Source organism: Nymphaea colorata, chromosome 3 (genome assembly GCF_008831285.2).
Source record: "Nymphaea colorata isolate Beijing-Zhang1983 chromosome 3, ASM883128v2, whole genome shotgun sequence".
Classification (NCBI taxonomy): Eukaryota; Viridiplantae; Streptophyta; class Magnoliopsida; order Nymphaeales; family Nymphaeaceae; genus Nymphaea; species Nymphaea colorata.
This window is the reverse complement of record NC_045140.1, coordinates 16,318,437-16,450,917: the sequence shown is the minus strand read 5'-3', so window position 1 is coordinate 16,450,917 and position 132,481 is coordinate 16,318,437. Positions and strand designations below refer to the sequence as shown.

General features: G+C 40.1%; 16 protein-coding genes, 3 long non-coding RNA genes, 1 other non-coding gene and 1 pseudogene across 24 annotated transcripts; 15 read left to right on the top strand and 6 right to left on the bottom strand.

The window, feature by feature from the left end:
- Positions 1-1,674: 1,674 nt before the first annotated feature.
- On the bottom strand, positions 1,675-3,225 carry LOC116251117 (uncharacterized). 2 transcript variants are annotated; one of them, XM_031625196.2, is made up of 3 exons: positions 3,063-3,225; positions 2,652-2,730; positions 1,675-2,244 (listed from the first exon to the last, which is right to left on the bottom strand). In XM_031625196.2, exons 1-3 carry the CDS (start codon positions 3,066-3,068, stop codon positions 1,940-1,942), a joined length of 390 nt encoding a protein of 129 aa, XP_031481056.1. In that variant the 5' UTR covers positions 3,069-3,225; the 3' UTR covers positions 1,675-1,939. The 2 variants fall into 2 exon arrangements, with proteins under 2 accessions (XP_031481056.1, XP_031481057.1); XM_031625197.2 differs by having other exon boundaries at positions 2,652-2,727.
- Positions 3,226-6,322: 3,097 nt separating this feature from the next.
- Positions 6,323-9,764, bottom strand: LOC126409937 (uncharacterized). Its single transcript, XR_007572887.1, has 2 exons — positions 7,623-9,764; positions 6,323-6,696 (listed from the first exon to the last, which is right to left on the bottom strand). It is a non-coding gene; the product is annotated as an uncharacterized LOC126409937 (long non-coding RNA).
- Positions 9,765-11,817: 2,053 nt separating this feature from the next.
- LOC126409957 (uncharacterized) lies at positions 11,818-13,473 on the top strand. Its single transcript, XR_007572975.1, has 3 exons — positions 11,818-12,479; positions 12,765-12,852; positions 13,346-13,473. It is a non-coding gene; the product is annotated as an uncharacterized LOC126409957 (long non-coding RNA).
- Positions 13,474-16,268: 2,795 nt separating this feature from the next.
- LOC116249506 (uncharacterized) lies at positions 16,269-21,305 on the bottom strand. Its single transcript, XM_031622621.2, has 6 exons — positions 20,947-21,305; positions 20,632-20,697; positions 19,836-19,910; positions 18,623-18,752; positions 18,435-18,560; positions 16,269-16,759 (listed from the first exon to the last, which is right to left on the bottom strand). Exons 1-6 carry the CDS (start codon positions 21,108-21,110, stop codon positions 16,616-16,618), a joined length of 705 nt encoding a protein of 234 aa, XP_031478481.1. The 5' UTR covers positions 21,111-21,305; the 3' UTR covers positions 16,269-16,615.
- A 3,223-nt stretch (positions 21,306-24,528) lies between these two features.
- LOC116251228 (BTB/POZ domain-containing protein At1g55760) lies at positions 24,529-27,953 on the top strand. Of its 2 annotated transcripts, XM_031625375.2 has the most exons (5): positions 24,529-24,654; positions 24,725-25,154; positions 25,649-25,794; positions 26,202-26,320; positions 27,099-27,953. In XM_031625375.2, the coding sequence occupies exons 2-5, from the start codon at positions 25,036-25,038 to the stop codon at positions 27,702-27,704; spliced, it is 990 nt and encodes a 329-aa protein (XP_031481235.1). In that variant the 5' UTR covers positions 24,529-24,654; positions 24,725-25,035; the 3' UTR covers positions 27,705-27,953. The 2 variants fall into 2 exon arrangements, with proteins under 2 accessions (XP_031481235.1, XP_049933050.1); XM_050077093.1 differs by lacking the exon at positions 24,529-24,654 and having other exon boundaries at positions 24,707-25,154.
- Positions 27,954-28,999: 1,046 nt separating this feature from the next.
- LOC116250340 (uncharacterized mitochondrial protein AtMg00810-like) lies at positions 29,000-29,605 on the top strand. The gene has a single exon (XM_031623970.1). The coding sequence runs from the start codon at positions 29,000-29,002 to the stop codon at positions 29,603-29,605; it is 606 nt and encodes a 201-aa protein (XP_031479830.1).
- A 60-nt stretch (positions 29,606-29,665) lies between these two features.
- Positions 29,666-37,327, top strand: LOC116250339 (subtilisin-like protease SBT5.3). The gene is made up of 11 exons (XM_031623969.1): positions 29,666-30,056; positions 32,103-32,160; positions 32,316-32,413; positions 33,212-33,376; positions 33,784-33,895; positions 34,156-34,699; positions 34,912-35,000; positions 35,088-35,333; positions 35,734-35,848; positions 36,242-36,455; positions 36,651-37,327. Exons 1-11 carry the CDS (start codon positions 29,666-29,668, stop codon positions 37,196-37,198), a joined length of 2,580 nt encoding a protein of 859 aa, XP_031479829.1. The 3' UTR covers positions 37,199-37,327.
- An 877-nt stretch (positions 37,328-38,204) lies between these two features.
- Positions 38,205-41,837, top strand: LOC116250338 (patatin-like protein 2). 2 transcript variants are annotated; one of them, XM_031623967.2, is made up of 6 exons: positions 38,205-38,485; positions 38,647-38,828; positions 38,939-39,010; positions 39,343-39,532; positions 39,653-39,817; positions 41,729-41,837. In XM_031623967.2, the coding sequence occupies exons 1-6, from the start codon at positions 38,345-38,347 to the stop codon at positions 41,801-41,803; spliced, it is 825 nt and encodes a 274-aa protein (XP_031479827.1). In that variant the 5' UTR covers positions 38,205-38,344; the 3' UTR covers positions 41,804-41,837. The 2 variants fall into 2 exon arrangements, with proteins under 2 accessions (XP_031479827.1, XP_049932884.1); XM_050076927.1 differs by lacking the exon at positions 41,729-41,837 and adding an exon at positions 40,142-41,006.
- A 2,087-nt stretch (positions 41,838-43,924) lies between these two features.
- LOC116250780 (patatin-like protein 2) lies at positions 43,925-46,745 on the top strand. The gene is made up of 7 exons (XM_031624712.1): positions 43,925-44,191; positions 44,397-44,578; positions 44,823-45,009; positions 45,111-45,275; positions 45,815-46,117; positions 46,258-46,433; positions 46,559-46,745. The coding sequence occupies exons 1-7, from the start codon at positions 44,054-44,056 to the stop codon at positions 46,611-46,613; spliced, it is 1,206 nt and encodes a 401-aa protein (XP_031480572.1). The 5' UTR covers positions 43,925-44,053; the 3' UTR covers positions 46,614-46,745.
- Positions 46,746-51,080: 4,335 nt separating this feature from the next.
- LOC116250781 (uncharacterized) lies at positions 51,081-53,258 on the bottom strand. Its single transcript, XR_004171521.2, has 3 exons — positions 52,822-53,258; positions 51,949-52,094; positions 51,081-51,375 (listed from the first exon to the last, which is right to left on the bottom strand). It is a non-coding gene; the product is annotated as an uncharacterized LOC116250781 (long non-coding RNA).
- A 2,353-nt stretch (positions 53,259-55,611) lies between these two features.
- LOC116250337 (subtilisin-like protease SBT5.3) lies at positions 55,612-59,418 on the top strand. Its single transcript, XM_031623966.1, has 4 exons — positions 55,612-55,764; positions 58,495-58,693; positions 58,876-59,106; positions 59,159-59,418. Exons 1-4 carry the CDS (start codon positions 55,612-55,614, stop codon positions 59,416-59,418), a joined length of 843 nt encoding a protein of 280 aa, XP_031479826.1.
- Positions 59,419-60,209: 791 nt separating this feature from the next.
- Positions 60,210-63,893, top strand: LOC116250778 (patatin-like protein 2; annotated as a pseudogene).
- Positions 63,894-65,933: 2,040 nt separating this feature from the next.
- LOC116250779 (patatin-like protein 2) lies at positions 65,934-68,857 on the top strand. Its single transcript, XM_031624711.2, has 7 exons — positions 65,934-66,203; positions 66,395-66,576; positions 66,821-67,007; positions 67,108-67,272; positions 67,809-68,111; positions 68,260-68,435; positions 68,556-68,857. The coding sequence occupies exons 1-7, from the start codon at positions 66,066-66,068 to the stop codon at positions 68,608-68,610; spliced, it is 1,206 nt and encodes a 401-aa protein (XP_031480571.1). The 5' UTR covers positions 65,934-66,065; the 3' UTR covers positions 68,611-68,857.
- Positions 68,858-76,576: 7,719 nt separating this feature from the next.
- LOC116250850 (patatin-like protein 2) lies at positions 76,577-79,463 on the top strand. The gene is made up of 7 exons (XM_031624800.1): positions 76,577-76,826; positions 76,986-77,167; positions 77,470-77,656; positions 77,758-77,922; positions 78,549-78,851; positions 79,059-79,234; positions 79,356-79,463. Exons 1-7 carry the CDS (start codon positions 76,689-76,691, stop codon positions 79,402-79,404), a joined length of 1,200 nt encoding a protein of 399 aa, XP_031480660.1. The 5' UTR covers positions 76,577-76,688; the 3' UTR covers positions 79,405-79,463.
- Positions 79,464-84,456: 4,993 nt separating this feature from the next.
- On the top strand, positions 84,457-89,659 carry LOC116249726 (subtilisin-like protease SBT5.4). The gene is made up of 11 exons (XM_031622954.2): positions 84,457-84,916; positions 85,013-85,119; positions 85,223-85,320; positions 85,709-85,876; positions 85,994-86,105; positions 86,724-87,264; positions 87,547-87,632; positions 87,729-87,974; positions 88,122-88,236; positions 88,360-88,573; positions 88,889-89,659. The coding sequence occupies exons 1-11, from the start codon at positions 84,677-84,679 to the stop codon at positions 89,428-89,430; spliced, it is 2,469 nt and encodes an 822-aa protein (XP_031478814.1). The 5' UTR covers positions 84,457-84,676; the 3' UTR covers positions 89,431-89,659.
- A 641-nt stretch (positions 89,660-90,300) lies between these two features.
- Positions 90,301-96,691, top strand: LOC116251402 (subtilisin-like protease SBT5.3). Its single transcript, XM_031625653.1, has 11 exons — positions 90,301-90,410; positions 90,899-91,002; positions 91,074-91,171; positions 92,060-92,224; positions 92,635-92,746; positions 93,134-93,674; positions 93,798-93,892; positions 94,035-94,277; positions 94,885-94,999; positions 95,239-95,452; positions 96,070-96,691. The coding sequence occupies exons 1-11, from the start codon at positions 90,321-90,323 to the stop codon at positions 96,609-96,611; spliced, it is 2,319 nt and encodes a 772-aa protein (XP_031481513.1). The 5' UTR covers positions 90,301-90,320; the 3' UTR covers positions 96,612-96,691.
- Positions 96,692-98,222: 1,531 nt separating this feature from the next.
- LOC116250336 (subtilisin-like protease SBT5.3) lies at positions 98,223-103,047 on the top strand. Its single transcript, XM_031623965.2, has 11 exons — positions 98,223-98,306; positions 99,049-99,158; positions 99,270-99,367; positions 99,473-99,637; positions 99,923-100,034; positions 100,317-100,860; positions 101,024-101,118; positions 101,225-101,470; positions 101,604-101,718; positions 101,803-102,010; positions 102,309-103,047. The coding sequence occupies exons 1-11, from the start codon at positions 98,223-98,225 to the stop codon at positions 102,839-102,841; spliced, it is 2,310 nt and encodes a 769-aa protein (XP_031479825.1). The 3' UTR covers positions 102,842-103,047.
- A 173-nt stretch (positions 103,048-103,220) lies between these two features.
- On the bottom strand, positions 103,221-103,325 carry LOC116251763 (U6 spliceosomal RNA). The gene has a single exon (XR_004171821.1). It is a non-coding gene; the product is annotated as a U6 spliceosomal RNA (small nuclear RNA).
- A 63-nt stretch (positions 103,326-103,388) lies between these two features.
- LOC116250784 (probable copper-transporting ATPase HMA5) lies at positions 103,389-112,789 on the top strand. Of its 2 annotated transcripts, XM_031624717.2 has the most exons (9): positions 103,389-103,499; positions 106,416-107,160; positions 107,261-107,394; positions 107,512-107,943; positions 108,231-109,622; positions 110,113-110,367; positions 110,468-110,590; positions 111,360-111,836; positions 112,223-112,789. In XM_031624717.2, exons 4-9 carry the CDS (start codon positions 107,647-107,649, stop codon positions 112,640-112,642), a joined length of 2,964 nt encoding a protein of 987 aa, XP_031480577.1. In that variant the 5' UTR covers positions 103,389-103,499; positions 106,416-107,160; positions 107,261-107,394; positions 107,512-107,646; the 3' UTR covers positions 112,643-112,789. The 2 variants fall into 2 exon arrangements, with proteins under 2 accessions (XP_031480577.1, XP_031480576.1); XM_031624716.2 differs by having other exon boundaries at positions 107,247-107,943.
- A 3,548-nt stretch (positions 112,790-116,337) lies between these two features.
- On the top strand, positions 116,338-116,709 carry LOC116250334 (uncharacterized). The gene has a single exon (XM_031623964.1). The coding sequence runs from the start codon at positions 116,338-116,340 to the stop codon at positions 116,707-116,709; it is 372 nt and encodes a 123-aa protein (XP_031479824.1).
- Positions 116,710-123,016: 6,307 nt separating this feature from the next.
- Positions 123,017-124,704, bottom strand: LOC116249814 (small heat shock protein, chloroplastic). The gene is made up of 2 exons (XM_031623095.2): positions 124,228-124,704; positions 123,017-123,670 (listed from the first exon to the last, which is right to left on the bottom strand). The coding sequence occupies exons 1-2, from the start codon at positions 124,436-124,438 to the stop codon at positions 123,255-123,257; spliced, it is 627 nt and encodes a 208-aa protein (XP_031478955.1). The 5' UTR covers positions 124,439-124,704; the 3' UTR covers positions 123,017-123,254.
- Between the last annotated feature and the right edge of the window lie 7,777 nt (positions 124,705-132,481).

Sequence of the window (132,481 nt, the reverse complement as noted above, 5' to 3'; positions counted from 1 at the left end):
CTGGAAAATCCAAGCTCAGACCCTTTTAAATATTATATAAAATTGACTCGGTTCGGAACCAAGTGGTTATACGACTTAATTTGAACCAGGTATAATTATTGGAAGGTTTAAACTTTAAACATGGACATGCATGTACGTGTGAGCAGGGTATGCGCTTTAGGTGTCTCCTGGTATTTCTCCCTTCAAGCTTCAACTTGCGCATCAGTGTTTCCTCTACCTTTTTCGCAATCCCAATCCTGCAAACCCGATACGACATCTGTTTATTCCTTTTACTTTTGAACTATCTTTTTTTTTAAAAAAAAATAAAAGGTGACATATCAATTTACGACAATCAATTAAACAGCGAATATTTACATGTCAAACAACAGAAAGGGGCCTGAGCATTGTAGCGTAATTGGCAGGGGTTTTGGTCCCTTCAAAATTTTTTTATTTTATATGTAAATTTTAAAAAAATTTATTTATCTGATGTAAAAATTTTGAAAATTTTTATTTTGGTTCATGTTAAAATTTGAAAACCATAATTTCATCATTCTCATGAAAAATTCTTGGCTACACTCCTCTTGTTATCTAGCATTTAAGGCATAAAATCTACCGATTTAAACAATTGATTTACATGTTTTCAACAACGATTTATTAATATTTAGCTATCTGATATGCAACATCCGACATTATGTGTGTGTATATATATATAGTTGCTAAACCTAAGGTCACTTGTTTGGTGATAAAAGATGGACCCTTCAAACTTTTTGCTGAAAATAGTATTTTAAACAAAATACAAACATCCCAATAAGTTTACCAAAACTAATTTGATACGATGCAAGTTTTAGTTTAAGTTGTTTTTATGAAAAATAAGAATTTCTATATGATCAAAATTTTGATGTTATACGAACTGTTCAGTTTTACTTACTGTAATACCATTAAATTAAAAAATGATTAACTTAACATATGTCTTCTGCAAAAAGGACACCTTAATCGTTGCGTTTAAACATATATGTGAGGTTAGATTGCAAAAAACATATTTTAGTCCTTGCATTTAGCAGTTTGGCTTTTGTCATTCAACTAGTGGCCTGGGATCTCTCTCTCATCTGTTCTGGTCATGACTAGAGGTGCGACGATTGTATAATGTTTCATGGCTACACCCCTTGCCCCTTGTCTCTATGCCTTCATTTGCTTATGATCTCCTGTTCGGCCCTTCTATTTCTTGTCGGTTGCAGAACTTGCATTTTTTGGTGATGGACCGTGGTGTGGTGCTCGGTATGCTTTTTATACTTTATTGCATGCCATTGGGTCTGAACTATTAACTATGGCTAAGGTGTGTAGCAACATGGCCCTGACATCTTTGCTTTCTCATGATTTAATTTGATTGCTTTGGCATCCAATCCTCTTGGGTGTGGATCCGTTTATATATATATATATATATATATAGAGTAAAAAGGACTACTAAGGCTGAATGTATACCTTTGTCTACAATGACCATAAGTCTTGTTATATATATATATATATATATTTGAGTAAAAAGGACTACTAAGGCTGAATGTATACCTTTGTCTACAATGACCATAAGTCTTGTCATCTCTTCGCACGAATGCAATGCTTGCTTGCTAGCGTTTCTTTTTTTATGACTAGCAATTGTTTCATTCACTAGGCAAAGCTATAGTGCCTGCGTAACCCATAGATGGAAATGGCTTATTTTCATAAGGAAAAAAATAAGCAAAACTTTTTGCTTGTACAACAAGGTATTACATAATGGAGCAAATATGTTGCGGGGCAGTAATCCGGTAAACATACGCCATTGCTCGAGGGGCTTCTTTTCTTTGAATTGGCCAATGCTAACAATTTTGTCATCCCCTTTAACAACACTGGCTTGCAAGAGGGGAGCCAAGGATACGCGCCCCCCAAAACAGTAACAGAAACGTGCCTAGTTACTGGTATATGCCTGCTAGAAAATGGACCAAGGATCGAAGTCGTAGCCGTAGCTACTGACTACTGGAACAGGGTACGCGATATGCTGATGTAAATTAGGATGGCAAACACACGGCCACTTCTCGACGGGCTTATTCTCCTCTGGCTTCTTGTCCTCCTTTTTTTCGTCCTTCTTCTCGCTCTTCACTTCGTCTAAGCTCTCCATGATCGCCCTGAATTTCTTCTTCCTTAGGGACTTCACGATCTCAAAGGCGTCCATGTCCTCACCTATCACTACCAACTTCTTGTTGTCCTTCTCATCCACAGCCACAGACGCCAAACCTACATTTCAAGAGAGCACCACTGGTTACATATGTTATATGATATGAATGAGTCATGGAGTTTAGATAAAGCTTTTGTTTTGTAGTTCAGGTGAGCAGAAAGATTAGTCCCTCTTCGAGCCCAAGCTTCTCACATTCTTTTTGCCGTCGAACTCCAAAGCTGTGTTGTTACCAAGTGGTGAGATTTCCAGTAACCTCAGTTGTAGCGTTCACCTCCTTTTTACGATACACTAGCATGGCCCCGGGACAATTTATAAAGGGTTTGTGGGAGAGGTAATTAATAAAATTACTTCATAATTCAGGTTGCTTTCCCTTTCCACAGGGAAAAGAGTTTATGACTCGCGCTTGGTTGTCTAAGTTTGAGAAGACACGAAGAACAAAAAGGGAGTGAAAGAAAATCGTGCATACCTTCAGCACCAACGACAATCTTCATGGCTTTAGACCTCCTCTTCTCATCAAACATGTCCAATTCGATTACCAACTTCTGCTGCAGATGGGGCAAAAAAATGTCAATTCCACCGACAAAATTCGGTAAGTTTAAAAGTAGTATCAACAGACAGTAATTGTGGCACTGCAGAAGCGTTCGGAATCGGTTCTTCGGTCATTATCATACAGAAAGAAAAGAAATTAATGTTGGAGCGGAATGGTTAGTTGGTAGCATACTTGTTCTTCTCCTTTAAATGCGCCATACAATGCTAATTGGAGAATAAAATCGGGTGTTTTGGGCCTTGGGTAGCTTTCGATTTGACAACAGAAGCAAGAAATGCACAAGATCAGAAAATCAAAGGGAAAGGAAGATGCACCAGAGTTTCTGCATACCTTCATCTTGAAATCACCGCAGATCACGAGGCTACTGTGGTCGTTACCACTTGTAGGTAGAGGTGTCTGACGAAAACGGACACTCGAATGAATTTCTCTTTGTGCTAGGCAGGAGAAAGTAGATTGTTCTGGTGATGTGTGGTATTGCTAAGTGGAAGAGCATCCATTTATATAGACGCATATACGTGCAGAAGAGAGGGAGGAAGCAGGGCAGAGTGACGGAGAAGAAGAAAGGTTCCACGTATCTGCTAAGCAATTGCCGCGCGCCCTGGTGGAGCCGTCGGGTCCCGCAGATTCCGACATTTAACTTTAAGTGGAACCGAAGTCAGAGAATGGAGAGGGTCAACGGTAGGCTCTTATAACTTGATTCCTTCACTGCAGTTTCCAGTTCCACACAAAGAGACGGGGAAAACCGATCAGAAGGAGAAAATGAGGACATGAAAATTGGGTTTTCTCTTCTTTACACTTCCTGGACTGAGGCGACATAAGCTTTTGAAGTTCACGATCTTGTCTTTCGTTGTTTAATGAAGATCATATTGTCACGAATTTTTTCATTATTGTCTGTTTAAATATATTCAACATTCATGTGCATAGTTAAATTAATAGAAGAAGTTAAGACATCGGGAAACACATTTGAGAGTAGGGGTGAACATGAGCCGAGCTTGGCTCGACTAATTGAACCTTGAGCTCCACTCGACTTGAGCTTGGAATAGCTCGATGGAAGCAACTCCAGCTCAACTCGATAGTTACATGTTGAGCTCGAGTTCGATTCGATTATGGCTCTACAAACTCATTTTAATAGAGGTGATATTCATTGTTACCTGCTGAGCTCAAGCTCGACTCGATTAAGGTTCAACAAACTCGTTTGAGTAGAAATGATATTCATGGTTACATGTTGAGCTCGAGCTCGACTCTATTAAAGCTCGACAAACTCGTAAACTCGTTTGAATATATCAACTTGATTAAGGTTCAACGGATTCAATTAAAGCTCGAGCTCGACTTGACAATTACGTGTTGAGTTCGAACTCAACTCAATTATTTGAACGAGTCCACTCATGAACTCGAGCTTAAGCAAATGACTCGACTCAAACTCGTTCACGAGCTAATAGCTCGACTCATTGTTTACCCCTATTTGAAAGGCATGTTGGGGATAAACAACCGGAAGGACCCCACCACACTTAAGAGCCTGTATGACATCAACAAACGCGTGGGAATGGTATTAGAGTATTCTTTAATCAAATATTAAGATATAAAGAATAAAAGAACCTTTTGACATAGACAACGACAGTACTTTTTCCAAGCTAACGAGTAACGGCCCGACTTCTCAGCCGCCTTGAAGGGTCCGTGGATGCCAAAGAACCATGGACCTGAAATATTCCGATAATTAATTGAACCTGGTTCAAATAAAGTCAAATTTATATGATATTTAAAAGTTCCAATAACTAAACCTGGTTCAAATAAAGTCAAATTTATATGATATTTAAAAGTTCCAATAACTAAACCTGGTTCAAATAAAGTCAAATTTATATGATATTTAAAAGTTCCAATAACTAAACCTGGTTCAAATAAAGTCAAATTTATATGATATTTAAAAGTTCCAATAACTAAACCTGGTTCAAATAAAGTCAAATTTATATGATATTTAAAAGTTCCAATAACTAAACCTGGTTTCAGATGAAATCTGCTTTATATTATATTTGAAGGTATATTACCTTGGTTTCTCCCCGATCTCTGTGGACCTTACTCAGGTAGGTCAATGAATCGGATTCAGACATTTTTGACCTAGCTAACCTTGTCGATGAATATATATAGAAAAAGTAGAAAACTGGATTCAACGAGATATCCATCGATAATAATTTTCTTTTTGAAACTAACTGCATGATTTCAGACTTGGGTCCAATATCGGATTACCTTTGAACTATTAACACCTCTGAACCGATTATAGTAACTCTGGGTGCGGGGTCAGAGCCAGTCCTGAACTCACCGCGTCTGCCAATAGTCCTCCCCCTTCATGACGACTCGAGTTGGTCGTTCCCTCACCAATTCCAGTTTCTTCATGGCCGGTTTTGACTTAACTACCTAAGAAGATTTTGCTTGGATCAGGCTTCCACGGGTCGTGCTTCAAGGCATAGCTGTAATAGCCAAACAAGTGCAAACCAAATCTCTAGGTCTTTTGCCATTATATATTTTGAGTTGTACATAGTTAAATGTGAATTGAGTGAGCCGGAAAGTGAAAAGTGAAAATGAAAAATATTTTGGCGCCCTTGGGTAAATCCATCTTCCCTTGTAAAGTAAACTTCATTGATCTTCATCAATAAAAAAAAGGTTGTTATCAAAGCTCTCAACTTTTCGCGAGCTAGAAAAAGCGTTTGCCACTTTATCATTATAAGCCTCCTGCATTATGTCCCAAAGAATATTTTATAAATATATTAACGTTCCTTGTTCAGCTTCAAAAGTACTTCTATTATGTTATAATATTGATTGCCATAGCCTCATTCTGGGCACAGGTGTCACCAGGTGGTGGTCGGCAGAAGGCGTCGCCTCGGTCGGCGTGGTGAGAGCATCGAGGAAGGCAGTGGACCACACACAGATGGCAAACTTTGGCACCACAGGAGAACGATGACGAGGGCCGAAAACCAGGCGAAAATAACGAGACCAAGAAGCCTGAGACTTCGCCGCCGACTACTTCACAACTGGCCGCCTTCTGTTTACCCTATTGCGTGGGCAGACCCTTGCTCAGTTTTATGAGCAAGCTAATTGCGACAGAGAGGGGAGAATGTGATCTTGATGTAAATGGTTCTATTCGGATATTCTGAAGCTCAAACCAGTGGCGAGTTGGATGCACTACTTTTGATCAACAGGTGGGTAAGGCATGCGCCTGCACTTCAATGGATAAACAAGTCTACCAAGTGCACGATTTGTCAGGCATGGACAAGATGCACGCACTGTCGTTCATGTCCTCTCATTTTTGCCTGATTATGAAGTAATTATTAGGATTAGAGATAATCGCCAATAGGGATGTAAGTAAGTTGGATATACCCAATCACACATCCGATGGTTTTCTAATCTGTTAAGTTGAAATTGATAAAGAATGATTAGTGATTACTGTGATTCAGATTTGATATAAATTCGTAACTAAATTCAAATTGTAGCCCGATATTTCACTTCAATTCAATAAAGGGCTAACCCCCATCATATAATTGTCGAAAGCTATGCTGATCAGATCCAAATTGCTCTTCAAAAATAAGGCCGGCTCTAAATTTTCATATGAATCCCATTAGCTAGAGTCCAAATCAAACGAGTATGATAAGATCATAAATTACATGCCTAGCGAATCTGTCAACATCATTAATTTGTTTGTACTTCTCCATTAAGTCCCGCATCCACCAACCGAGATGTGACCTCCTGTCTACCTCAAATATTTATGCCTCTGGATGGGTGCATTGAATGATCAGGGGCATGTCTAGTTCGACCTCTCACGATGACAGGAGCCCTTGGCCGTGGGTCCATGGAGCCTCGTGTCATGCTAGGTGAGACCGTGAGAGCATCACCCTCGAGCAAATTGAGCTGCACCAAGTAATCTTCTTGGGTACCATTGCTTTTCAATCAGAGAGCAATCTTCCACCTGCTTTTCCTGCACCATAAGGCAACCGGGTAAGAAAGTTCGACGGCCCATATAATTTTGTGCCCGACTTTTGGAGTTTCGAAATACTCGTGTCTTTTCAGAACTTGTCTAGCTACAAACTAACTGTTCCTCATCAATTTTAAATTCAAATATATCAATGCTTATAGAGGAACAGCAATTTGTAGCTATCTGGCAGTAGTATCCAGCAAACGTTGCTTCCTGAAACCCATTAATCAGAATCTCATCTCAGGCATGGTGTTGATTTGGCAAAAAATTTTCGTTTCAGGTCGGAACTTGTTACCCTCAGAAATAATGCGACTGGTTCCCTGAGTTCACATCACGCAGAGATGTGTTTTCCCCGCACAGTTGTCTGATGCGTTTACTTCAGCAAATACACGCTGCCAATGCTCTTAGTTGTAATATAAAGGGCGGACTAGTTCCAAGTTGGGTACTCATAAGAGGGTAGATCTGCTATTAGGTGTCCAGTGTGTACACTTTCATTTCCTTCTCCGGCTGAAGTTTCATCAAGATTTGTAGTTTTCTCACGCGTCAACTGATCTGTATTCCGCTGGTCACTTTGGGGCTCAAGCTCTGTACATTAGAACGCGAAAGATATTGTCCTTACCGTCGGTTAAGAAGCACACTGGATCGCGTTCAGCATGAGCAAGACTCTTGTTCTTCTATATTGAAATCTTCTCTAGGGGTTTCTAACGTTCTCTTTCTACCGTTTATGGTATGCCCTCCCCTAAATAAGTCTAATGCATTTTCACAGAAAATGGAAAGGAAACATGCCAGTTTTTTTCATCTGTACTCTACATCTGCTTCCATGCATTGATTCTGGAAATAAGCTACATATATATATAAAAAGAAGTACAATACTTTGGCCTGCTGGTTTATTCCTCTTCCACGGAAGCTCCAGATACAAGCTACTTTACCTGCAAAACTGGTGCCGGAAAGTGGATCCCATCTATGTGAAACTTCACCATGGCCGCAGAAGGAATTTCATATAGCCTTGAAAGTCCACGACATGCAGAGCTAGGCATTCAATATAACTGGAAATTACATACTGCATGCTACCGAGATAGTACCGGGAACCATCGTATGCGGATAAGCTAAGGATTGCTGAATATTCGCACCAACTTTCTCTGATGGTTCTTGGACATTCAACGAGATCCTATTTTGATTCTTAAACTTCGTTATTCCCCGTCTCCAAAATACTATCTCGGATAACTCCAAAAATTTGAAGCCAGCATCATTCCCTGCATTCCAAATTCTGCTGCAAGAATCTTGTGTTGCAATTTGCAAATGAACATAAAAAAAAAACTCTCTCTCTCTCTCTCTCTCTCTCTCTCTCTCTCGATCATTTGGGCGATCTAAGATCTTAGATCCCAAAAAGAATTTGAGGCAAATAGGTAATCCCTTTCAGCATTGTTTCTTCTGCTAATCAGAGAATATGTGTCCCCGGCATCATTCTGCAATGACATACAAGTTTTGAATTGCTGACAAACACTTCAAAACTTGTATGTCATTGCAGAATGATGCCTAGGACATACAAGTTTTGAAGTGAACAAATGAAATGTGCAGAAAACTAAGGTGCAGTGGCTTTTACAGAAGCGCACCTTGAGCTGGACGTACGTATTAATTGTGACCTGCTTGGCTCCCCTGATGCCAACCAGTAATCACACCAGCCCCTCTGGTGTGCTTCATAGATGGCATTCAGGGAGCCAGGCAGATCACACATACCTTATGTGCCGCAGGTTTGCCGCCATGTGCCTTCTTGCTGTTGTCCTCCAGACTTTCATTCTCCTGGCATCATTGGTCATCAATGTCTGTGAAACATTCTTTCCTTGTGACGCAAATATTCCGGCAGAAGAACAAAACATCCCTGTGAAAGTACCTCCACTCATAAAGACGTGAGGCTGAAGAAGTATTGTATTATAAGGCAAGAAAAAGCTTCATGCCGTGGTAACCGGAAAGGGAGCTGCAACTGTTGCCAACAAATGAATGTCTCTGTCAACCCCCAAGAGCTCTTATTACGCTAACTGATGTTGGTGATTAAAGAAATTACAGGAAAACGAGACAGGAAGAAGCAGGTTGATCATAAAACATGAAATAAAGGAGCTGGCTACAGAAAATTTGAACACGACGCAAGAGGGGATATCATCATTATTGATAGCATCTGACAAGGGACAGATAATGGAAGAAAACTCTTGGTGGTAGTGGTTGCTAAGATTCTGACTGGTGCTTACTGTTTATTGGCAGATAGTGGTGAAACAGGAAGCAAGCATCTGAGATGCACATGAGACCGGGCAGGCTTTGTACCCTCCAATGGCTGGACTGCTTTGTTTTCATTCGGTAGCCACCGGTATCCCCGACGCTCCAGATTTAAAATTTAAAAAGAGAAAAGGTAAAGTGAACATGGGTAGGAGCCCTTGCCTCTGGCGGAAGCCAGAAATGGTGGGAGGTAGCAGCTTTGCTTACAGAATGGTCCCTGTTATTTGTCACAGATTTGCAGTTGCAGCAGTCTGGAAATTGCAGGATGAGCTTTTGGGAGTTTGCCTTCCATCTATTAATCAATTGTTCAAGTGTCTATTGGTGACAAATAGGTGAGTCATCACTCATTGCCAGGTGCATGTTGCTGCAGTACCAGGGCGGTACAAGTATGATTATCTTGTGTTCTATTGCTTGAAAATTTCGGTACTTCCTGCCGTTTATACCGTATGGACAGTTGTGATTTTTTATCTTTTAATGGTGGTTGGCCAAATCAGACCCTGTGCAAGGGCTTACCATGGTCCTTTTTGTCAGAAATAAACTCTGGGATTTTGCTTCCTCTTTTATTTTTATGATGTTTTCTGACTTGAAAATCTGAAAAAATTTGAGCTGATTTTTTGAATTCGTCAAACGTCTACCATAAATGGGCAGTGATGTATTTCTACCAAACAAGAACTGTAGTCGATCACATTCATGTGGTTAAATTTCAAAAAGCGAATATCACGTAAAAAATTAAAATAACATAATCGGCCTCCACACCCTCTGAGTACTGTTAGAAGGAACCATTCTCTGGAATGACTAATTGAATCCCCGGTCTCACGCAGCACCTGCGGTAACCTAATACGCTTGTTCAGGAACCATTGTGGTTATAAATCGGTCCTGACGAGGGTTTTGTAGATTTCAACTTTTAGATCTCCTGTTCATGGGGTCGCGGAATGATCAAAGAAGCGTGCGACAAGTAGAATGATATTAGTTGGATCGCTAGGGTGATTCGTGGGTTCTAGATTCAAGGGAGAAGATCTAATCCAGCTTTCTATTTTTTACGATAAAGATGTTTCAGAACAAATTTTATGAATATAAAAGTGTTTTGTGATGTCAAATCAAGCTTAAGACAGCATTTCTAAATCTTTGGTTCTTTCATATTTTGTCTGGATTCACAAGCCCTTTGAAAATTTCTTGTTCTATTCCCATTGTAAGGCTGAGAATGGACGACTAGAGCTTCCATCAACCTGGCTGAGACTTTCAAATTTAAAAAGATACAGTTGTTCAATAGTTGACATCCCTAACCTTCCAGAGGCACAATACGGTAGCTATCTGCCTAACCTCCCCCCACCCCCCGCACACACAAAAAGAAACAAAAACAAAAACCAAAAGAACAAAAACTTGTCAAAACTTTTGGTGCATTTGTAAAGAGCAACTTGTTTTTTCGAAGACTGCAAGTAGCTGATTGAGATCATAAAATTACTCAGAAGTGCACGTTAAAGTAGATTTAAAAAAGAGAAGAACTCCTTTAAATAAAGAGCTTTTCAGTCTTTCAACTTGTTTGTTATAGTGAATGCTCGAGAGCATCTGCTCCCTTACAGTTTACCTTCTTATGAGCGTGTTGGGATGTAGTTACAAAAGGAAGGGAAAGGGAGGGAGGGAGAGGTGAAATTGCTGTGAGATCTTAAAAAGTTTGGATTCTTGTAGTGTAAAATGATTTTTTTCTAAATATTTCTCTTTTTTTCGTACATTAAGTGTATGCTTAGAAATCATGAATAATTATTTATAATTTCTCAAATGATGAGTGATTATTTGTAAATACATCAAAAAATACTAAAAAATAAAAGACAAAAAGTTGGGATTAGACTTAATTACTAGATCATTCCAGAGATGGGCAAATAAGGTATGGAATTCTTAGACTTTTTCAGCTTGTGATATTTAAGTTGGAATCTCGGATCAAGTGGACCGAATATCGTAATTTTATTGCAGACACTATTGCAGAGAGTGCGTTTCTTTCCTAATTCGGTGTACTTGGGTCACAAACCTGAGCAGTTTTCTTTTTTTAAAGCTCATGTTTGATATTGAGGTTTCGACACATGTCGATAAAGGTGCACCTCCAAAACTATCGTCGGACTTTTATTTCAGATGAAGTGTTGAGTGACACCGGTCATTCTCAGTAAGGGCGGTGGTTAAGAGAAATCTCAGTTGCAACATAGTTTACTCTCCCTAAATAAAGCCCCGTCAAGCAGCTTGGATCCTACAGATTGCACTTGTGAAAACAAGGGATTAATGTGAAACTTAATTATCTACGTGTGGAACTCGAATATTCTAAACTGACTCTCTCTCATTCCAAAAGAGGTAGAACGTTGCGTATCAGATACGTTTCTTTCTAACTTGGTTTTCAAGTAAACATATATACTGCTTTCTCACATGAGTAGAGATCTCGGAAAACCGTTGGTTCTCGGTGCCCCAACTCATGGGTGACCTGTGAAAGATGGGCAGGTGGAGTATGGGCTACGATTCATATGACAGGGCTGAAGCATGAAGCAGGTAATTTTCCCTTCTCTTCTCATTTACATAATAAGTTACTGCTGTATGCCCAATGGGCAGGAAAATGACGAACTCTTCCATGTGATGCACGGCAACCCTGTTTGGATCTTCTAAAGAAGGATCCAAAGGCCCATTTTGTCATGGGCCCCAAGTATGTCCGATTGGATCCTGTTGCTCAAAATGGGCCGCTAACTCAGCTTCATAGTCACAAAAAAACATGTTTTTGAGAAAAAAGTGATTAATTAAATTTCCATTTAAAGCTTTTAAAAAGTGGTTTAAAAAAAAAATAAAAAACGAAAAAAAGTTTTTGCATTTTTTCACTTTTTTTTATTTTTTTTAATACTAAACAGTTGTTTCAAATCTACTTATATTTTGATGTTTGTGTTATTGGTTTCTTACTTACTTTATTTTTTTTTCCTAACTTTCAGTTTTTTAATTTTTTTTAATAATTGACCACATTTTTTTTATTTTTTTCTGAAGCTCATGTATGTAGCTGTTAAAGACACACATAGACACACCAACCCTAATCTCAGATTAGGCCTTCTTCCTCCCAGAGGCAGTACGCTCTTCAAGCTGCCCTCCCCTCCATTCTGGCCATCGGCCTTCTTATTAAGGATGTTTTGGTCACTCCAATGAACTCGAACCACAATTCCATATCCGATATCTAACTATACTCCGTCCTCAAGATGTGAAGATACGAATCAAATGTTCAGGAGTCTTCCCCTGATTACAGGCGAATAGGGCGGTGGCCGACCATTAAAAAAAGAAAAAGAAAATGAAGGCCATGGCTCAACAAAGGCAACGATAGCATAAGGACACAATTGAAATTCAGAGACTTCCTTTACGTTGGCATGAGACAGTTTTTCCGGTAATGGCAAATCAGCTGCTTGGCGATTAGAGTTCTCATTCTTTCCATTGCTGGTTCTATGTTCCAGTAGCTATGCATGCACTTGGTGTCGATGCAAAACATGCCGGCTCTAGAAGATGAGGTAAGGACAAGTGGGAAGTACTCTGGGGCGGTTGGTCTAGGAGCTTCTATAATATCCAGGTCAGGAATGATTAGAGCTACCTTGCACCAGCTTAGGTCGGTCCATCTTTGTCGCATTTCCTCAGATGGGTATCCTTTAGCTATCTGTCCTGTCATTACCTTAGGATAACTGTAAAATTCACCAGGGAGAATATTTTGTCCAACAATCTGAAAGAGTGGAGAAATGTAAGATGTTTTCAGTCCTCGTAGCATGACTAATCTTATATTCTTTTTCTCAACATGCCAGCAAAATGATGAGAAGCACATTCCTACTCATAGCCAAGGAACCAAAACACCAGAAATATTTGTCTGCTCAAAAGCCAGCACAGATCCAGGTAGGCGTGCAAAATTGTTCATATTCCATCCAAATGAAACATATGGATCATCATCAACTTTACAAGTCAAAATTGCTTTTGCAAATCCGTTGCAGAACTGTTCGGTATCTGAGTCAGCACCATAATGCACCTCATCTTCCTCCGATGTCTTCAACTGACAGTTCCTTCTTCATTTTAGATTCATGATCACCGGAGCACATATCCTTATAGCTATCTTCAACTCTGAAGTACTGTTCTTTAAAATTGTCTGCATATTTTGAAAAGCTTCTAGAGTGTACTCAAGACCAAGATGGAAGCCAAACCTATCATCATCAGAAACTGCAGGTTCATTTACTTCAGATCGGGCAGAATGACCATGTCGATAGGGACCGTTGTCCATGACTGTCTCCTTCTTCTCCTCCTGTTGGGTGTTTTGGGTTTCTTTCTTGTTGGCTCTCTATTTTAAAGCTTGTCAGTATCTTGAAATCGTATCTCAAACTTGCGTTTTTCCCAGGTGTTTCCATCCTCTAAAGGACAGGGCGGCTTAAAGGAAGACGGGGGTACAATGCAGCATATTCCATATGCTTCCACCTTTTGATAAATGCTGTTAATGTACTTGAGTGTATCCTTGGCTTGAATTCCTGCACCAGCAATATATTGTTATTCGGATAGGATCTTGCATACCAATGTGTTCCTTGATATTCCCTTGCTGAACGTCTAGATGAACCTGAGCAAGGCGATTGCTGACCGACTGAACTAGCGCCACACACAAGCATTTAGCCAAGCTCGTGGTGGGCTTTAACGGCTGAAATGAATCTGTAATCCTCAGACTTATTACTTTATTTCTCAGTGTCTCACGTTCCCTTCCATAGTTGAAGCATCTTTGGCCGAAGCTGCTTTCCAGGCAGAACTGAGAAGGTGAGAACCCCCACGACTCGCCCACTTTTTCAAAATGGTTACGGTAAGTGTCCAAAGCTGTCGTAAAACATCTGTAGCTCTAACACACACATGCTGAAACGGGCAGATTTTAAAAATTTATACGTAAATTTAAAAAATATTAGTTTAATATATATATATATATATATATATATATATAATTTAAAAAAAATTATTTGAAATTATACGTCTTTACCACAAAAGACTTCTTGACTCCACCCAATCCAACTTTCACTAACTCAAACAATGTTGGATAGAAACTACCCGCAGCTTCTTTATCCCCTCGATAGTCGATAGGGATGCTTTAGAGATGTCGACCTGAACATTCCGGTCATTTTTTTTGAGCAGTTGAGGTTAAGGTGTGGCCGGGGTACTCGATGGGTGGGCACCTAGTACTAGTATAGGTTATATTTTTTAATTTTTTATTTAATAATAATATATATTATTATTAAAAAATATTTTATATTTAAACATTTTTATTTTATATTTTAAAACTAATTTTTTTAGTCAGGTATCAAGCGTTGGGCCGACCCATCGGTTCGGAAAGAGCCGAGCCTACCCGGCCCTACGCCCAGGTCGCCCTACCTGTTGTCATTCTCTGGCAGGCCCAACAGAACACCCATGGTCCCCACTACGATTAGCCTCGTCTCTTTCTCGCCAGCCGCCTTGTCCATTTCGATTGCTCGAGATACTCAAGAACTGACGGCTGCTTCTTCCTAATTCATCACCCCTTGTTTTGCCCAAGATGAGATGCCTCCCTGGCTTCTCCCTCGTCCTAATCTGGTTGAGGACGGCTACACCGTGAATAAAAATCTATCAACTCTGGAAACGAAGAAGGAAGAGTACCTCCCCCATCGCCAAGGATATTCCCCCCATACTCGGGGGTTTCGTAGGCTGCCTTAGTGACCTCCCGCCCATGTCCCCTTGTTTGTCTCAGCTAACAGGGATGAAGGGACAATCTGACGCCAGCCTTTCTTCTGTCCATTTCTTCTCGTGAGTTCCCAACTCCTACCTTGTGGTAGCAAATCCATGGTCCACGTTTCTCTGGCTTGCATTCTCCCTTAGGGTTGAGATATGGGCATCGTCTTCCTCAACTCCTTCTCTATGCTTGCGACAATTTTCCTCAGGGGTTGTATCATATTTCTTCCTTTCGCCATTTTTGTTCATGTTCTTCTAAATGCCTCATAATCCGGTCGATTATTTGCTCTCTGGTTGCCAGTGTGGGTTTGTGCTTAGAAGGTGCCCAACTAGGTCCTGGAAATTGCAGTGTGCTCCCTTCTGCTTCTCTTCTGTCCAGTAGCCATTATCAAGTCTTAATTTCTTCTTCCGTCTCCACCATAGAGGGTTGTTCCTTGGGCCACGTTGGGCAGAAGGCAACCCCATCAGGGTGGCACAATTCCTAGTAGAGCTCCTGTCCCGCCCAGGAAGACGAAGAGTCGCCTACGCAGTCATAATCCAGAACTCGCAAGGTTGTAAATGTAGTTGTAGTCTCATATTCTTCGAGCACTTTTGGGCTCCAAGAGTCGGTGCTGGGGATGCCATGTACCTGGGATGCAAGCTGCAGCACGTAGTCCTTTGGAATCTCATCTTGTGGTTGAAAAGGCCCATGGACGAGTGACAACTTACCGAATTTCGGCTCTCATACCATTGTTAACGACCAACTAACTCACCAACCCTTTACAAGATTACACACATTATTAGCCCCTACTAACTCACCAACCCTTTACCAGAGAAAACCGTAAGATAACACAAGCACACAACTACCCTTCCCAGATTAAAGCTTCTTCCCCCTAAGACGCTCTTCAAGCTGCCCTCCCCTTCATTCTGGCAATCGCCCTATTTAAGGATGTTTTCGGTCAGTCCAATGAAGCCAACCCGCAATCCCATACCCCATATCTAACAATAGCAGTCATTTTTCAATATTATAAGTGAAAACTGAAAAAGGAAAAGATTTTATGGATTCATTATTATGCATCTATCCCAATCTTTGGAACAGATTTTTTTGAATATTGAATTGATATTCCTATTGCCAAACACCTCTTGAAAAATCATTTGGTCAGATAGAGCATCACAATTATTTTGCCGAAAGATATGACATCTTAAAAATGTGAAGTACCAGCATTTGATGCAGCAGGTTGCAAGTGTCCCTGACAATGAGGGTAAGGCCCAATTCTCGAGCATTACAAGGACATTACCGACAGAAAACTCAAAACAGAATGACAGGTTGAAGCCTAGCTGTAGTCCTCAACTTGAAACCCTTCATATTTCCCCCTTTCCTTATGTGGTGGTAAGCCATTGGATGAACTTATCCACTCATAATGACTTTTCATATTTCATACGTTCTGATATTCAGACAGTCCTTACCACAAAAGCTCCAGATCATGGCCCATATTCTAACCTGTATTGGAAAACAAGTTCGCACATTTATACTGTAACAATCTAAATTAAAAAAAAAATCCGGCTAAATACTGTAACAATCGTTCATTAAGATCCAGAAGGCATAAACAAAAAGTCACCAAGCCTGCATTAGTGCATTGCACCAAGTAATCAGTTACATTATTCTGGGACTGTGTTAAGAGAAACAGCAACATCATGTGAAAGCGCTGCTGAAAATACTATGGTTGCCAAAACTGATGAGCATCATCAAGGAATTGAACAAAAAATGGTTTAGACATAGCGCAACTACACTCAATGGAACTGATGAATTGAGATCCAGATCTTGACTTCCAGAGACCAGGTAACTTCCGTCAGCATCAGAGTCCGACAAACTGCTGAAACTTGAATACCAGATGCCCCAACGTATACAAAGGCCTCCTGTCCACTGAGATATGCTTTCACTGCCGTTTGCTCAGCTGATGATCATCTTGTTAAGAAATGGCGCTTGTTCTGGAAAATATTCCATCAGTTCATCTTTTGTTACCCAGACGTGATCCTCACATTTCCTGATATTAAACTTATTGGTCGCAATGACTTGTGATTTGAAAAAGAACCTCTATAACAAAAGAGAAGGAACTAGTCAGAAAATCCGAAGAAAAAGTTATATGCAGACTGCTAGGTCTATGCATAGAATACAAAATATTACTATAGTATGCAGTCTAAACTCTAAATTCTAAAGTGAAAAACAGCTGAGCTCTTGAAGTAGGATTAATGTTATGAAGAAATGGTAATCAATAAAATCTTAAGTTCAGGCTGGTGCCGTCAGGAAACTATTTGTAAAAAAGGGATACTAAAATACTTTTATTTTCTAGTTCCAAAGTATGCATATATATTAGGACCCTTACATTAGAAGAAACTTTTAAAGGCATGTTCAGCTTGAAGCAAAACGGCAAGTTTAACATGCAAACTATAAAGGTACGACATTTTCTTCATTGAAAGTTTCATCTTTTTCCATAAGGGCAAACAAAAAGGATCCTAAAGTTCAACACGATCTTTTACATACCAGAATTAGTTTCAGTTCCAGATAAAAAGACAAAGAACAATACTTGACATGGATGACAGAGATGAAATTGCCCAGCGCACATAAAATGGCGAGTTGAGCAAAAGAGGCTCTGTTCCTAATTACCTCACTTAAATATGCATATGTAGATATGCAAGGAAAGCATAATAGAGGCTATTTATCACGCTATCTCTGGATACTGAGACCTGGAAATTCAGATGTTTGCATCTGATCTTTGATGATTCATTACCTAAACAAGGAATTAGTTGCTGATCATGTGCATCAAAGGAACCAAAGGGGAACTTTGCACCAACTATCAGCCCCTGAGCCACTCAGTTGATTACTAGATGCAAGGTTTACAGCAAAACCGGGCTCTTCAACCAGGCAAACCAATGGTTATATTGCTTATGATCAGAACTGAAATGGACTGCGTAAAGAAATCTCAGATGAGTAAACTGTGTTCATCAAAGTTTGTCTCAACACCACCATGGACCATAATCGACATATAGTAAACAAAATGGACTTAGGGCCCACACTAAAACATCCATTGTCTATGTCACAGGGACAGGCAGGTCCAAAACGCAATTGCACTTGTAGCACTTCAGGACACAGAAAAAACATGGCACACAGGTTCAACACGATCAAAGCCATGCCAGATCAATTTTATGTACTTGAAAACTTAAAAGCACTAAACAGGCCTAGACATCAAGAAACACCAAGGCAGGCCCCTAAGCAGTGGCTGATCAGGGACTAACCACTCCTACAGAAAAATGGAGGAAAAAAGAAACAAGGAAAAACAAAAAGAGAAAGTGCGGATTTTGAAAAAATTTTACATCAATCAATATAATAGAAGATGGAATTAAAAAAAAGCCTACCGCCAGCACCAAGGTAGGCCAAGAGGCACTTTGAACTACAAAGGTGAAATCGATGCATTTTCATGCTATTCTCTGCAATAGACTCATTCAACTTTGAGCAAGTCTAATTTTGCCTTCTTTGTATGAATTTTTTAGTACTTTTTATGTGGTCTGCAGTATTCTTCCTTTTTCTGAAACCTTTTAGTTGTGAATGCTTTTATCTTGTGTTGTCTGTCAATGTACTAACTATTCCTATGCTTCCAAGTTCCAAATGTTTTCCATAATTGCTTGCTCCTGTATCCTCGCCAATACCCACACCCAAATCAGTCATGACACTATCAATAACAAGATGATAACTGAATGCTGGAAACAATCACCTTAAAATCTGGAAGTCCAGGTTCAGATTCAGTTGGATTTATGACCATATGTGCAAAAGGAGCATTGCCAACAAAGTATGTGTGTGATAGATCTCCAAGGACGGATGTTAATGCTGATTCTGCACACTGAAAAAAGAAGGGATCAGACGAAAAATCTTGTAAGGAACAGGACTAACAAGATATCTTACCAAGCGTAGTGTTTCCCCATTTTCATAGACCTTTTCTGGGAAGTGCCAGACTGGCTTATCGGGTGGCATTCCATATGAAGTACCATACAGTAGGAGGTACAATCTTCTGTCAAGTGCCCTTTGTAATGATCTGCAGAATTGCAAATATGGCAAAGTGATTTATTTCATTTGCATCATCATCTATCTTACTAAACCAAGATTATAAACAGTATATAATTAAACTTAACACACTCATGGCTTTGATCTATTAAGAAGCTAAGCAAGCGAAAGTCAGACAAATTGTGAAAAATTCATTATTCACAAAATGAGATTTGGTCAGGGTCAGCGCCGAGATCGCTCCCTTCAGGAAAAGCACATCATATATCAAAAGATCCAGGTTAAGATGAGGATATAACTACAATACAAAGAACTCAATGATACACTTAAGGTGAGGATATAATACAATTAAGGTGAGGATATAACTACAAAGTCCTCAATGAGTTAACCATGCTAGCCCACGATCCGAAACCGAAGCATGATAACAGATGCAGGCATCATGAGCTTACTGGATAGCTTCTACTTGTTCCTCCATTTTGATTTATCTGCATGCTGCATCCGTTGGTAACTTCATAGATTAATTCTTTTCATTCACTTGATCATGGAAATCAATAACAGTTCCTTCAGTTCCATTAAGTCTGTCAGACACTTTTTACAAGGGACAGAATGGAGAATGTCTAAAAGAAGTCACAACGATGGATGTCTCTGCCATACTGAAAGTAAAACAACTTATAAGAACATGTATTCCTAAGAAAAGCTACACAATTCAAAATAAACATCTTGATTATCTAACATTCCTGCTCCTCCAGACCCACATAGAGATACTAATTTGCTGGACGTTTTTTAGCTCCCCTGAAATTTCAGAATGGCAGGTGGCACATCAATCTTAGAAAATAAAATCTGTAAAACATCTCTGGACAAGCTAATAGCTTCATCAAATGATTTCATCCCCTAATGAAGAAAAAGTAGGAAAATTCACATAATTCACCAAGTTTGCAATTCAAGACAGTATAGAATCTATAGATTGTGGAGATTTTACATTATGAACACTGTAGATGATATGCAATTGAAAGAATCAGGATAGATCAAAAAGCTTCTTGTAGTAGAAAAACTTTCATAAAATTGCACTTGTGCTGAAAAAGAAAAAATTGCATTTCACTTGCAATCTCTACCATACTTTCGATCATTGGTTTTGTCAGCTTCAGTTATTCGTGGAGCTGGTACGTAGTCTATTTGATAATCACCTCTGCCCCTGGAAAACAACAACAAGACATGATTAGTTAGCACAATATGATGTGTGCAGTACATCTTTAAGGCATACCTCTATCATAAACAACGACCATGACCTCAACTTGCATATCTGAATTTTGTGATTATGAACCAAAACACAGTGAACAGGGATAGGAATAGACGATAAATGGTGGTGGGATTCTCGCATTCATAAAGAAAGAAAGTGTATTTTCTTGTTCACATATTGGAACAAACTAACAGATCGAAGAGATAATTAGGAAAGAAAACTGCAGCTAATGTAACAACCTGCCAACTCTTCAAATCAGCTATAACAATAGGAAGATCACTTCAACTTCAGATAAGAAAATTAAACTAAGAGTACTTCCCCAATCGAATGAGTTATCGATTATTCTCATCTTGCTCCACCATGAGGACAAATTTTAAAAAGGTGCAACCACTAAAACCTTGATCTGCTACTGTAACCATTTTTCCCGCAACCGGCAGATGCCCGAAAACAATATAGAAATGCAACCTCAAGTGGAATGTGCCCAGCAAAGGATAAACAACCAAGCCTGCTTCCCTGTTTTGTTTCACGTTTAGCATTATTTATCACGTTCGTGAGATTAACCAATTCATTTACCTTCAAAGAACTACCTTCGCAATCATCACTATTACATCCGACTGTGAATTAACAAAAACCCAAATTTAAAAAGAAGATCAACGCGTTGGAATTATGCGGGCACCTGGCATCCGATTTCCCTAAGACCTCATCCGGATACTGCCGCCGGTATTGCTGTCGCCAGCGGAACCTACAGCAAATTCCCCCAAAAGGGTCATTGAATAATAATTCAGCAACTCCAGAATCGAAAACCTCGAAAAAAACTAAGAACCCAAATCCAATTTAAAAAGATCATTGTACAAAAAGAAAACGAGAAGCTTCATTCCCCAATGAGAACAATGAAAACTCCATAAAAAATGCCCCTTAATAAGGAGAACGCGAAAGAGAAAACTCGATCATTAAGCAATGCGATCACAGATATGTGACAGAAATGACTCACGAGAATTCTTGGAAGGCGTAAACGGCGGGGTGGATCTTGGGGATGACAACGGGCAACCTCTCGAAGAGCACGGCGGCCACAATTTTCTCCGAAGCAGACGTGCAAAAAGCCGACCCTGAACCTCTGGGTGTCAAGAGACGAAGAGCCGAGCTCGACCTCAGCATCTCTCTCTGTCTCTCTCAGCTCCAGCTTCACCTCCACTGTGTCAAGTGTAAACCCTCCATAAACCCTAGAGTCTCGACACGGAACGGGGAGACGAGGAAGAACCGGATCTTTGAATCGCTCTTGGGTCACGGTGGAGCCCTGGATGAGCACTGAGTCGGTACCGTTGGGCAGATTGAAGCGGTGATTCGAGTCGCTTCCCGTTATAGGGGAACGGGGATCCGACGCTCCAACCGTCTTGCCGTTTGGATCAGGCGTCACCGGACAGGCAAGGCAACGGGCCTCGTCCGGTAGGGATTAGATTTGGATCTGGAGTCGGGCTCGATACCACGCCCCTCTGCTGCCCAATCCAATCCAAATTTTAGATAGCCCACCCTCCTCAAAATCTGAAGACTTCTTCTGTCAATTCCCTTCTTGAATTCAAACAAAAAATATTTTCTGTTAGGTTGTGTTTGCTTTCCCATGAAAAAGACTTGGATTTATCTCATCAGCTATTTCATATGTAGTCGTACTGAAACCAAACATTTTTTTGTTGATAGATGTGAGTGATTGGACATAGACTTTAATTTTTCCTTCCTAACTTTTTCCCCATCGATCCCCTCACAATTTTTTCTCTCTTTTTTCTTCTTGCAGGGGTTCTCCCCCTTCCATCTACTCATCATAGGTAGAAGTTAGAGGCAAGAGAGAGAGAGAGAGAGAGGCTCATGAGGAGAGAGGGGGATTTGGACCGTTTGATTTAAAATTGGACAGTCTAATTTTTATGTCCTTGTACTTAAAAAAAGCCAGTAGGACCTGATTGAATTTAGGATTTGAATTTGGATTCAGTCACTTGAACAGGATACCGATCGCATTATGATTAGGATTATAATATACATTGAAGCATATGAAGAAAGGGAACTTTTCATTTTCGGGTTTGTCTTTTTTGAGAGCAGGTTATTTGTTACGCTCTCTGAATGAAAAGAAATGCCTTAATGCTGACACGGGAAAAAACATTTAGAAATGTAATCCACATAACGGGAAATGCCGCATATATGTATAGTTCTAGACGCTGAGAAAGAATGAAAGGTTTTTTTCGTTTCTTGTTGAAAATATACCCACCATACATCTCCTTTTACCCAAGCTTACGGTCACTATGGCCCATTTCATAGTATCTCTTTGTATCTATATCTATATCTCTGTGTGTGTAAGAGAGCGTGTGGGTATTCGCTTAGGTTTTCTCACCCTTTTTATCTATTTCTCTTGCATTGGGAAAAAAAAATGGGCATCTTTCTATTGGGAATGCTTGTAAGCCACCGCAACAATTTGTTAAAGAAAGAGCAGTTGCAGGTATGATGCTTACTTGGTACCTTTCACTTCCATGATGAGCTCAACTTTATGAGGCCACCGTAACAGCCATTAGACAAAGAAATCCATTCTAATCAATTTTCCTTATCCATTCTTACTTTATTAAGTGTTAATAAGCCCACATATTTGGTGATCATTGAATTGCTAATTAAACGGATTAAGTGATAGCTCCGTAGAAAGGGAGAAAAAAAATCTACGATCAGTTCAGCAACCTCACGCTACCCTGTCCTATTGCATGGCCATGGCGGCCCTACCCAACAATGGAGGGCCATTCGACTAAGACTGATTGCATCACTTGTAGGGATCTTCAAGTAAGTGAATCGATGTCTTCATTGATACAAGACAAAGGAACCAAATGGACCAGGCGTTGTATTGAATGAGAAAAAGTTGAGGGAAATGAATGAAAAAGAGCAGGAATTGCTTCCTCGCTTAGAGCAAGTTGTCTCCAATGTTCAAAGTGGAGAGTGCCCCCCACAAGAGATACCAATTTTGCTTCAACACGCCTCTCCAAGGTGAAAGGAAGATTCCGGTCACTCTCAGAATATTGATTCAATCAAGGTACAAACCCCACAGGAGTTCATTAGTCTAAAGCAACCATTTCTTGAACAAGTGGTGCTTGCAATAATTGCGAACTCAAGACAAAATATTTTTGTTCCAAACGAGGCTTGGCTTAAGAGCAGTCGAGTCTACTGTGCTCATATGTACCCTGATTCGCCTCTTGATTAACTAGTCTCTCAGTTGCCAATTACGTAAGAAGGCTACAAACAGGTCAGACGGATATTTATGATTCAATGTTTGCAGCTGCCTGACTGCCTCTCCTTAGATTGGTGTATCTCATATTCTCATATGGTTGGGAAAGATCCTGGAGATTTAACTTTCATTGACATTGAATATTGCCTTGAGCCTGAGGTCAGTATGCTAAGACTAAAAAGAAATTGTATTTAAGGTGTGTTTCAAATAAGTGAAACTGAGTTACCCAAGGGGTGTAGTATAGTTGGTTGGGCTGAGAGCCCGATTGATTCTTGTAGGCGCTACTTTTTTGGTCTGCAAAAGGTGAAGAACGCTATTCTCAAGCTGAAGGTAAGTTCACCAAGGTCTCAACACAGCTTTGGATTCAAAGGACAAAAAAAGGAAAATGGCTTCAGTTTCTCACTCGGGCAGTGGGACACCATCCGGGTTTCCCTACAGTTGAAACCGGGCTTCTACAAAACAGTGTTTAAACCATGTTTGGGTGATGGTGGATAAAATGAAATTTCTCTAGCTCACGACTAATTTCTGCTTTTCAGTGAAAACATCTCTTTTTGGTCTTGCACATAAAGGAGGTTTCAAAAACTGGTCAAAAAACTAGTTTTCACATAACATGCACTATCTAATTCCTAAGAAGGGTAGTTTTATGCGACTTTGAAAGCTTAATTAAGCTGCTTGGATGATAAACTTTTTACTCAGCTTGGACCAAAGAAAACCATAGAACTCAGTTAGGAGATAGAAAAGATGCAGAACACAAGTTTTGGCCGGCAAGGTTCTTGGCATTTTGATCATACTTGAATGCGCATACTGTTAATAAGTAATCCCCAGTGTAACCACATTTTTTAATTAGTTCATGTGTTTGGTGCAACAACACGATCTTGTTGGTAATCCAGTGCATACCTTGATTGCTTGACTTAAAAGGACTGAATGTGCAGGCAGCATGCGTCAAGGGCACGTAGTTATCATACCAAACCTTGTTTAATTAAGAAGGATCGTACATCTGATAGCATAAAATTTTGTAGTAGTAAAACGTCAAAATGGCTTCCCTTTAGGCATTAGCTTTGAACACCTTTTCTTTTTACTACGTTGACACGATTCTGAGTTTTGTGAGCCCGGGCCAGGCTAACTGGCAACGTGAAAGTAGGCTTGAAACTGCAAAATTAGTGGTAAATCAATTCAACTAATCAGTAGTACATGGATTTCCTGCGTCAGCCTGATTGATTCAATTCAATTTTTTTTACTTTTACAATAGTGGGGCTAGCGGACTCCCCATTTGATCAATGAACTCAAGCCAAGAAAGGGCCATCACTTGTGATCAAGAGAGAGAAACCATCCACTAGGTAATTGGTTTGGAGCTTGGGCGGTTGGGACAGGCGGTGCCATCGTCACTCCCTGACATCGTCTCATTCGAAGTGAGACAGCTGAGACACGCTACCAACTGATGCAAAATGAAAAGTATGTAGACGTTTTTCCACTTGATTATCAATTTATAGGTCACACCTTATTTCGTTCGATCGCAATACAGGAATTCTGGTAGACTTCCCGGACGCCGAAGCTGGTTATTAACGCCGTTTCAAAAAAGCATGGTAGCGTCCATGGTAGCGTAAAGGAAGGTCCAACTCCATGGTTGCGTGAAGGTAGGAATCCGAATCTGTTATATACGGGCTGCCAAAACCTCGCGCTACCGTCCCCAGCCAGCAGGAAGAAGTTAGAGTTCCACTCCATGGTCACTGAGAGACCATCTTCTACGACCGGTTAAACCTGGGGAAGCCTGGAGACTTCCTGGAAGGAATCCTGGATTGCATCAATGAGCTCACCGATATCCTAAAGTTCAAGATGAGCGAGAGCACGTATCGTGTCGAGACCACAGCACGCCTCGCACAGTGGAAGATCGACAACCTAGCGGGTTCCCCTTACAGGAAATCGGATCCCTTCAGGATTGGTAGGTGGAACTGGTGAGTAACGGATGATGGCGGTTCCGTGAACAAGTTTTTTAATTGGTCTGTAGCAGTTTTTTCGCTCTCCCCAACTTTTTAATTTCGCTTATAATAGGGATTCAGGTCCCTCTTGGGGTTGGAATAATGCTGGTCAGTGAAATGATGTAAGATTTTTAGTAGTTTTTAGGCTTCCTCATATTTCTTATTTGTGTCGTTTTCGGCAGCTTTTAGCCCTCCTCGATTTCTTGGTATTAGGTAGATGGTGCTTGTTACTGAAGTGAAAATGGGTTGCAGGAAAGAAATTTGCTTTGTTTCAATCGGTTCTTGAGCTTTATATCTGTTTCTTGATTGTGAACACCGAGATTTTAACTAGTTTCAAACTTCTTCGCCTTTCTGTTGCCTGATATATCCACTTTGGTGTTTTACTAGTTTATGAAACTTGAAGGCAGCAATTAAACTTTTCTCTCTTAATGGTGATAAAGATTATCAAAATCTAGGAAAAAAATTTACAGGTTCATATCGATAGAGAGGAGCAGGGCGTTACATATACGGCTATTTCCGGATATTGGGAAGCTGTCCAGAGAACCGGCACCAATCGCATCGTTTGTAATTCGGCTCCTGTGTTCTAACGGCAATCGTAGGACTCTTGTTTATCCCGGTACTTCTGCTTCTTGACCTCGTTTGTACTTTCTTAGAAACTATGTACTAAGTGAATTATCTTTTTGAACAAACTTTACATGGGCGTTTGGAATTTACGATCTGCTTCGGACTATCTCGTCCAAGTAGGAGATCTGAATCACATGACTTGTCTAAGATGTTGCAACTGCGCATCTGTTAAACCAACTACTCAAGTTCAAATAAGATTCAAAAGTTTGGTAAACAAGCTTGATAGAAGTTTCTTTTCTTCTTCAGTTGTGGTTGCAAGTTGCAACAAGGCCATCCATTTTAAAAATGGAAAATGATGCAGATTAATAAAGTGAAAGGTTATTCTTCCAGCATGTAGCTGCTGAAGTCAGTTGGATATAACTTGACACCAAACTTATTTTCGTTTTTTCTTTTCCTAAGAAATCAGTGACAAGTTGCTACAGAGCAGTGAAGATTTCGTGTGGCCGCTAGATATCTCGTTTGCTGGGAAATTCATAATTGACGTAGAGTTTCTGGATTTGAAGATTATACCTCCTGAAGTATGCACTTTCCTGCTTGTTCCTTGTTGTCCTGCCATTGTGTTTTCCTATTATTCTTCTATTCCTAGGTTTATTTATGTAGACATAACTGTCGTCTGATCATGGTCCCAGACAAGTTTTATAAGCATATGTTATGCAAAATTTGTTTCCAATATTCCAACTGTCCGACCTTGTCGAAGTGCTCTTCTGCCTCATGCTTTTGGGGTTCATGTGGAAAGGTTTCCAGCTTGTGTCCTTATTGGATCCAGATTTTCACAAATGAGCATGAAGTAGATGTGATCTAATTTTCTGAAATTATTGGGTTTTCAGTTGTATCCCTATGACCACAGGAAATATCTGGCTTCTGCTTATCATGTTGCTTCACTCCTTAAAAAATGTGTGGTCTTGAAATCAACTCACATTCTTTCAAAAAGGGGAAACAGGAAAAATGAAAACATTGAACTCACCTAAATACAACTTTCCATCATCACTTTGGAAGCCCTTGTTTCTCAGTTTAGGTATCTACTTTACATTTCAAATGACGAAAAGTAGACAAGGTTTGCATTAAACAACTATGTTTTCCTCAATTTTGATTATAATATAGTGAAAAACTTTGTCTACTTTCTATTTTCTAAGACAGTTCTGAAGAAAAAGAGAAACTCCAAAAAATTAGCTCAATTGTTACTGCATCCATATATGGTGCTTCATAATCTTCAATGTTTGTATATGATAAAAAGAATTGAATCCACCATATTGCTTCCCTCTTCAAGATACTGATTTTTCTTTGCTGCATAACCAGGGTGGTGACCCATGCTCAATCTGGTCTTTCAAAGAAACAGCACAAAACAGATCAACAACAGCTGCCTTGTCCAGCCTAGGACGAATGTTGTCTGAACAGATACACACTGATGTCACCATTGATGCTTCTAATGGAAGTATTGGAGCTCATCGAGCCATTTTAGCCAGCAGATCACCAGTTTTCCACAGCATGTTTGCTTACAACCTTAAAGAAAAAGAGCTGTCGACCATTAAGATCAGTGACATGACTATTGATGTTTGTGAAGCCTTTCTGGGTTACCTATATGGAGCTGCTCAAATTGAAGATTTTATGGCACATAGATCTGCTTTGCTCCGTGTTGCGGATAAGTATGATGTCTCTGATCTGAAAGAACTGTGTGAGGAGAGCCTTCTTGAAGATATTGACACTAAAAATGTACTTGACAGGCTTCAAGATGCCTATATGTATCAATTGCCAAGGCTTAAAAGAAGCTGCATTGCTTACCTGGTTAACTTTGGCAAAATATTGGATATCCGTGATGATCTCAATGTTTTCCTGCAAAGTGCTGACAGGGAGCTGATCGGTGAGATATTCCAGGAAGTTCTGGACACATGGAAAGGCTTCTAAGTCGGAACAAGTATGAAGATTGTTCTTGTAATGGTGTTCATCGTGTGCTCTTAATTTTTGCACTATGTACAGGCTTTGTTAAAGCTGATGGGACCAACGTCTGCACTTCTGCAGTGTGCTGCTGTTCTGTTCTCGTGTATATCATCCATTCAATTGGATTTGCGATGGTTCAAGCTGCACGGAAGCTTTAGTATGAAAAACATACAAGTATTACATGAAATCAATATACATACATCTGTTTTGTGTTTATACTAGTTCCATGGAACTGTGGTCCATTCTGTGTGACTAAGAAGCTAAGCCAAACAGAACAACAGATTCGAATTATCTGTATCATGTGTCATTAATCAGCGTGACCAAATCATTTTACCATGCATCGGTTGATCTGGATTAAGTTTTCTTTTTCTTTTTCTTTCTTTTTTTTTTTCCAGCAGAAGATCAGAACTCACCAACCTTTTGCATCTAAATGCATGAAAAAGGACCAGGAAACATTGAAGTCTTCTATGAGTTCCAAAATGGGATATGAAATGAGTGTGCATCTTTGTTGGTATTAACAGTATGTGCGGAATGAAAGGTAAAAAACTTGCAGTTACAAATTGGTTTATTTCGGTGCTGTTCAGTTCCAATAACATACGTTTTGTTCCTGGGCAGCTCCCCATTCTGTGCTGACTGCAGGGCTGTTATAAAGCTTTCAACTACAGATCTTAGCAGTCAGTTCCGTCGTAGCTACAGTGTTCTTGACCACCACCATATCCGGATATAGTTCTAGAATTTGTAAAGCCTGACATATTAATCAAACATTTAACGCTGTCCTTGGACTTAGAGATTTCGAAACTTCGACCAGCTAATTTTGTCAAAGTGAAACGTCTTCATCCTCATTGTCCACGTTAGTCATGATTTTCCAAGTTTAAAAGTGAAAGTAGCCGGTTGTTCATGCCTAATCCTTTCATTGCTATTAAAAAACGCATTGTGGGTCCAATCAGGTCACAATGCGTTCTTAACAGGGCACTTTATCTGAAGATGTTTATATGTCACAACCTCAAGGCTTTGTTAATACTCAATATCCGCATCATGTCTGCAAGTTACAGAAAGCTCTTTATGGACTTAAGCAAGCACCTCGAGCCTGATTTCAACGCCTTAGTTCCTTTCTCATTTCAAACGGTTTCTCCGCCTCCAAGATTGACACTTCACTATTTCTCAAATTTGTGGGTTCTCATTCCATCTTTATTCTTATTTATGTTGATGACATATTGATCACTGGAAGCTGCTCCGCCGCCATTCATCAGCTTATATGTCAAATGGGGTGTGCATTCTCAATAAAAGATCTTGGGCATCTACATTATTTTCTTGGAGTTGAAGCACAGTTTACACCTCAAGGACTCTTTCTTTCTCAACGCCAGTATATGCAAGATCTTCTCAAGCAAAGCAACATGGTTGATGTCAAGCCCCTTCCTTCGCCTTTAGCTGTTGGCGAAAAGTTATCTAAATTTGATGGCACGCCGCTACTTGATCCTACTCCATATCGCCAAATTGTTGGTGCTCTCCAGTATGCTACCCTTAGCAGACCCGATCTTGCTTATGCTACCAACAAGGTCTGTCAGTTTATGCAAGCTCCTACCACTGTTCATTGGGCTGCCGTCAAACACATACTTCGCTACATTAAGCACACTCTTCATCTTGGGTTTCTTATTCGGCCGTCTTCGCACCTTTCTCTTACAGCATATTCTGATACCGATTGGGCTGGCAATCCTGATGATCGAAGATCTACTACCGGCTTTGCCATCTTTCTTGGAGATTCCTTGGTTTCGTGGTCTGCAAAGAAGCAAAATACTGTTGCTCGCTCCAGTACTGAGGCAGAATATAGGGCATTGGCCTCCACTGCCGCCGAAGTTCTCTCCATATAATATTTTTTACAGGAACTTCGTCACCCTCTTTCCACCATTCCCCGGCTCTTATGTGACAATATGGGTGCTGTTCAATTGACTGCCAATCCGGTTTTTCACCAACGCACTAAGCATATTGAAGTCGATATTCATTTCATCCGGGATCATGTGCAACATCATCGCCTTACAATTCATCATGTTCCAGCTACTGACCAACTTGCTGATACCATGACCAAGCCCCTTGCTCGCTCACCATTTGAATCCATTCGTGTCAAGCTTAACGTCCTTCCTAGGCCGTTCAGCTTGAGGGGGGCTATTGAAGATAATGCTCAAGGAAACAATATCGCTGGCAAAATTGTTGTTGTTTCTGTTGACCAAAAGATTAGGAAAGAAAATCAGAGGTGTAACCAACAATATCTTCAAGATATTGATGCCAATCAAGATCCTAGAAATCAGGAAATGAATGACCCCTGTATTCCTTTAAATGTTAATGGAACCTCTCACACAAATGATTGAGGCGTGTGAGAGAGAAACCTTTGTTCGTGGACGTAGACTCGATCCTGAGTCGAACCACGTTAAAACTCTCTGTGTCTTGGTGTTTTGCCTTTTTCCCTTTTATGGCACGACGATTTAGTCCTGCAGCTTGTTCCTTATGTGACGCTGAAGCAATGGAGAGACTTTTTCTATTAGGCAGGAGGACCGCACATCTGAATGAACTGGGGAGGATAAGGTATACGCCAATTTCACTTTAAAAGATCGCTAATAGGAACCCTTTATGTGGGTTATCTGTGTACTAAAGAGATGAGTGGCCCATATTGCTACGCGATCCCATGGAGTAGCAACCTGATGTGAATTCAATCTGAATAGTTCTGCGCCACAGATTCTGAAGCAGAGGCATAAACAGTACGAAGCATGACACTCCAAATTCGGGGCAATCAAACTGCTCACGGCTTCTTGAAGCCTGTTCACTAGACACTTGGGCCTTCAAGCTATCGATGGAAAGGTAAAGGCACAGGAGTGACCATCAGTGCTCTTCATCTGAGGATCATGTGGCGAAAGACCAATTTCTTGAATTGATCAACCAAGGCAAAATGCTCATGTCCCGTCAGGAAAGTACATAAAACTTCAATTAATACTTTTGGACTAAGATGGGAATTCATCTAAACTTCTACTTCTCTTTGACCATGGTGGGTTGACAAGTGTATCAACTCTACTCGGATACGAAGCAGCCCTAGACCTCAACAGTAGGGAAAAAAAGGGAGGGGTTTTGGCCTCTTCGGGGGCTATCTCCCTATCGATTATGGTAGGGATCCAAGTACCTTCCCTTTATGTTGACAAGGCCTATTAATACTCGTAAGCGCATAAACACCATTGAACTCGAATTTCCTCTGCCGTTACCTCTCCGGTGTCTAACGGGGAGAGAGAAAGGTACTCGGAGAGCAAATGACCACATTGGTAGTCGTAAATATTGGTCAATGCTATACCTGATTAGTAAGGTAAAATTTTCTGATATTAACAGTTTCTTGTTGAGAAGATCTTGGCCGAAATATAAGGAACTGAAAAAAGAGAGCAGAATTAGCTATCTGTAACAAAAGAAAAACAAAAACGAAAATTAGTGATTATATCACAGTAACTCCATGACAGCACTAAGTACGTATCCAATCTAGTCAAAATATACTATTTCCCGAAGGTCTGAATTGGCTCCGTTAATTCATATTATCTCACTGAATCCATTACATGATTTTGTGGGCCTGAGCCTCCAACCAAGTTAATTAGTAGAGGCCTGACCTTTGGCACCCTTCTGCAGACAACGAATGTAAATGATTCGCACTCTGGTTAAATTGTTAAGTCTGACTATTAGAACTCACCAAATCGTATGTGGATTTAAACCTGGAGCCAGAAAGAACAGCCTAAAGCAATATCTAGCCTTGACCAAATTAAAGTAAACTGTTGAAATGTTGATCTGTTTTGGATTTACTTCACTTGCAAATTGTAAAAAAACACAAAATTAATAATTGATCAGATTCATGTGTTGGATTCTGAATCTAAACAAAATGACGCCATTCAGATTGAATCGAGAAAACCTAACCTGGATATGAATGATCTGAATTACTTCAAATGAGATATTGGGTAGTCGTCCAAAGAGAGAGAGAGCGAGAGAGAGAGAGAGAAAGTTCTGCGAGAGGTATGGATTTCAGCAACATTTGTGAATTGTGATAGATAACCATTTTAGTATTGTAGAAGATGCCCGAATAAAACTGTCTACGTACCCCAATAAAACAGAGGCCTCAAGTCATTGCATCGATAAAACTGCGATGGGGAAGCTCTTTTTTCTTCTTCTTGCTTTATTCTTTGCACCCACTTTTGCGCTCCAAAAGGTTGCATCTCTCTCTCTCTCCCTCTTGTTCTTTCTTTCAGTTTATTGGCATCGAAACATACCAAACTGGACGTTCTTGATGGTGGTGACAGTCATACATCGTTTATTTGGGAGCACATTTCCATGAACCACCCGATGCAGTCGGTCATGAGTCGGTCAGTGATTCACATCATCAGTTTCTTGCTTCCTTTCTAGGAAGGTACATAAAAAATCTGCAATTTAATTTAATTTTTTACTTTTCAAATGCAACTTACTTTTCCTGCACTTATTGCATTGCATTGATAAAGAACAACATGCAGTCAGTTGCCATGATATGCAAGTATTTGACGTATAACCACTCGTGGGCCTCTGCAGCAAGGAGAAAGCCAAAGATGCCGTCTTTTATTCCTACACAAATTACATCAACGGCTTTGCTGCACGTCTCGACGAATACGACGCTGCCGCCATTGCAAGTATTATATCTTTCTCTCTCGTTCCCTCTCCCTTTAATATATATACATAAAACACATTTTCTTCTTGTTTATTTTTTAACCTTTTGCTTAAATTTGACTTACAAGAGTGGCTTAAGAGTAAGTTTAATGGCAGCCTGCTTTTTAACTATTGAGAGCTAATGAGTTCCAAAGTGTATTTGCTGATTCAAAAATCGAACGACTTTTGGAAAATTAGAAAACCATATCTTTTTGGTAAGATTTACAAATAAATAATGAAGATTTATAAGCTTTTTTGGCCAATGATGAACCCATTTACTCTGTTAAATCAAATCAAAGCAACTTAAGTTATGAAATCGGAGTTTATATTCACAAATGTACCAAATATTTGTACGTAAGCGTGCTTTTGCATTATCACCAAAACTGGAAAATAGTTATAGCAATCTGCCATTGTATTTGGAGTCCACCACACATAGACCGCCATGCTCTTAATTTATTTCCTCTTCCCTTCTCCTTCATTTGAGAAACAGGGCCATACGCCTGTTCCCTACTCAGGTCCCTCCTTCCGTTTGTCTCCTTCCTTTTCTCGTGTAATCTACTGCAACGTCTGCAGCCATTTTGCTTAGAGCAATTTCAGTTATGGGAAGGACAAAACTTTAGTAGCTCTGTTCTTGTTTTGTCAACTACTACTACTACTAATAATTATTATTGTTATTGCAACATATTCGTGGCTTCTGCGCCTCAATCTTAATTTCAAGTTTGCAGATCTCCTATATATACGTGGTTTAATTGATTAATGATATTTAATTTGGACCGTGTTAGAGGACCCTCGTGTTCTGTCGATATTTCCGAACAATGGTCTCTTCCTCCACACGACTCGATCATGGGGATTCATGGGTCTGGAGAAAGGCGGCTCCCCTGTTGTGGGCTCCCTCTGGGAGAAGGGCAACTTCGGTGAAGACGTGATCATTGCAAATCTTGACACAGGTGCGTCGTTCCTGTTACTTTTTCTGTAATCTATTCTGCAACGATCCGTTCTTCTGTGTTTTGGAGGGCCTCAACTAGGGGATCTTTACTCATTTAAATTGAGACATATATAGCAACTCCAAAATATGGCATCCAACAAAGGAGGTCATATAAACAAGGACGGCGAATGTTTATTTCGAGAAATCGGGTCATAGTTGCCCTAATGATTATTAATTGACCATCGAAAGCACCGTCCATACTTGCATTTCTGAAAACATTAATTTGCAGTAGAAGTACAAAAGATAGTATTCAATCAAAAAATCGTAGACAGAAGACTAAGATTCTGCAGCAACATAGCCTAGAAAGCACAAAACGTTCGGAAGTCCTTGTTTTTCCACTAGTAATGCATTTTAGTTCGGTGTAAACAGGGGCCTGGCCAGAGTCCAAGAGTTTCAGAGATGAAGGGTATGGCCCTGTTCCTGCGAGGTGGAAGGGAGTGTGCCAAAATGAAACTGATGTAAACGGTGTTAAATGTAACAGGTTTATTCTCAGAACAAGTTGCTGTTTAGCCTCCTCTTTGCTTATTTTCATAGATAAATGCATGCCCTTCTTGGTAAAATTGAGTTGGATTTTCTAGTTAAATGCGTGCTCTTCTTGTTAAAATTGAGTTGGGTTTTCTTCAAATAGGAACTAAAGAAAAAGTTACAAGTAATGGCATGTGCAGGGCATTAGTAAAAGGGTTTATAGTTGTTAAGTGTAAAGAGAAACTAATTTTCTTATTGAGTTTGGATCACTTGCAGGAAGTTAATCGGTGCACGCTACTACGATAAAGGTTACATCGATGCAGTTCACCATGCTGACACAGAGGGCTTCGTTTCTCCTCGTGACCACAACGGCCATGGTTCCCACACCCTATCAACAGCAGGCGGCAATTTTGTACACAATGTTAGCGTGTTTGGTTATGGTCATGGCACTGCCAAAGGCGGATCACCGAGAGCCCGTGTTGCAATCTACAAGGTCTGCTGGACACCAGTACTTGGCAAAAATGGCAAATGTTTTGGAGCAGATGTACTGGCTGCATTTGATGCAGCAATAAGTGACGGTGTCGACGTTATTTCTGTATCACTGGGAGGTGATCCTGCTGGTTTGTTTGAAGATGCAATTGCTATCGGCACATTTCATGCCATTAGCAAGGGCATTGTGGTGGTTGCATCAGGTGGGAACAATGGGCCAAAGGCTGGCACAGTGACTAACTTGGCTCCCTGGCTAATCACTGTTGCAGCAAGCACATTTGACAGAGACTTTATTAGTTATGCTGTTCTTGGTGATGGCACTTCTTTCAAGGTTAAACGTTTGAGTTTCGTTTTTTTATTTACATCATTATCTTTGATGTAATTTCTTGTTTACCATTTAATTAGTGAGCCGTATGCATTGTTTTGCATACTAAATCAAATAGACTTGCTTTCTTAGCTAACAAATGATAATCCTAGCATATATGTTTTCGAGATGGAGCAATTTGCAATGTTCTAATATTTTTTTAGAAACGGTACTGTTAGGGGCAAAGTCTTTCTCCAGATTCTCTTCAAAGGAAGGCTTATCCATTGGTCGCAGGGCAAGACCTCAAAATTTCTAATGCTACTGCTGCGTAAGTAATTTAGATTCTGTACTTCAAATGCGCATGCTTTGTTCTATTGAGAGTTAACTTGATTATTCTTTTCTTATTTATAACCAGTACATTTTGCATTGAGGGTAGCCTTGATCCAGTGAAAACAAAAGGAAAAATTGTTTCTTGCCTTCGTGGAGCAAATGCAAGAGTTGCCAAAGGATATGCAGTATGGAAGGCAGGAGGTGTTGGAATGATTCTGTGCAACGACCCAATCAGTGCAAATGATATGATCGCCGACGCTCACTTTCTTCCCGCAGTTCATGTCACTGCATCCGACGGGGAAAGAATCTTCAAGTATATTAGATCGACAAAGTATCGCATAATCTTTTTGCTCTTATTCTCTTACGAAAATAAGATTGGAATTGATCGATTAGTAGAAATACCAAACAATGAACTTGGTCTTATTTGCAGTTAAGTTTTTGTTTGATTTCGTACCTTTCTTTTACATACACATTTACTTGTTGAGACTTTTCATCATTGGCCTTGGCCCATATAACGTGAAAAGCATGATACAACAGGTTTTAAATCAATTATATCTAATAATAATGATTATACACTTCTATACACGTGGCTTTTGTAATATATGTTAGGTAGAAGGATATATGTGCGCAATTTGTATATGACATATTATTTGAACGTGTGAAGGTTTTGTCGGCTTAAATAGTTCCTGGAAAACTACGAATCGATTGATTTATTTTATGAATATATGCAGGTCACCAGTCGCATATATCACGCGCCCAATCACTGAGCTAGGAACCAAACCAGCGCCAGTTATGGCTGGTTTCTCGTCTCAGGGGCCTAACTCTGTTATTCCAGGAATTCTCAAGGTTTGCAGATAAATCTTAAGCTCTTTTGACTTCCACAAACACACATACACTCACATACATATTATTATACGCAACATCTATTTGTCAAATAGGTAGGCCTGATGTTATGCTTTCTTTTTTCTTTTTTTTTTTTTTTTTTGCTCTCCAACCCTCTCTCCCTTGCTCGACTTCGTCCCTCCCTCCCATCACTATACGACCACCAGGGGCCGCTGCCGATGGCATCCCCTATGACGGCGGGCTTGTCAGTTCTCGATAGAAAAAAAATATAAATGTTAAGAGTCATGGTTCATTAATTTTATATATATATATATATATAGATGTCAAGGTTCTGTGATATTTTTATGTGAAGTAGCCTAAGATTAAGACTCGTGATCTTTCATTTTCATGTGACAGCCTGACATTACGGCGCCAGGAGTGAATGTCCTTGCTGCATATAGTGAAGCAACATCACCCACAGGTGTTCCTTATGACAAGCGCCGTGTGCCTTATAATCTTGATTCTGGAACATCAATGGCATGCCCCCATGTCTCTGGCATTGTGGGCTTACTCAAAAGAGCTCATCCAGATTGGAGTCCTGCAGCTATCAAGTCTGCAATTATGACCACTGGTAAGGGTACTACAAGAAGTTGCATGCCGTCTTTAATCATTCCTTTGGAAATATAGTCGCCCTCTTTAGTGAGATTACAGTTGAGATATTGTACTGTTACTGATCGATTCTGTAATTTTTTTTAGTTTATTAATACCTAAACACTATTCTTATGATATGAATTATATTATGTATTTGCTTACTTTTTTTTTGAAGCGATGCAAGTTGACAACAAGAAGGAATCGATGCTCAACGCCTCTCTGGAAAAGGCAACACCATTTAGTTATGGAGCAGGTCATGTTCATGCAAACAGGGTCACAGATCCAGGCTTGGTTTACGACATCGGCATTAAGGATTATCTTAGATTCTTGTGTGCCATCGATTATAACAAAGATTTTGCTGCTCACATCACCAACAAGACATACAACTGTCCCTCGGAGAAGCCCAAGGTTGGGGACTTGAATTACCCTTCAATTACTTTCATCAACCTCACCGGGTCAGATACCATCTCACGAACAGTTAAGAATGTGGGCGGCGCTCCGGCCACTTACACCGTTCGAGTCCGATCACCTCCCGGAATTTTCGTATCTGTAGAGCCAAAAAGTTTGGAGTTCGGGGCAATCGGCGAAGAAAGGAAGTTTCAGGTAGCTGCACAACTGAAGAGAGGAGCTAAAGATGGATATGCATTCGGTTTGTTAGTCTGGTCTGATGGTGGTCGACACTATGTCCGCAGCACCATTCTGGTTAAGGTGGGGATAAGCTGAGCATGTCAGTAATGGATGCTGAAGATCAAATCAATAGTATCAATTTTGATTTATATACGTTTATTGTAGTTAAATAATTGTTCGTGGACTAGTCACACTAGTGATTTCTTATGCGCAATTTTTTTTTATTGTTTTATTGCCATTTGTATTTATTCCACAGTTACATGTATATTACTTAATAAAGATGTCAATGAGTAAAAAAAATGTAATGTGAATCACAGACTGTGTACAGCTAACTAAGTGGGGCAGCTGTGGTGTATTTATTCCACAGTAACATGTATATAACTTAATAATGATGTCAATGAGTCAATGTAATGTAATGTGAATCACAGACTGTGTACAGCTAACTAAGTGGGGCTGCTGTAGATTAGACTTAATTGGCCTGGACGGAGTGAACAGGTGGAGGAGGAGGAGGTTGACGTATGGGCTTGGATGGAGTCCACCCTCGTTCGAGGGGCGCCGCAACCAAGTCAGACAACCGGTCAGCAGACTTGGTCTGGAACCCGGGCTCCAGGCTTCCGTACATGGGACAGGTCCAGGTTTGTGAATGGAAAATTGTGCATAGGATGTATGATGATCAAAATGCTCTTTAAAGTAAATAAAGAATAATAATAAAAAGATAAAAAGTGGTTATCAAAAAGTTGAAAAAATAAAAATAAAAATGTTTATTTTTTTTATAAAAAATTTTAAAAATACCCCAACTACGTGGCCATCAACATCGCTTTAAAGAAATGAGTGCTTGAAAGTTTCCAATTAGGAAGCGGTGTCTAGTTGGGAGATAGATCCTTTAAACACTGTAGCAACGTGGAACTTCACCTCTGTTGCGTAACCCTTCATCACTTGACCGAGCATTTCAAACGCGTGAACTTGTGTAGCGACTGTCCGACTGAGTCATCGTAGATGCCATATTTTTCATTTCGTTGAGGGGAAAGGAGGTTCCCATATTGTCGTTATAGCTATAAATTCTAAGCGTAGGCTCACCATTCCTCAACACAATACCCCTGATCGTCCCTACCACCCTTTATTACCAACTCCAGAGCTTCTTCCTCCCGGGCTCTGCACAACGAGCTTGCTTAATTTCATACTGTTCCTTTGAAGTTCTAGTAACACACACACACACACACATATTCCCTCTCCCCCTCATCAATGGTAGCATTAACAATGCAAGTGCAGGCGCTGCAGCCACCAACCGACGGTAACCTCATCACCATTCTGGCCATTGATGGGGGTGGCATCAGAGGCATCATCCCGGCTACCATCCTTAGGTTCCTTGAAGCACAACTCCAGGTACCAATTGCCTACATCAAACTAATATCACCTATCCACTGCAAATCATCATACAGTTTTCCATGGACATGCATCGCAAGCGAGGTGTAGTTCAGTCCCAATTCCTAACAATGTGTGTATCAGTTGGAGACTGAAAATTTAATTTTGTTTCTCATGAGCAGGAACTGGATGGGGAAAACGCAAGAATTGCAGATTATTTCGACGTCATAGCTGGGACAAGCACGGGAGGTCTGGTGGCCTCCATGCTTACTGCGCCTGGTGCGGCCAACCGGCCGCTTTATGCAGCCAAGGATATCGTACCCTTCTACCTCGATAACTGCCCCAGAATATTCCCACAATCCAGGTAAGTTTTTCCTCTACAGATAGATCGTTCTCTTCAATATTTTAAGTCAACAAAGTATTCCCGACCTAGCGTTCGACCCACCTGATCGATCACCCTTTGTGTGACAACAGGGACTACATCAATAGTCGTGCACGCTTGTCAATATTGCTATATGAATTGAGATATTACAAGCAAATGAATAGGTTGGTGGTCTTTCCCTTTAAACTAAGAAGAGGGTTATGTACACCTCAGAATGATTAATGATAAAAATACTTCTGGTTAATTAAAAAAAAAACCTTTTGTAATGACAAAAAAAGAAAATGAAAAAGTTAAAAGGAGCATTTCTTTTTAAATAATTTCTAAAATATCCCGACTCTCTATGTACTGAAATCATTCTCTTTAAGCTAGGTGCTTAAGTTCAAATATCAATTACTTGGTAACAATAACAGTAGAATTGGTAGCTTCATGTGAACTGGAGCACTGTCATCTAATTGAACTCGTTTCTGTCGCATTGGCGCCTTGATGAGCGGTGCAGTGTCTCATGGATTAATCGCATCAAGAAGTTGGTAGCTGCAGCGACTGGACCAAGATATGACGGTGAATATCTGCACAAGCTCGTGAAAGACAAGTTTGGGGACACCAAATTGCACCAGACGCTAACCAATGTGGTCATTCCCACCTTCGACATCAAACTTCTTGAGCCCGTCGTCTTCTCCTCTTTTCAGGTTAGCGCCATTAATACGATCACCACATCCATGCATGGTTATATAGATAGAACTTTATATGTTGAGAATTGAAGGATTAATTGAATTGGTGTGCTTATCGCCAACATTGTCTTTGCTCAGCTGAAAAGGGACCCTAGCAAAGACGCATTGCTCTCTGATATATGCATCAGCACATCTGCAGCCCCCACGTACTTCCCAGCCCACAACTTTGAAACAAAGAACCAACATGGGGAGAAGCTTAGGAGCTTCAACCTTGTCGATGGAGGCGTCGCTGCTAATAATCCGGTAAGCAACATTGCGGTTGACCAGGCCATGGCCGTATTAATGGATACGGCCCTTAACTGCAATCATCTTTACTTCACCTTTGTCGGTATTAATCTATATGTTCTTTTGAGTTAAAGTTTATAAAACAAGAAGTTAATCTCCCTGTAATCTGACTTACATATTGCCACTGGGCGACCTTTTTAGCAAGTTTTACAGTTTCGGAGTTTAAATCTGACAGTATGTGCATGTAACTTGTAATGAGAGAAATGAGAGTTCATCCCTCATCCATTTGCATCATTTGCCACTAATTTACCTATTTTCTTCTTTGTTTGAACAAATATATAGACGTTGGTGGCGGTGAGTGAAGTTCTTGCGGAAATGGTGCAACGAAATTCAGATTTTTTAGCAGTTAAACCCACAGACCGTTGAAGGCTTTTAGTCATCTCCATCGGGACAGGATCGGCCAAAGCTGAGCACAAATATACTGCAGGATTGGCTGCAAAATGGGGAGTAATGGGATGGTTGTTGAATGGTGGGGGCGGCCCCTTGATCGACACTTTCTGTCAGTCAAGTGCGGACATGGTTGATTTCCATCTCTCCTTCGTCTTTCAAGCACTTGGCTCAGAGAAAAACTATTTGCGCATCCAGATATTTATTTATGATAACAAAAAACAAATGGCTTTCAACAAAATGAACCTCATCCATTCACATGCTTCCAAATTCCAAAAGGCCTTCGTCTTATATATATATATAAGACTATATACCATTGGTTTCTTCTTCTTTGTGAAGAAACAAATAATAAAATTTTACGAGGGCAGTTGTCCGAACCTTTTCATGGTGATCTCATCGCCTTCGTAACGTTTGGTGGGTCAGGAGTCACTCTCAAATGGGGAAGGAAATAAATGGAACGAGTCCGGGCTTGCCAGATACGAACGAACAAAAATTCAACGCATGAAAAAAGGGCCTTTTAACCTTCAACTTTCCAATTGCAGTGTGGATCTACCTTTTGATGGAGACGGTATTCGCCTTCTTTCTTATTTATTTCTCACAGGTTTTTCATTGTAACATTAAGATTAATTACATGAACCAATTTTACTAAAAAATGTTTAAGTTCCAACTTATTTTTCAATTCTCTCAATTTTTCTTCGTTTTAGTTTTCAGAGAACTTTAAATATTTACGTTGCAGTTATATTAATTGAGCACAAAAAGTAAATAATATCCTTGGATATTTTCATTGTAAATTAACATTTTCATGTTTTTAATATATATAAAATGCATTGAGCTGCACTGTGAGGGAAAACGGGTAAATGCCAGATCTTACTATGTCAAACTTGATGAAAATTGTTTAGAAGATTGATTTTAAGATAATAGAGTGAAAATTAATTTCAAAAAAAAGAAAGAAAAGAAAACCGAATTATATTTTCAAGCTACTGAAATACCGCTAAAACAAAAACAAAAAATGTCTTGTTTCTTTGCCTACCCGATATTTTAACTGGAGTTGATGGCCATGTGATGGTGACAGAGCTGTGTATCTCTATCATAAAAGAAAAAACTTATAAAAAAATATGAAATTCTCCTTTTTAGTACAATGGGTAGTCATGGGTATAGATATTTCTACGTAGCAGGATAGTGATTTAACCGGGGACGCATCAGCAGTTGATATATCAACCAAGGAAAACCTCGCCAACTTGGTGAAGCCCTACTGGACAGCCCTGTTTCACGTGTGAACTTGGAGACTGGCGGGCTCGAACCCATCCAGAACCATGGCACCAACAAGGACGCGCTTGTGAGGTGTATATATCATTTAATTGGGGAGTTTTCTTAGCTAGTTTTATGCATGGGGAGGGTTGGCTGGCTTCCTTAGTTTAATTTGCTATTGAAATTGAGCGTTCATGTCATTTAATTAGTCATGCAAATTCTTTACGTCTGCAGGTTTGCGAAGATACTTTCCCAGGAAAGGAAACGTCGCCTCATGGGTTCTCCCAAGACGGGTTGTGTGGGAACTAACTATTTTGACGTTTGAATGTGTAATTGTAATAATCCCCGTTGTTTTATTATTGTGTGTATTTGATTTTCCTGCAGTTGTAACATTCTTTGGCATTATTGGATTCGGTGGCCAATAATAAGAAGTCAAATAAACGTTTGAGATTTCTTTTCTTCCATGTCCACCATTTTAAGATGAGAAGAATAGTTGGAAAAAGAGAAAGAAAAGAGAGCCTAGAAATCGAAGGAGAAAAAATGACAACAAACAAATTAACCCTCCTCAAAACACGGCTGGTTAGAGGAACAAAGGTTCCATAAATAATAAAAAACCTTGAAGTGGAACCTATGACGACGTAATAAGAACAAAGGTTTGTATAAAAAAATTTACCTTTGCCCTTTTCTCCATCTTTTTCTTCTTGATAATTCGTTTACAAAAAGTCGAAATTCTTTTACCCCTAAATTCAGTACTCTCATGCCTTGGGTGGCCGGCCTTCAATATATATGAACAAGAGGGATTTTCTAACGCATAATATATTCCTTCATAAACAGGAAAAAAATGTACTCGTAACCAACTTTATATGTGATGAGACGCGCCCAAGACAAGAAGCGTGTCGTGTTTCAGCCATCCATGTTTGATGAAGACGCTTATCCTTTCGGGAGATGTGGTCAGAATTGGCTCGCAAGGGTATGCATTTCGACGATGAATTCATACTTCGAACTCACTTGGATGGGTGGAGGCTTTGGTGTTGGAACCGAACTTGGAACGAGTGATTGGGTGGAAGCTTCGGCATTCTTCGGGCCATGGGTCAAACCCCTCTCACCCTAATTTAGAATGAATTCATGGTTTTGCAAAACTTGGCTACAACTATCACCATTTCCTTGTTTTAGAAGTTTCAGAAACCGCTGTTGCTCTTTCATTTTCAGTTTCAGAGAGAGAGAGGGAGAGATTACTGGTTGGTCTAACCAGCTTCCTGTGTTTGATGAATATTACTCGTCTCCTATAACGATATTCACATCCAAAACGTTTTAAATTTGCAAAAAATCCACGATATATGCATATATGGCTCCGGATGGTTATTTGAAGGCGTTACAGGATGGATTAATCGAAGGATACAGTGTATAGTTCTTTCTTTGTTTTTTAGTTGTACTCTTGAATCAATTCCGAACAGACCCTGCTTCCGAAAAAGAATCTGCTTCGTTGAAAGAAGACAGGGATTGAAAGTGGATCGTCAGCACCCTCCGTTCCTAGGGAAATGGTCAGGCCCCGCCGCGTGAAGACTTCCGAATAAGGTGCCCCAATTCAACAAGCAAGCTTGCTCGGAGAAAAAAATTGCACCAAATCGATCTGGACAGGCAACATTACGTAGTTAAGAAGAGGCCATTTTAACAATGGAAACAAGTTTGTATATATCTGTCCCATCTTTCGGTAGATTCATATTTTTTGTGTAACACAGTATTTTATTAATCTGCCCCAATTCAAAGAACTATAACAAAGGTAACAAGTAACTTTTAAATGTATAGATAAAATTTCATAAGCTTTGAAAATTTTTCGGTTTTCAAAATTCTGGTTCTAAACATAAGTATGGAGTCTTACATCTCCATAAATATTTTCAAAACATTTTAAATATTAATATTGGATCGGCTCAAATCAATCGCAAAAGGAGACCGACTTAATGCATTTTCCAAAAGAAATTGTATCAACATAAAATAGATTATATCAACTGTCCTTTGCAAATATCCAGCCGATCTCTGCAACTTCATAGATATTAAGTCATCCATATTTCGACCTAAAAAAAATCATTTTCCAAATTCTGAACCACGGGCAATTAAATGTTTTTGTCTTTCTAGTAATGATGATGATGATGAGTGGGAAGTGCAATAAGTATGAAAGCCTCACAACTGGGAAGAAGTGGTGCCAAGCCGGGTTATATACGCCGGCAGCAACTGCAAACGTTTTAGCGACGGACACGGAACCCGCCATGGTTGACTGTTGAAAAAGTCGTCATTCCAAGTTCTTTGTCATCCCAAATACCATCTACTTTTCTCTCCTCTTGTGAGGGAAAAGGAACCACCCTTCCAATATTCTCGCTCTATAAATACTAAACTATTGAGCCTTCGCAGCCTCACCCATACCGCAAGCAAACTTGCTCTTTACAACAAACTGCAAAGTTTCTTCTTTTTCCTCTGGGCCTCTGAACATTCTTGCTTAGCTTTAGACATAGTACTCTGGTTTTAGAACCACACCAAATCTCCCTCTGTCTCTCTCTTGGATCAATGGCAGCCACAGCGCCTGTGCAGCCCGTCCAGCCACCAGCATATGGTAAACTCATCACCATTCTGAGCATCGATGGTGGTGGTGTCAAAGGCATCATCCCAGGCACCATCCTGCGCTTCCTTGAATCAGAGCTTCAGGTACTAATTGCTTACTAACCTACCAACTTCGCCTGCACACTGCATAATAATCGTAGATTTCTTCATGGATAAGTATAGCTAGGTGACTGTCTATCACTAATTTCATACATGGTGCTCTTTATTTTTTATCTATCGTGAGGGAAAAAAATACATGATTTACGTACATGCAAGCTGACTGAAAAATTGTCTTCTTTCTCATGAGCAGAAATTGGATGGAGAGAACGCCAGAATTGCTGACTATTTCGACGTCATAGCAGGGACTAGCACCGGTGGTCTGGTGACCGCCATGCTCACTGCTCCTGGTGCAGACAACCGACCCCTTTATGCAGCCAAGGATATCATCCCCTTTTATCTCGAAAACTGCCCCAAAATTTTTCCCCAGCCCAGGTAGGCTTATCTCCTGTCCATGTACAAATAAACTCCTATTTGAAGACCCACGTCTACAATAAGCGAAGTAGCCATAGGCAACTAGAATGGGCTAGTTACGGCAAATCCTTGTGTTGCAAAATTAAAAAAAGAAAAAAACAAACAAAAACAAGAGAAAATAAAAAAAACTTGTTCATAGGCATGAGTCACGAAATCTACATGCGATCTTAGATTAATTAACCACTATTTGTTTAATGACAAGCAGTGACCCATTGAGCATCATCCAGAAGCCAATAGCTGGATTGACTGGACCAAAATATGATGGTAAATATCTGCACAAGCTCGTGAAAGACAAGCTTGGGAACACCAAATTGCACCAAACGCTAACCAATGTGGTCATTCCCACCTTCGATATCAAGTATCTTCAGCCAGTCATCTTCTCCTCTTATAAGGTTAGAAATCGTCACGGTCATGGCCATATACATCTTTATAATGCAAGTGTTACTGGAGGAATTGATCAATTGATGTCTTTGGCTCCTCTGTTTCTGCGCAGTTGAAAAGGGATCCCACCAAAAACGCCTTACTCTCTGATATATGCATCAGCACATCAGCCGCCCCTACCTTCCTCCCAGCTCACCACTTTGATACAAAGAACGAAAAGGGAGAGACTATTAGGAGCTTCGACCTTGTTGACGGGGGTGTTTGTGCGAATAATCCGGTAAGCACTACACAGATTTCAATATATGTATTTTTTTATTTGCAGCATTTTCAGACATGGAGTCCGCCTAAGTAGTTAGATTTAACAAAGAAAACTTAAAGGTGCTCGAGCTGACAACAAACATTATTTTTGCGAATAGCATAGTCAAAAGTGTATTGTGAAAATTTGCATTGGCGCCAAGTCAAAGGCTGTCAGTGGCTCTTGGTTTCACTTGCCTATTAGCAAATTTAAGTCTTTTTAATATTCATGCAGTCAAGAACTAATTGCATAAATTATGTCAGTGCTATTTCAATTTGGATAGATAATTAAATGAAAAGCACCCTTTTCGTCTAAAAGAAGGTTAGAAGCTGAGATTGATTCTTGGCCATCTTAACCATGTTAATCAAATTATTATTGAAAAAACAGTGTCTATCTCTAATTTTGAACTACAACGTGAAAAGCGTTCGCCCCTGTGTTTGTCGCATGCGTGTCAGAGTTCATCTTTCTCGCATTTACCTCATTAGCCAGTAACTTCTTTTCCCTTTTATCTGAACACGCAGACATTGGTGGCGGTGAGTGAAGTTTCTTCTGAAATGGTGCAACAAAATCCAGATTTTTTCGCAGTTAAACCCACAGACTACGGAAGATTTTTAGTCATCTCCATCGGGACAGGCTCAGCCAAGGATGAGCACAGATACAATGCTGAATTGGCTGCAAAATGGGGAATGATGGGATGGTTGGTGAATGGTGGGAGCAGCCCTTTGATCGACACTTTCACTCAATCAAGTGCTGACATGGTTGATTTCCATCTCTCCGTTGTCTTCCAAGCAACTAGTTCAGAGAAAAACTATTTGCGCATCCAGGTATTATTTACTGTGAAATTGAATTGTCGACTTTCAGAAAGAGGATAAAAGTATGGAACTGCAATTTAATCGAGGTTATCTGAAAGCATATATGATATTGTTCACCTTTTGGTACAATCTCTAACCATTGAATATCTCAGCATGATCATTTGACCTGGGAAGAATCATCGGTTGATAAGTCAACCAAGGAAAACCTTGCCAACTTGGTGGAGGCCGGTGAATCCTTGCTGAACCAACCAGTTTCACGTGTGAACTTGGAGACTGGCGGATTCGAACCCGTCCAGGACGAGGGCACCAACAAGGACGCGCTTGTGAGGTATATATATATATCAATGGTTTTTTTTGTTTTTGATTACTTTGATGCATGGTGGGGACTTTAGATTAATTAACTACTGAAATTGAGTGTGTCATACAATCTTCTGTAAATGTTTGTATATGCAGGTTCGCCAAGATATTGTCCGAAGAGAGGAAACGTCGGCTGACGGGATTTGCCTAGACGGCTTGTGTAGGAACAAGCTATTTTGATTAAAATATTGTTCCATTTGTTTTATTATTGTCCTGTAGCTTCGGCCGGAGAGCTTTTAAGATTGCTTCTCATACTAATTATTATCCGATAGAATGACTAATAATGAATGCCTCTCTCTTTTTTTTTACTAGCTCGCTCTCTCTCCCCCTCCCCTCCACTGTGAGGGGTATTTTTGTCGGTAAATAATTTTCTTTCTTTGCATTTGCATCTGTCCATGCAAGGGGTTCTAAATCCTTTTCAAGTTTTTACCATACAAGAGTATTTGTTGAAGAAAATCATCTCCACCTTTAGGTTTCTTCTCAACATTACATGCAGTACTCCCGTGATTATTAGAAACGTAAATTAATGATACCAGATTTCAAATATGTTTAGTTTAGTTGGGTCTATTACAAAAATTATATCTAATTACTAATCGAATGCAAATTTGGTATGCAGTTTCATACATAACTGAATGAACATCAATATAATCCTACTTAGATCTAATAAAGAACTGAGCCGATTACATTTATATATAAATGTCAAATAATCTTGTCCTAGTATACACGTACCTTTTTTTTTTTTTTGGCTTAATAAGATCATCCAAAGTCTGAATCCAATTACATAAAATCCAAAACCTGTAACAATCCGACCCACTTCTGGGCTCGTGCCCCTGATTTGGTGGAGGATCCCAACCCGCCCCCTAACAGTTTTGGTTCCAACTCTAAAAAGGCTAGAAACCAAGACAATCATCTTATTAATGATCCCCTTTATAAACCTTTAAATATCATTCACAATCTTTAATACGAGACTAAATTCTTGAGGCGTTATAGAATCAAAGAGTGAAAAACAATATGGAAAGCGAAAATTAAAACAAATGTTCAAAAGGAATGGAAAAGAAGATTTGTTCGGCATTCAACTTTGGGAATTTGAGAGACTATATAAGAGGACCCAAAGTGACTGCGTAGGCTCATAGACCAAAATGTTGGCAATTTCCTCCCGTGGATAACATCCTGTATGCACGTCAGAATTTCGCAGTTTAAAACATAACCAGGCCTTTTACTTTTTCCAGACAAGTAAAACATGGGGAAAATGTTCTTGTTGAACTTTGTAGGGCTGATTTCCGGACAATATGTTCTCTGAATAAAATTTTCCGGTGGGGCACTTCGTCGTATGCGTTATCGCTGTTGGTTTATAGATGGTTGGCCAAATTTGATATTCCAAAGCATGCAAGATGATTTAGTGATCAAAGTCCCCACCTCTTTTATAAGGCATGGATGCAGTCAGCGTCCGACCAAGTACTCATTAATGGACTGTTGGTTGGTCGGCGCTAGCTACTGATAAACTCTGATTAATGCTCCTTCAAGTTCATTATCATGTGGACCTGTAAGGAGGTTTGTAGGCAATTGTGGAAGATATCTATTGGAGGCCACCCAATTATATATATCTGGGGACTCATGTTTGTTCTGGTAGAGAATCTTGGCTTGCCCAATATTAAAGGAAATCCAAAATCAATGGGCCATATCATATTGTTAAAGGTGATTGAAGAGGAGCAAATCAATGGGCCATATTGTTAATTGATTGCAGGTGATTTAAGAACAGAAGCTCAACATAATACATCGACAGAGACAGTAAGGACGTGACTAAGTAGCTATGCTCTAAATTCAAAACCGATTCACATTCGGGTTTCATTTTTACATCTAAATCCCAATGAGACTTTTAAATACACAACCGAGATCAGAACCACATTATGATATACATATATATAACTACCACTAATTCAAAATATATGGATATTATTTATAAGATATTTAATTGAGTTGAATATAGGAATCAGAATTAGATTGAATATTTGTTTAAAGCTAAATCGGAATGTGGTAAAATGCTAATTTCTTAAATTTGAATCCGATCATATTTTTTAATTGAATGCTCAATATTCTTCCTTATCCTTTTTTTTTTTTTTTTTTTTTTGAAACAGTTAGGTAGGAAACTTTCTTTTTGAAACCAACTCATGCATTGACAACCTGACGTATGATATGAACAGACGATGGACCTCTGAAAGGAAAATTTCATGAGACTTCAAAAATAAAGAAATTGCTAGAGGATATACTATGCATTATTAAACCAACAACATGGCCAACTTGTTTGGAAGCTTTTTTGTATCGTGTCACATCCAATTAATCGTTTTCACGTTTTCAGTCAGCAACTAATCAATCAATGGCTATTATATGCAACCTGAATCCAGCAAGTTGAGGTGTAATGCTTTAAAATTTTCAAAAGAAAAGCAAAGATGTGAGAAACCTCATCCATTGATTGCAAGAGAGAAGGATGTGAACTTACGAACTTTCCTTTCAATTGATGGCACGTATTAACTAATACGGAGAAATAGGAGCGAAGACGTCTTTTTCTTTGAATCATGCATGACCTATCCGCAATTGACAATGCGTCCGCCCTTGGGTGATGCGGGCTTATGTTTGGAACGATATAATAATAAGGGTGGTTACTGGGCCGGGCATGAAATCCAACTGGTCTCGATCTCTTTTTTTAAATTTTTTTATTCTATATATACATATGAGCGTTGTTTTATTAATGTGTGTTTAATTTTCCTGCAGTTGCACTCTTTGTATACAGTGTATAGTTCTTTCTTTGTCTTTTAGTAGTACTCTTCAATCAATTCCGAACAGGCCCTGCTTCCGAAAAAGAATCTGCGCTTCGTTGAAAGAAGACGGGGATTGAAAGCGGATCGTCAGCTCCCTCCGTTGCTATGGAAATGGTCAGGGCCCGCGGCGTGAAGACTTCCGAATAAGGTGCCCCAATTCAACAAGCAAGCTTGCTCGGAGGAAGATCGTTTGTCATATTAATTATCCGATTGAATGACTAATAATGAATGCCTCTCTCTTTTTCTGACCAGCTCTCTCTCTCTCACCTTATTATTTTCTGCCTGTAAATCCTTTTCAAGCTTCTACCATTTAAGAGTATTTTGGTCATTTGGGGCCCAAACACGGTGTTCAACGTACTCGGTGCCCACCAAATATATGACATGCTACGGTGTCCTGGGTATTTGGAGTCGAGTTCCGTATTGGATTCGAGTTCTGGGTATTTGGAGTCGTTTTAATTTGGAATTATCTTTTTTTGCTTTGACTCGGAGGCCTTTAAATTTAATCATATTTGGATGTGCAATGTAGATATTTTTTATGTAGTTGTTGTAAATGAGGATATCTTTTTTAAAAGAGAAGTTCTTCCATATATTCTATACTTGTGGGTATACGTTGTGTAAAAGCTTCATCTATCATCAAGAGAGCAGAAGAAACTTTTCTTTTCAAGAATAAGTTACTTTATTAACACCTTTCATTTTCCAGTTACGCGATTGGTGGTTGCGAAAAGTTTGGTGTTTCAAGGTAATTTTTTATCAATGCATACTAAATATTTGTTGAAGAAAATCATCTCCACCCAGCAGTGGAGCCAAAAAAAAATGGGTTGGAGCCCTGGAGGGACACTCGTTTAAAAATATTCATATGTGGTAAGATCTATCATGAGCTGAACCAGGGCCTGAAAGGCAGTATGGAAAGTCAAGATTAAAACAATGTTCAAATGTAAAGGAACATTTGTTCGGTATTCAACTTTGGGAATTTGAGAGGCCATTCAATTATATATATCTGGGTCTGTTTGGGAACTCATGTTTGTTCTGGTTGAGAATCTTGACTTGCCCAACATGAAAGAAAATCCAAAATCAATGGGCCATATATCATGTTGTTAATTGATTGAAGGTGATTTAAGATCAGGAGCTCAACACAAAACATCGACAGAGACAGTAAGGACGTGACTAAGTAGCTATGCTCTAAATTAATGCTGTTCACCTCCTTCAGTTTGTCCTCCCATTTAAGATGATGAAAGTCTTTCCTTGAGAGAGATATATATCCATATCCAATAAAGTGTTTTTAATGCCGTGGGCTCACTGAATGAGAGGAAACAGCTACTTGCGGCTGATTAACAGAAAATGGCATGGGAAAGTGTGGCAACCGAAAATGGCAGTTTAACATTCACCTACATCCGGATCACGAGTTTATGATGCCCGTTTTCCGATGCAACTCGAACCATAATGAGTATCGACTACAATCATATCTGTCTCTCTTTACTAAATTCATGCAAGAATGTTCAATATATAATCCACGAAGAATATCGAAGGACATTCTTACATTAATTTCTCCCTTTTCTTTTGATCCCCAAGCATATTTTTCATTGACCATAGCCCCGGTGTGTTCACAGGACGTGTACTTTGGCTCTAGGTTTTTTACTTCTTTCCTAGGTAAGTCACTAAAAAGACGTTATAGTATATATTTTTTTGCAGAAAATTCACTCTTACAACTTGTGTGGCCCGTCAATATGTATAAATGGGGCTATTTTTATGCATATATGTTTCCGCCGTCCATGTTTGATCAAGACTCATATAGTAGGGGAAGATATATGTCTAGGGCAAGCAGTTTCGTGGAGGAGATTGAGAGGGACCAGAGGTGAATCCCTGGCTGAAGTTGATGACTACCATATAAAATTTTCTTCTTTCTTTTTAGTTTGTAGTGTTCAATCAGTGTGTAGTGTTCAATCAAGTCCGAGAAGACCCGCTGCCCTCTTCAAAGCGAATCTACATCGCTGAAAAAGCTAGACAGGGCATGAAAGCAGCCGTTGCGTCAAGTCCTCCCTTGAGAAAAAGGGTGAAGGCTCGTGTCCAGACTTTTGAGGAAGGTGCCCATTCAAGAAGCTGCATGGAATTGTAGTTCAAGGGACCATCAATCGAGCAAGAGAGGCAATGGAGTTAAGCGTTTATAAAGGCATAACTGGTAATGTCGAGACTTGGACTTGGATGGCAGGTGATTCAGTCAATGAATTTTTTAATATTTTTTTAGTGCACATAAATAAAGTTAGGTAGTACATATTAAATCTCAATAATCAACTATACAATCGTGGACTGTTGAATTCATGCTTACATCTATACAAATGTATAGTCTACACAGTTTGATATTTGTATGTTCAAAAACTAAAGATTTTCATTTCTATCTATGAAATATTTTTCCTATACGTAACTAAATATAGTCAAAACCTATACGTAACTAACAAATGTAACCTAAGAAAGCGATAAAAAAACAATAAAGTTATTCTAGTACTTGGAAGTTCAAAACTTCAAATAATCAAATATATCCAGCAGTTGCACAAGTCAGACTTCAACAACTTGACAACAAAAAGAATTGAGGCATCAACAAAATCAAAACTAATAGACAACTCCATATATGATCTGAATATTTCCCAAAAAAGAAATCAGATTTAAACACTTCACCTGTCAAGAGCATGTGATCTTTTACAAGACACATGATCAGACCCATAACTGAACTCCTTTCCATGCACAAATCTGACACACGTCTGATTTCTTTTCCACGAGGACACATCCGAGTTTCCAACAGCAACTAGCAGATCTGTGCCCATCTACACAACAAATCACAAGTTTTAGATTTACCTGGGCAAACAAGGGAAAGGGGCATTTGTGCCTTGTTGTTGCAACCGATCACATCTCCTAGGTTGTCAGTACATTTTTGGTGATGAACACATCTAAGAAGGAGACCACGACAGTTGAGAAAACACCCACAATTGAGATATGTCAGATCGCATCTAGAGATGGTGCCAGATGGCACTAGATTCAAGCCACCTCTAGTTTATTTAACGTGGAAGAACGCATGAAAATTATAAACACAAAAAGGATAGAAAAGAGCCTTAGGAGAGCGTGGTTTTCAGCAACAAATTAACTACCGCCCATATCGTCCATGGAAAACTCCCCAGCATAATAACATAATAATAGAAGAATATGAAAGTAACATCAGATCATTGTTATAAAATAGATGAGAAATACACGACGAACAAAGGAAATCGAATGAAAATCAGCCAAGCGAATCAGCGATTCATGGGTTCACAGAAGGAACTTAACGGGTCACAAAAACCTCCATTGCAACTTTAGACAATTGGGCAAAACGATGCATCCACAAGAAAATTTGTATTCCAAAGAGAAAAAACAAAAGCGTTCGAGGTTGAGAGCGATGAAGAAGGAACAAGAAAATAAGATGGAAACATGAGAGAGAACAAGAGAAGTGCTTATTAAACGTGCAGTGGTTTAGGTATGAAGGAAAGAAAACAGAAACGAGCAATACCTAAAACTCACCGTCCGATGGCTGCCAGGTAGGCGAGCAGGCTGCGAAGGGATTCATGTGATGCGATAGAAGGTTCAAAGCTGCGGATCAGACGATCTTCAGAGGCCTCCGTCTGATGCTAGATATCCGACATTGGGTTCCTCGTATTCGCAAACCCAGGGAACCCACCCAAGGGGTCGTCGATGCCGGAAATGTTCGTCGCATTCCACGGGCTCTCCGCCTGAATCTTAGGGTACCCTGCATCCTCTCCCATTACTCTGTTTCTTTTATACGATTGCCATCAAGGCAAGAGTGACTGAAACGACAACACAAGCCGCATGCACGAGGACGATCCCTTCGGAAGGAAGGCAATGCCGATAGAGAAAGAGAGGGAGAAAAGGAGGGAGTCTTGGAGAGAGAGCGCGCGCCAGTCTGAGTGCACAGCGCGAACTCTCCTTGTTGTTTTACCCGCGAAGCATTTGAAGTCGGCGGAAAAATGGAGAGCGTCCAAAAACGGAAACTCACCAAGAAGGCAAGAAGACCTTTCCCGCAAACCGGGTAACGTCCAAACGTGTGGCCGTTCGTCATGATTATTTTTTAAATATAAAAATGGAAGCAAAATAACTCGCTTCCTATCAAAACCAAGAACGTTGTGGGATGGCAAAAACCGATTAAAAAATAATAATTTGATGGATTGCCCGTTCAGTGAATCGGCCTATTCAAAGTCAGCTAAGTTAATTGTGCATTAGTAAAAAAAAAAAATGTTACTATTATGATATGAGATATGTCATGCTTCTGCTATGTGTTCATGTAAAATGCAATATGCTAGGGTTTTATGAACCTAAGTCCTTTCATTAATCAATAAATAATTAATTACGTATGACCTTTGTTGTTAAGAAGCTAACGTGAGTGAATGAAGTAAACCCCAACGTGAACTCATATACATATACACAGTTAAGACTGCAAAATTAAAAGACGACTTTGATTGTATGTGGCCTTCTTGATTGAATAAACATTACATTGAAGTTTCGCAATTTATGGGGACAAAAATGCATCAATCGGGTCTTTTCCCATGGCATCGGCTTTGAATTTATGTATTACGGAATTTCTTGTCCATACATGTATATTAATTTTGTCCTCTCTCTCTTTCTGATACACTTATCCTTTTCCTCTACCTCTTACCTCTCTTAGCCCTTATTATTTTATCTTAATTTCTATTTTTTTCCTATTTCCTTGTGGGGATCTATGAGTGAGACAGCGACGATGAACGTCCTGCTTCAAACATGCTCTTACGTATGCTAGTGTGGGATGAACAATGTGTGCGCATCTTGAGTATAAGCCAGTTTCTTTTCTTCGAAAATGCTCCCCATCGGTGATCTGTGAGGAACCCCTTTCCTCCTCTTAATCGTCCGTCCTGTAGCTGACAGTGGTTGGAGGCCGTGAGAAGCTGGGTGTGCTCTTCCAACTGCTTCCCGTGTTTGTGCAAGACCCTTCCGAGTCCGAGACCGACTCGTTCTGCAACTTAAGGAGACGACCCTTTGATGTTCCAACATAAACAAACTCAAGTTGGGGACTTGTGTCTCCTCCAGTCTGGAACACCCATTCCCTAAAAGCAGAATGAAGAAAAGTGAAATGGAGCCAATTATAAGCCCAGTCAAAACCTAATTCTAACCATGTCCTTTTCCCTTCCTCAAATCAGGGCAACCCTTTACCCCAGGGTGTGCCTGCACTCACTGGTGAAGTTCGCCAGCCAAATTTATTGGGACAGTTTATTGACGAACCTGCACATAAAAAAATTTACATAAATAATCATATGGCGCACTCAATTTCTGTAGTTAATTCATCTAAGCTCGCCACCATGCATGAAAGCAATGAAGAACAAAAACCATTAATTATAATTTATAATTCATGGTCACAAAAAATGCCGTTTTTTTAAAAAAAACACGTATTTAACTCCAAAAATAGTTCTACCGTATAATACCCATACTATTTTCGTTTTTTTTTAAAAAAACGTCAAAAAACAAAAAACACGTATAATACCCATATAATACCCGTATTATACATTATTTTTTCGTTTTTTGCAGCTATTTTCTCGTTTTTTACCGTTTTTTTATTAATTATTATTTTTTATAATTTTTAAGATGTATTAAATGTTTATTTTAAAAAAAAAAATTGCCGAACTTTTCCCGTTTTATTCTCAATATATAAAACTTTGTCGTATTATACCCGTTTTTTTCCTCGCCGTTTAATACCCGTCCCCGTTTTTTGTGACAATGATTTATATACCTCACAAGTGCGTCCTTGTTGGTGTCGTCGTCCTGACCTGCCACACAGGTGAAACTGGTTTGTTCAGCAAAGATTAGCCGGCCTTCACCAAGTTATATATAGATACTCAATAGTTAGAGATTGTACCAAATGGTCCTAGTGTCCATGCTCTTCAGTTCTTTGAGGATTGTTAGGTTCTTCGACTTGCAACTGAGACCTGTCCCTCCCTCCTCCCTCTTTAAAATATGCACATAAGTAATGCCTCATTTCTTTGTTGAGGGTTTATGCTTTAAACTTTTGTGACTTGTCTGCAGTTACTAGCTCTTATTACAAAATAGTAATTGTTCCATATACGGGTCATATAGAGAAATTAGCAAGGATATGGAGTCATTTATAAAAGCAAAGGCATCCGTTAGTTTTACTTGAAGAATACAACGCATGCTGAGGCGACGTGTGAAGTGTGCGTTTCTTTTCACATATACACACTTCACATATTGTCTCCTTTTGAGATAACCAATCACCATAGCATCAAAAATAAACAAAACTACTTCGAAACTATGGCGGCCAAGGATCTTGAAGGGCCCCTTAATAAAACTATTTCGAAAACTATGGCGGTGGCACCAAGTATCTTGAAGGCCCGCCCCCCTGGGTCTCTTCCCAGTTGCCTCCACCATCATTCCTCCACCCCTCTTTACAGTCATTGCCGGAGAGTAAACAGCGACCCCCACCTACCTCACCGGATGTTGGGCAGACTATGTGTGCCGGCAGAGCGCCGTCAAAGAAGGCTTGACGCACGCATGCGATGCGACTCACCCAACGACCACACCCCCAACATTAAATAGCCTACAAAGAAGGCATCAGGGTCCCAAACCCTGATCAGAGAGCATTCTCACAACAATTTTAATGTGTCCACAACATGGCTACATTCTCAGAAGATGCAGTGTACCCACAGCAGATGCAGTCACTTACAGCTCTTTTGAGCTGTTTTCTGCACTGTGCCTTCAGCCAGCAATCTGTTCTCAAATAAATATTGTGGAGACCAAGAGGGCACTTTCTTGAAGAATATCTGATAGCTTTCGTAACTAAGCAGATTATTATCCCTCATTGCAAAGACTAGCATCTCATTACCTTTAACCCAGATGCATACAGATTGAACCATAAATATGGCTCCTTCAAACAATGGCCAATGACCCAAGGGGCAGCAGCATAACTTTTTTCCTTCCAAGATTTATTTTCCATTCAGTCCTTTGATCTAGCGATATCCAGATAAGTAACCACCCTTATATTCCAAGTGTTGTTTCCTTGGGAACCAGCAAAATAATTTCCTTTCTAAGGAGTCGATCACCCGGAAAGACACAATGCGCACTGACTCCCAAGATTGCTTCAATGTGCCACTGCCCCGACTTATTAACCCTTCAAATAGTTGAATAACCATTATGGCTGAACCAGTGCAATGGTCGATAAGGAACAAGGCGCCCTTGCATCCCAATAAGTTCCATCAAAATATTTGAAAGAGTTCAATTAACATTACAAACGTGATTTTCCTTGCAACATAACAAGTCAAAACTACGAACCTTCAAGCATCTGTTCCCGATGGCCACTTGCAAGCCCATTTGGTCGACTCTGAACTTTACCCTACCCAATGCCTTCCTCATGCTGTTTAGCTGTCACAATGTAAGGTTTTGGCAACTATTTCCTCCAGTGTGAAGTCCTTATGATGCCAGGTCCAAACTAAACATGGCATTGTCGGGGCATCCAACAATGGTAGACTTACCTTGCCCACATGCTCCAGTCATCATACTCACCCAGTTCAGGGCTTCGAGATTCAGAAATCTCCTTCAATGACTGAAGTAGACCAAGAATGATCAACAAGTGCGACAAAGTGGAAATCAAGCAAGACCCTCGCTCTGACCAGTTGGCTAGCCTCGACTACTCTGGTTGTTCTTACACACAGAAACATTTTAGACATGCATGCAATGCCCTAATTCCCTATAAGGAGTACTCTCTCCCATAGGGCTAAGGGAAGCCCACCCTAAAACTGCAACAGACAAAAACCCAAATGCCACCCGCAACCTTATTTATAAAGTAATATAGTGTATGTCGGACCCTTTGAATCCCTTGATTATCAGAGAAATAAAATCTCACATAAAAAATGAAGAATCAAATTAAATATAAGGCAAGCAAAAAAACGAACCTTTCTACCAATGTCCAAGATTAATGAAAAAGATTCAAAATTCTAAAAGAAAAATAAAACTAAACAATCTTGATCACTAAATAATGTAGCAAACCATACCTAACATGCAGTAGAAATTACTTTTTGGGACAAAAAATTCATGCCATTTCAATCTTAAAATTCTTTAAAATGATATTTTCGATAAAAGACAATGAAAACCGTGCACCATACTTTAAATTTATAACCAGAATCCACTATGTAGCAAATCCTGATTGAACATAGGGAATAGATAAATATTAAGAAATAAAGATCAAAAGATGCACTTCTATTACCATAAATGGAAACAAATCGAAGAATTCACAAAATAATATTCAGGAGTAATGCTACTAACTTAATCACAAAAATTGAAAATTAAATAATTCCTAAACTATCGTTGCTTTGAAGGACTAGCTTGTCACGTATGTTTAATTTGTGCTCCAACTCCATAGTGCTTTGGTAATCCTACTTTAAAATCTTTACTTTCTAAACTAACTAGACTAAGGTTACATGGCAGCTGAGCCTAAACAGATTTGGAAGACGATCAAAGAGGCCTGAACGATTCTGACTTAAGCTGTCCAATGCATACATTAGTAGAACTCACATCATGCCTAAAAGCCTAACTCAGTTCAGGTAAGCGAGAAACTTGATTTGGAAGACATTAAGATTCTTGTTGCTGCAAGCAATCTAGTTTCTGCATATAAATGTATTTTTCTAAAAAAATTAGAGCATAAATTTTGCAACCACTAAGTCAGATCAAATTCCTTGCAACAAAATTAAGTTCAACCCAGGCAAAAATGGATATGGAAGGAAAATGAATCATCATCCAACTTTTCGGAATGTAATTCTGCAGCAGCACCAACTTTGCTTCCACAGGTCAGAGATTTCTGGTGTATTGGATGTGGTTTCCGAGATCTCAAGAGACAATCTAATAAAAAAAACAAAAATAAACAATGACACGGCACACTGCTTGCCTATCTTTGTGCAAGTCATTGCCTATGCCTATTGCAAGGACGACTTCTCAGCCTGCACAAGTTTTTATTTGAACCAAGTTATATATAAACTCATGCAAATCAATTTGGATGCCACAACTTTGTAGGGAACTCCAATAAAAATTTGATTTTACAGTAGAAAACAAGATCATATATAGATGTCAAGGTTCTGTGACATTTTTATGTGAAGTAGACTAAGATTAAGACTCGTGATCATGTCTTTCGTTTTCATGTGACAGCGTGATATTACGGCGCCGGGAGTGAATGGCCTTGCTGCATATAGTGAAGCAACATCACCCACAGGTGTTCCTTACGACAAGCGCTATGTGCCTTATAATTTTGATTCCGGAACATCAATGGCAAGCCCCCATGTCTCTGGCATGGTGGGCTTATTCAAAAGAGCTCATCCAGCAGCTATTAAGCCAGCAATTAGTAAGGGTACTACCCCAAGTTGCATTCTGTCTTTAATCATGCCTTCTGGAAATATAGTCGCCAGTGAGATTACAGTTGAGATATTGTACTGTTACTGATCGATTTTGTAACTTTTCTAGTTTATTAAAACCTAAACACTATTCTTCTGATATCAATTATAATATGTATTTGCTTACTTTTTTTTGAAGCGATGCAAGCTGACAACAAGAAGGAATCGATGCTCAACGCCTCTCTGGTAAAGGCAACGCCATTTGGCTATGGAGCAGGACGTGTTCATGCAAACAGGGTCACAGATCCAGGCTTGGTTTACGACATCGGCATTAAGGATTATCTTAGATTCTTGTGTGCCATCGATTATGACAGATTTTGTTGCTCACATCACCAACAAGACATACAACTGTCCCTCCGAGACGCCCAAGGTTGGGGACTTGAATTAGCCTTCAATTACTTTCATCAACCTCACTGGCTCAGATACCATCTCACGAACAGTTAAGAATGTGGGCGGCGCTCCGGCCACTTGCACCGTTCGAGTCCGATCATCTCCCGGAATTTTCGTATCTGTAGAGCCAAAAAGTTTGGAGTTGGGGGCAATCGGCGAAGAAAGGAAGTTTCAGGTTGCTGCACAAGTGCAGAGAGGAGCTAAAGATGGATACGCACTAGGTTTGTTAGTCTGGTCTGATGGTCGACACCATGTCCGCAGCACCATTCTGGTGAAGGTGGGGATAAGCTGAGCATGTCAGTAATGGATGCTTAAGATCAAATCAACAGTATCAATTTTGACTTTATATACGTTTATTGAAGATAAATAATTGATCGTGGACTAGTTCCACTAGTGGTTTCTTACACGCAATTTTTTTTTAAATTTTTTCTATTGCCATTTGTATTTATTCCACAGTTACATATATAAAGATGCCAATAAGTCAATAAAGTGTCATGTGAATCACAGAGACTGCGTACCTCTAATTAAGAGGGGCAGCTGTAAGTTAGACTTAATTGGCTTGGACGGAGTGAACAGGTGGAGGAGGAGGAGGTTGACGTATGGGGTTGGATAGAGTCCACCCTCGTTCAACGGGCGCTGTAACCAAGTCAAACAACCGGTCAACAGACTTGGTCTGGAACCTGGGCTCCAGGCTTCCGTACACGGGATCGGTCCAGGTTCGTGAATAGAAAATTGTGCATAGGATGTATGATGATCAAAATGCTCTTTAAAGTAAATAAAGAATAATAATAAAAAGTGGTTATCAAAAAGTGGCTTTAAAGAAATGAGTGCTTGAAAGTTTCCAATTAGGAAGAGATAGATCCTTTAAACACTGTAGCATCGTGGAACTTCAGCTCTGATGTGTACGCTTCATCACTTGACCGAGCATTTCAAACGCGTGAACTTGTGTAGCGACTGTCCGACTGAGTCATCGTAGATGCCATATTTTTCATTTCATTGAGGGGAAAGGAGGTTCCCATATTGTCGTTATAGCTATAAATTCTAAGCGTAGGCTCACCATTCCTCAACACAATACCCCTGATCGTCCCTCCCACCCTTTATTACCAACTCCAGAGCTTCTTCCTCCCGGGCTCTGCACAACGAGCTTGCTTAATTTCATACTGTTCCTTTGAAGTTCTAGTAACACACACACACACACACATATTCCCTCTCCCCCTCATCAATGGTAGCATTAACAATGCAAGTGCAGGCGCTGCAGCCACCAACCGACGGTAACCTCATCACCATTCTGGCCATTGATGGGGGTGGCATCAGAGGCATCATCCCGGCTACCATCCTTAGCTTCCTTGAAGCACAACTCCAGGTACCAATTGCCTACATCAAACTAATATCACCTATCCACTGCAAATCATCATACAGTTTTCCATGGACATGCATCGCAAGCGAGGTGTAGTTCAGTCCCAATTCCTAACAATGTGTGTATCAGTTGGAGACTGAAAATTTAATTTTGTTTCTCATGAGCAGGAACTGGATGGGGAAAACGCAAGAATTGCAGATTATTTCGACGTCATAGCTGGGACAAGCACGGGAGGTCTGGTGGCCTCCATGCTTACTGCGCCTGGTGCGGCCAACCGGCCGCTTTATGCAGCCAAGGATATCGTACCCTTCTACCTCGATAACTGCCCCAGAATATTCCCACAATCCAGGTAAGTTTTTCCTCTACAGATAGATCGTTCTCTTCAATATTTTAAGTCAACAAAGTATTCCCGACCTAGCGTTCGACCCACCTGATCGATCACCCTTTGTGTGACAACAGGGACTACATCAATGGTCGTGCACGCTTGTCAATATTGCTATATGAATTGAGATATTACAAGCAAATGAATAGTTTGGTGGCCTTTCCCTTTAAACTAAGAAGAGGGTTATGTACACCTCAGAATGATTAATGATAAAAATACTTCTGGTTAATTAAAAAAAAAACCTTTTGTAATGACAAAAAAAAAAAAAATTAAAAATGAAAATGTTAAAAATAACATTTCTGTTTAAATAATTTTTAAAATATCCTGACTCTATATGTATTGAAATCATTCTCTTTAAGCTAGGTGCTTATGTTCAAATGTCAATTACTTGGTAACAATAACAGTAGAATTGGAAAGCTTCATGCCAACTGGAGCACTGTCATCTAATTGAACTCGTTTCTGTTGCATTGGCGTCTTGATGAGCGGGTGCAGTCTCCCATGGATTAATCGCATCAAGAAGTTGGTAGCTGCAGCGACTGGACCAAGATATGACGGTGAATATCTGCACAAGCTCGTGTGGGACAAGCTTGGGGACACAAAATTACACCAGACGCTAACCAATGTGGTCATTCCCACCTTCGACATCAAACTTCTTCAGCCCGTCGTCTTCTCCTCTTTTCAGGTTAGCGCCATTAATACGATCACCACATCCATGCATGGTTATATAGATAGAACTTTATATGTTGAGAATTGAAGGATTAATTGAATTGGTGTGCTTATCGCCAATATTGTCTTTGCTCAGCTGAGAAGGAACCCTAGCAAAGACGCATTGCTCTCTGATATATGCATCAGCACATCTGCAGCCCCCACGTACCTCCCAGCCCACTACTTTGAAACAAAGAACCAACACGGGGAGAAGCTTAGGAGCTTCAACCTTGTCGATGGAGGCGTCGCTGCTAATAATCCGGTAAGCAACACGCGGTTCACCATGCCATTGCCGTATTAACGGATCCGGCCCTTACCCGCAGCCATTTTTACTGTTCTTTTGAGTTAAAATTAATAAAACAAAAAGTTAATCTCTCTGTAATCTGACTTGCATATTGCCATTGGGCGGCCTTTTTAGCAAATTTACAGATTCTTTAATATATCTCTGAGTTTGAACCTGACTGTATGTGCATGTAACTTGTAATGAGAGTTCATCCCTCATGCATTTGCATCATTTGCCATTAATTTACCTATGTTCTTCTTTGTTTGAACATATATATAGACGTTGGTGGCGGTGAGTGAAGTTCTTGCGGAAATGATGCGACGAAATTCAGATTTTTTCGGCGTTAAACCCACAGACCATGGAAGGCTTTTAGTCATCTCCATCGGGACAGGATCGGCCAAAGCTGAGCACAAATATACTGCAGGATTGGCTGCAAAATGGGGAGTAATAGGATGGTTGTTGAATGGTGGGGGCAGCCCCTTGATCGACACTTTCAGCCAGTCAAGTGCGGACATGGTTGATTTCCATCTCTCCGTCGTCTTTCAAGCACTTGGCTCAGAGAAAAACTATTTGCGCATCCAGGTATTTATTTATGATAACAAAAAACAAATGGCTTTCAACAAAATGAACCTCATCCATTCACATGGTTCCAAAAAGGCCTTCGTCTTATATATATATATATATATATATATACACTGATTTCTTCTTCACAGTGAAGAAAGAAATAATAAAATTTTACGAGGGCAGTTGTCCGAACCTTTTCATGGTGATCTCATCGCCTTCGTAACGTTTTTGGTGGGTCAAGAGTCACTCTCAAATGGGGAAGGAAATAAATGGAAGTATGGAACGAGTCTGGGCTAGCCAGATATGAAGGGACCAAAATTCAATGCATGAAAAAAGGGCCTTTTAACCTTCGACTTTACAAATTATGCTGTGGATATACCTTTTCGTTGGAGTCGGTATTCGCCTGCTTTCTAATTTATTTCTCACAGGTTTTTCATTGTAACATTAAGATTAATTACAAGTACCAATTTCAAAAAACATTGTTTAAATTCTGACTTATTTTTCAATTCCTCAATTTTTCTTCGTTTTAGTTTTCAGAGAACTTTAAATATTTACGTTGCAGTTATATTAATTAAGCATAAAAAGTAAATAATATCCTTGGAAATTCTCATTGTATATTAACATTTTCATGTTTTTAGTATATATGAAATGCATTGAGCTGCACTGTAAGGGAAAACGGGTAAATGCCAGATCTTACTATGTCAAACTTGATGAAAATTGATTTTAAGATAATAGAGTGAAAATTAATTTCAAAAAAAAAAAAAGAAAAGAAAACCGAATTATATTTTCAAGCTACTGAAATACCGCTAAAACAAAAACAAAAAATGTCTTGTTTCTTTGCCTACCCGATATTTTAACTGGAGTTGATGGCCATGTGATGGTGACAGAGCTGTGTATCTCTATCATAAAAGAAAAAACTTATAAAAAAATATGAAATTCTCCTTTTTAGTACAATGGGTAGTCATGGGTATAGATATTTCTACGTAGCAGGATAGTGATTTAACCGGGGACGCATCAGCAGTTGATATATCAACCAAGGAAAACCTCGCCAACTTGGTGAAGCCCTACTGGACAGCCCTGTTTCACGTGTGAACTTGGAGACTGGCGGGCTCGAACCCATCCAGAACCATGGCACCAACAAGGACGCGCTTGTGAGGTGTATATATCATTTAATTGGGGAGTTTTCTTAGCTAGTTTTATGCATGGGGAGGGTTGGCTGGCTTCCTTAGTTTAATTTGATATTGAAATTTAGCGTTCATGTCATTTAATTAGTCATGCAAATTTTTCACGTCTGCAGGTTTGCGAAGATACTTTCCCAGGAAAGGAAACGTCGCCTCATGGGTTCTCCCAAGACGGGTCGTGTGGGAACTAACTATTTTGACGTTTGAATGTGTAATTGTAATAATCCCCGTTGTTTTATTATTGTGTGTATTTGATTTTCCTGCAGTTGTAACATTCTTTGGCATTATTGGATTAGGTGGCCAATAACGACATATACGTATATAAGAAGTCAGATAAATGTTTGAGATTTCTTTTCTTCCATGTTCACCATTTTAAGATGAGAAGAATAGTTGGAAAAAGAGAGAGAAAAGAATAAGCCACGAAATCGAAAGAGAAAAAATGAGAACAAACAAACTAACCCTGCTCAAAATACGGCTGGTTAGAGGAACAAAGGTTCGATAAATAGAGTAGCATTAATAAAATACCTAGAAGTTAGAACCTATGACGACATAATAAGAACAAAGGTTCGTATAAAAAAATTTACCTTTGCCCTTTTCTCCATCTTTTTCTTCTTGATAATTCGTTTAAAAAAAGTCGAAATGCTTTTACCCCTAAATTGAGTACTCTCATGCCTTGGGTGACCGGCATTCAATACATATGACAAGAGGGATTTTATAATGCATAATATATGTCTTCATAAATACGAAAAATAGTTGGTAGTAACCAACTATATATGTGATGAGAGGCGCCCAAGACAAGTAGCGTGTCGTGTTTCAGCCATCCATGTTTGATCAAGACAGCTTATCTTTTCCGGAGATGTGGTCAGAATTGGCTCGCAATAGCATGCATTTTGACAATGAATTCATACTTGGAACCCAATTTGGAACGAGTGGCTGGGTGGAGGCTTCGGCCTTGAAACCCAACTTAGAACGAGTGGTTGGGTGGAGGCTTCGGCGTTTTTCTGGGCGATGGGTCAAACTCCGCTTAAAATGAATTCATGGTTTTGCAGAACTTGGCTACAACTATTTTCAGAAACAGCTGTTGCTCTTTCATTTTCAGTTTAAGAGAGAGAGGGAGAGATTACTGGTTGGTCTAACCAGCTTCCTGTGTTTGATGAATATTACTCGTCTCCTATAACGATATTCACATCCAAAACATTTTAAATTTGCAAAAAATCCACGATATATGCATATATGGCTCCAGATGGGTTTTTGAAGGCGTTACAGGATGGATTAATCGAAGGATACAGTGTATAGTTCTTTCTTTGTCTTTTAGTAGTACTCTTCAATCAATTCCGAACAGACCCTGCTTCCGAAAAAGAATCTGCTTCGTTGAAAGAAGAGGGGGATTGAAAGCGGATCGTCAGCTCCCTCCGTTCCTATGGAAATGGTCAGGCCCCGCCGCGTGAAGACTTCCGAATAAGGTGCCCCAATTCAACGAGCAAGCTAGCTCGAAGGAAAAAATTGCACCAAATCGATCTAGACAGGCAACATTACGTAGTTAAGAAGAGGCCATTTAACAATGGAAACAAGTTTGTATATATCTGTCCCATCTTTCGGCAGATCATATTTTTGTGTGACACAGTATTTTATTAATCTGCCTTTTTGTGTAACACAGTATTTTGTTAATCTGCCTCAGCTCCTGAAACAATAACAAGGGTAACAAGTAACTTTTAAATGTATAGACAAGATTTCATAAGCTTTGAAAATTTTTCGGTTTTCAAAATTCTGGTTCAAAACATAAGTATGAAGTATCCCATCTGCATAAATATTTTCAAAAGATTTTAAATATTATTATTGGATCGGCTCGAATCAATCGCAAAAGGAGACCGACTTAATGCATTTTCCAAAAGAAATGGTATCAACATAAAATAGATTATATCAACTGTCCTTTGCAAATATCTCGCCGATCTCTGCAAATTCATAGATATTAAGTCATCCATATTTCGACCTAAAAAAAAAAAAATCATTTTCGGGCGTAGGAAAGTTGAGCGGCCACCCTTAGCTTTTTCCAAATTCGGAACCACGGCAATTAAACGTTTTTGTCTTTCAGGTAATGATGATGAGTGGGAAGTGCAATAAGTGGGAAAGTCTCACAACTGGGACGTTTTAGTGACGGACACGGAACCCGCCATGCTTGACTGTTGAAAAAGTCGTCATTCCAAGTTCTTTGTCATCCCAAATACCATCTACCTTTCTCTCTTCTTGTGAGGGGAAAGGAACTTCCCTTCCCATATTCTCGCTCTATAAATACTAAACTATTGAGCCTTCGCAGCCTCACCCATACCGCAAGCAAACTAGCTCTTTACAACAAACTGCAAAGTTTCCTCTTTTTCCTCTGGGCCTCTGAACAATCTTGCTTAGCTTTAGACATAGTACTGAAGTTTTAGAGCCACAGCAAATCTCTCTCTATCTCTCTTTTGGATCAATGGCAGCCACAGCGCCAGTGCAGCCCATCCAGCCACCAGCGTATGGTAAACTCATCACCATTCTGAGCATCGATGGTGGTGGTGTCAGAGGCATCATTCCAGGCGCCATCCTGCGCTTCCTTGAATCAGAACTTCAGGTACTAATTGCTTACTAACTTACACACTGCATAATAATCGTAGATTTCTTCATGGATAAGTATAGCTAGGTGACTGTTTATTACTAATTTCATACATGGTGCTCTTTATCTTTGATCTATCATAAGGAGAAAAATATATTATGTACGTACATGCAAGCTGACTGAAAAATTGTCTTCCTTCTCATGAGCAGAAATTGGATGGAGAGAACGCCAGAATTGCTGATTACTTCGACGTCATAACAGGGACTAGCACCGGTGGTCTGGTGACCGCCATGCTCACTGCTCCTGGTGCAGACAACCGACCCCTTTATGCAGCCAAGGATATCATCCCCTTTTATCTCGAAAACTGCCCCAAGATTTTCCCCCAGTCCAGGTAGGCTTATCTCCTCTCCAGACACAAAAAAACTCCAAGGTGAAGGCCCCACGTTCTCAATAAGCCGAAGTAGCCATAGGCAACTGGAAAGGGCTGGTCACGGTAAAACCTCGTGTTGCAAAATTAAAGAAAAGAAAATACAAACAAGAAACGAAAAGAAAAGAAAGCTTATTCATAAGCATGAGTCATGAAATCTACATGCGATCTTAGATTAATTAACCACTATTTGTTTGATGTGATGCAGTGACCCATTGAGCGTCATCCAGAAGCCAGTAGCTGGATTGACTGGACCAAAATATGATGGTAAATATCTGCACAAGCTCGTGAAAGACAAGCTTGGGGACACCAAATTGCACCAAACTCTAACCAATGTGGTCATTCCCACCTTTGACATCAAATATCTTCAGCCAGTCATCTTCTCCTCTTATAAGGTTAGAAATTGTCACGGTCATGGCCATATACATCTTATCATGTAAGTGATACTGGAGGAAATGATCAATTGATGTCTTTGGCTCCTCTGATTCTGCGCAGTTGAAAAGGGATCCCACCAAAGACGCCTTACTCTCTGATATATGCATCAGCACATCAGCCGCCCCTACCTTCCTCCCTGCTCACCACTTTGAAACAAAGAACGAAAAGGGAGAGACTATTAGGAGCTTCGACCTTATTGACGGGGGCGTTTGTGCGAATAATCCGGTAAGCACTACACAGATTTCAATATTTTTTTTTTATTTGCAGCATTTTCAGACATGGAGTCCGCCTAAGTAGTTAGATTTAACAAAGAAAACTTAAAGGTGCTCGAGCTGACAACAAACATTATTTTTTCGAATAGCATAGTCAAAAGTGTATTGTGAAAATTTGCATTGGCGCCAAGTCAAAGGCTGTCAGTGACTCTTGGTTTCACTTGCCTATTAGCAAATTTAAGTCTTTTTAATATTCAAGCATTCAAGAACTAATTGCATAAATTATGTCAGTGCTATTTCAATTTGGGTAGATAATTAAATGAAAAGCACCCTTTTCGTCTAAAAGAAGATTAGAAGCTGAGATTGATTCTTGGCCATCTTAACCATGTTAATCAAATTATTAATGAAAAAAGAGTGTTTAGCTCTAATTTTGAACTACAACGTGAAAAGCGTTCGCTCCTGTGTTTGTCGCATGCGTGTCAGAGTTCATCTTTCTCGCATTTACCTCATTAGCCATTAACTTCTTTTCCCTTTTATCTGAACACGCAGACATTGGTGGCGGTGAGTGAAGTTTCTTCTGAAATGGTGCAACAAAATCCAGATTTTTTCGCAGTTAAGCCCACAGACTATGGAAGATTTTTAGTCATCTCCATCGGGACAGGCTCAGCCAAAGATGAGCACAGATACAATGCTGAATCGGCTGCAAAGTGGGGAATGTTGGGATGGTTGGTGAATGGTGGGAGCAGCCCTTTGATCGACACTTTCACTCAATCAAGTGGTGACATGGTTGATTTCCATCTCTCCGTCGTCTTCCAAGCAACTGGTTCAGAGAAAAACTATTTGCGCATCCAGGTATTATTTACTGTGAAATTGAATTGTCTACTTTCAGAAAGAGGATAAAAGTATGGAACTGCAATTTAATCGAGGTTATCTGAAAACATATATGATATTGTGCACCATTTGGTGCAATCTCTAACTATTGAGTATCTATATATAACAGCATGATCGTTTGACCTGGGATGAATCATCGGTTGATAAGTCAACCAAGGAAAACCTTGCCAACTTGGTGAAGGCCGGTGAAGCCTTGCTGAACAAACCAGTTTCACGTGTGAACTTGGAGACCGGCGGGTTCGAACCTGCCCAGGATGAGGGCACCAACAAGGACGCCCTTGTGAGGTATATAAATTGATGGTTTTTGTTCTTGATTACTTTCATGCATTGTGGGGAGCTTAGATTAATTAACTACTGAAATTGAGTGCGTCCTATGATTACTTATGTAAATTTTTGTATCTGCAGGTTCGCCAATAAATTGTCCCAAGAAAGGAAACGTCGGCTGACGGGATCTGCCTAGACGGCTCGTGTAGGAAGGGGCTATTTTGACGTTTAAATGCTTAATATTGTTCCCCTTGTTTTATTATTGTCCTGTAGCTTCGGCCGGGGAACTTTTAAGATAGTTTGTCATATTAATTGTCCGATAGAATTACTAATAATGAATGCCTCTCTCTTTTTCTGATTAGCTCGCACTCTCTCCCCCTCCTCTTGCCTTTCCTTCCTGCTCAGATTTCTGTTTTTTCATGTTATTTGCTCTTACTTTCTTTACTATTTTTTCTATTATGCCATTTTTATCTTTTTCTTCTTATATTGTTGCTAGGTGACTCCTTGTCACTGCATTTTGTTTCTAATGAAATTCCATTTTGTCAGTTCTCTTCAATAACTGTATGAACATCGTATTTGATCGGGCAAAGAGACATGCCTCTGATTTGATTCTCATGACTCTCTCTCTCTCTCTGAAAAGACAAGGCATTGTTGTGGTTTAAGTGGATGGATGTTTGTGGCTTTGCCCCTCCAACATGACAAGATAGTGGCAGCGTTATCGCTGTTTGTTTATAGATCATTGGCGAAAATTTGATATTCAAAATAATTTAATTCGATGTTCTACAAAAACAAGCGAACTAGGTTTGTACGCTTCTTCCCAAGACAACGCGCCATTCCTATTTCCAAGCATGCAAGATCGAGCGATCAAAGTCCCCACCTCTTTTATAAGGCATGGATACAGTCAGCGTCCGACCAAGTACTCATAAACGGACTGTTGGTTGGTCGACGCTAGCTACTGATATACTCTGGTTAATGATCCTTCAACTTCTTTATTATGTGGACCTGTAAGGAGGTTTATAAGCAATTGATTTGTGGAAGATATCTATTTGGAGGCCGCTCTATGGGTGGGTCGATCTGGGGACTCATGTTTCTTCTGGTTGAGAATCTTGACTTTCTTAAAAGTGAAGGAGGAAAAAAAATTGGAATCCAAAATCAATGGGGGATATCATATTGTTAAAGGTGATTTAAGAGGAGCAAATCGATGGGCCATGTCATGTTGTTGTTAATTGATTGAAGGTGATTAACACAAAACATTGACAGAGACAGTGAGGACGTGACTAAGTAGCTATGCTCTAAATTAATGCCCTTCATTTAATTGGCATGGAGAGGGAGATGACGAAAGCCTTTCCTTGACAAAGATATATTTTATTGCTCAGAAGATTGTGGGCTCACTGAATGAGAGGAAACAGCTACTTGACGGCTGATCATCAGCAAATGGCATGGGAAAGTGGGGCTACCGAAAAACAGTTTAACACGGATGGATCATGCAAGAATGTTCTATACATAATTCATGAAGAATATAGAATACGACATTCATGCATTAATGTCTCCCTTTTTCTCCTGACCCCGAAGCATATTTTTCATCGACCAGTACTTTGGCTCGAGCTTTTTCATTTTTTTCCTAGGTAAGTCGCTAAAAAGACGTTGCAATATTATTCTTGAGCACTTTTTTCCTAGGTAATTTATAATGTATAAATGGGGCTATTTTAAATATATGTATGTTTCTTCAAAAGAGTTGAATTTACTTTAACTAGTTCAAGGGATAGATTACCAAAATCAGTTTCTGTCCGCTTGTGTATCTCTGTAAAATCACCACGTCGTTACATAAATAAGGCACTTGACGACCACCATCTTAAAAAAAGAAAAAGAAAAGGCAACCATGAAAATTGCGATCCCGAAAAATCAGGTATTTGACACGATGAATCTCGAGAGTGACCGTTCCGCCCGTGTCCACTCCATCCTCTGAACTGCAACAAGCCTTTTATTCTTCATAGTTAATGCGAGCAACAGAGAGCTCGTTCTCCTTTTCCCCTTTATTTTTGAGCGAGTATTTTTAGGAGAGGGAGGGGTGAGGGAGTGAAGAAATTAATGCCCAAAAATCGTTGAGCTTCTCTCTGTACAGAATCTAAGCACCACAGCAAATGTCAATCTGCTGCGAGCTGTTATGCACGGCAAGGATGTCAATCCGCTGCGACCTGTTATGCACGACAAGGTGCAGAAAAAGTGTACACAATAGTGAAAATCTTTGCCTACGTAATTGGCTTATGGCTCGACCAGTCCTATTTATACTTATATAGTATAAGCGTAATTGGGGCATAGCACCATCTGCCCTAAGCAGATAATGTGTTTTATACTAAAAGAATTAAGCGTAAGTGTATGCTTGTGTCCTAAGTAGATAATGTACTCTATACTAAAAAAGTTAAGCGTAAGTGTATGCTCGTATTGTCTCAAGGGGCATAGCGTAGCTGGTCGAGCTAGGGGCTTGTATTAAGGCAGATCTCTAATTCGATTCTCGTGGGTGCTATGTTCCTATGTCTTAAGGTGTTAGGATGCTGCACCCAAGCTAAAGGGTACACCGTTGCTATCGTTGACACCGACGCAGTTTAGAACCTCGAAAGCAGGAGAAATAGGGGGTCCTTCGAACTTTTTTCGAGCGGTGAATTTAATACCCCTTGCTAACCCGAAAAAAGGGCATGCTGGTGCAACTATAAAGTAAAGTCTAAAGAGGTACAAATAGTTAGAAACATAAACATATCACAAGGAGCTGTCTCTCTTTACTAAATTCATTGAAGAATGTTCTATATACAATTCTAGAAGAATATAGAACGACATTCTTACATTAATTTCTCTCTTTCTCCTTCTCCTGACCCCGAAGCATATTTTTCATCCCCGAAGCATATTTTTCATCGACCAGTGTCCCTAGGGCTGCACACGAGCCGAGTCGAGCTCGAGCTTGCCCAGCTCGAGCTCGACTCGACTCAACGAGCTCGAGCTCGAACTCGACTCGAACTCGAGTCGAGCTACCTAACACAAGCTCGAGCTCGACTCGATTAAATAAAGTCGAGCTCGAGCTCGACTCGATTAACTCGATTAGCTCGTCTAAATAAAATATGATCCTTCTTTTTAAAATATCTAGTAAATTTCATGACGTGGGATGAAATTTGTTTACTCGTCGAGTATAAACGAGTCGAGTCGAGTATAAACGAGTCGAGTTCTTAAAACTCGAACTCGACTCATTTACTCATTCGAGTTTCATTGTAAGCTCGAACTCGACTCGTTTATAAATGAGTCGAGCTCGAGCCGAGTTTAACCGGGCGAGTTCGAGTCTAGCCAAGTGTCCCGTTGTTCACAGGACATGTACTTTGACTCGAGTTTTTTCACTTTTTCGTTTTTTCCTAGGGAAGTCACTAAAAAGACATTATATTATATACTTTTTGCATAAATTCACTCTTACACCTTGTGTGGCCCGTCAATATGTATAAATGGGGCTATTTTTATACATGTATGACTCAAATAGTTGGAAGATATATATGACAAGGGCGAAGCAGTTTGGTGGAGGAGACTGCAAGGGACCAGAGGTGCATTCCTGACTGAAGTTTCCTTTTAGGAGTTCCATTGTTTTCCTTGGTAGGGACAGCTCGCAGACCGTTTCTGTCTGTTTTCTTTTTTGTTTTTTTTTTTGAAAGAGAGGGAGAGAGTCGGTGTGTTTTTCAGAATGGAGTCAAAGTTGGAATGACTCAAGCACAACAAACATATAAACTCTTTTTTCAAAACATTATTAAAATAATGGTTTTTATAAAGCTAGGTTGTAACTGAAATAATTTTTTTTAATAAAGATGTCAATAAATGGGGTTCAAATCAAATGTACTTGAACTGCATTATGATATCTCATGACTTTAAAATGTCCACTTTATTCAAAACCAAATTCAAATTCGAATCAAGGATTTCTTAATCAGTGTTATTTTTTTTTTTTCAATATCTAGCTTTTTTGGAATCAATTTGAGTAGATATCCAATCCCAATTTGATCGGTCGACAAAGGAGGTGCTATATACAAGTAAATCACCGGGACTCACGTCAGAGGCTGTAGATATACTTAGTTAATTGTCTTAGATGGAGTGAACAGGAGGAGGAGGAGAAGGTTGGCTTATGGTCCACCCTGGGTGGACACGTTTTGGAAGCTCGGCTTCAGGCAGACCGATTCAAGAGTGGGTCTAGTGCATCGTCCACGTCAATAGCGCCAAAATGTTCCGAATACCATTAAATAAGAAAAAAAAGCAAAGGCACCCAGGGCTGGCCATCAAGCCTAATACAAAGTAGGTTTTGGGCTGGCCAAAAGTCTTTGTTGACGGCTTAAATCGAACCAATTTAGTTATCGAGCCCCAGTAATGACATAACTTGTATAAAAAGTTTTTTTTTTTTTTTTGAGATTTCTTTTCTCCAATATTCACTATTTTAAGGTGAGAAGAGTAGTTGAAAAATAGAAAGAAAAGAATAAACTAAGATATGGAAAGAGAAAACATGAGAAACATATGCTTGTATGTATTTATATTTACATTTGCAATATTTGATGACATACATCAATACATGGACGCATGATCCTTGCTACACCATTGTTATACCATAATTTTTCAAAACTTCCAGCGTCATTCAAGACAGATTTATAGTCGCATGTACATGTATATTGAAGTATTGTACTGACATCCACTACATATTGTTTATGTTAAAGTATTATACTGACATCCACTTTAATATATAAAAATAAGACAAATATAAATTCACAAACAAAGAATGGAAATTATTCAAACAACCGTATGTCCTTAAAACTGATCCAAAATAGTGAAATTGATAAGCACGTACAACATCCTATAAGATCATTGAGAGTCCATTATCAATTATTTTGTTGAAAAGTAATCGAAAGTACGTATATTACATTTCTATGTAATGAGTTTGTAATATAATGACAACATTACACAAAATCATGAATATGTATTTCTTTTAATAAGTTGCTTTCTTGTTTTGGGAAATTAGTGAAAAAGATACACAGGCGCATGCAACATATTAACTAGCATATTATTTGCAATATACAATTTAGAGAATGTTCTCGGCAGCCATCACGTGTTGAGCTGTTCACTATTAGGACCAATAAGAACCCGAAAAACCAATGTTGTGATTGTAAGTCCCATTTAAATAATTACATTCTTCTATCTCATCAATATATATGTTATGCATATGCTCAAATAATTATATTTTTCATGATATATGTTGTAGGAATAACTAAAATAGCAACTCCAAACAGTACCTCAAGAGATGCAAAATACAATGGAAAGTAATAATGTCTACTCCAAGGTGATGAATGATGGGGCTTGGTGTTAGTCATTTTGAGTTCCGTTTGTCCTCTAAATAGAGTGAAATACGTACTCTACGGGGAAAAAAAGCATCATTGAAGGATAAAGTTTTTTGTTTGAGTCTCAGTTTCTTCAATTTCAAGCTCAAGTTATTCAATTTATGGCACAACATTTTGGTGATACGAACCTAGGTTTAGTAACAGTTCATTTGTTGTAACGGTTAATGAGTTGTATTTGTTAAACTTTATTTTTGATATAACTAACATGTTTTCTTAATGTTCACTATAGATTAATGTTCACTATAGATACACCGACACTGCCAAACTTTGTATGATTTACTACTCAGCAATAAAGATTACTGTGGTAGCAGAAATTGTTCATATTATCATTTTGTTAAAAATTGATTTGCAACATTATTTAACTATAGTGAATCAGTTATATTGTAATATAAGTTTGAACATTTGCTATACTTACATGTTTGGTTCATGAACAAATTATTATTTTGTTTTGTTTCATTTGATAAATGTATATGTAATTTTGATTTTCGAAAAAATTATGACATAGTTTGTTTCATTTGGAAGAATTTCATTGACACCTAAATAGCATCGATAAAAGGTAATAACGTTTTTTAAGTCAAACATTGTTAAAACTTTAACCGCCATCCAATTATTTGTCAGTAAAAATTTTACCAATGGCCTGTCCCACTCTAAAATGTTGGAAATAACATATTATTACCTAGGTCTGTAATAGTCAATGTTTACCTACGTCTAAGCTGAGCTGATGATACCCCACACTGACGCTTCTATATAGTGTGTCTCTATTTTTACCGTCACTCCCTTTTATCAATAAAAGAGCAACCGACACTCTCTTTGTCAATAAATAAAAAGAACAAAATGTTGGTAAAACCATTATCGACATGCGTTCTACGTTCAGCGGCATTTGGCGGCCGTCAGTAATGTTTGGGTTTTTTTGTAGTGTACAAGCATAGTAAGAGGACATTTTAGTATTATTTTTTTTTAAAGTTTGTCCTTTAGAGTCTTTTTTTACTTTTTTCGAATTTCATTTTTGTCTTCCCAAAAGTTTTTTTTTTTTTTTATTGTGTGAACGGGGGTATTTTCATCAAAACCATATTGGCGCACAAAAATTTCTATAACTCATATATCCACCTGCTTATATGGTTATGACCTTGGCCCTAATTGTTACAATTTCCCCTTTTCTATAAAAGGAAGTGCAACAAGCACATACAGGGGTGTAGTTTTGCCTTCTTCTCCCTCTTTTTTCTTGATAAATCGTTTTAAAAACGTCCAAATTTTTTTACCCGTAAATACAGTGCTCTCATGCCAGGGGTGGCCGGCCTTTCTAATACTTAATATAATCCTTCATAAATGCGGAAAAATGTGTCAGTAAGCAATCATGTATGTGATGAGACGGGGCCAAGACAAGAAGCGAGTCGTGTTTCAGCCATCCATGTTTGATCAAGACTCTTATCCCTTACGGAGATGGGGACCCCTAAGGGGTTTCGTCGTCAGAATTTGACCGGCGAGCACCGAGCGGGTTGGTGCATTACGACGGTGGAATTCATACTTGGATTCCAATTTGGAGCGACTTCATGGTTTTGCAGAACTGGCTATAACTATTACCATTTCTTCTTTTTTATCAGTCTCAGAAACCGCTGTTACTCTTTCATTTTCAGTTTCTGAGAGAGAGAAGATGACTGGTCTGTCTAACCAGTTCCCTGCCATTAAATGATTTGCACTCGTTTTCGATAACGACATTCCAATCCAGTACTCTTCAACCACGACCCTCAGTTTCCCCGCTCCTCAAAGAGAATCTGCTTCGTTGAAAAAGACGAGCACTGAAACTGGGTGATCCGCCCCGTCCGTTCCTGTGGAAATGGTCAAGGCCCGCGTGAAGCCTTCTGAATAAGGTGCTCATTCACTCGGTGGAGCAAACTGCACCAAATCGATCTAGAGAGGCAATCAATTACGTAGTTAAGAAACAGGAGATTTAACAATGGGAGCAAGTTTATATATATCTGTTCCATGAGCCTGTCCCATCTTTGGGTAGATTTATATTTCTTTGTAACACAGTATTTTATTAATCTACCCTAATTTATAGAACAGTAACAAGAGTGACAAGTAATTTTTAAATGTATAGACAAAATTTCATAAGCTTTGAAAACTTTTTCTGTTTTTAAAAATTCTTGGTATGTATGTTAAAGAAAATCAATTCTTATGGTTCTTAACATAATTATGAATATCACATCTGTGCATAAATATTTTTCAAACATTTTAAATATTATCATTGGATGGGGCCAAATCTAGCTTAAAAGGAGACGATTAAAATGCATTTTCCTAAAAAATGGTATTTTAGGGGCCGCTTGGATAAAGGATAAAAGCCGGACAAGTTAAAGTGGATTATATCAATTGTCCTTTGCAAATTTCTAACCGCATAGCTTTGATCTCTGCGACTTCATAGATGTTAAATCACAAAAAAAATTCTGGCGTAGACCCCTTGAGCTTTTTCTAAACTCGGAAGCAAGGTCAATTAATTGTTTTGTCGTTTAGATAACGAAGATGAGTGGCAAGCGCAATAAGTGTGAAAGCTTATCAAACGCTTTAGTGAGTGGAACCCGCCTTGCTTGACTGTTGAAAAAGTAGACATTCCAAGTTCTTGGTCATCCCAAAGACCATCATCTTTCTCTCCTCTTCTTTGGGGAAAGGAACCTCCCTTCCCATATTCTCGCTCTATAAATACTAAAATGTTGAGCCTTCGCAACATCAAGCAAACTCGCTCTTTACAGCAAACTGCAAAGCTTCTTCTTCTTCCTCCGGGCCTCTGAACAATCTTGCTTAGCTTTATATATAGTGCAGTTCATTTGAAGTTTTAGAACCACACCAAATCTCTCTCTGTCTCTTTCTTGGATCAATGGCAGCAACAACGCCAGTACAGCCCATCCAGCCACCAGCTTATGGTAAACTCATTACCATTCTGAGCATCGATGGTGGTGGTGTCAGAGGAATCATCCCGGGCACCATCCTCAGCTTCCTTGAATCACAACTTCAGGTGCTAATTGCTTACTTCAAACTAATATCCCTTGTATAGAGTGCTTCTTCCTGCATGGCTATGTATAGTTAGGTTGTTTATTACTGATCTTGTATATCTTTTGATTCTTCATGAGGAAAATGAAGACGACTGACAAAGTGTCTTCTCTTTTGTGAGCAGGAATTGGACGGAGAGAACGCCAGACTTGCTGATTACTTCGACGTCATAGCAGGGACTAGCACCGGTGGTCTGGTTACCGCCATGCTTACTGCACCTGGTCCAGACAACCGACCCCTTTATGCAGCCAAGGATATCGTGTCCTTTTATCTCGACAACTGCCCCAAGATTTTCCCCGGGTCCAGGTAGGCTTATCTCCTATCCAGATACAAAACTCCAACGTGAAGTCCCCATGTTTATAAGCCGAAGCAGCCATAGGCAACTAGAAAAGGCTGGTTGCTGCAAAGTTTTCAAACAAAAACGAAAACAAATTAAAGAAAATTTATTCAGAGGCATAAGTCTTGCAATCTCAGATTCATTATATATGCATATTTTATGACGGCAAACAGAAAAGTTGGCAGCATCATACTGGATTCTTGTAGTTATCTTCTCCAGGTTCGTCCAAATATTGAGGCCGTTTGTGTTGCTTTTATTTGATGAGATGCAGTGGCCCATGGAGCGTCGTCCATAAGTTGGCTGCTGGATTGGCTGGACCAAAATATGATGGTAAATATCTGCACAAGCTCGTGGAAGACAAGCTTGGGGACACCAAATTGCACCAAACGCTAACCAATGTGGTCATTCCCACCTTCGATATCAAGTATCTTCAGCCAGTCATCTTCTCCTCTTATAAGGTTAGAAATTGTCAGGCTCATGGCCATATACATCTTTATAATGCAAGTGATACTGGAGGAATTGATCAATTGATGTCTTTGGCTCCTCTGTTTCTGCGCAGTTGAAAAGGGATCCCACCAAAGACGCCTTACTCTCTGATATATGCATCAGCACATCAGCCGCCCCTACCTTCCTCCCAGCTCACCACTTTGATACAAAGAACGAAAAGGGAGAGACTATTAGGAGCTTCGACCTTGTTGACGGGGGTGTTTGTGCGAATAATCCGGTAAGCACTACACAGTTGATCAGGTTAATGGTTTTTGTTGAATCCAGCCATGTCTCCGTTCGTTGAAAAGCGTAATTTTCAAAATATCATGAACACCTAAAAGAAATAAATCAGATTTTACGTATATACATCTTTGCCAATTCTTTTTCCCATAAATCGAATTCCCATGATTTATTTCTTTTATTTTCTGCATTTTGAGACATGGAATCCGTAGTTAGTTTTAAAACAGAAAACTTAAAGGTGCTCGATCAGAAAACGAACGTTATCTTTGCAAACAGCATAGTCAAAAGCGTGTTGTGAAAAATTTGTATTGGGGCCAAGTCAAAGGTTGTCAGAGAACCTTGGGTTCCCTTGCCCATTAGAAAATTAGGTCTTTCTTAATATTCCTGTAGTCAAGAGCTGATTGCAAAGATTATGTCAGTGCAATTTCAATTTGGGATAGTTACATGAAAAGCGCCCTTTTAATCTAAAAGAAGATTAGAAGGTGAGTTTGATTCAGACACCCTAACTTTAAACTACAACGTGAAACCCTGTGCTTGTTGCGTGCGCTTCATGTCATGAGTTCGTGTTTCTTGCATTTACATAATTGGCGATTAACTTCTTTTCCTTTTTCTCTAAACACGCAGACATTGGTGGCGGTGAGTGAAGTTTCTTCTGAAATGGTGCAACGAAATCCAGATTTTTTCGCAGTTAAACCCACAGACTATGGAAGATTTTTAGTCATCTCCATCGGGACAGGATCGGCCAAAGCTGAGCACAAATATACTGCAGGAATGGCTGCAAAATGGGGAGTGATGGGATGGTTGTTGAATGGTGGGAGCAGCCCTTTGATCGACACTTTCAGCCAGTCAAGTGCGGACATGGTTGATTTCCATCTCTCCGTCGTCTTCCAGGCACTTGGCTCAGAGAAAAACTATTTGCGAATCCAGGTACTTCTTGCGCAAACTGTATTTATGTTCTTTCGAAGCATGGGTTCCCATTTGGTTCACATGCTTCCTTACGATTTACATCCCTACGAATGATCTACTATCAGCTCCAGGCATAAACAACCATAGACTCTGCCGATCATGTGATATGATATATGAAAGTAACCGGCTTTTAATACGTTCCGTAGCTAATGTTATCTACATATACAGCACGATCATTTAACCGGAGATGAAGCATCGGTTGATATATCAACCGAGAAAAACCTCGCCAACTTGAAGGAGGCCGGTGAATCCTTGCTGAACAAACCAGTTTCACGTGTGAACTTAGAGACCGGGGGGTTCGAACCCGCCCAGGACGAAGGCACCAACAAGGACGCGCTTGTGAGGTATATATATTAATGGTTTTTGTTCTTAATTACTTCCATGCATGGTAGGAACCTTAGATTAATTAACTACGGAAATTGAGTGCGACATATAATTACTTCTGCAAATTTTTTGCATCTGCAGGTTCGCCAAGATATTGTCCGACGAAAGGAAACGTCGGCAGACGAAATGAACCAGCTATTTTGACGTTTAAATGTTTAATATTGAAAAATATCGTTCCCCTTGTTTTATTATTGTCCTGTAGCTTCAGCCGGGGAATTTTAAAGATTCTTTGTCATATTAATTATCCGATTGGATGAATAATAATGAATGTCTCACTCTTTGAATTTCCATTCTCTCTCTCTCTCGCTCACACACACACACAGATCTTTCTTTCTCTCCCTGATAAGACCTATCATGAGCTGAACCAAGGCGTGAAAGGCAATATGGAAAGCCAAAATTAAAACAAATGTTCAAATGGAATGGAAAAGAAGATTTGTTCGGCATTCAACTTTGGGAATTTGAGAGACTGTATAAGAGGACCCAAAATGGCTGCATAGACCAAAATTTTGGCAATTTCTTCCCGTGGATAACATCAAAATTAAGTGCAATATCTATTTGGAATCCACTCAATTATATATATATATATATATATATATATATATATCTGGGGCCTCAGGTTGAGAATCTTGACTCGCCCAACATTAAAGGAAATCCAAAATCAATGGGGGATATCATATTGTTAAAGGTGATTTAAGAGGAGCAAATCGATGGGCCATGTCATGTTGTTGTTAATTGATTGAAGGTGATTTAAGATCAGGAGCTCAACACAAAACATTGACAGAGACAGTGAGGACGTGACTAAGTAGCTATGCTCTAAATTAATGCCCTTCATTTAATTGGCATGGAGAGGGAGATGACGAAAGCCTTTCCTTGACAGAGATATATTTTATTGCTCAGAAGATGGTGGGCTCACTGAATGAGAGGAAACAGCTACTTGACGGCTGATCATCAGGAAAATGGCATGGGAAAGTGGGCCTACTGAAAAACAGTTTAACACGGATGGATCATGCAAGAATGTTCTATATATAATTCATGAAGCATATAGAATACGACATTCATGCATTAATTTCTCCCTTTTCTCCTGACCCCGAAGCATATTTTTCATCGACCAGTGTCCCATTGTGTTCACAGGACATGTACTTCGGCTCGAGCTTTTTAACTTTTTTTCTTTTTTCCTAGGTAAGTCACTAAAAAGACGTTACACTATATATTTTGCGGAAAATTCACTCTTACAATATGTGTGGCCTGTTGATATGTATAAATGGGGCTCTTTTTATACATGTATGTTTCCGCCATCCATGTTTGATGAAGACAAATGTAGTAGTGGGGGGAGATATATGGCAAGGGCCAAGCAGTTTCGTGGAGGAGATTGCAAGGGACCAGTGGTGCATGCCTGGCTGAAGTTTCCTTTATGGAGTTTCATAGTTTTCCTTGGTAGGGAAAGCTTGCAGACCAGGTTTTGTCCCTTTTTTTTTTTCTTTGAAACAGAGAGAGAGAGAGAGAGAGAGAGAGAGAAATGAAGACGGACGGCCAGAATTTGACTGGTGAATAGTGTGTTTTTGACTATGGAGACAAAGTTGGAATGACTCAAGCACAACCATTCCCTCTTCTTTGGTGGCCACTGAATAGAACCTCTGTACTCTTTCAATTTCAGTCCGCAGAGGGAGACGGAAGAGAAAGAGGCAAATTTGAGTGAGGAAAAGTCAACGAAAACAAAAAAGTCAGCCAAAAAAAATAAAACAAAATTAACAAAGCGGCGACCAAACAAAGAAAAAGAAACAGAAATAAGAGAGATGGAGGGGGGAGGAGAACTATTTTGCTGTAAATTCACTCATGGATGGACTTGTAGGAAATTCAAGCAGATTCCCATGCCAACGAGTTTGCCAACTGTGGTGTAGAGTATCTTTTCAAATGTATAGACAAAATTTTATGAGAATTTAAATCAATCGTCTAATTATCATTTCACTTTTAAAACTCACGTTATAAGTGTAGAAAAAAGCATCGTTTTTTTCATGATTTATATGTTTTTTAAACGTAATATTACATATGCATAAATCTTCATAGAAGGGCCTAAAATATTGGGTCCGATCAAATAATCAACCTCAAAAGGAGACCGATTTAATGTATTTAGCAAGGAATGGGCATACTCCAAACAAGGACAAACCCAAGCTTAAAGTAGATTATCAGAAAATTCATTTTTGGTGCAATCGAAACTAATTATGTTCTTGATTCCTACTTGTTAGATGTTAGGACATCCATTTTTTCAAGTTCAAATGTGTTGTATTATTACTAGTTATTAAAATTTCAGCTATTAACAACTTAAATTAAAGTGTGCTTCATACAAGTTCGTTGGAAACTTTATACTAAATTATTATCATATTAGACTATTGTTTATAATCATGCTAATAACTTCTAACAATATTTTAAGGGTGCCAGTCTTTTTAATTTTTCGTTCAGGGCTTTTCTTTTTTGTCTTTTTTTTTTTTTTTAAGTTTTTTGTTAAAAGCCACATCTCTGACGTGATCAACAATGTTTAAACTGTCAAAAGATTGGATGCGAAGACAGTGAACATGTAAAGGCCACATCTAAGTTTCATGTCGAGTCAAAATGAACGAAGTCCGGAAAAATGAGATTTGATTCGGTTGGACTTAGTAAAAGGTAGCTGGCGGAGACCCAGTGTGTTGAACCATGCAAGTCAGAAATTTCGGAAAAACTTTTATGAAATACTTTTCGTTTTCCAAACACGGAAAGACGTTCGGTCTGTTAAAGAACCGATCATACAAAGGTCTTGTCGTTGATGCAATTAAAGGTTTTGTCGTTGATGACCGGTCGCTTTAGAACTTCACGTTTCTCACCATCCCTGGCTTGGAAAAGTATACGATGATTTTTTCTCTCCTCTGTTGACGCCAAATGCGCATTCATGCAGTCAAGGACTAACTGCATAAGTGCGATTTCATTTTGGGAGTCTTTTCAATATTCATGCAGCCAAGAACTAACTGCATAAATCATGTCAGTTCGATTTCGATTTGGGATAGATAAATGAAAAGCACCAGTTTGATTCTTGGCCATCTTAACCATGTTAATTAAATTTTTAATAAGTGTCTTGCTCTAACTTTGAACTACAACGTGAAAAAGTGTTCGTCCCTGTATTCGTCGTGAGTTCATGTTTCTTGCATTCGCCATTAACTTGCTTTCCTTTTTCTCTAAACACGTAGACATTGGTGGCGGTGAGTGAAGTTGCTCCTGAGACTCTCTGAAATTTCTAGTCCTGTCCGTCGGGACAGGATCGGCCCAAAGCTGAGGATTGCAAGAGGAGCTTTTTTGCTAAGCTTGTAAATTCCAGGACTCCCGCTTTAAAGATCCCTTCCCTGGATTCCTATTTCCACGCTTTCTTCTAGTTTTCAAAGATCGTTGTATATGTTATTTACACTATGTTTCCTCCCTCTCCCCTGCATCTCTCTCTCTCTCTCTCTCCCCCCTTGTGGGGATGGAGAGTGATGACATTGGAAGTACTCTTCCTCTTCTGAGACCGACAACCTTGTGATGAAGAACGACATAGCGCTTCATGGAACATGAAGTGCACAATGAAATATAACATCTTTTTAATCGATTGTATATATAAAATTCAAATATTAATATTATATTTGCTATAATTACTTTAACACAAATTTCTGAGTCAGTCGGACGAGTGCGCCACGTGGTGATACCCTTACAACGTCTCCTTTCTGGAGGGGAACCAATTTCTCGTCCGGTCATAAAATATTAAATCCAAGATAACCCACCAAGTTAAATCGGTATTGTGCGTAATTAATGCTGAAACGATAAAGGATGAGGAAAAGATGCAGGGAAGACGCGAGTGAAGAAGAAATTTATTGACAAATGCAGGTTAGTTAATGGTTCCTCATGGAAATTGAATAAATTTCGAGAACAAAACTGTTCAGACTCCTGAAATTACTTAATTTACAGCCCAATGAGGACAAAAGGGGAAACGACAAATCGTTTTCCTTTTTTGTCCTGGTTAAGCGTTCTTGATGCATAACAACTTACTTATTATCTTCACACATGCGGACACCTATGCAAGTATGAAGGGTGTCAAATTGGAGACTCAAACACCTTGGTGTCACCCCCATAACTTTTAATTTTTTTTGGTTGTGTCCACACAAAGCTTAGCAATTGATTTTTGCCCCTATCAATAAAAAACAGCACAAATAAGAATATGCATGCGAACACTATGGAAGATATGTAACTTAGATCAACTAATCCATTAATTTTTTTTGCTTAAACTGTTTAGTAATAGCAATATGTTATTATTCGTATATGCCCAAAGGTTGAAGTAAACTTCTAAAACATTTTACTAGGTGTTTGATATTGAGGTCAGATACATGAGACATAAAAGAGGCATGTCGTAATATTAACAGTATATTATTATTGTTTCATGGATTTACATAAAAAAATGAAGACATAAATGCTTTAAGGATGAATTCGTCTTAGTAGATGCATCAAACAATGGCATATTGTATTATTGTCAAACGACCTCTACCTTGTTTGTAATTAAAGATTAGTATAACTGAAATAGATATAAACCAGGCCAACATATAAAAGGTGTGAGTACACGCATTTCACGTTTGCACTTTGCATGAGTTTGATTGTTCGAGTTGCTTTTTTTTTCTTTCCACGACGAAAAAAAAGGAGTACCTATTGGGGCTAGGGATGTCAATGGATTAATCATATCCGCCTTTTCAGACATTCATATATTCGGATTGGAATTCGAATAAGGCAAAGTCATATCTAAATCTAAAATCCAATTTTACAATCCAAATCCGATCTGAATCCAATTTTTATATTTATATCCGAATCCCAATTTTGAGCCAGATCTTGTCAATTTTCAAGCATTAGATACAAGACATTTGTCTAAAAGTGAATTTGATTTGAATCTGTATCCGATCGAATATTTAAGTATATTTGAATCTGAATCCGATCGATGCCATTTATTAAATCCGAATCCGATTTCTTAATTGAATATTAAATTTTTATCCATATCCAATTTTTTTGGATTGAATAAGTTGGATATCCGATTCAAATCAAATATATTGACATCAGCGCATTAGGAACGTATATATATATATATATATCGAGACCGTCGCCGGTTTAAAAGCGTCAGAGGATCGGAACCAGTGGATCAAAATTTTATTTGTTGATTAGGCTAAACCAACTCAATCCATATCCTTAGTCGACCGCAGTAGCGTTTGTCCTAGTTCCATTAATGCTGAAGCTTTGTTTAAAACTTTTGGGGAGTTGAAGACAACCGTAATGGATTCAGAAGTTAATTTAGAAGAGGAAGATACTGAGAAAATCTTACGAAATCTTCATCATAATCAAAATTTGAGGGGCGAGAGAGAGAGATGCGTGATTTTTTTTGTTTCCGAAAGAAGATAAGAGTTGCAGATATGGATTTCAGCAAATTTTACGTTCTGGTATTTATCCTTTGCCAGTGCGGGAAAGATGGCTGTATAAAATGGTCTTCGTATCTCGGTTCCCGAAAGCGGAGAGGCCTCAAGCCATCGCATCGATCGACTGAGATGGGGAAGCTCATCTTTCTTCTTGTTGCTTTGTTCTTTGCACCCGCTTTTGCACTCCAAAAGGTTACATCTCTCTCTCTCTCTCTCTCTCACTTTGTCTGTCTCCCTCGTTTAGCACTGAAACTTGTAAATTTGAATGCCCCCGCACGCTCATGGCAGTCGTATATCGTCTACCTTGGCGCACATAGCCATGACTCTCCCGACAACGTCGACCATAAGTTAGTCGCGGATTCGCATCATGAATTTCTTGCGTCCTTTCTCGGAAGGTAAATACGAAATCTGGACTGAAATAATTATTCTTCTTCGCCTATTCCATGCAACAGTAACATATTCAGTCGTCTTCATGAAAATTTTCCATCTCATGTACAGCAAGGAGAAAGCAAAAGATGCTGTGTTTTGTTCTTACACAAATCACATCAATGGTTTTGCTGCACAACTCGATGAGGATGCTGCCGATGCCATTGCAAGTACTCTCTCTCTCTCTCTCTCTCTGATGTCAACTCTCTCATACTTTCCTGCTGGGGTTCTTCATGGCATCACAGTTTGCTCGCCGTGTTCATGATTAAATCTTTTATTTTTATTTTTTGTTATTGTTAGGTGAATATTTTGTTGGCCTTGACTGGTCCAGTTATAATTTTATGGTTTACTCTCTTATTTATGTATTTGTAAACGAAATTTTTACAAAAAAAAAGTGAGCTCAAATTTTTAAGAAATAATAAAACAAGCGTAACTAAAGAACTTGAGCGTGTTTTCTTATTGAATGAAAACCTTGACCATATATATTTTTGTAGAATTTTCATCGTTGAGAACAAGTTCCTATGACTAAAGTTCCTTTTTCTACTGTGGCTTTGGTAGAACACCCTAGTGTTATATCAGTGTTCCCAAGCAGGGCTTACTCCCTTCACACAACTCGAACATGGGAATTCATGGACCTGGCCGAGAAAGATGGCATCCCTCTGTTAGGCTCAGCCTGGGCTATGGCGAACTTTGGTGAAGATGTCATTATTGCCAATTTAGACACTGGTGAGCTCTTTGTAGAATTCTAGTCTAGTCTAACATACTCTATATATTACTCTCTATATATATATATATACTTTTTGTGTCCTGATTTTTAATTTTTCATTTTCTGGTGCTGTATAGGAGTATGGCCAGAATCTAAGAGCTTCAGTGATGAAGGGTTCGGGCCCGTCCCCGCTAGGTGGAAAGGATTCTGCCAAAATGCAACTGATGCGAATGGCGTCAAATGTAACAGGTCTGCTCCTACCTGCTAATGCTTGGCCTCTCTCATAATATATATATATATATATATATATATATATATGTGTGTGTGTGTGCCGCTCATGCGCACTGCAAAGGAACCTGTGATCTTCCTGTGCATCAGAGTGTTTGGCTGGTTAAATGCACTCAGAACCAACTGGCAACAATCGATGCTGCATGTAGACAAAAATGTTCTTTCATGGTGATAATGAATAAGGAGAGGAGGTGAATCCAATCTGAAACCTATCAAATCCAACAAGGGATCTCAAAAATTAAATGCAAGAAGGTAAAGTCGTCCTAGTTTTCAACACTTAAAAATAAAAGAAAATGTTTTGCCATGATCTATTACGGTGTTGGATCTTCGAACCGTATTGTTTATGTAATCCTTACAACACCTTCTATATAAGACATGCTCTATGGCATGTGCAATAGGACCAGCAAAACTGTATCTGGATTCAGACCACGAAGGCCCAGGTCCATGCTGATCGGATTCGTTCCATATCCACCCGAACCAGCAACTTACTCCGGCAATTTTTGATCCGTTTAATTAGAAATTTTCATTGCCTTCAGCCTTAATAACGAGTTAAACGTATTTTGATTTTCTGGGCTACAGGAAGTTGATCGGCGCTCGTTATTTCGACAAGGGATACGCCAACTTCGTTCATCACCATGACACGGAGGGCTTCCACTCTCCCCGAGACCACGATGGCCATGGCTCCCACACACTGTCCACTGCAGGAGGAAGTTTGGTTCCCAATGCAAGCGTCTTTGGTAATGGTATGGGGACGGCCAAGGGTGGCTCTCCCAGGGCTCGCGTCGCAGCCTACAAGGTCTGCTGGACTCCGCTGCCCGACGGCGGCGAATGCTTCGACGTCGACATACTGGCTGCGTTTGACACTGCCATAGCCGATGGTGTCGACGTAATCTCCGTGTCATTGGGAGGTTTTCCCTATGATTACGTTTTTGATGGTATCGCCATTGGATCGCTTCACGCTGTAAGCAACGGGATTACCGTCGTCGCGTCGGCCGGCAACGACGGTCCGAGATCCAGTTCTGTGACAAATGTGGCTCCTTGGCTGTTCACCGTCGGAGCAAGCACATTTGACAGAGAGTTTGTTTCTTATGTTACCCTTGGCAACAACATCACTATCAAGGTTGGTGTGAAAGTTCTCTTTTCCTGTTTCTTCTTTGTCCAACACTCTCGTCATGAAGCAAAGCCCTGTCTCTCCCTCTCTGCATGCGGGAGATCGTTGGCAACAACAAGATCTTGATAAGATAGAAAAAGTTGGCATTTTTTGTCTCTTTCAATTCTATTGAAGAGAAGCACAGTCGTCTTGGAAGCAATAAAGCCCTAACTCCCAGTGGTACACCATGATCACAATAAGCACTCCTATATTTCATGCATATGCTAAGTAAGCATTTCTTTTCTTTTTAAGGGGGAAAGCATCTCTCCAGCATTGCCAAAGCGGTCTTATCCCTTGGTCGCGGGTCAAGATGTCAAATTGTCCAATGCCACAGCCGCGTAAGTAACTCCACGTACTAAAAAAAGATTAATTGTGACATTTATTTGCTTGTGTGGGGAGGTTGACATTCTTTTCTCTGTTCTTTGGACATATAGAACTCTCTGTGTTGAAGGCAGTCTTGATCCAGTAAAAACAAAGGGTAAGATTGTCGCTTGCCTTCGTGGAGCGAACGCAAGAGTTGGTAAAGGATATGAAGTGTGGAGGGCAGGAGGTGCTGGCATGATCCTGTGCAACGACGCTTTAAGCGGGAACGAACTCGTCGCTGATGCTCACTTTGTCCCTGCCTCTCATGTCACTGCAACGGATGGGCAGAAGATCTTTGAGTACATTAGCTCTACAAAGTATGTCAACTTCTCTTCTCCTTGATTTGAACTTTTGAGAACATTGCGAAATTGTTGTGTTAACAAGTGGAAATGTAAGAAGTCCGTCAATCAGAACGATCGGGGACAAGTTTATCTTATCAGATGGAATGCTGTGAATGTATGCAGGTCTCCTGTGGCTTATATAGCACCTCCAATTGCCAAGCTGGGCACAAGACCATCACCAGTCATGGCCGCTTTCTCATCACAAGGCCCTAACTCTGTTACACCAGAGATTCTCAAGGTCTGAGTTAGTGACGAACCGTGACAGTCACAAATTTGAGCTTCATATCTTCATATTATATACAACTTCTAATGAATGACATGACATGTAAGTGTGTGTGATTGTTTGAAATTTATATGACAGCCCGACGTTACTGCGCCTGGAGTGAATGTTCTTGCTGCCTATAGCATGGCAGCATCCCCCACAGGTTTTGCCGTAGACAAACGTCACGTCCCATATTACCTTGAGTCCGGTACATCAATGTCCTGCCCTCATGTGTCCGGTGTCGTGGGCTTGATAAAGAAAGCTCACCCCGATTGGAGCCCAGCAGCAATTAAATCTGCGATTATGACCACCGGTAAGAATTTATATTTGACTGAGCTGGATTTGGTTACTTAATTTTGAATCCTATATTATTTTAGAATACTCTTATAGAGTGTTCAATCAGGCATTCAAATGTGTGATCACTTGCTTTTCAAGCCAATACAGTCAAATCTATTCTTGGACATGAGGGTGAATTGAGTTAGATATAAATGAAGCGGGATCGTTTTGCAATCTAAACTATAAAAAGATTGAGTTTCTGTTATAATAATATGTATCTGTTTTGTGAATTTAAATACTGTTACTGTATCATAATTCATTTTCATTCCTTAATCGGTTGCATTTTTTAAAGCGAGTCAAAGGGACAATACGATGGAACCAATTCTCAATGCATCTCTAGTAGAAGCGACACCATTTAGCTATGGAGCAGGCCACATTCAACCCAACAGGGCAATAGATCCAGGCTTGGTTTATGATATCGGTGTCGAGGATTACCTGAACTTCTTATGTGCTATTGGATACAACACCACATATATGACCTTCATCGCCAACCAGACTTATGTCTGTTCCTCTAAGGTGCCAAAGGTTGGAGATTTTAACTACCCTTCGATCACTTTCATAAATCTTACTACCTCGGCCACCGTTTGGAGAACCGTGAAGAACGTCGGCGCTCCAGGAACATATAAAGTCCAGATCGAGTCACCTCCCGGAGTAGTAGTTTCAGTGATGCCGAACAGCCTTAAATTTTCAGCAGTGGGTGAAGAAAAAAAATTCAAGGTCACTGCTCAGGTAAAGGAAGGAGCCAGAGATGGATATGCTTTTGGCAGCTTGATTTGGCTCGATGGTAAACACTATGTTCGAAGTCCGATTACTGTCGAGGTTGGAACGAACTGAATATTACGGAGATTCCAAACTGTTGATCATGCCCACCTCAATTTTGCTGGAGGATCAAGAGATCAATAAGTTTGCTTTCAATTAGTTAGGTTTTTCTTATTTACCCTAGGAGGACATGTTGTTCCCCTTAGTGGCTATAGTTTATGTTTCTTTGTTATAATCAAAATTATTCAATCTGTTGATTTATTCTCATGAATTTTTATTACTTGTGCAAAACAACTGTTCTATAAGTAATTAGTAAAGAGTACCATGTGTGATTGTTTGCTTGTGGAAGTTGCGTTTGAATGGATCCCTCTTCACAAAAGCTAAAATGCCCCTCACATGGTGATGTAAGGACTTGAGAGGTGTCAAACACATGAATAGCGTGTTCCACGAGAGTTTACCTGTAGTATTGTACTTGGGTGTTTTCACTTTTCAGCACCTCGGGATTCTCCCAACTCCTTGTTGGGAGTCTTGTTGTAATGTTGAAATAATGTTCTGCTCTATATTTGTTGGCTGCAATAACAAAGGAGTTGAATGTTCAGCATTTGAAAAGAGTCAATTCTTTCCTTCACTAAGTTTTGGCATTCGCTGAAATAAAGAAGCATAATGTTGAAGAATGAAACGGTTCTAGCTTCATAAACGTTTCAAAAGTCTCCATAATAAGTACGGTTATGTTTTGTTAATTCTCTTAATTCCGGGTCGTCATTCTTTGTCCTCAAAAAAAAGGAAAAAAGGCAATCTTCTTAATGGTTATTTGGATTCCCCGCTTCCAGAAAACAAAAGAAAAAAGGGTCTTGCATTTTTCTCCTCTCGTGCATAAGTAATGAAGGCCATTACTTGAAGGGTATACATATAAACGAACAGCCCTTCTTCTAAGGAAAAGCTGTTTTTCCTCGGATTATAGCAAGATGAAGGGAAGGACCGTCAATTTTGAGCTGCCATTGTTTTTCGTCCTCTTTTTCTTTTTAATCGTCAGGTCCAGCTATGGAGCGAAAAAGGTTCTCTCTCTCTCTCCTCTGTGTGCGTCTGTGTGTTAAAACTGAATTGGTATAATCCATGTTCGAATATTCTTCTCTGCAATTCGAACGTCATGATGGTGCCTCTGGTAGGGTCCATTTACTAAGAAATGTGACTTGGATCATAGTTTGAGTGGAAATTTTACCTAACTAAATCAATCTTGATTTGTTCAAATCTTGCATGGAATATTACCCAACCAATTTGATCTTAATTTGTTCTAGAAAATTATATGTCATTGAATTTCGAAACTCTAGTCGGTCAGACATCTTAATTTTGTCAGTTCTCGTGAAACCAGGTATCTAGATAATGAGGAGTCGGACAACAAATAGATTATTGAAATACATTTTACGATTAGGGGGTAGTTCCTGCGGGTGGATCCAAAGTACCAATGCAATCTTAGTTTTCTCTTATGCTTGCATATTCCATCAGAATATACGATCTAACTCGCATGTCCGTGTGGTGATGCTAGTCATATGTAGTGTATTTGGGAGCACATTCCCACGTCCCCGATTCCATCAATTCGGATCTTGTTGCCGATTCACATCATGAACTTTTGGGTACCTTTCTAGGAAGGTGAGGCGTCAAAACAAACATCATATTAATCCACCAGCACGGATTTTCTTCTAAATTTTTGACGAATGCAGCAAGGAAGAGGCAAAGGAATCGATCTTCTACTCTTACACAAACCACATCAATGGCTTTGCTGCCAATCTTGAGGAGGAACAGGCCTCTGACCTTGCAGGTGAGAAGTCTCTCTCTCTCTCTTTCTCGCTCGCTGCGGTCTGACTGCTTCATACAAACCAAAAAAAAACGGAGGAGAAGGCTTCTTTTTGTTTTGTTTTTTCTGCCGGTTAGCGTTGTAAACGTATACCCCCGCACAAAATGGGTAAACTGGGTACCTTATCAAAGCTGGTAACATACGCTATCTTTTAGAATAATTTTTTTGTGCATAGGGCAACAATGACCAAAATGTCCTTATAAAAATACAAAAACGAATTTTTTCACAAGGGTAAAGAAGGATTATGAAAAAAATCTAAATGTCCTTTTACCTTATAAAAAAAATTTAAAAATACCTTCATCCGTCTTTTGGTGTATATTTTTTGCTTGCACATTAGTTGCACACAATTCAATCTCTATCATGCCAAGGGCACCTTCACAAAAATTCAAAAAAAAAATACATGTATCTTATATAAAAATTTTAAAAAATGATATTTGGGCCTCAATCCTCCTCAGGAAAAATTCCTAACTTCGCCTGCCCATGCTGCTCTTATACCAACTAAGACCAACAGGGCCCTAACGTGCCAGACCCATTTAATATTGAGTTTGGGATTGTTCACTCCTTACAGGAGTGGGCAATGAGTCGACTTGAACCAACCTTACTTGGGCTTCACCTCGTTATGCTTGGTTCCAGTTCAATTCTTACGACAAAAATGTCAAGTTATATATATATATATATGAATACAAAATGTTGTCTAACATGTTCTTAAATAGAGTAGGCACAATTTCCTTCTACTCAAGAATAATTTCGTTCGCACTTGCTGAGCAGCTATATTTGCAGTTATCTAATATGGGCGTTTGTCTGTCAAAACTGTAACACATACTTGCTTTTCTTCTTCTTTGGCATTGGCAGAGCATCCCAGCGTCGTGGCTGTATTCCCCAACAAGGGCTACAAGCTCCACACCACCCACTCATGGGACTTCTTGGGGCTCGAAGATGGAGGCCAGCCTCTGCCGGACTCAATTTGGGAGCAGACCAACTATGGTGATGACATGATTATTGGGAATATCGATACTGGTATGTGTTTGAAAATTTATAAAATGATTATTGGTCTTGACTTCTTGGGCTTCAATAGTAGAACACCAGGGAACATGAATTGGGAGAGGTTCTCTTATGGCATGTTAGTTTCCTTCCTGAACACCAGACACGCAAGGATGCCGATGAAATCCCGAAGACTTTTTAAGGAAAGGGAGTCAATAACCCCATTGAAGTTGAAGGGGGTGGTTCGTATCATTGCAGGACTGACCTGGGATACCTCAGATCTGAGGTCCGCAGGAGCCTTAGATCTGGCATAGTTCTGCGATCTTTCAAGCATTTTTTGTTGTCTTCTTGCTCCAATGAATAGTATCGATCATGAGCAACATTTGATGCCAAATGGGCTTCCCGAAATGCTTACTTTCCGTCCCCTTTTTTGCGGTTTCTTTCAGGAGTTTGGCCGGAATCCCAGAGTTTCAACGACGAAGGCCTTGGGCCCATCCCTACAAAATGGAAGGGTCTCTGCCAAAACGAAACAGACACAAATGGTATTCGATGCAACAGGTCTGCTAATACATAACATTCTCCAATCCTTTTCCCTGCTACTTCTGTTTAGAATGAATATCCGCGTTACTGTTCTTCAGGCCTACTAGAGGGCCTTTGATGTGGAACCCGCGGATTACACCAACCATCCATCTATTTAAATGCGGGATGTGCCGAATGTGCCTTTCTGTTTCACAAGTTAATATTTTTCCCCTCAATGCAAGCCATGCAGTAAAATTCGGGCTTAGCAGATCTCAAACTCAGTTTGCCACATCAAGCGAGGTTCAAATTGTCGGATTATCCCATTTTTATGGAGAAAATTTTGTTCATACAAGCACCCATGTACATATAAACCACGTTCTTATAAGGAAGGGCCATTCTTAATTTTGCCTCGGCTGATGACTCTAGGAAGCTGATCGGTGCGCGTTACCATAACAAGGGCTACATGGCGGCAGTAGGCGCGTCTGGCAGTCCGGCTGATTACATATCACCTCGAGATAGGCATGGCCATGGCACGCACACCTTATCGACGGCAGGCGGCAGCCCTGTGCTGGACGCTAGCATGTTCGGCTTGGCTAAGGGGACGGCCAAGGGTGGCGCACCCAAGGCTCGGGTGGCCGCCTACAAGGTGTGCTGGGATCAGACCGCCAGTGGCTCATGTTTCTTTGCTGATGTGCTTGCTGCTTTCGACGCGGCGATCGGCGACGGCGTCGATGTAATCTCGATCTCCATCGGCGGTGAATTGGAAGATTATTTGAAAGACGCAAGCGCCATCGGCTCGTTCCATGCCATTAGCCGAGGTATCCCAGTTACCATCTCGGCAGGCAATGGCGGACCGGGCTTGGGCTCAGTGACTAATGTGGCCCCATGGCTGTTCACTGTCGCCGCGGCCACGTCCGGTAGAGACTTCCCAGCTTCTGTTTCTCTCGGCAATGGCCAAACTCTTAAGGTATGCAAATTTGGTACTTTAATCTTCAAGGAATTATTGTTCAGAAAATATCTCATGAGAATATTAACTAATTAAAACATCCGAACCCTCTTGTTCTCGTTCACGCGTTAATTTTCACCACAGGGACAAAGTCTTTCTTCAACTTCTCTGCTGAAGAACTTCTATCCATTACTTAGAGGATCAGATGCTGCTATTTCAAAAGAATATGCCCATCTTGCGTAAGTATGTGTACATTGTTTTGTGGTTATCAAGACATCATCATATGAGTCGTCTGTGAGAGACCCTCTTGCTTCCTTGATTATTGCAGCTTCAGTATTTTTATTAAACGTTTTCAAGATTTTCTGCCATCGATTTTTACAGAGCTTATTGCGGGGACTCTCTTCTTGATCCCGAGAAGGCTAACGGCAAGATTTTAGCCTGCCTTGGTGGGAAAATAAATCCAATTATTCAGGGCACTGGAGTGCAGCTAGCAGGAGCTGTTGGGATGATCCTGTGCAATGATCCGGATGCGGGTTTTGATGGCTCGCTTGAGTTAACAATTCCTGCCACTTACATTAGTACTGCTGACTGCAAGCAGCTCTTCGACTATATCAATTCCACAGAGTATATGCTATTTCTATGCTTTCAACCTTGATGGCTGTGCCCTTGTATGTAGATCACTGGACATATTACATTTGCAGGAGTCTTTAAAATTGCTAAGATTTCATAAAATGTCTAAACATGGAAAATTTTCTTCATACCAACTTGTACTTTTCTTTACAGGGCGCCAGAAATTGCTGTACCTTCTGTTACATTGACAATTTCACTAATGTAACGCAACTAGCTAAGGTGTTGGCTGATTTTTTTGGCCGCCTGTTGGCCAGGGATGGATTTGAACTACCATCTTTAGATCTTTTTTAGTCTAACCTTCTTGTGAAAATTCGATTTATGGTAGGTTTTACATGTTCAATTTCATAAAATTTGAACTCCCAGCTTGTTAGTCGATGGTCTTCATAGTGGTGAAAGAATCTACGGGCTAGAAACCTGTGACATCTTGAAGCTCATAAAAGAATGGTTCTTTGTCAAATCTGGAACACTCATCAGCTGATTTTTGTTCCCTTGATTATTTACTCAAATGTCAACAAAAGTTCAAAAACATTATTTCTCAACTTGATTAACCTTTTCCGTTGATATTCTATCTAAATTTACTGATGCTGCTACTTGTGTACAGGTCTCCCGTTGCATATATAGAGCCTCCATCCACTGAGCTGAGCAGAAAACCTTCTCCTGTCATGGCTTCTTTCTCCGGTCAGGGGCCTAACCAACTCAATCCAGACATCCTCAAGGTCTGTTAACTGCAGAAACAACTATACTTCTTTACAGAGTTTTTCAATCCATCTCTTGTTATCTTTTGATTTAATTTCTTAATCCATGCTTAATGTCTCGTGAAAGAGAAAGGGAATCTAAGAAATCAAAGCAACAATTCTGAGATTGAGCAATTAATAAATTGAACTGCTAGGAGAAACTTAAGAAGCAATGGCTTTTTGGGAAAGTGTTAGATTTTGTCAGATGTTGTTTGATGCAGCCGGACATAACAGCACCAGGAGTGAACATCCTTTCAGCCTTCACCGAAGCTGTGTCAGACATAATATACAGTTTCGAAAATCGCATGGTGCAGTTCAAGATTCTCTCAGGCACATCAATGGCAAGCCCACATGTTGCTGGAGTTGTAGGCCTGCTTAGAAAAGCACACCCGAACTGGAGTCCTGCTGCAATCAAGTCTGCAATTATGACTACAGGTAGATTTCCTTTGGTCCAGCATGACTTTTACTCGATTATGATCATCCAAAATATTATTCAGGATTGAAGATCATGAATCCAATGCCTGAACTCACTAAAAAAACCATGAAAACTGCGAACACAATAACTGAAAGTGAAAAATCTAACTGGCAGCCAAGTCATCTAGAAAGCGATAGAATCATGAACCAACCAAATTCAAAGATGAAACTCATAATCAAGCTGAATACTGCTTAATCTTCACAGTACTCAGGCAGTTAATGCGTGAACATCTTGAAAAGTTCAATTCCCTAAACCTGTAGGCATTTAAGTACGATAAGTTTCCCAAAGCTAATCAGCATGCCACAATTAAACGTGGAACCGAATGTAGCAACAATACCCAAATACAAGTTGGAAATCATCCGTGTAAGGCTTCCATATTCGCTTGTCAGAACACACAAAGAGTGCACAGCAGCATTCGTATCTCATGTATCTTAGTATATAAAGATATCCTCTTTTGTCTTTCTTCTCTGTACATTGGGAATGAATGAACATAATTGAGTTTTATCATCTCGCTTACCCTGAACAGGCATATTGCTAATGATGTTTTTAATGTGTGATTATCTGTTAATTTTTCCAGCAACAGTGCTTGATAACCTAAATGAGCCAATCAAGAATGCATCTATGAAGGCAGCAACATCATTTAACTATGGAGCAGGTCATCTTAATCCTAACAGGGCCATGGACCCAGGGTTGGTTTATGACACCACAGTTACAGATTATTTAAACTTCTTCTGTGCAATTGGCTACAACCAGAGCTCCATTTTTGCAATCTCAGGACAAAATTATTCATGTCCCTGCCAAGTGATCAAGGTTTCTGACCTTAACTACCCATCAATTACTATCACTAATCTCACTGGGGTGGCCACGGTATCTAGAACCCTAAAAAATGTTGGGACACCAGGAACTTACATTGTCAATGTGCAATCACCGCCTGGGATTGCGATCTCAGTGCAACCGGAGTGCTTGAAGTTTGAGGAAGTTGATCAAGAGAATGAATTCACTGTGACTGTTGAAACCAACAGTGGCTCTCCTCATGGTTATGCATTTGGAAGCTTGAGTTGGTCGGATGGTGAACATAATGTAAGGAGTCCAATTGTAATAGAGATTGTTTCAAGCTGAATAAACCTAATATCGAGAATCATTTGTACAGGCGATCCCTTTTGAACGTTTAGTATCATATGGTGTTCCTGTTTCTGAAATGGAATGATTAATCCGGACAAGATTTTCTTAGGATTAAAGATGACCCGGGAATTTGATAGTTTCAAGGCCGTATTTAGATTGCCAATTTGCCAATTAATTGCCAATTTACTAAATGGATAGTGCCACCATGAATCCCATCTCAATTTCTGAAACTGTATTTAGATATGTTTTTTTTTTTTCTTTACTTTTTCTTTTTTGGCTAAATTTTATCTCCAGGAAAGAAAGTCAATTCAAAGACAGGCTTCAGGGGGCTTACTGACCATACAACTGGTAGACTTGCCCCATAAGAAAGTTGCCAATTTTGTGAGAAATAAGCAAGAGGGCAGGGCTTGATCTGTTTGTTGGTGCAAGAGTGTCACGCATCATTTTTATTGTTTTAGTGTTACTCCACAATCGATGTGCTGATTAGCCCGAAAGCAGCAGCCTAACCGATTTTATTTAAAGTTTTATTTTTATAGCAGTTTTTTTATCAAGATGTTATCTTAAAAACAATAACAAGTAAACAAATATTTTCCGGTTAATTACGCCGTTAGCGGAGGCAGGAACACCCTTTAAACATGGCAAGAATATCCACCTTAAATACATTATATCCGGCGTCTTGTCAAGCCCACATGTTACCGCCATTGCTGCGCTTGTCAAGAAGGCTCACCAAAAAAGAAAAAGGTTTGCAATGGCTAGTGTGCACGTTACTCGTGTCCAGATCATACGCCTCTAGTCTCATAGATAAACGATTCCTCAATCAGCATAGTCCATTTTACTGGAAAAGCAGCAGTCCTACAAAATCTCAAGAACGTCGAATGTGAAGGTAAGGTGGTCAGTAATTAAAGAGTGACCATATGTAATGTCAAGTCCTCATAAATAGTTGACACGGAGAGCTGGGTGTGAAAAACGGAACCAGCGGCTTGAGATTGCAGTTGGGCCTGGTGTTGACTTTGGAAAACCTAGACGATAAAGCGTCTGAAAATTGGAAATGCAAGACGGAAAAGTTTAGTTCTTGCTGGAGTTGTTCATGTCTCATGGAGATCATATTTAGACTTTCTTGGGTTCAACGAACATCGCCTATGCTTTCTGTCTGCATCATATTGTAATGAACGTTCCAGTAAAATATCTTAAAATTTTTTCTTGCTTCTAAGATATGTTTTCTCATTACAACGTGATGTGAACTGTCAAAATGACAAAATCTAAAAATTAAGGGAAGTTCTAAGTGTACTGCAAAATCAACGCGAATTGGGTCTCCATTTCTAACTTCCACCAATAAATTACCTCATTTCGACATACGGATGATAATAAGAAACAAATCCAGGCTTCCTTTTTGGTACAATGTTTCCAAAACCAAGGCCTTGAGTTTCCAAGTTTAATCAACGAAAAAATCTGGGCACAGTATGATTTCATACTTGCCTTGCCTTCAATTACGTGGGAAATTTGCAATTTCCACGGCAGTATTTCTGAACTTCTAAATTAAGCGGCAGTGATATCCACTTTAAAAAGAAGTGTTTTTACTCAATACACTGTTCGTCTTCCGCCGAAGAGATGGGGCAGAAATTTTGGTTGCCGCTCTTTTTTAGTTTCTTCACCATTTCTTTATCTCTAACACCGACGTTAGCAGCAGAAGTGGTACTCTTTACCTCTCTCCGTCGCCCTCTTTCATTTATCTGCTTTGTTAACGCAGCCCATATGTTTGACAACCTTTAATGGCCCCTGCCAACCCTCCCCTGTATGTGAGGAGCCGAGCGGAATTCCAAAAGCCTCTCTCTCTCTTTTCGTCTTTTTGTTTTGGTTTTTGCAGTTTGCTTTATATATTTCCCATTTTATTGGCTTTCTCTCTCTCTCCATATATATATATATATGTATATATGTATAACTGTGTGTACACAGGAGCGGGGTGATGAGTTCCTTAGGCTGGTTGGAAAAATATGGCCCGAATCAGGGTGAGTTCCTTAGGCTGCGACAGGGATTCCTACTGTACGTTAATGGGTCCAAAGTTTCAAATCCTTGCGCTGTTTGGGTTCTCTTTGGGCATCTCATGCACATTCTTATTGATTCATTCGAACGAAAGCAGATGAAATATGGTATTTCATTTGAGTAATATGAAATAATAATTCTGGTCAAATATGAATAATCATTACAAGTAAATATTATTAAATAGATCTCATGAGGATTCAATACATTATAACTAGGTCGGCTGCACACTCCAATTCTTTATTGTGTTGTTTGGAGCACTCATGCTCAATCTCAGTCCGCTCTTATCAAGACCTGCTGGGCTTCCAACAGGCCAGGCACCGCTGGAACCCGGCGTTCATCCAACCCTAGTTTTGTTGATGTGTTCAAAACTAACCATTCTTTTGTGATGATACAGAAGTCATACGTTGTGTACTTGGGAGGATATGCACGCCAACCTAATACAGTGTCCACTCAGGAAGTTGCGACCCAGGCCCATCACGAGTTACTTACCTCCATCCTAGGAAGGTAAGAACCCAATTCCAAATATGGATTCTTCTTTGCAATTTGACTTTGTGTGCCATTATATTTCCAGACCTTCACCCATTAGTTACAGTTTTATATAACTGACTTTTGTAGTAAAGAGAAGACCAAGGAAGCGATCTTCTATTCTTACACCAATGAAATCAATGGTTTCGCGGCCGTTCTCAGTGATGAGGAAGCCTCCCAGATATCAGGTAATGTCACAGTTTTCAGTTTGGCACCTCCTCTGCTTCCTTATGTTATCAAATCATAATGTTACTTCAAACTAAAATTGGTGGTTGCCTTTGCGTTCCTTGCAGAGCACCCAGATGTTGTTTCTGTCATCCCCAACCGGCCTTACCAACTCCATACTACTCACTCGTGGGAGTTCTTGGGTCTAGAGAGAGACGGCAGGGTTCCTTCTGCCTCACTCTGGAAGAGGGCTAACTTTGGAGAGGACATAATTATTGCAACTCTTGATACTGGTAAGTATGCGGCTGCATTTCTGTATTAACGTGGACCTGTCTGACCCAGAACCAAAAATTTGGTGGCCGAACTTTTGATCTCAAGACTTAAGTTGGTTTGATTAATATTACCTTGATAAAGATTGAAATTGTAATATTGTCACATTTAAGTAGTAGTTAATCCGATCTCATTGCTAATGAGGAATTATAGAATACGTAGGGCATGTGTTGCATATGTCCTTATAACAAAGATATTTTGACGATATATAATTTGTTTTCTTCTTGCTCCATGCTTGTGTATTTCAGGGGTTTGGCCGGAGTCGGAGAGCTTCAACGATGAGGGCTATGGGCCCGTTCCATCCAGATGGAAAGGAGTATGCCAAAACAGAACTGATCCCCATGGCATCCACTGCAACAGGTACTGTTGTCTGAACCCACAGGCCCAATTGGTTTTTCTGCATTACCAAGTTGCAGGGTCCTCATGAGATTGAACCACATGATTAATGCGTCTCTTGTAGTTGTGGAGATTTTCTCTTTCTTTTCTTTTAGGTAGTTTCTCTCTGTATAGACGCATAAAACGGCCAAGCTAGTATTTTTGTTATATGCTTATTGATGATTGGGAGAGAGAGAGAGAATTTGAGTTTCTTTTCTGTTTCACCTTGTGATTCTACTAAAGATCAACTTGACCGACTCTGTTCAGGAAGTTGATCGGTGCCCGCTACTTTTCCAAGGGCTACATCGAAGCAGGTGGATCTCCAGAGGATGGTGGTTTCAACACTCCCAGGGACTCTGAGGGCCATGGCACCCATACTCTATCAACGGCCGGGGGCAATGTGGTAGGCAACGTGAGCTTATACGGCTTCGCCAGTGGTAGTGCCAAGGGTGGCTCTCCCAGGGCCCGCCTTGCAGCCTACAAGGTTTGCTGGCCGGGCTCCTTCGTAACTGGGCCTGGTTGCTACACCGCCGATATACTTGCAGGTTTTGATGCTGCCATCGGCGACGGAGTCGATGTGCTTTCAATCTCACTGGGTGGTTCCCCAGATGATTATTTTGAAGATCCAGTTGCCATTGGTTCATTTCATGCCGTTGGCAAGGGGATTACGGTCATCTGCTCCGCCGGAAATAGCGGCCCTCTTCCATCAACAGTCACTAACATGGCTCCATGGATACTCACCGTCGCAGCCAGCACTCTGGACCGCAAAATTCTATCAAATGCGTTGCTTGGTAACAAGCTTACTCTTAAGGTTGGCAGTAAGCATCAGCCACAGGCTTATCTCAACAATTTAAATAAACAAGTCCAGATATAACGCAAACGTGTTCTAGCTTATTCTATTTACTAATTCGCAGCAATAATTAAGTTCCTCTTTAGATAGTGGATTCATTCTAAAAGTTGCTTGTCTTGCTCAGGGCCAAAGTTTCTCAAGATATAGTTTGCCAAAGAAGTTTTATCCTTTGGTGACGGCAACAGAAGTTGGATTAGCTGGCCATTCTGAAACTAATGTGTAAGTGTGATTCCCGTTAACTGTTGGGAACTGCCATTTAAGTTTTTTAGCATCATTGATAAGCCATCTCTTTACACGTTGTGTGTTCTCTACATTATATATTCAGGACATTATGCAGCCCTGGTGCTCTGGATCCGGTAAAGACCAAAGGAAAGATTGTAGTTTGTACTCGCGGCACAATAGCGAGGGTGGAAAAAGGTGTGGCTGTGAAGAAAGCTGGTGGTGTTGGCATGATATTGGTTAACAAAGGAATAGATGGCGACTTCGTCATCCCCGACCCTCATGTACTTCCAGCTACACATCTCACTGAAGCAGACGGCAAAAAGGTCTTCGCCTACATCCGATCAACCAAGTATGCCCTCTCATTCACTATCGTCTGTTCTTTTTATATTTGTTTTTTTTTTTCAAATATATATTTTTTAACCAAAATTATGTAATATATCAACTATCAAGGTAGATTTCTCTAAGATTTGGCATATTTACAGGTCGCCAGTTGCATATATAGGAAAAACAACCACGGTGCTGCGGTCAAAGCCTGCTCCGGTCATGGCTTCTTTCTCATCACAAGGGCCCAATGCCATCACTCCTGGAATTCTGAAGGTTCCATTTAGAAAAACACCATTGTTTTTCATTTCTTTTCATCTTATGTTGACTAAGACTTGATTTTGTGGTTGGTCCTGGAAGCCTGATATCACTGCACCCGGAGTTGACATCCTAGCCGCCTTCAGTCTTGTCGCAGAAGCGTCAGTTTCTGGTAGGCCTTCCCTGAAGTACAACAGTCTCTCCGGCACATCCATGTCCTGCCCACATGTTTCCGGCGTTGTCGGCCTTCTCAAGAAGGTTCACCCCGATTGGAGTCCTGCTGCAATCAGGTCCGCGATTATGACCACAGGTAATCAAGTGATCTGTCTTTCAAAGTTCGTAGTAGTTAATTTGGCAGAGAATTGTAGCATATGCTAAGATCATTTCATGTTGCAGATGCTATAAAATAATTAAGATGAAAAGCACTGGGATTTACAATTTGTTAAAGAAAATGGTTTTTGGTCTTCTTTTTTTTTCCTGCAAGTTCATGCTTAATTTCTTCAAACTAAAATGTTTGTGCCCAGTTGCTTCTTAACTTCATAATGATATGGGTTTGTATCGCATTTCTTTCTAAAAAATTCCCAATTTTCTCTTATTTGTCTTTCTAGCAAGGAAACGTGACAACATGAAGGCGCCAATCGAGGATGCATCTTTGGTAAAGGCAACACCATTTAACTATGGATCAGGCCATATTAGACCGAACCGCGCTGCAGATCCGGGCTTGGTCTATGACCTTGGCCCTAAGGATTATCTTAACTTCTTGTGTGCAATCGGTTACAACAAGACCATCCTTGCTACTTTCTCAACCAAATATGCTTGCCCCTCAGATGTTCCTACAGTCTCAGATCTCAACTATCCTTCAATCAGTGTTGTCAATATCACTGGGCAAATGACCGTCTCCAGAACTGTCAAGAATGTAGGCACGCCAGGCTCTTACAGCGTCCGTGTTAGGCCGCCGCCTGGATTCTCAGTCACAGTGAACCCAGGAAGTTTGAAGTTTGTCAAGGCTGGTGAAGAGAAGCAATTCACTGTTACAATAAAAGCTAAGGGAAGAGCTAAGGGCGAGTATATGTTTGGGATGCTGACTTGGTCGGATGGCAAACACCATGTGAGGAGTCCCATTGTTGTCAAGCCTCTGTGAACTTGAACGTTGGTTTTAAGTACATATGGATAGGGACTTTGTTTGGTTATGCTTCATAGATCACTTTAGCTTTAGATTTCTCACGGGTTGATTTTCGTTTTTTTAGCATTCCTGATTTGGTATGGTAGACGAATGTACTTAATCAATTGTTCGAAGAAGCAATAAGGTCTATTGAAGTATGGAAGAAGTCTTTATTTGGTGTTTGACCTCACTGTTCTTAGATCGCTTTTCCTTTACGTGCTTCAAGCGCATGCATCCATGTCATGCCCACACGATGCCGGCATTGTCAAATGGCTCGCCCTGACTGCAGCCCAGCTTCGATCAAGGTCTGCAACCATGGCGACTGGTTCTTTGTGTCTCGTCCTTACGTCCGTTTAAATTAAAATGAAAAACAATAATGGATGTGCTTGTCACCCTTGAGTAGGGGCCATGCCAATCTTTCCTGTATCGTTCCATTTTTATGGGATGTCCGGCAGAGACGAAAAACGAATGCATGAGAACTTAAAACTCTAGAAGAGGGAAAAATTTTCAAGCTGTCAAATATTTGCCGCGAGCCATCCGCCGCACAAGAAGATCCGCGAAAAAGAGGCTCGAAACGCATACTTTTGTTTCGTGAAAGGAACTCGTTCCAATCAAAGCAGCCCCGCTTTCTCGCAAGGTAGCTCTCTCTCTCGCTCTCTCTCTCTCGTCATGGAGGCCATCTCTCTGCCCTCCGTCCGCCGCTCTCTCGTCGCCGGGTCTGCTACCTTGGTTGCCGACTCCGCCGCTCATCCTGCTCGCTGCCGTACGCCCAAATCCTAGTCCAACCGTGCTGCCCAAATCGACCGTCCTGAACCCTTTTGCCGCTCCCACCGTCGCCCCTTCGGTGCGCCTCAATCCTGCCCCTCCGCCGCTTTCCCTCACGGACCGGATTGAAGTTCTTGATCCCTTTAGACCCATGTCGCCTGCCCTGCTGACCCGAGCGTTCTTCTGCTCTTCCTTTCCGCCGCCTTTTTATTTTTGTCTACTTCTAATGGTTTTTCATTTGAGGAAGGGCGCAATGGGATAAAAAAACTCCCTTCTGTGAAAATGATTCATTGAGGATGGATTGCTGGAAAAATCGAACCTATGTTACTCTCATTGCCACCACTGAGAGCGCTTCCCCCTCCCCCTCCCCCTCCCCCTCAACCCACTTTCTCCTTTATTTTCTTCTGCCTCTGGAGATTGCCTATACTTTTCATTGGCGACTATATTTTGTTTTAGGAGGTTTCAAATCGGAACGATGTCTGTTCAACTTCGAAGTATTTTAGTTATTTCAACTAATTATTCATTGGATTTAGGATGGAATAATGTTGCAAAAAGAAATGTTCATTTTTTTGTAGTCTAACAAAAATCAAGCTTTGGTGCTGTGGCCTTAAGCTTGAAATTCTTTGGTTAAACTGATTCGTTTGTATTTTATTCAGATGATTAAGTGTTGTATAGTTGTCAGTGATCGATCGGAAAGAAGGGTTATAGTTGTTTCTGCCATGCCAAAAGTAACTGTGAGCAGTTTACAAAGCATGGTCTCGGGATGATTCTTATGTTTCCGCACTGAACGGCCTTTATGAAAAAGATAAGCTTACAGCAGGAGTTGCTTGATGGAGATGATATTGGTTCAATCCTTTCGCGTGCATGAAGATACCACCAATTTCAAAGCAATGCTTAATGCTATATATATAAGTTAGTCTTAACCAGGTTTCACTATTTTCATTTCCTTGTGAAGTTATTACAGAAGCTGCCTGGTGTTTAGAATGCTGATTTCTATGGCATCGGAATCTCAAGTCCTGTAGAAAGAAAACGTGCTTCTTGTTAGTTTTCACTTTTCAACCATATTGCTTCTTGTTTTATGAATCCTTTACAATTTTGATTGGTTACTGTATTTTCTCCTCGAGAGTTTTTTTTTTTTTTTATTTACGTTCTTCTACTATTGTACTTTCTTCATGCTAATATCTCCACCACAAATTTCTCTGCGGTGGTTACTTTTTCTTTTATAGAACGTTTTCTCTCTTTCATCAAACATTGGTCAAAGTTTGTCAAGAAATGTATTTCCTGTCTAGAAAAACGGAGCTGAAATTTTGTTCTGTTTCAATTTATTCCAGAAAATTATTCCTGGATAGAAGTCTCCTGAATCTTTATCTGTTGCCATCAAACAGCTCCCAAGTCTTCCACAGGAAATCAATTTGATTCCCAAATCGTCAAAGTTGGCTGATTTGTAACTGTTTTCTTATTCGTTTTCCCTCTTCCCACATGTTCCTAATCGTTTTCTAATCCATCTTTTCTTCTCTTTCATTTTCATTATAAGATCGATAACCTCGACTTGTCTGTAGTGAAAGCTACGTCATTCCCGTGGTTCCTGTCCAATTCAATCGAAATTTGCGATATTCCTATCCAGATAAAGAATAAACAGTTTCATGTCAGAAATATCAATATCAATACAGAATTCCTTAGGGGCCGTTTGGCAACTTGCTGTCCTGTGAATCCATCCAAAAATAAGGCAGATTTGATGGAATAATATAATGAGTGTTGTTGAGGATTCTTGAGCTATTAGAAAATGGACATATGTCCAGGTACCCAATGGGTATCAAGATGATGGCTTGGTCTGCCCGATAATTTAATGGGCCAAGCCAGACACCCAACCCAATTCATCAGCGGGTGTGTACAGGTGGACAAGGTGGTCTGGTCACTGGCAGGTCGCCCGTTAAAGTTACCATGATATGAAGTTGAACCTGCCTGCCTGGTCCATATGGAAAAACTCCGTTCAATTTAAACCCGACATGGAGGCCTTTGTTTCTGAAGTTCGACCTAGAAATAGGCCGGAGTCAAGCTGCACCTAACTCCTGATAAAATCCGTTCTGATGGTTTCTTTTCGCGTCCTTCAACATAGTTCCAGATATGGGTAAGGCAGTTGAGGAAGATTCCTTCGAGAATGCGGAGAGTGAGAAATGTTTCCAATCCGAGCGCAGAAGGGATGAATGGATACATCGAGAAATAAAGTTCTTCACTGAGAGAAGGCGGTGCCTTTGCAAGTATGAAAAGGCATCTCAAAATTATTCAAGATAAGGATACATGGACATCCAAAGAAGTGTAAATTAAGAAGGAATGACAGGGGATGATGAAGCAACAATGAGAATGCGCCAACTTGATGGGAGAATTAGCTTCGCAGAAGTAGAAATTAGGCAGAGACTCATGTCTGACACGGTGGTGGTCGTTTTCTTCAGTGTTAATATTGGCAACAAGGAATCGCTAGTACGTTTTATAATTTCTACGCTTAAAATCGATTTAAAATAATTTAGATTTTTTATTAAAAAACATGAAGTTAACATTATAAGTTGATAACACGCCATGTCGATGAATAAAACTAATACAGCACCATGAAAATATTTTATAACATTGTTGTTCTTTTAGCACTCCTTCAGTTCTTAAGAGAAAAGAGATATTTAAGAAAGTTTTTTCTTCTATTATCTTTTACATAACTACTTCCATTGAGTAGTGTTTATTTTCTTGGATTCGCAAGACGGCCTTGAATTTTTCAATCAATTCCTTTTATCTGTGTTAGCTGCAGGGCAAAACATTGCTGCCTCTACGGCTAGCCACGCCGCCCCGGCTTCCGTTCGCATTGCCGCCACCAGCATCCCTAGTCCCCATCCCCGCCACGGGAAGCTTTCACTCCTGTGGTTACACGTATCAATTTGTTCTTACCTGCCACGTTGTTCATGCATGTAGACTCCATCCAGCTGCCAATTCGTTCAAGCTGGTCTCGTCTAAAAATAGCAGTTTCACGCCAAGCCGGTTGGGATGCAAACTTGAAGAAGGATACCAGAAATACAGACTTCAAAAGCTTTTAGAAAGAAAGGATGTGTAGCGAATATTCAAAATGAACTAATTTAAAGCAGCAATTCAACTGCAGAAAGTTTATAATAATGGAGCAATTGGCTGAGAGAATCCCGAAAAAAGATAATAGATCACAATAAAGTGCAACCGTTGCAACTAGGATTGTCAAATATGAAGTTCCCATTTTGCCGGTAGTTTTTCTTTCCAGGTGATTGTCATCGCGCCTGAACCAGCTTCCCGTTTATGCCTGAATCCCATCCAGCAGGTGCCCCCTTTGGGTTTTAGTTCTTGTTTGCTGGAAGAACGACTTTCCTAATTCTTTCAGGACCTACTGAGACGAGGCACCCGTGATTCTCTTTACCATTTCTAAGACTCGCAAACCTCACCACAATTGGTTTCGTCGATAAAATTGCAAGTTGCTGCGGAGGGCTCAGAACCACAGAGTGGAAGGAAACGAGGATGGCAGCCAGGTATAGATACCAAAAATACAGACTTCAAAAGTTTTTAGAAGGAAAGCATGTGTAGCGAATATTTAAAATGAACTAATTTAACGCAGCAATTCAACTGCAGAAAGTTTACAATAATGGAGCAATTGGCTGAGAGGAATCCCGAAGATATATAATGGATCACAATAAAGTGCAACCGTTGCAACTAGGATTGTCAAATATGAAGTTCCCCATTTTGCTGGCAGTTTTTCTTTCCAGGTGATTGACATCGCGCCTGAACCAGCTTTCCGTTTATGCCTGAATCACACGCAGCAGGTGCCCCCTTTGGGTTTTAGTTCTTGTTTTCTGGAAGAACGACTTTCCTAATTCTTTCAGGACCTACCGAGGCGAGGCATCTGTGATTCTCTTTGCCATTTCTAGGAGTCGCAAACCTCACCACAATTGGTTTCGTCGATAAAATTGCAAGTTGCTGCGTAGGACTCAGAGCCACAGCAGTGGAAGGAAACAAGAATGGCAGCCAGGTACTTGGCCATGGCGTGCCTGCGGAAGCAGAGCCACGACCTCTCTCCGACGCCGCACTATCCCTCCATGCCAAAGTACCCGAGGGGGTGGGCCGTCGGGGAGGCCTCGGATGGGTTCTCCAGCAGTCCCAAGAAGAAGGTCCTCTTCTCAGTAACAGGGATGAGGTGCTCAGCCTGCGCGGCATCCATTGAAAAGGCCATCAAGCGCCTCAATGGCATCCATGACGCTGTAGTCGATGTCGTTCGTGGCAAGACCCAAGTCATTTTTTACCCGGAATTCGTTATCGTGAGTTCCTCCTATTCACTTATTATTTTTCTGTTTTGTTTACATTTCTAAATCATATATTATTTACTCATAGTTTTTTTCTTATTATATATATACATACCCAGCGTCTCGCTTTCTGAATTAGCAGAACCATTACGCTTGGACTGTGTCTCATGACATATTTAAATTATCAAAAATGGAATCGAGGAGGGCACATTAGGTTCACCTTCTTTTATAACTGGTTATGGAAGTGGTCGTGATGTTGATATCCTTTTTCATGAGATTATCTTTGGCCTACTTTTTTTCAGGAGGAGACGATTAGAGAGGCCATTGAAGATGTAGGGTTTGAAGCTACACTAATTCAAGAAGGTTCAAGTGAAAGGAAATCACTAATTTGCCGGATCCGTGTGAAAGGAATGACTTGTACATCCTGCTCTTCAACTGTCGAATCTGTTCTGCAAGCTGTTCATGGTGTGCAGAAAGCGGTTGTTGCTCTAGCTACAGAGGAAGCAGAAATCAAGTATGACGTAGGCCTCGTGTCCTGTAAGAAGCTTATCGATGTGATTGAAGATACTGGTTTTGAGGCAATCTTGATCACTACAGGAGAAGATTGTAACAGGGTGACACTCAGTCTTGAAGGAGCTACTACAGATGAGTCCATGAGAAGGATTGAATGTTCACTTCGTGCATTGCCGGGAATTGAAGAAATTGAAATCTACAATAACTTGCATCAGGTGTGCATATCATACAAGACTGATCGTGTAGGGCCAAGGCATTTTATTAATGTGATTGAATCAACAGAGTATGGACATGTCAAGGCAACGATATCTTCTCATGAAGGAGACAAACTTCTTGATAGAAGCAATGAAATTAAACAGTATAGAAGTCATTTCTTGTGGAGTTTGGTGTTCACGGTTCCTGTGTTCTTAACTTCTATGGTCCTGATGTACATTCCACGGGTAAAAGGCATCTTGGAACATAATATCGTGAACATGCTGACAATTGGAGGGCTTTTAAGATGGATTTTGTCTACTCCTGTTCAGTTTATCATAGGCAGAAGATTTTACAGTGGATCTTATAAAGCTCTTCGTCATGGCTCCCCAAACATGGACGTGTTAATTGCACTGGGAACCAATTCTGCTTACTTTTATTCAGTATATTCGGTGATCAAAGCTGCAACATCTCCAAATTTCATGGGCATGGATTTTTTTGAGACCAGTGCAATGCTCATATCTTTTATTTTACTAGGGAAATATCTCGAGGTATTAGCTAAGGGTAAAACATCAGATGCTATTGCAAAGCTAGTGTGCTTGAAACCAAAAACAGCAATCTTGCTAGGAGTTGATAGTGAAGGGAATGTGATTTCTGAAGAAGAGATGGATGCTAGGTTGATACAGCAAAATGACATTATTAAGATACTTCCTGGTGAAAAGGTAGCTGCAGATGGGATAGTTGTTTGGGGACAGAGTCATGTTAATGAGAGTATGATAACAGGGGAAGCTAGGCCAGTTGGGAAGACAAAGGATGATGCTGTGATAGGAGGTACAGTAAATGTGAATGGAGTTTTGCATGTCAAGGTCACCCGTGTTGGGTCAGAAAGCGCTCTGTCACAGATTGTTCAATTGGTTGAAGCAGCACAGTTGGCTAAAGCTCCAATCCAAAAGTTTGCAGATCGTATATCCAAGTATTTTGTGCCAATGGTAAGCCTCTAATTTTATCTCTTTATTTCGTGCTGTGATAATTTTATTAAGAAAAGGCCAGGGTGAAATGTAATATTAGTTATCTAGAGCTAAAGTGCAGTCATTGGCTGTCTGTCAATGCCCATTGATTTGCATAGGCAGGGAGGGGTCTTAGGTGCCCACAAGAAAGAGGTAGAGGATGCTTGCTCATTTGCACTTATTCGGGTGACAGTATGAGTTATTTCCTGCCTATGTCAACGCATCTGTGTTTGTCCTGGTATTTCATTGAGACTGTCAAACCAGGATGCAACTGACATGGCGCATTTACTATATCCGAAGTTCCGAACCCTGTTTTCTATTTGGTTATTTGGGTCAAGGAAGGTAATTCATACTGATCAAGCTCTTTGCAAGTTAGAGACATTTGGGGATCATTAATGTGATTAGACTAATCTGCACAAACAGTTAAGGTGTGGTTGAACTAGTGTTTTCTGATTTTTCTTGTGTTTTGCAGGTCATTGTTGCTTCTTTATCCACTTGGTTAGCTTGGTTTCTAGCTGGAAAATTTAATGCCTACCCAAAGTCATGGATTCCCCCTTCTATGGACCACTTTCAGCTTGCTCTTCAGTTTGGCATTTCTGTCATGGTCATCGCCTGTCCCTGTGCACTGGGCCTTGCGACTCCCACTGCTGTCATGGTTAGTACTGGTGTAGGTGCTTCTCAAGGAGTATTGATTAAAGGTGGTCAAGCATTGGAGAGTGCACACAAGGTTAGCATTCTTTTCAACAGTGGGATAACTGCTTGAATGAAAAAAGAACATGCTACTGCTTTGAAACTTTTATTTACATTTTTCGTTGTAAACTTTCTAGGTTGACTGCATCGTGTTTGACAAGACTGGAACACTTACCAGGGGAAAGCCTACAGTCATCAGCACCAAGCTTTTGAAGAATATTGTTCTTCGTGATTTTTATGAACTAGTGGCAGCAACTGAGGTATGCCAAAATCTACATGTTGGTGCGAGAGTGGATGCAAATGTACATCCACTTTGAGGAACATATAAATTGAGTCCACATGGTAGGAAACTGTTGGACATTGTCTGATGTGGAACATACGATATGCCATGTGGGTGGGTGTGTCTGTGTGAGAGAGAGTTTTTGTAGGATATGACTGCTCAGAAACGTTAGAAAATTGGGGTTGACTTTGAGGACTCAGCAACTTCACTGTTGAAACCTAAAAGAACGAGGTGAACTTTGAGTCCATGAACTTCATATTGCTTTGTGAATTGCTGCATGAATCAATTCCCTATTCTTGGTGCTAATTGTTTAAAATTTAGAACTCAAAAAGTACCTATAGTTGATGCTGCTTTATCTCAATCCATCTTTGAAGAACCCATGCAATTCCTCGAGCAAGACTACCTGATTAAACTGGCATGTGAAGAGTGCTAACAAAGTGTTGTATAGAGTCTTACTAGGTTATGCTTGACAAGAGAGAGACGTTTAAATTGGTTTACTTGTTCATTCTAACTTATCTTTTCGCTGATGGCATGGCTTTCTTCATCAGAGACAGACTGGTTGACTAGAAATAGTACGAGCTTATGTCATTCTATTAATTGATTTAATTCTCAGACAGCCTTTAAATATTTTGCCTTTCATGTATATATTAGTCACTTACCCTATCTAATACGAGACACAAAGTTGAACCCATGGTTATTCGTTTAAACTTGGATATTTTAAAGTGTGAATGACTGACTGTGCTTTACAGTTGAACAGCGGGCACCCACTAGCCAAGGCCATTGTTGAGTATGCAAAAATATTCAGAGAGGAAAACGGCTCGGCTTGGCCTGATGTGCAGAATTGTGAATCTATTACCGGCCATGGTGTGAAGGCCACCCTTTGTAACAAAACCGTACTGATTGGGAACAAAAGTTTGATGCTGAACTCTGGTGTTGCTATTCCTATTGAAGCCTCTGATATCATCGAAGAGATTGAAAAATTGGCAATGACAGGGATAATGGTTTCTATAAATGGGGAGCTGGTGGGGATCATAGCTATATCTGACCCATTGAAGGATAACGCTCAAGAAGTTATTTCCATTCTCAGGTCCATGGGCATCAGAACTATAATGGTAACAGGGGACAATTGGGGTACAGCAAATGCTGTGTCAAAAGAGCTTGGGATTGACGAAGTCATTGCAGAAGCTAAACCAGATGAGAAGGCAGAGAAAATAAAAGAGCTACAGGTACGTCTCACATAAACATCTTTACTAAAGCTTTGAAAAACAAGAAAGATAAAGTCACACTAGAAAATATTGCTTTCTATCGTCTATGAAATGCTGTCGAACGCAAACATGATATGTATGCGTGTGTTTGTATGTGAGGCTTTTGAAGTCTTTCACTTTTAAAATTCACCAATTTTAGGGTGGAGGATGGCTGTGGAGAAAACGAACAGAAGAGAGAAGTGAAAGTAATAGAGAAAGAACACGCACATATGTGTAAAAGAAAGTGAATACTGCCTAATTGGCCCACGCCTTATAATTTAAATTATCTCAAATAGATGGACGGCGGGATTTTTCTCCTCTCTGCCTCTTGGTTAACGACTCTCTCTCTTTCTCTTTTTCTTTTTCAGATGTCTGGTTTAACGGTCGCAATGGTGGGAGATGGCATAAATGACTCACCTGCACTCGTTGCTGCCGATGTCGGTATGGCTATCGGTGCTGGCACTGATATCGCTATTGAAGCAGCAGACATTGTGCTGATGAAAAGCAACTTGGAAGATGTTGTAACTGCGATAGACCTCTCCAAGAAGACATACCTGAGAATTCGCTTAAACTACATGTGGGCTCTTGGGTACAACTTGGTAAGTATTCCAATTGCAGCTGGAGTCCTCTTCCCATTAACGCATTTCAGGCTTCCACCCTGGGTCGCAGGTGCTGCCATGGCTGCGTCTTCGGTCAGCGTGGTATGCTGCTCTCTTTTACTAAAAACTTATCGCAGGCCCAAGAAGCTGGACAGACTCTCAACTAGCAGGATTGTGGTCGAACGGTGACCATTTGTTGCCCCTGCATGCTGGCATCGTCATACATAGTGCAGGGTAATAATTCTCTGTTACGGTCAACCATGCTACTTCTTTTTACTCAAATGGAAAGTTGATTACTTCAAAAGGCCCTATGCTGAATCTTACAAGATTGTGGTCCAAGAATGTTGCCTCTCTCTCTCTCTCTCTCTCTCTCACACACACACACACACACATACACACATATACAGCAGATTTGTTAGTAGGGCACGATAAATTTAGAAAGATCTCTAGAAAGTATGAGCTGAAAGAAGAGACACTGCTAAAACATCCTCTAAGCTTTCGTGATAACTTAGGTAACTCAGTTTACTTGACTCTAATAGTTGTAGATGAGCTTTTCCAACTCAACGATGAGCCTTAATAATAACAATATATAACATAGAAAGGGTATATGCAGAAGCCCATTTTGTCTGAACCTATAAACTTTGTATTCTTTTTGTCAAAATGTAAGAATTGCAGAAAGAACCTGCCCACGAAACGAACCTTAACAACAGATATAAGAGTAATCGAACGTGAAAACCAGAAAATTTCAGTAGAGAGACAGATTTATTAAAATTTTATATGCTATTTTCTGAAAAGAAACTGAACGGAAGCCGGGCCTCCCTTCCCTCTTGGTGCCCTTGGTTTTCCTTTTTAATGATGACCGCAGCAGCTGCAACAAGAGAAGCTATATATTTGAACCCTATCAATAAAGGGAATCGAGCAGCCTGTCCACATCTTATGGAAGCAGTTGCACCCAAATAAGGTTTTCAAGCCGATACATTAATCCCTGTAGGAACTACATTATATACTTGTGATGCAAATCATGTATATCAACAACATACAACGAAAATGAGAACCGCATACCTAAAATACTGAAAATATTAGCACAACAACAAATCAAGCCATTCTTTGGCAGCCACCTTGCATGGTCTTTGCCGCTGCATTCCAGATCAAGAATCAATAACAAGGACCTGAACAAGGTCCACTCCTTCCCCTTCGGCCCTGGACAGGGCTCTGATTATACGGGTCATGGGTCTGATATCCCGTCTGAATACCTCTCTGATGCAAATGGCACAAATAGAAATCATCCATGGCCGAATTCCAAAAAAAAAAAAGCTAACATCAGGATCCAAATTAAGAAAGATCCAATGAAGTAGAGCTGATTAAAAATCCAAGTTACGTATTCAAGTATAAAGGTAGAACACACGTACGTGCTAAAATTGCACGCCACCGCACCAAAATAAGATATAATTTAGAATGTCGATCTCAATCCAAAACTGTGGCAAATGTAGTTGGAATTCAAAAGCATATGCGGATCTTAATCCAGTCGTCTGAATCATACAGCTGAAAACCATCGGATCCATTTGGTGCTACAAGTTCATCAAATAGATCCCTGGATCCGATGTGTGAGCCCTTAATTCTCCTTGAATCCAAAAAGAAGAGAAGAGGCCCTTTTACCCAGTCAATCCACGCTGACATTTTTGAGGTCGGTCAAAAAGTGAGATCTCTCTCGTTCTCACACACACCATTTTCAAGTTTCTTTCAAATGACGAAGAAGTCATGCTTTAAAATCAAGCCCTGTTATAGTTGACTGTCGCTTGTCCCCTGCTTCACTGACTCTCTTCCTTCATCTTCTCGCGCATCCATCAAAAAAGGTGAAGAATATACAAGAACATCTAAAATATGAAGAACAAGGGTATGGATAAAAGCGTAGAGTTCATGTTTTAATAAAGTTATGACATTGAAATAAGATGTTCCTTTTTTAATAAAGCTTTCATTGACCTCAATGCTTGGGAGAAAGAAGAATGGTTGTAAAGGTGAGAAAACTCCAACCGAACGTGCTATCATAGGAATAAGGGCTTGAGTTTTAAGTTCAACAGATGTGCAGCCGCAGAAAGGAATCAGTTTCCTTCCATGATGGCGTGCAACTTGCGCGTTCCGCCTCCATACTTTTGAGATGCTCCTCCCAACATTTTGTCCTACTTGCTTGACATTTTTCTTCCCCTTTATATATACTTCAAACTTTTCAGCTTGACATTTTCTATAGAGTAAAATCTCCATTGGCAGGAAAACCTGCTTCTTCTCTAATGTTTTAAGAACATTCATCTACAATATATATGGAATTAGAGAAACCATATATATATATATATATATATATATACCATTTTTTGTTTTCATATATCTGCCGTCTCGGATATACCAACCAGATTTCGGGATGGCATATGATTTGATCAGCGAAGCGCACTGAGCAAGATATTAAATTGATAAAGTTTAGAATTAAATAAAAGTGGGGCTGGATTGGCCGCCAAGCAAAAGCGCTAGGAAAACTGAGGAGGTCGTCGCACGGCGCTTCGTCCACTCACGCTTCTCGTAGAAGCACTGCAGCAGTTGGGTGGGCTCATAAGATATTACCTTAGTGCCCGTCAAAATTGTGAGTTATGACCAGCAGGCCCTGCTGTTCATGGTGTGCAGAAAGCTGTTTGCTGCTTGTCCGTGTGGGCTCATTCGGTCGCCGTTCCAGTTTTGATCATTAAGTTATATAAGCAACGTCGATAAGTGATCTAAATATCAACACTCGCTTGAATCACACGGGTGAGACCAAGACGAGATGTGCATGCAAACACGATTCGATTCATTTGAAGGCTGGTCATTGGTGAATCCTTGCAAACACCAAGCCACCAAAAAAGGTATTTGAGTAAATGGATAAGCTTCTTGATACTGAGGCCAACAAGCAGCCGAAAGGACAGCTGTATTTTCTGGCTGCTCTCTTTCGTAAGCTTGTAATTGATGGGACCCTCATTTTCTTCTCAACCCATCCTCCGCCACGGGCAGTTAGAACTTAGCTCGATCGTTTGGAACCCAGCAAACTTGAGTCGTTTGATAGTACAAACACTTTGTATATGTTTCATGAATATAACATAAAGGTACGATGCATATTTAAGCAAGGGTTTTTCTAGTGTTCGATAAACATGTCATAACCTTTGGAGCAAATTCATGATACACTCACCAAACACACGTCGTTTCAGTATATGCAACAAGTGATTAAAGATAATTAAAGACATGGAGAAAGTCCAACAATTTAGTCATCACAATAGAATATTTTATGCTTTAAATTTAATGAAAGTTGTTTTGCCTCCAAGCACTGTTTGTGGTACATTTGGATGACTTTAGGAATCGGATTTTACAAAACCTGTTTTGCGTTTTGTTTAGCTCATCAACATGATTACTTTTAATAAGATATAACTGTTACTGCAAATGTCATCTCACCGTGCTATAGGCAATCAAACATGGGTAAGTAAGTTTGAGGGCGGCGCAGACAGCGTCGCCGTTGATCCAAAACAGAGGGCCATTTTGGTAATGGTGTGCAGCAACCAAACATGCAGAAAACGCGTTCGAGCTTCCGGCCAACTATAATATGTTCTTCCTTCCACGGATCGCTTCCTCTCTATAAAAGCCGTCTAGGCCATAACCTGGATCAACTGTTACCGCCTCCCTTTCTTCTCTTCCGTTTCCAAAGCCAAGAATTACAATTCTTCTCTTGAAAACAGACGATACCCATCTTCTATTTCTTTTGGTCCACGATCAGTTCGTGTTCTCCTTGAGAAGAAGAAAGGATACCCGATCGTCCTTTTCCTTGGCTCTGTTCTGGGCTTTCAGTTTTGTGGTTGTTCATCTATCCGGCAGCGATGGTTTGGAACAACTGGTTGGCTCTGAAGCGCCTCCGGCGAGCGATCCAGAAGGTGAGGTTCCTGCTGAACATCAATCTGAATCGGTTCAGGTTGTCCGCCGCCGCTATCCGAACGTTGAGCAGAAGGAACCTTAGCTTACCCAAGTCCCCGGCCGGCCTGCTTGAAGCGGCGGACTTCGACGACGAAGCAAGCGCGCAAGACCAGTGCTTTTCAAGGACGATCAGTGGGTGCTCGGAGGATATCGACCAGAAAGCAGAGGATTTCATCGCGAGATTTTACAGCCACATTCAGATGGAGCGCCAGGTTTCTCTGGAGCTGCGCTATTGCAACCGCACTCTGGAGAGAACGTGGTCGGATTATTCGCCTTAGACTACGGTTTCCGGCGAGTTTCCGAGAGGCGGTTCTGGGAATCGTTCGCCGGCTTTTCCATCGGTTATCTTTCTTAGGGTGTTAAACATAAAAAGACATTCTTTTTTGGATTTTTAATATCTTTCCTCTAGAAAAAAGCACCGGTTTAAGAACCGAAATTTTATATGATGTTTATTGCCATTTTGAAGCTCTCAAATCCTCGTTCAGGATAAATTTAGGAGCACTTTTGTCATTAGGTTTCTCATCAGGGCATGTTTTTGGCTTTGCCTGGGGTTCTTTTCTTATCTGAGATTTTTTTTCTTCGTTTTCAAAATTGCAAGCTGCGTAGTTCTTACCTCTTGCTACCAGAAAGAGATCTGCTTCTTCTCTCTTTATGTCATTTTGGGTTTTGAACTGTTTTTGCCTTCTTTTTAGTTCTCCTTTCTCCATAACGAGTGTCCTGTAAGATCCAAGAAGAGGAAGGTTGATTTGGTTAAACTGGACATAGCACAAAGATGAAAAGAAGGCAGGATTATGAGACAGGATCATGGAGCTCTAAGAGTCCGGCCAGCTGCTTCGGCCAATGTGTGAATACTCTCTTTTTCTCCCTCTCTTTGTCTAGTTCGTTTATGGTATGTATGAAATAGCTTCGAGTGTAAGCAAATTCGAGATTGTTCAGTTGGAGCCTTTCAGGGGCTGTGAATGTCTGTGAAAGAAGCGTAAATAAGAAGCATCGATGTTAAAGGGCTTCATTATGTCACGTCAGTAGAAGTTGATTGCGTGAATGAAAGGGGTTGTGTCTGCAGACATCCTCCTGAGGTTGTTGTACTGATGCGTAATCCAATAAAAAAAGAGCCCATTTCGTTGATCTGTGATGCAGTGGACATGAGCGTCGTGAAGAAACTTCCCCCTTCTCCTCTGTTCCGTTTTCTGTTTTCCCTTTTTACTGCATTCTTTTACTCGCACTCTCAGATACCCTTCAATATTGTTCAAGTTCTGAGGCAATCCTCCCAGATATCAAACATCCTCCTATCCTTCTTACATTTGTTTCGCTTTTCAATAACAGAAAAAATGTTTGTTTAGATGATTCAAGTTTGTGTTGGTACCTTATTACAACGGATGATGCGCCGTGGATCTTTAGATATCCTTTTTCCTTTTTCCACTTTAGAAAAAATCCATCCAAAGATAAATGAAAGCGAATTTCTTCTTTAAAACCAACGTTCGGTCATGGCATTCCCAAGCAGGAGACATGTATCCTTGAAGCACATTTGCCAAAGGTGGAGTGTTGCGTGCGCCAGCCAGGAGGCCCCCTCACTTTCGTTTCAAGCAGCATCTCAAACAAGCAAGCAAGAAGAAAGAACATTAGTTGCAAAATATTTTTTACCATCCTAAGGCCATGGAAGAAATCTTACTGTTCAACTTTGATCCTTTCCAAAGACATCATGCTTTTGTTTGGTGAAACATGATGTGGCTAAGTATATTGTTCATGGATTCAACAGTCAAAACGCTGAACTTAGCACCAAAAGCTCTTTCAAGTGTGGCATCCTCACCTCATCGTAAATAGTGTTTGCATCAATGGAGGTACGCTTTAATGGATTTTTTTTTCCCATTCATATCCCGAAATTAAAGCCGCCTTCAACGTCCCTACCATCTTCTGGCCAGCAAGGGTCCACGAAACGGCATCTTCACATGCATGTGATGCATCTTTTATTTTTTGTCGATGATGAGATAAATCGCCCAGTCCGACTCTTTTGGATGCATTCCCTAGTAGTCTTAAATCTTAATCAACGAGGAAAGTCTGTCCAATGAGTTGGCCTTATCAGTGAGGTTTCAATCTGTCGCAAACGTCCAAATAAATGGAGAAAATCTCCCATATAAGTAAAAAACCAGTTTCATTTTAGTGGAGTCCCGAACAGAATGCGCTCAATCACATGAATTTTTTTTTGTTTCTTTTTGTAGGAATTTCAAGACCCACAGTTGCAGAAAGCAGACTATATGCAAGAATCTCCCCGCACTCAGGCGTCTGCCAACCGTCTTACTTTTCTACTTGAATCTATCTGGCGGGGAGAATGAAACTCTTCCTCGATATAATGTAGCTATAAATCTGCAATTTTCTCCATGGTCGTGCCTTTTACCCCTTCATAATCCAATTTGTCCTATCCAATTGCCATCAACTGACGTAATCCTCGATAAGCTCCAACTTGAAAAAAATGTTGAAGAAATTGCTGGTCCACATATTTTTCCTTTAGGATGTAGAACAAATCAACGTGCGGTTGGAAAAACCATTGCTTCTATTAATATATTTATCTGCTTACTTTCATACCAGCTAGAAAGGGCTGAGAAAGACAAAGACGTACTCAGATAAGGCCTCTTCAGTGGTATGAACAGCTTCGAGATCTGGCTCGATCGGTTGGGAATGTAAAGAAGACGCGGTTGCTGCTCTCTGCGGCAACCAAACTTTCTCCAAATGTTTAATCGATTTTTTTTAAAAAAAATCTTTGTCACCATTGTTCTTCAAGATATAAACGTTTTCCAAATTACAATGTGAATTTTGTTCTCGACGGCTGGATGAACAACAATTTTCTGTGTGAATCCGGACCCAAATTTATGGCGATTAAAGCCCCTGACGAATCAGAAAGCTGGTATAACCCTCGCTCATATTTATTTATCTTTCCGGATGTCAGGTCTCTGTTAATACCATGTTAATGTCGATGCCAACAAGAAAACAGTTAGGACGATCAACCATTGTGGCCGATCTGGACATATCACAAGTTCCAGACTTGTACAGCTTTCACGGCCGCAAGAGTTTCTCATCTCAACATATTTTATCAACCATGATACCTAACAAACTGTACAAAAATATCCTGCTTACTCTGCAAGAATCTCCCCGCACTCCGGCGGCGTGGCTCTTTTGTGATTAGGAAGCCAACTCTAGGATCAAAACCACATTAAAAGAGAATTTTCGGCCGATCCAGTTAAGTCGCAGTTGGTTTTAACCGACCTGGTCACCAGGTTAGCGAGTTGACTCATTAATTGGATCAAGTTTTAAATAACTATAATATAAATTACTGCAGCTGAAAATGAGACGAGTCAAGACCGAGTCGAACCAAGTCACGGGCAAATAGCACCAACCTTGAATCGTGGCCAGGTTTTTAGAAATACGAGTTGAGTTGAGCAATTCTTCTACAAGTTTGCCAAACTATGGCTGCGGCTAGGAAATCTCTTACACATGGTTGGGTGATAAAACTAAAAAGCAAAGTTACACATTTTCTTTGTTGATCATTTGATTTTTATGGGTGAGGCTACAGTGGAGCAATGTAAGACTATAATGGACTGTCTTAATAAATTTTGCTTCTTTTCTAGACAGAAGGTGAATTTATTTAAATCTCTATTTTATACTTTCCCTAATGTTCATGAAGATGTTGTTCAAAGTATTCAAGAGAGTTCCAGTATGCATCACAACACTGACCTTGGCCGTTATATAGGGGTGTCACTACATACCAATCGTGTTAATAGAAATATTTATTCTCAACTTCTTGACAAGGTTAGCAAGCGATTGTTTTCTTGAAAGGCTTTCCAACTCTGGTCGTGCCACCTTAGTACAATCTGTGACTAGTTCGATTGCAGTTTATACTATGCAAACTACTAAATTGCCAGTGAAATTGATAGTTTGAATAGAGATTTTTTCTTTTGGATCAACGACAGAGAAAAGGAGAGTTCATTTGCTGAATTAAGACACTGTGTGTAGTGCAAAAGATAAAGGAGGACTTGGTATTCGTAAGTCTGCTAATATGAACAAAGCTTTGCTTGCCAAGTTAAGGTAGAAATTGGAAGATGGGATGAAGGTTTATGGGCTCGAGTTTTGTGATCCAAGTATTTGAAACGATGTTCTTTTCTTCAAGCTCATATACCACATAATGCTTCTCACACGCGGAATATAATCTCAACCAAATCTCTTGTTCATCAAGGTTGTGCTCGAATTGTAGGTGAAAGATCAACAAGCTTGTTTTGGAAAGATAAATGGCTTGGGCATAAGTCCTTACTTGAGCGCTCTACTGTTAATTGGTCTGAGGAAGAACATACTAAACATGTTAAGGACTGTGTTTGTAACAACAATTGGAGTGAGCAGTTGTTAGTGCTTTTGCAAGCTGATATTAGGGAACAACTTTCATTTGTGCAACTTCAATATTAGGGAACAACTTTTATTTATGCAACTTCAACAGGATGAGCAAAATATGAATTTTTGGCAAGATTGCAACTTCTCTGTTTTTTTTGCTTATAAATTGCTTACTGTTGGTGTTCACACACATGACATCTGGTCTAAACTATGGAAACTAGATATTTTCCCTGAGGTTAAGTTCTTTATTTGGTTATTATTTCATAATCGTCTTCTTATTAGATCTGCTTGTTTACATCGAAATGTTTTGACTACTGCAGTTTGTCCTCGGTGTGGTACTCTTGAAGAAAATACTCTTCATGTCCTCCGAGATTATAGTTCTTCTCAAGTTATATGGGCTGACTATCTTCATAGGGCTAAATTGTTGGAGTTTAATACAGCTACTTTGGAGGTTTGGCTAAGCAATAATATTTTTAGGTATCGTTTTTTTGTGAACAATATGATTTCTTGGTCTATTTTCTTTTGCTTCGCTTATTGGCATATTTGGCAGTGACGAAATCGAGTTTTATTTGAAAAAGGATTTTCTTGACCTGATGATATTTTATTTCACATAGCTCCTTCTGTTGGAGAGTTCAGAAATCATATGGCCCAACTTCGATTATCCCAACGAAAAGGTCAAACCTTCATTGCATAGATACCACCTCCCTTGGGTTTTGTTAAGTTGAATGTTGATGCGACTGTTAGAACAAATTCAGGAAACTTAGCGGCTGGTGATTTATTTCGCAATGATAATGAAGAATGATTATTTGACTTCACTTATCGGACGGGTTATGGTCATATAACTAATGCTAAACTTATTGTTATTTTTCATGGTTTGAAATTGACCTGAGAACGTGACTTTCATAAAGTTAATGTTGAATTAGATTACTTGTTAGCGGTAAACAAGGTTCTAAATGACCTGCAGCCTCGTAATCCTTTATTTCAGATAATAAAACAGTGTCAAGAATTGCTGAGAAGTGATTGGGAATGTGTCTTATGTCATACATACATAGAAACTAATATGTGTGCAGATTTTCTTGCTTCATGGACTTTTCAAAGATCTTTTGGGATGACCATTGTAACCAATCTACATGGTCATTTGCATCGATAATTGAAGATGATATGATTGGTGTAGCTCGACTTCTTGTTATAGTTAGTTGTGATTTTAAACCACTCCTATGTACAAAAAAAAAAAAAAAAAAAAAAAAAAAAAGAGTTACACATTTTGGACTTTCCTGTTTCATAGTTTCAAGCGTGTTATGCTAAAATTTGAAACCTCAAAACCTGTTAGTTTCTTCGAGTGACCTGTTAGTTTCTTCGAGTGGGAAAGAAAACAATATTTTTGCCTGCACTATTCCACAATCGGCAATGGATAATCGTACTTTCATCCGTGCAATAATCGTGTTGAATCTGTGAAGACTCCGTGGCAACTTAGCTTTGGCCCCAACAGCACACCTGAGGTCTGCTCTCCAATGATCACCCTACCACCTATATCGTCATCGATTCATTTTTTTCTCTTAATACTGAAAGTGGTCGACATACCATTCATCATCAGTAGTCATCTCTCCCTTCTCCCTCTGCAAACCGTTGTCGGAAGCCTCGGACCAGTGGCAGCAGCACGCTGAGGAAATGCTGCCATTCATATCTTTGCGGCAATGGTGGTAGCTCCAGCAACCTTAAATTTCGAGAGTTCATTTTCATATATGCATCAGTAGAAACATTACCCCATTTCCCATCAAAGAAATGGAAGTCGCCCGAAGGAACGGGGAAAAAGTGTTTTATTGCATCAACCCCGGTCTGATCCACCAGTCAATAAGCTGAAACCGCCAACAGAAGAGGGGAGAGCGCTTTTGTTATTTGACCTAAACTTGGGCGTCTCTCACAAATATTTCAAACCTCAAAAACCGGTCATTGGTCGAAACTCGAGTTTGATATGAGATCTCCTAACGAAGTGGAATGTGGAAGCTCGTCTACTGTCTGAATTTTCTTGATAAATTTGAGTTCGGCGAGCAGGTTTCAATAAACCAAATGTCCATTGTCGCATTAGTAAACTGGATGATAGCTACGGAAGATGCACACACTTGCGGCGCGAGTTGCGGAGTCGCAGACCCATCAACAGCATCACACAAATAAATAGCGCGGGTAGAGAAAGAGACCATCATGGCGATCGAGTGCGAAAGAGGATGCTGCTGCTTTTCCGTTCATGATTCAACAAAACAAAGCAACACTACAAAGACCAGACCACACCTCCATTTTTATTTACATCTTCAAAAGCGTCTCCTAAATCTTCCTCTTAAAACCCAAAACATGTCTCCCGGGATTCGTAGCTACCATCTAAAACTACCAAGGAAAGAAAAACAAAGGCGTTTCCTGATGACAAGAAGCAGAGACCTGCTCTCACTCAAGCTCTTTAATCGATCTGTACTTGGACGACATCATGCCTCTCCTCTTCCTTTACCCTGGGCACCTTAACTTTCAGCACCCCATTCTTCATCTCCGCCTTGATCCCATCAAGTTTGTACAGATTCGCCGGGATGTCGATCCGGCTGCTGTACTTCCTCCCCGGTTCTCCCTCCGACTCCGGCTCGGCTTCGCCACGAATGACGAGGGTGTTTTGTTCCGTGTACACCTTCACATGCTCCTTCCCAAGACCCGGCATGTCCATCCTCAGATGAAGGGCATCGTCATCCTCCCTTACGTCCCAACCTCGCCTCGCGCCGCCGGTCGCTCCTCGCGTGGCAGCGAGCAGTGGGTTGTCTATGAATTGGTCCATGAGGTTGAGAACCTGGCTCAGGCTCCTCTGTGGAAAGAGGGGATCGAACACGTCTGCAAGATTCATGTTTCACCAAGTATTTGATGAAATGCCTCAAAGACTATTGATTCAATTTCAAGCGAATACATGAACAGAAACGGGCCTTTCTCAAAAAGGTAAATACTTCTAAAGGGTCTTATATACACAACTCTAGTTAAATAGAAGAGCCAACGGGAGACAAGAAGAATTAAACCAGACGATGACATTCGGACTGACTAATTGTTTTATATGAAAAGTTTTATAGACTGAAAAATACGAATGAACGAAACACCCAACGGAACTCCACCACCGAAAGACGATGAACCCAAGCGAGATTTAGCACAAACTAGAAGAACCAAAAGAGATAAATAAAAGCATTACGAAAATAAAGGAAGGACAGGCAACCCCACGAACGGGAGATCAATGCCAGGTAAAGATAACTAAAGGCAAAAGACGAAGACAACCCTAGTTCGGCGATCCCACAAGAGAGCCCCAAAAGCACTACAAGAAAATCTCCCAAGAGTCCAGACAGCATATCATATGAAACTATTCGACGAAATGCCTCAACGAGAAAGACAACCGAGAAACTTACCGGTAAAGAGGCTAGGGCCATCACCGCGACGCTGGTCGACCGCCCTCTCCCTGCGATCAAAGTCAAGGTTGCGGTCGTCCTCCGCATACTCACGCTCACGCACCTGAGCAGAGGTGTTGAAAGCACGACAAGTGGAGGCCGAGAGGACCCTCGTCATGGAAGGAAGGCTCAAACGAGAGGCACCCCTCTTGAGTGCTAGCATTCCGGCCATTCTTGGTGGAAGAAGGTTTCGCAAAGGAACCTGGAACGGCGAAGAAGAAAGAAGCGCTACACAGGTCTTGGGCTTACGGTCGTACCGCACCTGATAGCTAATGGGGCTTTATTATAGAGAAGGTAATGTGCAGATTCCACTTCCGGATATATGTAGAAGGTTCCAGAAGAAGACGGCCAACCAGACCTCTCCCGTCTCCCCCCTCTTCCATCTCCAGCGTCATTTAGAAGGTTCCGGAAGAAGGCGGTTCTCCCTCGCGAGCGCACCCTTTCTTGGTGCTCAAGTTGTCCATTTATATTTCCCGTATCTTCGCGGCGATTCGCTTCCAAAAAACTATTTATTTTTCAAAAATTTTGAAGTGAAGTTCGTTGCCTGGCGCTGGATAAGAATAAGACTTACTTAAAAATCATGGGGAGAGTAGGTTGAACTGGAAAACCGATTTATTTAGTCTGGATCTGGTATCAAATAGGTCCAAGTTTCCTATCCGAATCCCAGAGATCCAAACCAATTCCCTGTAAAAGGCCTGATTGTAACTCTCTCATATCCAGTTCAATCTAAAAATCAAGGCATTAAAACCAGGTTTTCGGAGTGTTTAGATGCCATCAAAACTGGGTTTGAAGAAAACCAGCTGGAGCTCAGTTTTGACAAAATCTGGTTTTATAAAACAGCTGATCCCTTTTAGGTTATTTGAAAACCAGGTTTTACATGTGCCACCCAAACAAAAAACCAAAGTTTCCAAATCTCATTAAAAAACTTAGTTCACATAAAACCTAGTTTTGACAAAACTGGGTTGGAGGAAGGTGTCGATCCAAAAGCCGCCCCCAAATCTAAGTTTGAGATCTGATTAAGTGAGATCTGGCCACAGATTTGGCAAATCATGAAACGGAATAGAGTCCGAGTCACTTACTTTCCTATTGGGAATGTGTCATCCCCGTGTAATAAACATGGGTCTTTGAGTAAACTATGTTCTCAGCTTGTTTTTAGCCAAGTAAATTGTATAAGCAAGCAAACAATTTGTTGATTTAGGCAAGTCTGCACACTGAAATTGTTCAATTTCATTCAAACTCCCTCCAATCACTAAGGGCACGGCTGTAAGGATATGGAAAATGGTGAATCAAAGGCGGGGTTGGTCTTCAGTTATGATAACTTGGCACGCAGAGCAATCTATGATGATACCAATTGATCACTGTTTTATTCAAATTACTAGGCTTATTAAAGCAATATCATTAATTTGTAAACGGCAATTCATGTAACTAAGGGTTAATATTTTCTTTATTACTCCATATTTGTCTGCTGTACAATACAGATAATCTCAGTATGTTTCGCTCTTTCATCTCCATTGCTCAGTCTCATCTGCGCTGCACTGTTTGACACTCTGCTCTGTCAACTCTTTGTCCTGTTTGTCCATGAACATTTGGCATCGAGGCAAGTTGAGTTTTTCTTGCTGCTTCGAAGCTCCATTCTCTCCTTCTCTTCTTGTGTGTCAAACTTTCTGATCATCAAAGACATTTACTGCATATCCGAATTTAAGTTCAATACGATATTTGTTAATCAACTTGTTACTGCTTCGAATTGTGCTGGACCTGGATACCAAGACGGAAATTGACTCAGGTAATATGAAAAATGATGTACATTACTACAGAAATTAGAAGAACACCACAGTTCAACCCAGTGTTCTCACCTCGGTTTGTTTCAGCCATGATGACTGCTGTAGAAGATTAGGCTAGTTTGCTTAGATATAAAACAAACATTACAGTCAATTTCATTCCACTTTTATGTTTTGAATGTAAACAGAGAAAAATTAATGTGTAGAACAAGAAGGGTCAACTCGATTTCTGGGGACCATACTCGGAATCATCTATGATAGGAGCACATTACTTTCTAAGTACCAAAGATGATTACATTCCAGCGGTATGGATATTTTTCTCATCAAATATCACTATGAAACCAACTCGTTGCTTCAACATTTCTTCAAATTCGTAAGTACCCAACGTAAAACAAACGGCTTAAAGATCAAGTGTGACAATGGCACAAGGAATTCTCCATTCTCTCGTTCTCTTCTTGTGTCATTCATGAACCGAGCTGTATTTATACACTACCGTGGAATGGTGTTGTCGAAAGAAAACACCAACACAATCTTGTTGTATCATATTCTTCGAGATTTCAAGCAAACTTACCATTGACATTCCGGGTTGAGTGTATTCAAACTTTTGTTTACCTCATTCATAGGACACCAACACCTCTTTTAAAAGGAAAAAGCTCCCTTTGAGATGTTACTTCGCATAAAACCAGAAGGTTCTCACTTCTCATTGTGTTTGCTTGCTTATGTTACGCCAACTGTTACTGGACCCGAATCTGAGCTTAATCAACGGGCAAAAAAAATGTATATTCGTGGGTCGTCCGTACCAAAATGTACATATATATAAAGTATATGACTTGGAATCACACTAGATAATTGTTAGTGGAGATGTAAAGTTTGTTGAAAATGCTTTCACCTTCCAGGCACACAAAATTCAACTTTCGAAATCTGTTTTTGCCTTTACCTATTACAGATCAAGGCGCGCGCTTACAAAACCATTCTATAAAATGCACAACGTATAATGTGACGTGCTTATACGCCAAGCCTGCCTACATCTACAGGCAATAATTAAGAGTTTTTGTTCTTTCAAGTGGTGTTGTCTGTATTGTCATCCAGAAAGATCAGAGAATATATAAATATGAGAAGTCTCACTGAGGCAAGAAAGGAGTAAAAGGATAAAGGAGTAAAAGGATGGTCTGAGCGTCGACGGGAGCGAAGACGAGGGTCTTCATAAATAAGAAGAGCGGAGTACGGTAGGAGACAAATTTCCATGAGGCAGAGTGTGGATCTTGGTGAGAACCGTTAGGGGGGATTCATGCTGCCAAAGTTGATCCTGGCCTCTCACAGCTAGGATTACAGGAGTTGCAAAATTTAGAAAAGAAAAATGAAAAAATTTTTTGGACAAGGTAAGAAAGCGAGTCATTACTGTTAGCGGCGCCGAAGGAACAAGTTATGACTGTTAAGTTGCCTCAAATTGGCCTCACAATGCTAACCATTCACGCTAACTTCACAAGGTAAAGGGATAAGGAGACTAAGTATCAGTTAAAATACATCAGAAACAAAGGTGTTGAACATGTATTCTTCTCACGGTAGAGAGACGCTAGCTCCCTTCAAAGTTGGTATGGTTCAATTTGATTTAGATGACCACATTAACATTCAACTTCTGTTAACATTCGTCAATTTTTGTCATCAAATCATTAGTAAAGTTGTAGCAACTTGTTCTTCACTTTGGAACTACGGTGTTCTGATCTCGTTATTTCGGATCTTTTCTTCGTACAAACTAACCTACTGTTAGCAACTTGTCTTGAACTGTTGAGTGGCGCTGGCCAACGGCAAGTGTGCTGCCGTCTGATGGTGGGAGGGGAATGAATCCTCCCACACCACTTGCACAATTCCAAAAACAAGTAAAAGAAAACAGTTGAGAATCTAGGCCGCCCGATCAAAAAGGTCGGATAGACCAAATTTGTTGTCCCTTAACTTCAATTACATTTTTAGAGTTATATATATAAACTATGGGGGTATTCCAATCACCGATACGGTCATTGGATGGCACGGTCAAGCGAAATGCCTGACGAGCGACTTTCTTGAGGGGAAGTGCATTTTCAAAGTGAAACAAACTGTTAGGTGTAAAATGCAAGAGGGATTGTGGTGCAGATCACTTCGTGATTGGTCCTCATTATCATCTCCAAGATTGTGTCCCGTCTCAATTAAAGTAGGGTGGGACGTATTGTTTCGACTTTGTCCACTCGCCGAGGATTGATGTTCGGATCGCCAGAATCCGACCTACCAACACAAATTTCAGTGAATGCAAGAGTAAGGATTAGTATTGCGATGTAAACTGTCTGGATTCTATAGAGACAATGAAATCAAATGGCCAACACCTTGTCCTTATCATCTTATCTTTAAACGATGCAGCGCAATATTGTATACTTTTTTAAGGACACCCAAATTTAAAGTCCGGCCGGATATTGTAGCCTAGGGCGCAAATGGGTGGAATACGAGGCTAGCTAAATGCATGAGAAATTGGGTTGGAACAGAAGTTGGTAGCTGGTGTAACGAAAGCACAGACACGTAGACAAAGCCTCGAAGCCCTCTGTGATCACATGGAGCGGCTAAGTACATGAATTTTTACGTGCTAATCTCTTTGAGTTCCGTTCTTGTAGTTTCTGTTAGGTACATAGGAACGTCAGGGGCCGTGCTAGAGCAAAATAAAATAACTTTACTTGCATCCATCTGCGGAAAAAACGGAGCAGGTTCCCTTTTTCAGTGACCGTGGAGTCACAGATGACTTCCTATCATCCTAAACAAACAGACAATCCCACCATATTAAAATCCTACGAAAATTTCATCAGAAGACTGTTTCCAACAAAAGTTCCACGGAATTGTTCAGGTCTCAAGATAAAGAGATCCTGGAGCGATGGGTTCAATGCAAGCTTCTGACCTGAAATTAATGGCGGGTTTAAGTTTCCAAGCTCTTCAAAATTCGTGTCAGCTACCCAGAAGGGTGCACTTAGCGGGAATGGATTGCATTAATTAAGGCATGAAAACGAGCGTGTGGATAGTTATAACCTTTCCCATTTCTTGGTAGGTGAGAGTCGTGCAACGATGAAAAGTGAGGTTGGCAGTTTAAAGAAAGGAAAAGAAAAGATGCCCCCTTCGTGAATGCTCAAACATTATTATATACGATGGCTACAATTCAAGTAGGTTGATCGAGTACGTGGAAAGCGTCCAAATTGAAGAATTGGCCTTGTTATTTCTTGTCACATACATGTTCCTTTCATGCAGAATTATGTAACATTTTCCATATTTTTGACCAAAAGTAGCTTAATTGGAAAAAGTGGCGTCATTGTCAAGATCACAGCCCTCCGTGACACCCAAATATTGGCAATGATGAAAAGAAGAGGTGAGTTGCCCTTTTCCTCAGTTTCCAACACAGCTGCTCATATATTAGGAATCTGCTACTGGTAGGCTACTATGGTTCAGTGAAGTAGACCTGAATTGAGCCATGTAATGGAGGTGTTGGCCACGATGAGAAGGAGAGATGAGAGAGGCAGCCGCTTTCAGTGTTTCCAAGACTGGTCTACTGCCATCAAAAGTAGGGTTTTCCCAGTTTATACATAGAAGCTGACTAAGATCCAGTTGGATTGCATTTTCTTTTGTTGCAAAAGCTTCTCTAATCCGTTCATTTGGAAAATTTTGTTTATCAAACACTTTCTCTTTCAAGTTTGGACGTCCTCTCAAAAAATATTCTAAACTAGTGGCTCTTCCTTTTGCTAGAAAAGGCATGTAATAAAGCTGGATCAAGATGGTCCATGATACTGAAAGATGCAATTTTGCAGTTGATTTTAATGCTCTGAAGGCATGAGCAGAATGTAAAGATGGATCTACTGGCCCCACAAAGCTTCAGTCAGAAAAGTTCTTCATTATAGACCATGGATTAAATTAGGGGGAAAAGTGGTTATTGAAATGGTAAAAGAAGGAAAAAGTATTGCTCTTTAAGTCCTTTCTTGTTTGGACGCGATTGGACGTGACCAAGCTCATAGGCTCCAAGTTCATCTCACTTTTTGTTGGCGTTGGAATTTTTGATGCATCGGATGAAGCGCATGTAGTTTGATCGTCCTAGACGATAGTACAGGAGATTTGAGGCCTTCAACATCAGAGCAGCCGTACTTCTTAGTATATATTTGAGAAAATCACGGAGTTTTTTTTTAATAAACACAGAAATTATCTTGTTTTACTTGAAGGTTATCCACAAGCGTTAGATGGCGTCAAACAGTTCAAAAATATATTGACATGTTCTAAACTAGGCCAGAAAGCTCTTAAATGAAAAAAATTTGCCAACAACATTGTTTTAACCTCTTATGGTGACAAAAATAACTCTCTAGTTTTACTCTTTAATGCCGCATTTCATGTTAGCGAAGGATTTAGGTTCATTCTTACCTTAAAATAATTGACTTTGGCTTTTGCCCAGTTGCTGGATTATCATGCACTAACCCTAATATAATGAACAGTCAGATGGCCTGTTTATAAAATGGGGGTGAATCTAATTGGAATCAGCAAATTGAATTTGCCATCATGAGTTCTTTTGAATCAGAGGATGCATTCTTATTTTAACAACACGAAGCTCATGTCAGGTACCAAATCATGCGACCTGCACCTGCAAAACTACATTTTCTTGGGAGGGATTCAAAATCTGCTGATGAAGATGTCATGTCCTGTCGACAACGAAGCTGAAAGACGAACTTATTTGCTTCCCCAACAAGCACACTATCCATATTGCAGTTTCCCTGGTCATCTTTGAGGCCCGAGTTAGCAACCACCCAACAAAGTTCAAAGTTCGAAGTTCAAAACATTGGCGGAGTTGCTAGCTGCATCTTGGAATATGGCAATCAAAATTTAAATCAGGATTCTTCTCATCATTAATTGGTATCAGAGAGATGTCATCTGCAGGCAAGTGTCACTGTATCTAAACAATTTAATATAAGCAACGATTTGATAGGGTGATTAAAAATCGAAGAGGTCACGAAAATGCTCGGAATCCACTGTGCTCTGGATTTCTAGGAGCTGGTGCCAAGCTGGTGACGTATCTGTTGCCAGACGCCCTTTTCACCAGCCGCTCCTATTTTTAACCAAAAGGCAGAAAGCCCCAAGAGACTCTTCCCTGCGCGTACGGCCATGGAGGGTTGCTTGCAGGCTGAGCCTTACTTGCACCGCAGGGGTTGTGCAAGAGGACAATCATGAGGGAGTCAGGCATTTGGTCCAAGAAGGATTTGAGCTCTGGTTTTTAAAATTTTGGGTCAGGGGCAGGGGAAGAAATCTCCATCTCGTTTTTAAAATTTTTCCTCCAAAGAACTTCGTGCTGTCTCTTTTTCTTTAGCGTTTTAAGGCTGCAGTGAAGCAGGCGACCACCATCAATCAGATCAAAAGTAGCCTGGCAAGAAAAATAATTAAGAATGCACCTCTTTGATGGCATAATCAAGTTGTTTCTGATTGAGTGAGACAATTTTCTCTGCACAAGCCCCATCACAACAAATTCATGAATGCTTGTGCTGGGGTTCCACGCAAAAAATCGTCCGCTTCGGCAGCTTTTAAGAGACGGGAGAGTACGTGTCCGGTTTCATGCCCGTTTTCGGGCCTCCGGAAAACAGGCTGTACTCGCAGAGGGAGGGAGGGGATTTGAAGGAAATGCAGTAGCTCCAGAACCAGGAAAAATTTTCCCAACATGTGATCGAGGGAATCATCGCCCTCGAATTCCCAGGAGCTTGGTGTGTATGGTGTTGAAGTTTCAAGTTCTCCACGGTCCTATTTGGGGGCAGTCTCAATTCTCAATTTGGTTGTCGGCAAAAACCTACAATCAGTAACAGGATCTTGGATTGCTGGAGATATGTTTAACTTAAGAATTGAAGATGGCGAGTCTAGGGGCCCCAAGACTCTTCAGTCGTGCTCAATCCTTAACTTGACAGTACGCAGAAATAAGTGATCACAACAATATCATCAAAACGAAGCATCATCAGAACAAGAGGCGACAGGGCGTTAGCAATGGCCAAACTACTTTAATAAAAGTCCACAAGTGGGGCCTCACGTGAAGTACCATTCTCACCTGAAAGATGACACAAAAGGACGAGACAAGAAGATGGAGATCACTTTCCGCAAATCGGGAACACGAGGAAGAAAAGAATGGGAACCTGGGAGTTGAGGAACTTGATCGTGGTTTTGGATGACATCCAAGCGTATGTGCCAAGGGATCGTGAAAAGCGGAGAAGGGAAAGCCTCAAAAGATTCACCTACAAGTAGGTGGAATATTATGATGAAGTTGATGATTACCAAGTTATCTCAGTTTAATGCAGCTGAATCGACCGGTGGTCCGCAAGAACAATGCGAAAAGGGAACTTTTTCTTTGTTAGTGAAGAAAGGGCCAGAGATGCACAAACTCCAAGCCAAGTGAGTGAGGGAGAGAGCAGCAG

Excerpts from the sequence above, each read along its gene's own strand:
- LOC116249506 (XM_031622621.2), bottom strand. The coding sequence starts at position 21,110 with ATGCTGAGGTCGAGCTCGGCTCTTCGTCTCTTGACACCCAGAGGTTCA. Across the intron at positions 19,911-20,631 it reads TTAGGGAAATCGGATGCCAG|GGGCAGAGGTGATTATCAAA; the intron begins GTGCCCGCATAA and ends GTTGTTTTCCAG. Across the intron at positions 18,561-18,622 it reads ATGGGGAAACACTACGCTTG|TGTGCAGAATCAGCATTAAC; the intron begins GTAAGATATCTT and ends TTCTTTTTTCAG.
- LOC116250784 (XM_031624717.2), top strand. The coding sequence starts at position 107,647 with ATGGCAGCCAGGTACTTGGCCATGGCGTGCCTGCGGAAGCAGAGCCAC. Across the intron at positions 109,623-110,112 it reads CCAAGTATTTTGTGCCAATG|GTCATTGTTGCTTCTTTATC; the intron begins GTAAGCCTCTAA and ends TGTGTTTTGCAG. Across the intron at positions 110,368-110,467 it reads CATTGGAGAGTGCACACAAG|GTTGACTGCATCGTGTTTGA; the intron begins GTTAGCATTCTT and ends TAAACTTTCTAG.
- LOC116250336 (XM_031623965.2), top strand. The coding sequence starts at position 98,223 with ATGGGGCAGAAATTTTGGTTGCCGCTCTTTTTTAGTTTCTTCACCATT. Across the intron at positions 99,368-99,472 it reads GGAAGCCTCCCAGATATCAG|AGCACCCAGATGTTGTTTCT; the intron begins GTAATGTCACAG and ends CGTTCCTTGCAG. Across the intron at positions 102,011-102,308 it reads GTCCGCGATTATGACCACAG|CAAGGAAACGTGACAACATG; the intron begins GTAATCAAGTGA and ends TTGTCTTTCTAG.
- LOC116249814 (XM_031623095.2), bottom strand. The coding sequence starts at position 124,438 with ATGGCCGGAATGCTAGCACTCAAGAGGGGTGCCTCTCGTTTGAGCCTT. Across the intron at positions 123,671-124,227 it reads TGGCCCTAGCCTCTTTACCG|ACGTGTTCGATCCCCTCTTT; the intron begins GTAAGTTTCTCG and ends TGAATCTTGCAG.
- LOC116250779 (XM_031624711.2), top strand. The coding sequence starts at position 66,066 with ATGGCAGCCACAGCGCCAGTGCAGCCCATCCAGCCACCAGCGTATGGT. Across the intron at positions 67,008-67,107 it reads TCATCTTCTCCTCTTATAAG|TTGAAAAGGGATCCCACCAA; the intron begins GTTAGAAATTGT and ends GATTCTGCGCAG. Across the intron at positions 68,436-68,555 it reads AACAAGGACGCCCTTGTGAG|GTTCGCCAATAAATTGTCCC; the intron begins GTATATAAATTG and ends TTGTATCTGCAG.
- LOC116251228 (XM_031625375.2), top strand. The coding sequence starts at position 25,036 with ATGAGCGAGAGCACGTATCGTGTCGAGACCACAGCACGCCTCGCACAG. Across the intron at positions 25,155-25,648 it reads AGGATTGGTAGGTGGAACTG|GTTCATATCGATAGAGAGGA; the intron begins GTGAGTAACGGA and ends AAAAATTTACAG. Across the intron at positions 26,321-27,098 it reads TGAAGATTATACCTCCTGAA|GGTGGTGACCCATGCTCAAT; the intron begins GTATGCACTTTC and ends CTGCATAACCAG.
- LOC116250337 (XM_031623966.1), top strand. The coding sequence starts at position 55,612 with ATGGCGGCCAAGGATCTTGAAGGGCCCCTTAATAAAACTATTTCGAAA. Across the intron at positions 58,694-58,875 it reads TAAGCCAGCAATTAGTAAGG|CGATGCAAGCTGACAACAAG; the intron begins GTACTACCCCAA and ends TTTTTTTTGAAG. Across the intron at positions 59,107-59,158 it reads GTCCCTCCGAGACGCCCAAG|ATACCATCTCACGAACAGTT; the intron begins GTTGGGGACTTG and ends TCACTGGCTCAG.
- LOC116249726 (XM_031622954.2), top strand. The coding sequence starts at position 84,677 with ATGCGTGATTTTTTTTGTTTCCGAAAGAAGATAAGAGTTGCAGATATG. Across the intron at positions 87,975-88,121 it reads GAGTACATTAGCTCTACAAA|GTCTCCTGTGGCTTATATAG; the intron begins GTATGTCAACTT and ends GAATGTATGCAG. Across the intron at positions 88,237-88,359 it reads TTACACCAGAGATTCTCAAG|CCCGACGTTACTGCGCCTGG; the intron begins GTCTGAGTTAGT and ends TTTATATGACAG.
- LOC116250338 (XM_050076927.1), top strand. The coding sequence starts at position 38,345 with ATGGTAGCATTAACAATGCAAGTGCAGGCGCTGCAGCCACCAACCGAC. Across the intron at positions 38,486-38,646 it reads TCCTTGAAGCACAACTCCAG|GAACTGGATGGGGAAAACGC; the intron begins GTACCAATTGCC and ends TCTCATGAGCAG. Across the intron at positions 39,011-39,342 it reads TATTACAAGCAAATGAATAG|TGTCTCATGGATTAATCGCA; the intron begins GTTGGTGGTCTT and ends TGAGCGGTGCAG.
- LOC116250339 (XM_031623969.1), top strand. The coding sequence starts at position 29,666 with ATGGGTGCTGTTCAATTGACTGCCAATCCGGTTTTTCACCAACGCACT. Across the intron at positions 33,377-33,783 it reads CATTGCAAATCTTGACACAG|GGGCCTGGCCAGAGTCCAAG; the intron begins GTGCGTCGTTCC and ends CGGTGTAAACAG. Across the intron at positions 34,700-34,911 it reads GTGATGGCACTTCTTTCAAG|GGGCAAAGTCTTTCTCCAGA; the intron begins GTTAAACGTTTG and ends CGGTACTGTTAG.
- LOC116250334 (XM_031623964.1), top strand. The coding sequence starts at position 116,338 with ATGGTTTGGAACAACTGGTTGGCTCTGAAGCGCCTCCGGCGAGCGATC.
- LOC116251117 (XM_031625196.2), bottom strand. Across the intron at positions 2,245-2,651 it reads GATTGTCGTTGGTGCTGAAG|GTTTGGCGTCTGTGGCTGTG; the intron begins GTATGCACGATT and ends CTTGAAATGTAG.
- LOC116250340 (XM_031623970.1), top strand. The coding sequence starts at position 29,000 with ATGGGGTGTGCATTCTCAATAAAAGATCTTGGGCATCTACATTATTTT.
- LOC116250780 (XM_031624712.1), top strand. The coding sequence starts at position 44,054 with ATGGCAGCCACAGCGCCTGTGCAGCCCGTCCAGCCACCAGCATATGGT. Across the intron at positions 44,192-44,396 it reads TCCTTGAATCAGAGCTTCAG|AAATTGGATGGAGAGAACGC; the intron begins GTACTAATTGCT and ends TCTCATGAGCAG. Across the intron at positions 45,010-45,110 it reads TCATCTTCTCCTCTTATAAG|TTGAAAAGGGATCCCACCAA; the intron begins GTTAGAAATCGT and ends GTTTCTGCGCAG.
- LOC116250850 (XM_031624800.1), top strand. The coding sequence starts at position 76,689 with ATGGCAGCAACAACGCCAGTACAGCCCATCCAGCCACCAGCTTATGGT. Across the intron at positions 77,923-78,548 it reads GTGTTTGTGCGAATAATCCG|ACATTGGTGGCGGTGAGTGA; the intron begins GTAAGCACTACA and ends CTAAACACGCAG. Across the intron at positions 79,235-79,355 it reads AACAAGGACGCGCTTGTGAG|GTTCGCCAAGATATTGTCCG; the intron begins GTATATATATTA and ends TTGCATCTGCAG.
- LOC116251402 (XM_031625653.1), top strand. The coding sequence starts at position 90,321 with ATGAAGGGAAGGACCGTCAATTTTGAGCTGCCATTGTTTTTCGTCCTC. Across the intron at positions 93,893-94,034 it reads AAAGAATATGCCCATCTTGC|AGCTTATTGCGGGGACTCTC; the intron begins GTAAGTATGTGT and ends CGATTTTTACAG. Across the intron at positions 95,453-96,069 it reads GTCTGCAATTATGACTACAG|CAACAGTGCTTGATAACCTA; the intron begins GTAGATTTCCTT and ends TAATTTTTCCAG.